This window comes from Geotrypetes seraphini, chromosome 2, assembly GCF_902459505.1.
Source record: "Geotrypetes seraphini chromosome 2, aGeoSer1.1, whole genome shotgun sequence".
In the NCBI taxonomy this organism is placed as follows: domain Eukaryota; kingdom Metazoa; phylum Chordata; class Amphibia; order Gymnophiona; family Dermophiidae; genus Geotrypetes; species Geotrypetes seraphini.
In genome coordinates, this window is record NC_047085.1 from 228115972 (window position 1) to 228240621 (window position 124650).

Consider the following 124650-nt stretch of genomic DNA (forward strand, 5'->3'; position numbering starts at 1 on the left):
TGAATTCATTTCAAAAATCCAATATTGTTCTCTGTATTGGATATATCGCTTTTTGTTGCCCATAAAGCTCAGCGCAAGATAAGTCCTTAATTACTTACAGAGCTGTGCAGTGAGATTGTGTGTTAGGATTGCCTTTTCATTTATATTTAATTTCACCTCTTCCTCTGACATCACTTCCTGGACCCGCACCTAGGAAGTGACTTCAAAGGAAGAACTGACACTGGCGCAACAGCAGGTTGGGGGTTGCTGCTCGCACCAGGAACATTACAGAACTACGGTGGAAGGGACGTGGGGTTTGTGCAGCAGGAGAGGGTAGGGAAGGAGTATGTGGACGTGGGGGTGGAGAAGAGGGTGGGGTAGTGCGCCCCGCCCCTGGCACCTCTCACCCACACTATGCCACTAAATGGAGGAGAAGAGTACAAATATGAGGGGGTGAGAAAAGTTATCAGCCCATCCAGCTTCCTAAATCCTGAGCATTATTTTGCAACTGTAGCAAAAAAAAAAAAAAAAAGTGTTATTTTATTTTGCAATGTACCAATTGGCAGAATCGTAATGCTACATTTTGACATTGTTTCAGATCATTGATTGAACCATATCAACGAAAAGTGTGGAACTCCAAGCCATCACGAAGTTCCTATTCCTGGGGAAAAAAACCCAAAGAAATCCATGAATGTATGATGCAAACATTGAGTGACAAATGTCCATCATACTGCATAGTGAAGAATTTTAGCATGGAGATTTTGAGAATTAAGATTCAGCAAGGTCTGGGAGACCTTAAACAGTGTCAGCTCCTGACTATTTCCATGACATGATTTGGGCAGGTCAGCGGATACCCAATTACTGAGGCACTACAGATATCCAGGGTTCATAGTGGCGTGCAAGACGCTAGCGCGCCGACAATTCGGCGCAAGACAGAAGCGCGTGGGGGAAAAAGTAATTTTTAAAGAGCTCTGATGGAGGGAGGTTGGAGTGGCAACCCCCCACCCCCACTTTATTGGTTAGTGTTCGCGCTGCTGTTGGAGGGGGGTTCGGGGGGGTTGGAAACCTCCATTATAGAGAAAATGGAACTTTTTCTGATTTTTTTCAGGAAAAGTTACGTTTTCTCTATAATGTGGGGGGTTTCACCCCCCCACCCCCCCCACAACGGCAGCGCGAACACTAACCAATAAAGTGGGGGGGTTGCCACCCCAAACCCCCAGTCGGAGCTCTTTAAAAATTATTTTTTCCCCCGCGCGCTTCTGTCTTGCGCCAAATTGTCAGCGCTGGATTGTCGGCACGCTGGCGTCTGGCACGCGATTATCCCGTCACCGATATCCAGGGAACCTGTTGGGTGTATAATCCACAAGCAGCTGTGCCAGTAGTGCTGCCCGATTCATGGAAAACAATTTCAATATGATTCAATTCAGCTTATTGAATCAATTTTTTAATTTAATTTGCTTTTCCTCCTCAATTGGGTGGGGGTTTTTTCCAAACGTCCTAGCGGGTTTATTTTGTAGCCCTTTCACCCACCACACCCCCTTTGCCCTCTCCTACCCACGCTGACGCTGTGGTGTAAACAAAATAACAAACAAAAAAGACTTTTCCTTTCTTGATTAGGTCCTATCTCACGCTCGCTGTCTAACACCAGCTCTGGCAGGATACACATTTCAAATCTGACATATTGTAATCACAACCAGACAACAACAAACAGACTGCAGACAATGTACAAGATGCAGGCATTGTTTATTAGTAAATGCAGTAACATATACAACCTTATAGCCAACCAAGGGACCCGACACGGTCCGTGTTTCAGATAACACGCCTTCCTCAGGGGTCCATGGTGGTTAAGGTATAAAGCAAACTGCGTAAAAGATAACAAACACATGCCAATCACGATCAAATGGGGTCAAGCAAGTCTTGCTTTATACCTTAACCACCATGGACCCCTGAGGAAGGCGTGTTATCCAAAACACGGACCGTGTCGGATCCCTTGGTTGGCTATAAGGTTATATATGTTACTGCATTTACTAATAAACAACGCCTGCATCTTGTACATTGTTTGCAGTCTGTTTGTTGTTTTCTGGTTGCTGTTGTTTACTGCAGACTATGTTGGATTTTCTTTCTCCCTTTTGTGCATTCATATTGTAATCACAAAACAGAAAATAAAATTATTCTTCCTACCTTTCGTTGTCTGGTCATTATTCAAATCATTTGGTCCCAGGATCTGGTTTCTGTTTGTCTCCTGCCCATTTGACATTTTCTTTTTTCTTCCATCTTTGTCCTCCCCTTCCGTTTCCCTTCCCTCCCCTGGAGGTCTGGCATATTTCCTTTTTTCATCTCCATCACTGCAGTCCAGTATTTCTCTAATGACCACTCCCCTCCCTCCTGCGTGATCCTCCAGCAACCTCCCTCCCTGCATTCCTCTCCTCCATGGGATCCGAAAGGGAAGTGTGATTGAAGCTTTCCATCTGCTACTGCTTCGCGCCTAAGCGGGACCAGGAAGCAGTAGCAAAGGGAGCGCTTCCAGCCGCAGAAGGCAGCATGTTTACTTCACTCACGCTGCCGGTGGCCTGAAGAATAAAAGAGCGGCTACAGCGATGGATCCCACCATCCCCAGATCCACCATCTCTCCTTTTCTCAACTACCCTTTCATCTATCATCTCTCCCTCCTTCCCCACCACCCCAGGTTCCACCATCTCTCCCTTTCTCTTCCCAATTACCCTTCTATCCAGTATCTCTATCCCCCCTCCTCCATAGCGGAGCAGTATTTCAGTGACCAGAAAGGGTTATAGAAACTTCAGAGATGATGTGCCAAGTGTGTTAAACTTAGGGGTGAATATGGGGAATAACTTGTAAGTTTCATGGCTCCATGTCATTCCCTTCTTGGTTGGGCTGAGAACTTTCCAGCTCCCCCTCATAGGAGTGATTTACTTGAAAAACATACTTCCCGGGGAGGATGGATACTAATGAGCTACAGAATAAATTCACTTGGAAGACAGTAAGAAAAGTTCAGGCTGTATATAGAAATGAATAGGGAGCTATCAGAGTGATTTGAGAAAAGAGGTTATATGAGTGTAGTGACATTTGTGAAAGCCAAGTTGGGCAGCAGAAGATAGAAGAGAGATGGATTAGTGGGAGGTGACCCTCCCACCGCCTACAAACCTCGGGGCTCCAGCCGCGTAGGCAGCACTTTAAACACGCTGCTTCACGCCCTTCTCTACCGATTTCCTCTGCCGTGTCTCTGATGACATCATCGGAGACAGACGTGGCAGAGGAAATCGTCAGTAGAAGGCCGCGAAGCAGCGTGTTTAAAGTGCTGCCTACGCGGCTGGAGCCCCGAGGTTTGTCGGCGGTGGGAGGGTCAGGAGCAGGCCAGATCGACAACGGCAGTAAAAAAAGGGGGAGGAGCCGAACGGAGCAGGGAAGAGAAGGTAAGAGAAGGGAAAGGGGGGGTGGGAGAAAATGCTGCTACTGCTTCTGCACAGGAAAGGGGGGGGATAGGAGGGAAATGCTGTTGCTGCTGCATAGGGAAGTGGGATGGAAATGCTGCTGCACAGAGAACTGGGGGAAAATGACAGAAAGAAAGAAAGACACAGGGGCAGGGAGAGGGACAGAAAGACAAACAGAGAAAGGGGGCCAGAGAGAGAGTCAGCGGGAGAGGGAAAGGGGGCTGCTTTGGGGGGAGGGGTGTGCTGGGGGGAGACAGAATGGGCCATGGAGAGATAGGGAAAGGGGGCTGCTTTGGGGGGAGGTGTGCTGGGGACAGACAGTTTTGCTCTGGGGGTGGAAGACAGAAGAGGGCCATGGAGAGACATTTGGGGGGGGAGGTGTGTGCTGAAGACAGACAGACATATATTCTAGCACCCGTTAATGTAACGGGCTTAAAGACTAGTAAAATGATAAAATAAGAATAGGAGAAATGCTTATAAATAGTAATACTTATAAGAAAGAGGAGATGTGTACATAGAGGACATTTAACAGTAACAAACATGATGGTGAGGATAGAAAAGAGGGGAGGGGAGTAAGAGTACATTATTAGTGGTGAAAAAAAAAGGGTAGAAGGGAAAAGGAAAGAAAAAAAGGGGGAAAACATTATTCATAGGAACAGAGAATGGAGTAAGAGGAGAAATGGGATAGAGAGTATACAGGACACTCCTGTACAGTGTTTCAAAGATATGTCCTGTTAAGCCAAGATCATGTTGCACAGTTATCCTACCTTTCTGCTATCTGGGTATAAAAGTAAGAGGGAAAACTTGCAGATAGTACATAGTACCGGGTAAAGCTTTGGATTCTTGCCCAGAAATAGCTAAGAAAAAAAAAAAAAAATTTAAATTGAATCAGGTTGGGCAGACTGGATGGACCATTCGGGTCTTTATCTGCCGTCATCTACTATGTTACTATGTTACTAGATCATGACTTAAGGAGTTCTTTCTAACTTGTGTGTGTGTATGTTCAGACAGTTACGGCGGGTTGCTAGAAGGAGTAGTTTATGGGTGATGGGTTAATTATGATGGGAGTTTTACGGGGTGGTAGCAGTCTACAGTGTGGTAAGACAGTTGCAGGGGATAACTGGAGGAGTCTGCAGGGTGGTGAGACCATTGTAAGAGTTTTTGGAGGTGGGGCAGTTAGGTTGTATAGCTGTTGCAGGGGATAATTTTTGTGGTTAGGGCAATTGACAAGTTGATGGGGCAGTTACAAGGAATAGATGTTAGAGTTTGGCCAGTGTGCAGGGTAGTAGAGCAGACAGGGGGTTGCACCTCTGGGTGGAGGCAGGCAGTTCCGAGGGGGTAATTTTTAGCTTTGGGGGCAATTTGTAGGAAGTAGTTGGGGAAGTTTGCAGAACAGTGGGGTAATTATGGGATAGTTTTTGGAGGTGGAGCAAATATCAGATTAATGGGGTATTTGTGAAGGATAGCTTTTGTGGACTGGGGCAGTTTGTGAGGTTATGGAACAGTTGCAGGAGCAATTTGGGGGGGTGGATCGGTTCATTTATTTAAGATACTGATAATCTGCCCATCATAATATTTGAGTGAAGTCAAATCAAAATACTGTATACATAAATGAAAAAAATAATCTAAACATATCAGAAACAGAATAAAAACATACTAAAAAATAAAAATAAAATAGCATAAAATTAAGACACGACTTAAAACACGTGCTGTAGAATGGTCAAGTAAGCCCCACTCATAAAATTATGTTCCTGCCATTACTTTTACTTAAGATAAATCATAGACCCTCTCTTTTAACAAGCCATGCTGCCAAGCAATGCGAGTTAAATGTCAAGCCACCCATAGGAATTGAATCGGGGTCTGTGCATTTAGCTCATGCTGCCCATTAGCACAGCTCGGTAAAGAGGGGGAAATGTAGGGAAAAAGCCTGAGAAAATAGCACCATTTTTAGCTGCTTCCTAAGAAAGCTGTATTTGCCTTTAACCTGATTCCACTTGCTTTGGGCTGTGATAAAGAACAGCTCTTAGTTTTAGAGAAATATACCTTCTGCAAGGATGGAATAGACGTGCCCTCTGAACAAAGAGAACAACATGACTTTTTAAGCATAAGAAAAAGATACAGATGAAAACACAGAAACATAAGCATCTGCCTAAGTTCATCCACAATATATTGCCATTGAAAATATAATATAGAGAGAGATTAGAAGGCCGTTGTAATAGCCCTCCTCTGAACCAACTCTATCCAATTTACATCTTTTTGAAGGTGCGGTCTCCAGAATTGTACACAATATTTTAAATGAGGGCTCACCAGAGACTTATACAGGGGCATAATTACATTCATTTTCCTACTGGCCATGCCTCTCCCTATGCACCCAAGCATCCTTCTTTCAGTGCCACCTTTTCAACCTCTTTGGCCACCTTAAAATCATCACGTACAATCACACCCAAGTCACGTTCCATTTTGTTCTTTACCTCCCAAACTGTACCATTTGTTTCCTTGGGTTTTTGCATGACTTTGCATTTCTTAGCATTAAATCTTAGCTGCCAAATTCTGGACCATTCTTTATGCTTCACTAGGTCCTTCCTCATATTGTCCACATCATCGGGGTGTCCACCCTATTGCATATTCTGGTATCATCCACAAAGAGGCAAACCTTACCAGGCAGCCCTAGAGCAATATCACTTAGAAATATATTAAAAAGAATATGCCCAAGAACTAAACCTTGTGGCACAAAATTAATAACATCCCTCTCCTAGGAGTGAACCCCATTTGCCTCTACCCTCAATCGCCTTCCACTCAACCAGTTCCTAACCCAGTCCGTCACTTTGGGACCCATCCCGAGAGCATTCAGTTTATTTATTAGACATTTGTGTAGAACAGTGTCAAAGGCTTTGCTAAAATCTAAATACATCACATCTAGTACTCTCCCTCTATCCAAATCTCTGGTCACCCAGTCAAAGAAATGGATCAGATTTGTCTGACAAGACCTACCTCTAGTGAATCCATGTTGCCTCTGATCCTATAATCCACAGGATTCCAGAAATTTCACCATTCTCTGTTTTAAAAGCATTTCCATTAATTTATTTACCACAGAGGTCAGACTTACTAGCCTGTAGTTCTCTACCTCTTCTTTCTTCCACTTTTGTGGAGAGGGACCACATCCACCCTTCTCCAGTCCTCCGGTACCATACCTGACTCTAGAGAAGCATTGAAAAGGTCAGCCAACGGAGGCACCAGAACTTCCCTAAGTTCCTTCACTACCCTCAGATGTATGCCATCCAGCCCCATCATTTTACCCACCTATAGTTTAGCTGTTGTTGGGTGTCATCGACTCATATTCGAGCCCTAGCGACTTGATGAGTTACAGCTCTAAAAAGAAATCAGTTTTGTGCTAGTCCGGTATGGTCCTCCAGCATCATTCCCATGGTTGTTTTCATCGTGTCCAGCTGTCTAATTTCATATTGCCCTCTTTGCCTGGTTCCTTCAATCTTCCCAAACATGATGTCCTTCTCCAATGATCTTTCTCCTCTGATGGTGTGACCAAAATAAGACAGTCATAACTAGCTTCTCACAATACTGTCCTCAGAAAATCATTCAGAGCCTACCACACCTCCATTCCTACTTGTGTTTGTCTCCTAGAAACATGATGGCAGATAAAGGCCAAATGGCCCATCTAGTCTGCCCATCCGCAGTAACCATCATTTCTTTCTCTCTCCGAGAGATTACATGTGCCTATCCCAGACCCGTTTGAATTCACACACAGTCTCTTATCTCCACCACCTCATCTGGGATACTGTTACATGCATCTACCACCCTTTCTGTAAAAAAGTATTTCCTTAGATTACTCCGGAGCCTATCACCTCTTAACTTCATCCTATGCCCTCTCATTGCAGAGTTTTCTTTCAAATGAAAGAGACTCAACTCATGCGCATTTACATTAAGTAGGTATTTAAACGTCTCTATCAGATCTCCCCTCTCCCACCTGTCCTCCAAAGTATACAGATTGGGATCTTTAAGTCTGTCCCCATATGCCTTATGATGAAGACCACATACCATTTTAGTAGCCTTCCTCTGGACAGACTCCACCCTTTTTATATCTTTTTGAAGGTGCGGCCTCCAGAATTGTACACAATATTCTAAATGAGGTCTCACCAACGTCTCATCAGGTACGTTAGATAGATTGTGAGCCCACCGGGACAGAGAGGGAAAAATGCTTGAGTACCTGATTGTAAAAACCGCTTAGATAACCTTGATAGGCGGTATATAAAATCATAATAAACTTGAAACTTGAAACTTATACAGGGGCATCAATACCTTATTTTTCCTACTGGCCATACCTCTCCCTATGCACCCTAGCATCCTTCTAGCTTTCGCCGTCACCTTTTCAACCTGTTTGGCACCTTAAGATCATCACATGCAATCATACCAAAGTCCCACTCTTCTGTTGTGCACATAAGTTCTTCACCCCCTAAACTGTACCGTTCCCTCAGGTTTTTTCAGCCCAAATGCATGACCTTGCATTTCTTAGCATTAAATTTTAGCATTAAATTTTAAACCATTCTTCAAGCTTCGCCAGGTCTTCTTCATGCTATTCACACCATCCGGCATGTCTACTCTATTGCAGATTTTCGTATCATCCGCAAAGAGGCAAATCTTACCCAACAGCCCTGTAGCAATATTGTTTATAAAAATGTTAAAAAGAACAGGCCTAAGAACAGAATCTTGAGGCACACCACTGGTAAAATCCCTTTCCGCAGGGCGATCTCCATTGATCTCTACCCTCTGTCACCTTCCACTCAACCAGTTCTTGACCCAGCCTGTCACTTTGGGACCCCATTCTGAGGGCACTCAGTTTATTTATTAGGCGTCTGTGTGGAACACTATCAAAGGCACTTCAGCTGTGAACGCAGAACAGAAATATTTGGTAAGCAATTCAGTCTTATTTTTATCAGCTTCCGCAAATTCTTCCCCTTCACTTTCAGTCTCACTATTACACTTCTTTACTTTGTAGGTCCTGCAATTGTGTGGCTTTAATGTGATCTTTAACATATAACACTACTCCCCCCTCCTTTTCTTCCTACCCTGTCTTTTCTGAATAGATCGTAGCTTCTGTTGTTTAAACCCAATCTGCACATCATTAAAAAGGACGCTAGAGGGAACGTCAGGTGCATATGAGTGGCCAAGCACAACGGTCTCAGATTTATTCAAATTCAGTGCAAGTCTATTGGAAGCTATCCAGGAAGCTAAGGCCGTCCAGCAAAGTTGTTTACTTATTGCCTCAGAAATAGGACAACTAAAGGGTAAAATAATGCCATCAGCAAAGCAAGGCCTTTTGTAACCTGTGGCTTCCCCAAGGTGCAATTCTCAACAATCTAATCATGTTAGCTGAAGTTTAATAATATTTCCTTAGGGAAGGAACAGATTAACATTTTAAATATTTCTCATACCAAGATGAAATAAATAGATAAGAGAAAACAACAACAGATTTTATAAGTGCAATATTTTTTAAATATAATCTTTGCACTTTTGTTATTGTTTCAGATTTTCTAAACAACCATTTTATGAATTCCACTTTCCAAGATCAATTTATCAGATAAGTATTTAAATTTTCATTCTCTAATGAATTTATATTCAAATTTGTTTCACAACTAAACAGTCTCAAATCTTAAATTGATACTTTGTGTTTCTTTTCTTTTCCTCTTACAGATTCTTCGCCAGATGATTTCAGGTAACAGGTAAGTACCGTTTCTTTATTTTTCTCCTCTTCTTCTTGCTTGCGTGGGCTAGCATTTGATTGAAGTTCCAGATGATGGCTCCTATTCTGACTTGTAATAAATCATTACGGGAAAACCCTAACTATTCTCCAAAATTCCAATTGAAGATAATCCTTATAAATTTATCTTTAAACTGGCTATATAAAATAAAATGGATAATTGAAATAACCCTAGACTATACCCGCCCACACTTTGTTAATAAAATTTCTTCTTTTCAAAAAGCACAATGTGGAACTTCAAATCCCATTTAAAACTAGCAATTTTAAAACTAAAGTAAGACCTTCAGAATCAGTTAAATATCAGCTCCTGCAATTACTTTTACTGAATGCAGGAAAGTACAGTTGATATAAGTCAGACAATTAAATAGACAGTGGTAAGGTTTAGGTCTATTAACTTCATTTAATCCTGAAGTAACCTTACCCACTGCTATCTCTTAGAGTTATTTGAAGAAAGAAATTTTAAAGTAATAAACTCAATTATTTCATTAAATGTGAACAATGAAGTAATATTAAATGGCTCAAGGCAGCAATTTCTATCAGAGACAGTTAAAACCACTACTGTCTCTCACCAGAAAACCTTCCCAACTCAACTCAACTGCTCACTTTGGCAATTTAGAACACTTTCCAGTGCTTTTGACTTCCTGGAGAGAGAATTCTAAAGGTGACACAATAATTCTTAAAGCTACAGACACAGGATAATCTCCCCACAAATAGCTTGGAACACTTTTCCTTCTGTGTTTTTTTCTCTGGTTACATTTTGGCCTTTGTGATTTCATTGCCAGCAGAGAACTACTGGCTGCAATAATTTTGGCTTTGCTGGAATTTTGGACATAGCCAAAATTATTGCTCTTCTCACAGAACATGTCCCCATTCTTCCAGCGCCAAAACTGCAAACATCGTCAGCTATATTTGCACCTGTACTCTCGCACCTCTTACCTGCTTCTGCAGCACAACCATCTTCTGAGCGGAGCGTTATTTTGCCACTGTAGCTGAAAAAAGTATTATTTTGCAAAGTGCCAATTTGCAGAATTGTAATGCTATGTTTTGACATGATTTCAGATCATTGATTGAACCATGTCAACGAAAAGTGTGGGATTTTCAAGTGTGGAACTCTGAGCCATCATGAAGTTCCTATTCCTGCAGAAGAAAGCTCCAAAGGAAACCTATAAATGTACGAGTGACAAATGTCCATCATATTCCACAGTGAAGAAATGGTGTGCAAACTTTCAGCATGGAGATTTCGAGACCAAAGATGCAGCAAGGTCTGGGAGGCCTCAAACAGTGTCAGCTCCTGAAATTGTTGTCCGTGTCCATGACCTAATTTTGGCAGATCGGCGTATATCAGCTAAAACAATTGCTGGGGCACAACAGATATCCAGGGAATGTGTTGGGTATATAATCCATGAGCAGCTGGGTATTCAGAAGCTGTTAACCAAGTGGGTGCCCAAATGTTTGAATATTGATGAGAAATGATGTAGAGTGGATACTTCCAAGTTGATTTTACAGCATTATCAGCAAGCTGGTGCCAACTTTTTGGAATGACTAGTTACTATTGAAGAAACATGATTACACACAATGATTCTGAGACAAAACAACAGTCCGTGCAATGGCAGCATTCAAGTTCTCCAAGATGAAGGGAATTCAAGACCCAAATGGCAGCAGGAAAGATCATGGCTACAGTGTTTTGGGATCAGGAAGGGGCTGTAATGACTGACTATCTTCTAAAGGACTAAACAGTTAATGAAGAATACTACTGCAACTTGCTATACCGATTAAAAGAGGCATTGAAAGATAAAAGGAGAGGAAAGATGTGGAAAGGAGTTCTCTTTTTTCAAGACAATGTACCTGCTCACAAGGCTGGCAAAACGCAGTTGTGGTTTCAGTGCATAGCCTAAAGTCCCACAAACTTTCTCAAGTCGCAGCACACTAAGGGCTCCTTTTACAAAGCTGCGATAGCGGTTTTAGCGTGTGCTAGACGCTAACGCCAGCATTGAGCTGGCGTCAGTTCTAGCCACGTAGCGTGGGTGTAGCACGTGCTAAAATACTGCGTGCGCTAAAAACGCTATCGCAGCTTAGTAAAAGGAGCCCTAAGGCTGCAGCTGCGGCTCGAGGCATACGGAAGTTCGTGGGCATTGCCGTGATGACATCACACGCATGCATGACATCATCACATCAATGTCCCCACATGCGCAGAGGCCCTCCAGTCGGACCCTGAGAGGCCAGTGGGGGGGTACTAGTAGGGAAGAGGGTCGGAGAGAAGGAGAGGCACTGGCGCTGGCTGATTGCCTACAGGACATGCCGCTCATTGCAATAAATCCAATATCAAATTCCAAGCTTCCAACCTTTAGAATATTCTTTCTATGTTACTCCTTTAAATCCTTAACTGATGTTGCTACTTCTGTTTTAGCCATAGACCTCAGAAACACCCCTCCTCCGTCCCATAAAGGTTATGATCTCATAACGGGGAGATTCATGTGTAACCTCCTCATCGGTCAAGACTTAAATTTTTAATGGCTGATGCTCAATAATTTTATATTTATTTTGAACACTTTTTATACTTTAAAACGACTAATGACGTTTATGTACTTATCTTCAAAAGTGTTGCTGTACTTAGGTTGTACTTAGGCTGTACTTAGTACTTAAGAATCTATGCAGGATGGTGGTTAACGGCAATAGTGGATCCCTGACGAAGCGGCAGCGAAACATGTCGGGTCCACCAGCCTAAGTACAGCAACACTTTTGAAGATAAGTACATAAACGTCATTAGTCGTTTTAAAGTATAAAAAGTGTTCAAAATAAATATAAAATTATTGAGCATCAGCCATTAAAAATTTAAGCCTTGACCGATGAGGAGGTTACACATGAATCTCCCCGTTATGAGATCATAACCTTTATGGGATGGAGGAGGGGTGTTTCTGAGGTCTATGGCTAAAACAGAAGTAGCAACATCAATTAAGGATTTAAAGGAGTAACATAGAAAGAATATTCTAAAGGTTGGAAGCTTGGAATTTGATATTGGATTTATGCTATAAGGTGACAATTCCAGGAATAAGACTTTAAACAGTGCCTTATAAGGTTGTTGCTCACTGCAATAGGCACATGCTGTAGGCAGTCAGCTGGCCAGCTCCTCTCCTCCTCCCCAGTGTGCCATGGCACACCTGAAATCTCAGGAGGCACACTAGTGTGCCGTGACACACAGTTTGCGATACACTGGCATAGACCATCCACCCTACTCACCAGATCTTGCGCCATCAGACTATTTTCTGTTTCCAAACCTTAAAAAGAGTTTAAAAGGGCGACAATTGTCGAGTGATTCGGAAGTGATTGCAGCAGCAGAGCTGAATTTCAGTGACCAGACATCAGAGTATTTTTTGGGAAGGGTTACAGAAACTTCAGACTTTACTTGCCAAGTGTGTTGAACTTAGGGGTGAATATGTGGAATAACTTGCAAGATTCGTGGCTCCACATGATTCCTTTATTGGTTGGGCCGAGAACTTTTTAGCATCCCCTCGCACAGTACACCTAAAAGTTAGGATTAGGATGCCTAAGGTCTCTTAAGTGGTGCTAAGTGCGATTCTGTACCTTACATTTATACTGTACAATTCCCGCTCTGTATTTGCAGGGGTTAGGGGCAGAGCCAGCCCACGAATATGGAAAAACCGCAAATAATATTTGGGCCGGTTCTGCCCTTATCCTCCCGCTTCACCCAGCTAGTTTTAGCCCTGTAAGCCCCCTCTTAAGCCTTACCTGGTGGTCTAGCGGGTTTTCAGGCAGGAGCGATCTTCCCACGCTCCTGTCCCGTGCAGATCGCTCACAGGAAATGGCTGCCTTGAGCTCCCGTAGTCTCTCGAGCCATTTCCTGTGAGCGATCTGTATGGGGCAGGAGCGTGGGAAGATCGCTCCTGCCTCAAAAACCCGCTAGACCATCAGGTAAGACTTAAGGGGGAGGGGCTTACAGGGCTAAAAATAGCCCAAAAACTGAAAAAAAAATTCTGGTCAAAAATCGCAAATAACCAGATCTGTAGATACGGAATTCGCTAATACGGAGGGGGGAAGTGTAAAATCATGCTTAGTGCCACACTAGCCAGCACTGATTTTTTTTTTTAGATGACATATAGAATCAGGTCCTAAGTGTTCCTGCATTAACCCTATGCTGTTGTGGAGAGATCTTTGCTAACATAATCATAAATCATTAATGGTTGCCAGAGGTTGTGGTAAGAACAGTTAGCATAGCTGAGTTTTAAAAAAGATTTGGATGAGTTCCTGGAGGAAAAGTCCATAGTGTGCTACTTTTCCACTTATTCCCCATGCAAGGCGACGCATTTGTTGTATCATTCAACTAGCTTCTGCATGCCTGTAGAGAAGTTGTTTCTCAGCTGCTCCCGAAACCAGGTGAGCACCACTTCTTTTACTATCATCATGCTTTGCCTTTTGCTCTCCAGGTCGCATTGATGCACCCATGTCTCTCCAGCATACTCGGATCTTCTTTATACCATCTCAGGAACTGGGCTGCAACTTCCACACGCCGTTGCTTGTGCAGATCAGTAAGCTGTTTGGGAAACCATCGTGCGCAGACTTCTGTGGGTTCTTAGGCGATGCAGTATCCTGAAAACTAAACCTCTGCACCTGACATTCTTCGGGGTGCCATGGTGCAGCCGAGGGCCTCTGAGGAATGTGCTGCCTGGAATGGGCAAATGGGTGACCGGCCGAGATCTCTGCGGCATAGGCACAGTTGGGAGGGAAAAGAATGGATGCAATGTCAGGACTCTGAGGCCCGTGGGATCTCCATAAATGGCCCTTTTATTGTTCATCTCCCACTCTATAGTTCTGGCCGCTCTGTAAAGGGATAAAGGATAGAGGCAGAGAGGAAGGAGAGGGATGTCAGCTAAGGATCGGGGGGGGGGGGAAAGCCCCAGTGTTGTGAAGTTAGAGGGGGGGGAAGCCCTAGTGTTGTGAAGTTAAAGCAGAAATATCAGCTCCAGCCAGAATCGCACAGGTGACAGCTAGAGAGAGAGAAGGAACCGGAGCAGACATTGCAGCCTGAATTATCTGTCTGCCCCATCCTTTTCACCTTTTGTTCATTAATGCTTTGTCATGCCAGTCATAGGATGCCTGATGTGATGGTGCCCTGTTTCTTTCATTTCTTGCTCAGTTCCCTAGCATTTTCTGGTTATCTTGTTGTTCATCTTCCCTGAATCTCCGGGGATCTTCCCCCATTCCCCCCAGTACAACCACACCCCCCCCCCATCATATCCTAGCATCCACTGCTTCCAAGATCCCAGCTGTCTTCTGCATTTTTATGGTAAGAAACCAATAACAAAATGCAAAAGGAGCAGACGGAGCATTGCACTTAACTGCACAGACACATTAGTCAGTAAGAGAGCAACAGTGAAGCTGGATTATGCAAATCTTTTCACAATATTCATGAGCATCGCATACATGTAAACTGAATGGCAAAGTTTCACAGTATCAACAGTGAGAATAGAGGCAAGGGGTTCTGGGGGAGGACCGAGCACGTTAACCTACCTGTTGCAGCCTAAACTGTGCTGGCGATCCAATGAATTGGTCTCTTCTCCCCAGACACAGAAAAAGAGAAACGCCTTGCAAATGAAACTCATAGTTTGAAGCTAGAGGAATTCTTGCTTTTCAGTTGGATGCATGCCTGTACTCTAGGCAAATTAAATGAATACCAACCCCCCCCCCATGCATTCCTTATAAGCTCTCCCCCTCCCTTCAAACTCCGTCGCACTCTCTTTTCTCTTTCTCACTCTCATCCAACTTTTTCCAGAGCTCCCAAACTTCCTCCAGTCGAGAGAAGGGCAGAGAGAGCACAAGAGATCCAAAAGGGGCTGGAGAAAAGGGAAATGTGTGGCCAGCCTACATCTCAGCCAACAGAGAAGTGACCTGTAGCCTGGGCATCTCTCCTGGGGACTGCCACCGGGGACAGGGCATGCCTGCCATTTCCATCACTGCCAGGATCGGCTCGGAATCATTTGCAACTGCAAGAACCTCTTTCCTGAAACCTGCAAAGACAGTCTCCTTCCTTATGTCACCCTCCAGCCACTCCTGCTGAGCCTCAGGTAAGTGGTCACCCTGCTACCCAAGGGCCGAAAGCTAGAACTCCCACTCACCATATGATACCTATCATTCTCTCTGCAATAACCCCCCACCCCTAGCTGTCCCATTTGTTCTGTCTGTCTGTTCTAGTTAGATTGCAAGCTCTTCTCAGCAGGGACCATCTAGTACATGTTAAATGTGGAGCGCTGAGTACACCTTTCAACTAAGGTTATCCGGACATATGACCCTGCCCTGTTCCACCCCTGACCATGCCCCGTTCTGCCCCAGCTCTGCCCAGTTCTGCCTCCAGCCCTGCCCCCACAAAGCCTCCTCTCTTCTTCCCCGATGAGCTCTGACTGCATCTGGAGGGCCTGGAGCATGCGCAGATGTGTGTGATGTCATCCACGCATGCTCCGAGGCCCTCCAGATACGGCCGGAGCTCGTCGGGGTTGCGTGGCAGTGGAAGGGAGTGGGCATCTCTCCTGCTGCCAGGGGGATGTCGAGTGGGGGGTTGCCTTATGTCGGTGGCAGGAGGGAGTAAGCATCTCTCCCTCTGCTGGGGGAGTGTTGGGGGATGCATTGTTTGGCAGCAGGAGAGAGTCGGCATCTCTCTCACTACTGGGGAGGTGTCCGGTGGGGGGGGGGGGCTGCTTGACTTCAGCAACTCGATCTGTTGGGGGGGGTTTGTTTGGGGGGGTGCGTTTATTCTGCACATGTGCCCTTCGCTATCACCAGCAAGGGGCACATGCAAACTTAGTGAACCGTCGCTACTCTCCGACAACCTTATTTGCATGAGTATTTTTTGGAGAATGGCTCGCTTTTTTAAAATTGCGACAATAATGACTACGACGGCAGCCCATTGGTTTTTAATGCAAATTTTTGAGAATCTAACCCTTAGAAGGTATAGATTCGGAATCCATTCTATAAAGGAAAGTAAATGGCTACATTCCTTTCTATAACACTAATATATTCAGATATGTGTTTAGGTGCCAGCACGTATACCAGCTGTCGAGCAGGGAAGATATTCATGCAACATATACCTCCCCCTCCCCCTCCAATATGTGATAGGTGCTATCAACTCGTGTTTGAGTCCTAGCGATTCGATGAACATCATCAAGTTTTCATGGCAGAATATAGAAGTAGATTGCCGGGCCTTTCTTCTAGCGCAGTATAAATTTGATGTTGCCGCCCTTATCGCATCAAACACAATCCTCTGCCTCAGCACTTATGGGTGGTACATTGTTAGTCTGACATCTCCTATGAAACCTGTCTGCGTTGGGAGGCCCTGTTGGTAGTGAAATTACCGACAGCATAGCTTTCCGCTTCACAGATGTGCGCAAGCCCTAGTGACACGGCAAGTCCGTGTACCATGACACCCCCCCTCTCCCCTCAATATTCAGCGCTATTTAGCCAGCAGGAATGACTCCTGGCTGGCTGAATAGCTCATAGCCACCTAAACGCTAATATCCAGTGTGAGAAGGCCGCTGAATATTAGCACTTAGCAGCTACTGGCTAACTGGCAATACACAAAATTCAGACCGCTGGCCGACTAAGTTCAGCAGCCAAATCGGGTCGCTTAAATAGCTCCTCTATCTTTGATCGCTATAAACGTATCCGGCCAGCACTAAATAACAACATAGCAGGCTGTTTTTAGTGGCCAAAAATAGATTGGATATTCAATGCAAGTCACCGGAAACAGCCCAGCATTGAATATCCAGACTTAGCGCTGACTGCAGGAGTCAGCCTGGCTATATCCCGCAGTCTGAATACTGGCCCATAGCATTATATAAGTTATGCACATGTATGCACCCCCAGAACCTACTCATAAAAACATAAGAATAACCTTACTGGGTCAAACCAAAAGTTCATCCAGCCCAGTATCTTGTCTTCACGGAAGCTAATCCAGGTCACAAGTACCTAGTAAAAATCCAAATAATGGCAATATTCCATGCTACCGATCCAGGACAAGCAGTGGCTTCCCCCATGTCTGCCTCAATAGCAGACTATGGGCTTTTCCTCCAGAAACTTGTCCAATCCTTTCTTAAAACTAGCTATGTTAACCGCTCTTTCTACAGCATCTGGCAATGCATTCCAGAACTTAGCAATTCTCTAAGTGAAGAAATATTTTCGCCTATTGTTTTTTAAAAGTATTTCCCTGTAACTTCAACAAATGCCCCTGAGCCTTTGTCATTTTTGATGGAGTAAAAAAATCGATCCACTTGTACCTGTTCTACACCACTCAAGATTTTCTAGACTTTAATCATATCTCCTCTCAATTGTCTCTTTTCCAAGCTGAAGACCCCTAACCTCTTTAGTCTTTTCTCATACAAGAGGACTTCCAACCCCTTTATCATCTTGGTTGCTCTTCTTTGAACCTTTTCTAGTTTCGCTATATCTTTTTTCACATAAGACAACCAGAACTGAATGCAATGCTCAAGGTCAGGTCACACCATGGAGTGATACAGAGGCATTATAACATTCTTAGTCTTGTTTACCATCTCTTTTCTAATAATTCCTAGCATCTTGTTTACTTTTTTTGACTGTCATCTTGGGTGGAAGATTTCAGCAGATTATCTACAATAACTCCCAGATCTTTTTCTTGGGTGCTGAGCTGACCCCCAAGGTAGACTCTAGTATTTGGTAACTATGATTTGGGTTATTCTTCCCAATTTGCATTTGTCCACATTAACTTTCATCTGCCATTTGGAAGTCCTGTCTTCCAATTTCCTTAAGGTCTACCTGGAATTTTTCACAATCTTCATGTGTTTTAACAACTTTGAACAGTTTAGTGTCATCTGCAAATTTAATCACCTCACTCGTCATTCCAATTTCCATATTATTTATAAATAAGTTAAACAGCACCGGTCCCAGAACAGATCCCTGCAGCACTCCACTATTTACCCTCCTCCATTGAAAAAAATGGCCATATAACCCTACCCTCTGTTTTCTGTCCAATAACCAATTCCTAATCCACAACTGAACATTGCCTTCTATCCCATTACTTTAATTTTCTCAGGAGCCTCTCATGAGGAACTTTGTCATAAGCTTTCTGAAAATCTAGATACACTACATCAACCAGCTCACCTTTATCCACATGTTTATTCAAGCAAATTAGTGAGACAAGATCTCACTCGGCTGAACCCAAGCTGCCTCTGTCTCATTAAATCATGTTTGTCTACGTGTGCCACAATTTTATTTTTTATAATTGTTTCCAGTATTTTGCCTGGCACTGAAGTCAGGCTTACCGGTCTGTAATTTCCTGGATCTCCCCTAGAACCCTTTTTAAAAATTGGCGTAATATTGGCCGCCCTCCAATCTTTAGGTACTGCAGACTATTTTAGTGACAGGTTACAGATCATTAACAGCAGATCAGCAATTTCATGTTTCAGCTCTTTCAGTACCCTGGGATTTATACATCCGGTCCAGGTGATTTATAACTCTTTAACTTGTCAATTTGGCTTAGTTCGTCTTCCAGGTCCACTGAGATTTCTTTCAGGTCCTCCTCCTCATCACCCTTGAAAACCATTTCCAGTTTAGATAGATCTCTTACATCTTCTTCTGTAAAGACCAAAGCAAAGAATTAATTCAGTCTCTCCGCTATAGCCTTATCCTCCCTGAGCACCCCCTTTTGCTCCTTAATCATGCAATGGTCCCACAGATTCCCTCATATAAACACCTTCCAGCAAACATGCGTGCTATCACAAAAATGCACGTACTTACCAAATAAGGCATAGCTATGCTTTATTATGCATACTATGTTTTTAGGCGTGAGCTGGAGTAAATGTTTGCATCTAGATTGGGGCGATAAGCATGTCCCTTATATGTGCATTTCACCCAAACTCCACACATGTAAAAGCCCGCCGGCAAAGTATGCTTTGCTAAAGATATGGATATATTTACCAAATGTAGACTTCTAGCAGGGTACCATGAATCAGATTAATTCAGAGAATGTCCTTAAATCACCTCTAATATATCACCTCTGAACTATAGGATCTAACTCAACCTGACAGACTGATGACACTATAATCGTCATAGGTCTAACAAAACTTATATTAATATTTCAAATGCGCTCAATATTAATACAGTAAAACCTTGGACTGCAAGTAACTTGCTTTGCAAGACAAGTAAAACATTTTATTAAATGTTAACTTGATATAGAAGTAATGTCTTGCAATACAAGTACATACAGTATGCACACATCTGGTTCTTCTCTCTCCGACACTTCAAGAGTGTAGTGACTGTTCTAAACAAGCAAAGTCTTGCAATATGAGTACATAGAGTATACACGCGTCACATCATCACAACTGAGCCGATGGTTCTCTCTCTGATGCTGTGGGAGTGTAGTGACTGTTCTATACGAGCGAGGTCTCGCAATACAAGTACATATAGTATTTTGTATTAAAGTTTTTGGGTTGTGGAACGAATCATCTGAGTTTCCATTATTTCCTATGGGGAAATTTGCTTTGATATACGAGTGCTTTGGATTACAAGCATGCTTCTGGAACAAATTATGCTCGCAAACCAAGGTTTTACTGTATAAGTTTTACTGGATCTGTGATGATTATGGTGTCGTCAAGCTGCGAGGTCGTATTATATACTGAGCAGCAACACCACTGAGGTCTGTTTAGATCCTATCGTTCAGAAGTGATATATTAGAAGTGTATTTACCAAATAACACATATTTATCTAGCTGGATTGATGTTATTTACAAGTGTATGACAAGTATACCAATATTTACACTTACATGCTGCCTAAATCTACACAGCTCCATACAGAATTACCTCCTCTGTGTTGTAAAGCTATTTGCCAGTGGTGTTTCAGCTCATCCTATGAGGCTGACTGCACTGAAGGGAGATCACACATTCCAAGACAGGTGATGCCATGTTGTCAAAAGTTGGAGTGAAACTTTGGAACGCCTTACTGGGATCTTTGTGTTTATGTACATCTAGAATGTTTTTTTAAAAATTGCTGAACGTTTTTATGTAAATTAATATGTGCACAAGAGATAAGAAGTGTAGTATGGTGGGAACAGAAATGGTTCTGTGATGATATGTACAAAATTTTGCTCTTAGTTGTTTTAAAAATATTAAAGATTTATTTGATTATTGATCTTCTTATGGTAGGGGGATTTAGGTAGGTGTGATTTTTAGATGTTATATATATATAAGTTCTGGTTTTATGTATTGTGTATGCTTGTATGTAAACTGCCTAGGTTTATAGGCAGTATAAATTTTTAAAAAAATAAATATATAACATTAAAATCCTCACTCAGAGGGTTTATTTCCAGAAGCCACGCAAACCCTAACTCCTTACAGAGTCCTCTGGTTCACAATCAAACCCAAATGATAAAACATCATACAAACTATAAATTAATAATAATAATACTGATTAGTAAAAACTCCATCGTAGATTATAAATATCACTGTGGTCTAGGAACGCTGAGAAAAAAGCTTGCTGAAAAGGTTAGCTTTGAATTGTTTCCTGACAGAATGTATGCAGTTGGAATGACATTCCAAAGCAGTGGTTCCCAACCCTGTCCTGGAGGACCGCCAGCTAGTCAGATTTTCAGAGCTGCCTTAATGAAGATGAATGGAGCAGATTTGCATTATATGCAAATCTCTCTCATGCATATTCATTATATGCATGCATTATATGCATATATATATATATATGCATATAATCCATATATATATGCATATATAAATAAATATATATATATATATATATATATATATATATATATATATATATATATATATATATATATATATATATATATATATATAGGCCCGTGGCTTGAAATAATAGTCTATTAGAAGTGTCAAATAATATGATATTAGAGGGGTTTTATGATTAAACCTCCCCTTCACCACCTTCTATGTGCAAAGTAAACCGGTGCTCGCGTGATCTGATGATCTTGTTAGTGGAAAGCACTATATATATATATATATATATATGCATATTATATGCATATATAATGCATGCATTATATGCAAATCTCTCTCATGCATATTCATTAGGGCTGCTCTGAAAACCTGACTGGCTGGTGGTCCTCCAGGACAGGGTTGGGAACCACTGTTCCAAAGAACTGGTCCTGTCTCCATAAAAAGCGAGTCAAAATAGATATCAAACTTAATCTGTCTAAACGACAGCAAGAAGTACATAACTTGTTTTGTGAATTAATGGTGGTTCCCCCTATACAGAAGAGTAGATATTTTTCAATTTTGATATATTGATAGTCAACTACTCTTAGTGCTCTTTATTTTTATTGTTCTGGTACATCAAGTAACCCATTCTCAGCATTATAACAATTTTGCATACATAAAGGAATGTGTGCCCCAGAGTAGGTAGGATGGATACGGTAAGGCTGTTGTAATGGTCGTGTTTCTAGCTGTAATCTGACATTTCCGGCGAGAGATTGCTAGGTTCTTTTTCAAAAGCAATCTGGCTCTGTTTCTAAAGAACAAGCAGATTCAGTCCTGGTTTGAGCCATTGAATACATGGGTGTGTAGTTTTGATTCTTCCGTTGATTGCCTCAGAAAAATAAATACAAGTCCTGCACACAATGGGGCAAAACCGGGACAACACTAACAAAATAGAAGCAGAGGGCGACCCTACTGTAAATGAAAGCAGGTTTTGCCAAGTCCAGCTTCACAAGCAGCTTATGTATTGCTCAAATTTCCTGTCTTACCACTTGACATAGAAAGTGAATAATTTATTTTATTGTAATTTTTCATTCAAAGGTAAAAACTTGAGAAGACGAAACAATGGAGATAGACCCTGCTTCTGCGCTTCCTGTACTGAGAAGAGTAACAATGAATGCCAGGATCCATCTTCATCCCACACGTTTGCCTGGGCGGACTACAGGAGGAATGGAGCTGGACCCCACTGATACTCCCAATGTGAAAGCCAAACTCCATGTAGGCTTCTTAAACAGTTCTGCTAATCAGACACCATCCACCACGAAAGCCATGACGGGTATGAGCCAAATCCCAGTTAGCAGGGTCAGGGCAGTGACAGATGTTACTGCCAGATGCCAGGAAGCAAGAGTGTCTGGTAACAGTGAACCATTTACTCAGCCACTGTCTGCGGTCCCCAGAGAGGAATTATCAGGCCCAGGAGATCCCTTTAAACTCTTCTCTGCACAACCAAGAATAAAGAAAATGAATTATTTTTCTTTAAAACTTAGAAAAACTAGTTGTCCATCTTCACCAGTTCATCCTACCTCTAGCCCTTGCCTGAGTCAGCCTGTAATGAGGAGACACCTGTCATCTACTATGAGTATGCCACTAAAAGAAGAAAATTGGAGACATGAAAATAAAGTATTATCAAGAGGTATGTTTACCACTTCATCTCTAAAGAAAATACCTAAGTCCTCAGCAGTGCCTAAGCTCTTTGCTGGTCAACCTGAGGTCCAAAGCGATGGACGCCTTGATTCAATAATGTCAACACCTGAAAAAGATGTTATGACATCCTATCACCACACATCATTACCACCAAAATGGTTACCTTCCCAGGCCAGGGTTAGCCATGCTCTTGTGCTCTCACCTCAGCACAAAAGTGATGTCCAGAGAATTTCGGATATTCTAGCTGGAAAGAGGGATGGGAAGGCATCTTCCCAGAGAGGTGAAGATTTGAAGAAAACAAAAAGTCCAAATGGATGGACTCCAATGAAAAAAGAACCCGATCTCTCTCCCAAACCTATATCACAAATGATAGAACAGATTGGAGGACATGGATCTAAAAGCATTGATATCATTGGCTCCTCAAAAGGTACCATCACAACTGGCTTGCTCTATCACCACAGAAAAATGGAAACAGGAGCAGATGGTTGGCTTGGTAAGTATATGAAAGATGTCAGGTTTGGTTTGGTTTGATGCGTCATCTTTATTGGCATATAAATGCATACCATAAGTCTACATTGCTTTCTCAGACATTGTTTAGACAGTGGAACTAAGTAGCACATGTCAACAATCACCCTGGCAGTATCCCTCAATTGCATAGCTGCCCACAGAAGGAATAAAGGCTAAACAGCCTTCACCCTGAATATCGCACAATATTCATAGCTTTCAATCCATGTTTAATAACTACTCCTCTTGTGGCAAGATACACAGGAGCAGTGAGGAGTACTTGGCCTCAGTGACCATACCTAGTCTACAAGTCTTTGATGTCATGCATTATAAGGGCAATTCCATAACAGGTTGGTTACAGTTACACACCACTTGTACACATAGGGGCCGCTGAAAAGTTCTCAGCTCAGCCAACAAAGTTGGGGCAGTCTATCGAAGACTATATACTTAATCCAGCGATTTTCCAGTTTTTTCATTCCATTGGAAAAATGCAGAACAAAAAAAAGTAGAAAATCGCTGGACTGAGTGTATAGCCCTTGATGGAGACTGCCCCGACTTTGTCAGCTGGGCTGAGAACTTTTCTGCAGTCCCTTGTAAATATACAGAGAACTGGCATTTATGTGCATAAGCTTTTCTGCAGGGCTGTTAAATATATACATATTTTTGATACTGTTTCAGGGTGGTCCTATTATTAGGTTTCAATTTGCTTTTTCCAAGTTTATCTCATTGACTGTATTTTATGTTTATACATATTTAGTCATTTTACTATTGTTATGCTGTTAACAAAAGTATAAGTTTTATGTTAAACTCTACCTGCTGTACATAAAGGTGGTTAGTAAATCCTAATAAACAAAATCCCAATCCCAATTCTAATCAATAAGTGGCAGCAAAGTGACTGAGTGCTATTTTGTAAGGAGAAGTATCAGTGGCAGAATGCATTAATCCATGGGGGCATTTACAAGAAAGGAGCGTGGGTGGGACCAGATCTAAGCAATTGTGGGGCCATGTGCAGACCAGTTTGGTGCCCCCCCTACTCTGCCTGCCCCGCCCTGTTGATTTCAAATGAGGTTTCAGAGATTTATGTATCTATTTATTTAAACAGAATTTAATAATTGCCAATTACTATTGTAATCTTAGTAAGACTGTAATGAAGGATAAAGAATGTAATTCATGAGGAACTAAGGAGTGCCACAAGGGTCACACAGTAGGGGAGGACATGCTGGGCAATGGCACTAGACAGAAATATTTGAAGTGGCAACAGGGTGGAAAATAGGGGACAATTCAAAGTGACATTTCTGCACATCATATCCCCTTTCCCTCACTTTTAAATTAGCAATAAAACACCACAAACCTCTTTGTATAAAAGAAATCCACCCCCCTCCAGCCAGTTTCAGTTATCCAGCAAACCGCCATTATAATTGATAGCATCATTCAACAAATTCTTCTGTGTAGGTGTGGACATAAGAAGCCTGACTGGATCAGACCAATGGTCCATCAAGCCCAGTAGCCCATTCTCACAGTGACCAATCCAGGTCACTAGTGCCTGGCCTAAACCCAAAGTGTAGCAATATTCCATGCTGCCAATACAGGGCAAGAAGTGGCTTCCCCCATGTATTTCTCAATAACAGACTATGGACTTTTCCTCCAGAAACTTGTCCAAACCTTTCTTAAAACTAGCTACGCTATCTACTCTTACCACATCCTCTGGCAGCGCATTCCAGAGCTTCAATCATATCTCCCCTCAGCCTACTCTTTTCCAAGCTGAAGAACCTAACCTCTCGGGAAAAGAGACAGCTGAGGAGAGATGTCTACAAAATCCTGAATGATGTAGAATGGGTACAAATGGATCAATTTTTTACCGCATCAAGAATTACAAAGACTAGGGGACACTCGAAGTTACAGAGTAATACTTTTAAAACCAATAGGAGGAAATATTTTTTTCACTCAGAGAATAGTTAAGCTTTGGAATGCGTTGCCAGAGGATTAAGTTAAGGTTAATTAAGAGTGGTTAATGTTAGCTGGTTTTAAAAAAGTTTTCGACAAGTTCATGGAGGAAAAGTCCATAAACTGCTGTTGAGACAGATATGGGAGAAGCCACTGCTTGCCCTGGATTGGTGGCATGGAATGTTGCTACTATTTGGGTTTTTGTCAGGTACTTGTGACTTGGATTGGCCTCCATCAAGATTGGATACTGAGCTAGATGGACCATTGGTCTGATCCAGTAAAGCTATTCTTATGTTCTTATGACTACATAGCCCACTTAACTGCCAGGCATTCTTTTTCCATTGTGGAGTAACGTTGCTCGGTTTTGGACAATTTTCAACTGAAGAGCTAACAACTGCTGAGGAACTAACAATGGCTCTATCTCCTCCCCCTCCAGGGTTACCGCTTAATTATGAAGTATGGGATTTCTATTTTACAGGGATCTTGATTGCCCATGGGGTTCCCATCCACCATCACCACCTGAGCCCTGGCTGTCCTAAGGGACTCATCTTCAGCCTGGGCTGTCTTGAACTCCCTTGGGATCCCATCCCCACTCCACTTGAGCCGGCTATCCAACAGGTCTAGGATACCATGTTTCTCTTCTCCCAATTATGGATTCTCATCTACCATAGCCCCCAAGTTCAGGGTGCAGCACAACTTTTCCTGCCATCTCTGTCAATGGGTTTTAGGGATCCTCTACATAGAAGTTGGAGTCTTCTAAAGGAAAGATCATAGAGCCTTCCTCCTTGTCCTGAGAGCCAGAAGTTAACTGGGCCAGGAGAACACTAAACTTTAGGAAATCCTAGCCCAAAACAAGGTGGTAAGGAAGCCACAACAAAATTGCTGCTTCCAATTGAGCCCACCTGACTGGAGTCTTGAGGGACACCTAGGCAGTAGGATAATGTTGGTGATCTCTAGAGTTGGGAGTGGTCCCGGAGGACTGGAGAAGGGCAGATGTGGTCCCTCTCCACAAAAGTGGAAGTAAGGAAGAAGTAGGGAACTACAGGCTGGTAAAACTGACTTCTGTGGTAAGCAAATTAATGGAAACGCTTTTAAAACAGAGAATGGTCAAGTTTCTGGAATCCTGTGGATTACAGGACTGGAAGCAACATGGATTCACTAGAGGTAGGTCTTTTCAGACAAATCTGATCAATTTCTTTGAATGGGTGACTAGAGAATTGGATACAGGATGTGCGCTAGATGTGGTGTATTTAGATTTTAGCAAAGCCTTTGACAGTGTTCCACACAGACGTCTGAAAAATAAACTGAGTGCCCTTTGAATGGGTCCCAAAGTGACAGGCTGGGTCATGAACTGGTTGAGTGGAAGGTGACAAAGGGTTGTGATCAATGGAGATCGCTCTGGGAAAAGGGATGTTTCCAGTGGTGTGCCTCAAGGTTCTGTTCTTGGGCCTGTTCTTTTTAACATTTTTATAAATGATATTGCTGAAGGGTTGTCGGGTAAGATTTGCCTCTTTGCGGATGATATGAAAATCTGCAATAGAGTAGACACGTATGATGGTGTGAATAACATGAAGAAAGACCTGGTGAAGCTTGAAGAATGGTATGAAATTTGGCAGCTAAAATTTAATGCTAAGAAGTGCAAGGTCATGCATTTGGGCTGCAAAATCCCGAGGGAACGGTACAGTTTAGGGGGTTGAAGAACTTATGTGCACAACGGAAGAGTGGGACTTGGATGCGATTGTATATGATGATCTTAAGGTGGCCAAACAGGTTGAAAAGGTGACGGCGAAAGCTAGAGGGATGCTTGAAGAATGCTAGGGTGCATAGACAGAGGTATGGCGAGTAGGAAAAAGAAGGTATTGATGCCCCTGTATAAGACGTTGGTAAGACCTCATTTAGAATATTGTGTACAATTCTGGAGGCCGCACCTTCAAAAAGATATAAAAAAGGGTGGAGTCTGTCCAGAGGAAGGCTACTAAAATGGTATGTGGTCTTCATCATAAGGCATATGGGGACAGACTTAAAGATCTCAATCTGTATATTTTGGAGGAAAGGCAGGAGAGGGGAGATCTGATAGAGACATTTAAATACGTATGTAATATAAATGTGCATGAGTCAAGTCTCTTTCATTTGAAAGGAAACCTGCAATGAGAGGGCACAGGATGAAGTTAAGAGGTGATAGGCTCCGGAGTAATCTGAGGAAATACTTTTTTACGGAAAGGGGGGTAGATGCATGGAATAGTCTCCCAGAAGAGGTGGTGGAAACAGAGACTGTGTCTGAATTCAAGAGGGCCTGGGATAGGCACATGGGATCTCTCGGAGAGAGAACGAGATAATGGTTTCTGTGGATGGGCAGACTAGATGGGCCATTTGACCTTTATCTGCCATCATGTTTCTCTGTTTCTATCTCCATTCATTCAACTCTGCTCTCTCTCTGGCGGGTATGTTTGAATTCATCAGTTTAACTTTGCCATTTAGAGGACAGGCTGTATGGGGAGAGGATTTCCCTCCTTGCTAGTTGCCGTGTATAATTTTTAAGGTCAACAGACCCGTACAACTTAGCTCCACAAAGTCTTGTCTTCTGATGATGCTCTTCGTGAAACACAGTCTGGTGTAGAGCAAGGCTGGTTCTAATTGGATTCAACAGAAGACGGATAATGAGTTCTCTACAGTACTAAGACCTTTTATCTTTGATGACTTTGTGTCACTTGCATTTTGATTAGTGAACCATCTGGACTTTTATGATTATAAGATTCTATTTTAGGATTGTAATTTCCTGGTTGGTCTTCTACGTTTATATTCATAATGTGCGGATTTTAGTGGGTTTGTTTATTGGGTGATTGTGCATTTGTTTGTGGTGTGCTATATTTATATAATAAAATTTATTGAATTTGTATATTTAATGCTTTCTTTAACAGATTTCTTTATTGAGAGTATCTACATGTTCATTTGAAGCTGTTTTTGGATTATTTCCCCATTTTTCTTTTATTAGTGATATCCAAGCACACAGGAAAGAATCATGGTCCAGTCATAATTTACTTACAGTAGGGACATGGTCTCTCTTTGCACAAAAGTCATGACGCTACCAGAGTCTGTTAGTGCTTAGTATGTGTTTCCATTTAGTTCCACTTCCATCAGAAAGTTCTGGCCTCCTGGTTGAGAGGCCTTCATAATATTGCAAATCCTGTAGTTCTATCACATTCATATCCATGACGTCTTCGCTTATCCCCAGGCAATCTCTTGCAAAATGTCTTTTGATTCCACACTTAAAGCAGATGATGGAATTTGAATATTGTCCCCAGCCCCACTTGGCCTGGCCGGTTCTGGGTGTAGCCAGTCTCCATTGCTTGGGTTTTCTAGTCCGGGCTCCTGGGCATGAGGGCTGTCTCCTTTCCTTGGAGTGCTCACACTTTGTTGGTTCCTCCTTCCTTCTGAGACTCCCTCCTGGTCTTTTCTCTTTCCCAAGTTCAGAAGCTGGTTGAGCCTGGTGGAACACTTCTAAGGCCATCTCTAGTGTTAGATTGTGGTGTTTTTTAACCTACTGTCTCACTGACTGGGGTAATCCATCCCAAAACTGCTCCAGTAGAACCATATATGCTACCTCCACCCCAGACCTCTCCCGGTTGCAACTACCTCCATGCAATCTTCAGTTTATAGAAAAATACTGAAAGGGTCTCTTCCATCTGGAGGGTATTTCTCCAGAACTTCTGCCTATATTATTCCTGGGTACGCCCTGCCTGTTCCAAGGTGGCTGCCTTAACATTTTTATAGGGAGCACGTCCATCAGGGTTGGCACTCTAGAAAGCAATTTGATTGTTCCCAATTAACAGGATCCCCAGATATGTAGTCCATGTGGTCTTTGGCCATCCAGCCAAGTGGGCTGTCCTTTAAAAATTCACCAAGAAGTGACCCGGATCATCCTCCAGTGTCACTTAGACAATATTTGGACAGGCACTGTCGCCTGGGGAAGGTCTGGGCTTGAGAGCTCTGTTGGAGCTCCACCAGTTTCTAAAGAACCTTACATTGCTGCTCCAGGTGCATCTGCATAATCTGCTGCTGCTACTGCTGTTTTCTCTCCATCAAGATCTGGATTAGTTTCTCCATATTTTACTGACAGTAGTAGAGCCTACTGAGTACAAGGGAAAAAATCCTGCCTGTCCGGCAATGACTATACTGTTTTAGGTTTCTCTCTCTTGAGGCAGAGGTAATCCCCTTAGCCTCAAAGTATGGTGGGATACTAAACTCAGACCTAGATCCTGAAGTTTGTGGGGTCCATTTCTTTTGGCAGATTGAGCAGTAATCTCACTCCTGATACCACATGTAACAACGTGAGAGGGATTTGGGATCGGGCCTGTGCCCACACAGCCAGAAACAGTCCAACACAGTAAAGAAAAACTCCATTGATTCAAAAGAAACCCTGAACATAAGAACAAAAGAATTGCCGCTGCTGGGTCAGACCAGTGGTCCATCGTGCCCATCAGTCCACTCACACAACGGCCCCCAGGTCAAAGACCAGTCCTCTAAATGAGTCCAGCCTCACCTGCGTACGTTCCAGTTTAGCAGGAACTTGTCTAACTTTGTCTTGAATCCCTGGAGAGTGTTTTCCCCTATAACAGACTCCGGAAGAGCGTTCCAGTTTTCTACCACTTTCTGGATGAAGAAGAACTTCCTTATGTTTGTATGGAATCTATCCCCATTCAACTTTAGAGAGTGCCCTCTTGTTCTCCCTACCTTGGAGAGGGTGAACAATCTTGTCTTTATCTACTAAGTTTATTCCCTTCAGTATTTTGAATATTTCGACATGTCTCCTCTCAGTCTCCTCTTTTCAAGGGAGAAGAGGCCCAGTTTCTCCAATCTCTTACTGTACGGCAACTCCTCCAGCCCCTTAACCATTTTAGTCGCTCGTCCCTGGACCCTTTTGAGTAGTACCGTGTCCTTTTTCATGTATGGTATTCCGGGTGAGGGCGCACCATGGCCCGGTACAGCAGCATGATAACCTTCTCCGATCTGTTCGTGATCCTCTTCTTAATCATTCCTAGCATTCCACGGACGGCTTCATCGACTTGTCAATCAGAACTCCCAAGTCTCTTTCCTGGGAGGTCTCTCCAAGTACCGCCCCGGACATCCTGTATTTGTGCATGAGATTTTTGTTACCGACATGTATCACTTTACACTTATCTACGTTGAACCTCATTTGCCATGTCGATGCCCATTTCTCGAGCTTGATTATGTCACAGTTGCAGATCTTCGCAATCCCCCTGTGTCTTCACTACTCTGAATAACTTCGTATTGTCCGCAAATTTAATCACCTCATTCGTCGTACCAATGTCCAGATCTTTTATAAAAATGTTGAAGAGCACAGGTCCAAGCACCGAGCCCTGTGGCACCCCACTGGTGACGCTCTTCCAGTCCAAGTATTGTCCATTTACCCCCCACTCTCTGTTTCCTATGCTCCAGCCAGTTTTTAATCCTTGTATTTTACCCTCGATTCTATGGCTCACAATTTTCCGAAGTAGTCATTCATGTGGAACCTTGTCGAATGCCTTCTGAAAATCCAGATATATAATGTCGACCGGGTCACCTTTGTCTATCTGCTTGTTTACTTCCTTGAAGAAGTGCAGCAAGTTCGTCAAACAAGATCTGCCTTTGCTGAAACCGTGCTGGCTGGTCCTCATCAGACTGTGTCCATCAAGGTGATCAATGATGTGGTCCTTTATCAGCACCTAGACCATCTTTCCCGGTACCGAGGTCAGACTCACCGGTCTGTAGTTTCCCTATTACTTCACAGGGACAGGTACATAAAGAACAGTCTCTTTGTTCAAGAAGCAAAAAGTTCTGAGGTGGCTTATGGCTTATGACTGCCATGCCCCAAACAGAATGTCTAGTCATTATTGTCAAGGTGCATACAGGAATCACCCTTCTTCTCTCCTGGGCCTCTTTAACCTAGTTTTGGCCCTGCCTCATAAGAAGATAAGAAAAGCCTTACTTGGACAGACCAATGGTCCATCAAGCCTAGTAGCCCATCCTCACAGTGGCCAATCCAGGTCACTACTACCTGGCAAAAACCCAGAGAGTAGCAACATTCCATGCTACCGATCGAGGGCAATCAGTGGCTTCTCTCATGTTTTTCTAAATAACAGAGTATGGACTTTTGCTCCAGGAAATTTTTCAAACCTTTCTTAAAACCAGCTATAATATCTACTCTTACCACAACCTCTGGCAATGCATATTGACTGAGTGAAAAATATTTCCTCCTATTGGTTTTAAAAATATTTCCCTGTAACTTCATCGAATATCCCTTAATCTTTGTAATTTTTGACGGAGTGAAAAATTGATCCACTTGTATCCGTTCTACTCCACTCAGGATTTTGTAGACTTCAATCATATCTCCCCTCAGCCACCTTTTTTCCATGCTGAAGAGCCCTGACTATTTTAGTCTTTCCTCATACGAGAGGAGTTCCCTCCCCTATATCATCCTAGTCACTCTTCTTTGAACTTTTTCTACTGCCGCTATATCTTTAATGAGATAAGGAGACCAGAACTGAACACAGTTCTTCAAGTGAGGTCGCACCATGGAACAATACAGAGGCATTATAACATTCTAGTCTTATTAACCTTCACTTTTTTTAATAATTCCTAGAAACTTGTTTGCTTTTTTAACTGTCATCTTGGGTGGAAAATTTCAGTGTATTGTATACAATGATACCCAGATCTTTTTCTTGGGTGCTAACCCCAAGGTGGACCCTACATCTGGTAACTGTGATTTGGGTTATTCTTCAAATGTGCATCACTTTGCATTTGGCCATATTACATTTCATCTTCCACTTGGACGCCCTGTCTTCCAATTTCCTAAGGTCTGCGTGCAATTGTTCACAGTCTGCATGTGTTTTAACAACTTTGAACAGTTTAGTGTCACCTGCAAATTTAATCACCTCACTCATCGTTCTAATTTCCAGATCATTTATAAATAAGTTAAATAGCACCTGTCCCAGTACAGATCCCTGCAGCATGCCACTGTTTACTCTCCTCCATTGAGAAAATGACCATTTAAATCCTACCCTCTGTTTTCTATCTGATAACCAATTCCTAATCCACAACTGAACTTTGCCACCTATCCCATGACTTTCAGGAGCCTCTCATGAGAAAATTAAAGAGGAGCTTTGTCAATAGCTTTCTGAAAATCTAGATACACTACATCAGTGGTCTCAAACTCAAATCCTTTGCAGGGCCACATTTTAGATTTGTAGGTACTTGGAGGGCCGCAGGAAAAAAAGTTAATGTCTTATTAAAGAAATGACAATTTTGCATGAGGTAAAACTCTTTATAGTTTATAAATCTCCCCCCCCCAAAGGCCCCCCTTCTTTGCAGCATCCTCCAGCTTCTCCCCTGGCCTCCCGATCTTAGTTTCAGCTAATTACCATGCCTGCAGAGAGGATCGCTGGTGCTGTAACATTCCTTGCAGGCTGCCATCGGCATAAGAAAATTGCTATGAGTTTTTGCCTCTTTGACAAGATTCTCTTCATATTCTTTCTTAGCTTTCTTTATCAATGCTTTGCAACTAACTTGCCAGTACTTGTGTCTCTTCTTATTTTCTTCATTTGGATCCTCTTTCCATTCTTTAAAGGATGTTGTTTTTGTTTTTTTTTGCTCTAATAGCCTCTTTCACTTCACCTTTTGACCATGCCGGTTCTCGTTTCCTCTTCTTTCCACCTTTGTTAATATGTGGAATACATCTGATCTGGGCTTCCAAGATGGTATTTTTAAATAACATCCATGCCTGGTTTACAGTCCTAACCTTTTCAACTGATCCTTTTAGCTTCTTTTAAAACATTTTCTTTATTTTATCATAGTCACCCTTTCAAAAATTAAATGCCTATATAGTATACTTCCTGGTCCTGCCTCCTCCTTCCCATGTCATTTCCCCCTAAGGAGAAGCTACCTATATTAAGGTAGCTCTGACATTGTTAGGTAATATCCAGCAGAGGGAGTAGTAGTGTCCTGTAGACTCCCTCACAGGGAGGAATATGTAGCAACTGATAAAGATAATGCTGAATTGCTTAACCAATATTTCTGTTCTGTGTTCACAGCTAAAGGGCCAGGAGCAGGACTGCAGAAGACAAATGCATATAGGAATGGAGGTGCGGTAGGCCCTGAACAATTTTCAGAAGATTATGTTCATGAGGAGCTAGCTAAATTAAAGGAGAACAAAGGGATGAGACCATCCAAGAGTACTGAAGGAACTTGGGGAAGTTCTAGCAGCTCTGCTGGCTGACCTTTTCAATGCTTCGCTAGAGCTGGGAGTGGTACCGGATGACTGAAGAAGGGTAGAAGGAAGAGTTGGGAACTACAGGACAGTAAGTCTGACTTCTGTGGAATGTAAATTAATGGAATGCTTTTAAAATAGAGAATATGGAATCCAATGGATTACAAGGCCTGATGAAACAGGGTTTCACTAGAGGCAGGTTTTGTCAGACAAACCTGATCAACTTCTTTGACTAGGTGACCAGAGAGATGGATTGAGGGAGAGCAGTAGATGTGCTGTATTTAGATTTTAGGAAAGCCTTTGACATGGTTTCATGTTTATTAAATTTGATGCAAATGCTTATAACATAGTTTCAAAGCGAATTACAAATGTGAAAAAAGGGGTAACAAAGAACAATTTATTCAAAGATGACTAATAAATATATTGAGAGCTCTCGGTATGGGCTCTAAAGTGACCGACTGGATTAGGAACTGGTTGAATGGAAGGCAACAGACGGTAGTGGTAAATGGATCTCACTCTAAGGAAAGGGATGTTACCAGTGATGTACATCAAGGTTCAGTTCTTGGCCTGGTTCTTTTTTAAATTGTTGTAAGCAGTATTACTGAAGGGTTGTTTGGTAAGGTTTGCGTCTTTGCGGTTGATACCAAAATCTGCAATAGGGTAGATACCTCTGATGGTGTGGATAACTTAAGGAAGGAATTAGTGAAGCTTGAATATTAAAAAATGGTCCAGAATATGGCAACTATGATTAATGCTAAAAAAAAAAATGCAGGGTCCTGCATTTAGACTGCAAAAACCTGAGGGAACAGTATGTTTAAGGGTAGAAAAACTTTTCTGTACCAAAGTACAACAGGACATGGTTGTGATCATATGTGATGATCTTAAGGTGGCCAAATTGGTACAAAAAGTGATGACAAAAGCTAGAAGGATGCTTGGGTGCATAGGGAGAGGAATGGTCAGTAGGAAACAGGAGGTAATAATACCTCTGTGTAAGACTCTAATGAGACCTGATTTAAAATACTGTATAGAATTCTGGAGACCACCCCTTCAAAAATATATAAACAGGATGGAGTCAATCTAGTGGGAGGCTACTAAAATGGTTGGTGGTCTCATCATAAAGCATATGAGGACAGACTTAAAGATCTCAGTACATATGCTTTGGAAAAAAGGCAGGAGAGGTGAGATAGGTATTTAAATGTCCCATTCTAAGAGTCATAAATTCACAGGAGATGAGTTTCAAAGGAAACTCAGGAATGAGGGGGCATAGGATGAAGGTGAAAAGGGATAAACTCAGAAGTAGCCTGACAAAATGTTTCTTCATGAAAAAGGTGGTGAATGTGTGGAATTGCTTGTTTACTCTTTCCAAAAATACTAGGACTAGGGGGGCCATGAAATGAAGCTACTAAGTAGTAGATTTAAAACAAACCAGGGAAAATATTTCTTCCCAAATGTATAATTAAACTCTGGAATTCATTGCTGGAGAATGTGGTGAAATTAGTTAGCTTAGTGGGGTTTAAAAGGGGCTTGGATAAATTCCTAAAAGGGAAGTCCATAGGCCACTATTGAGATGGGTTAGGGAACTCCACTGTTTTTTTATCAGGATAAGCAGCATAAAATCTGTTTTATTACTTGGGACCTGGGTTGGCCACTGTTGGAAAAGGATATTGGGCTTGATGAACCTCAATCTGTCCCAGAATAGCAATTCTTATGTTCTTACCTGTAATTTTGGATATCCTGGAACAAAGTTGGTATTAAGCTGAAAGGCATGACATGTTTGTTTGAAGTTTGAATATTATCACTAACTATAATGGTGTGTAACCAATGTAAATTTTAACACATATGAATGGTAAATTTATATTTAAATTTAATTTACCTTGTTTATACACATCTGATAATAACAATTGTTGAACTTACCTATTTAGTTTTCTTTCTTCCTCAGTTGTTATTGTTTTTTTAAGTTGCAACAAATAAATACACATTTTTAAATGTTTAACCTCTGTGTTGGTATGAATTGAAGGGAAAAACATATTGAACCATCTGTCCGTGATTATAACATCTAAGCATTTAATGGTAATAATTAAATTGTAATATAATTGCATCACATCACCACTAGGGGGTTATACAGTAGGAATTGTAGTTGGTCAAAGTGCTACCAATTTTGTACTGACTCAATCTCCTTCCTAAAAAGCTCTCCAGTGGTGGAAAGGCAAGACATCATCTTCCTTCTCATATCAAATCAGCCTTTTGGTAGTCCTTGAACACTGGGATGTGTACTTGGGTTCAAGCATTTAATATACAGTGTTCCCCTGCAAATTTGCAGTTCGCAAATTCACTCATTCGTGATCTGCTCCTACCGCCTCTTCTTGTAGTAAAGTCGGGCTACACCAATCAGAAGCTGCATTTCAAAGCAGCTCCTGATTAGTGTAACACGACTTTACTAAAGGAAGAGGCAGTTGGAGCAGACCGTGAGTGATATTTTTCACCCGCCAACGCTCCAGCTGCCCTCTCCTGCCTCTCCAACTGCCCTCTCCTGCCTACCCTATCCTGCCCTGAAACGGAACTCCTGCAAATTTCTGCGATACAACCAAAGTGGTTTACATATGTTATACACCAACAGCAATATAATCCCCAAATGGGAAATTGTCTCACAATATTAGTATATAATGTATTCCCATATATCTGAAAAAGTGTATTCTGTTTTACCTAAAAATATATGTCAAGGAGGAGGCCTCAGTACAATAGGATATTAACTAGAATATTGAATTCTTATTTATAGAAGATAATAAAGTTAAATACGGAGTTGGCCAATGATTAGAGCTAAAGAGCAATATATCCACGTTGAAACTCCCAGTCTGTGAATACGACTGAACGTGGGCTCTGTTACTGAGGCCTCCTCCTTGACATATATTTTTAGGTAAAACAGAATACACTTTTTCAGATATATGGGAATACATTATATACTTACATATGTTATATACAGGCCAAGCTAAGTTTTTGTACCTGAGGCAATGAAGGGTTAGGTGACTTTCAAAAGGAACTACAATAAAAATTGAACCCTCTTCCCCAGATTCTCAGCCCACTGCACTAACTATTAGGCAATTCTATCCCCCACTGAAGGGCTAAATTTGTAAAGCATGTTGTACACATTACACTTGGAAAGACTTTGCATAAAATTCTAAATACACTCCCATATAAATTATGTACTAGGTCTTATTTTCAGGGAAACAATGCCCAATCATAAACCCACAGCATCTTTCTATTCCCCCTCCCGCCGTGCAGCCGAACCCCCGCCAACCCTTCCATCTCTCCCTCCCCACACTGACCGTGAGACCGACATACCATTACCTTCCTCTAAATGGTAGCATCGCGGCAGCAATCTGAACGCGCTGCTTTGGGCCTTTTACCATCGGGGTGTTGCATGTGCCCCGTTGTTGATGACATCATCAGTGATGCGGCAGAGAAATGCCCCAGCGGGAGAAGGCACGAAGCAGCGCATTTAGATTGCTGCTGCGACGCTACCGTTTGGAAGAAGGTATTGATATATCAGTCTCACGGTCGGTGTGGGGAGGGAGAAATGGAAGGGTCGGTGGGGGAGGATGCGCTGGGGGGGAAGAGCTGCTGCCTTTGAATCCAGTCAGCACTTCAACTAGGGCTTATTTTCGGGGAAACACGGTAGTTTGGGCAGAGGAGAGACATAGTTGTGGTGATGGTATATATTTTTGGACTGGGTATGAATAGGGTTACCATAATGTTCTTCCGCAAAACCCCGAACACATGACCCACCTTGTTCCGCCTCCAGCCCCACCCAGTTCCGCCCTAGCCCCACCTCCACACAGCCTCCTCTCTTCCCTGACGAGTTCCAGCTACGTCTAGAGGGCCTGGAGCATGTATGGATGTGTGTGACATCATCCACGCATGCTCAGAGGCTCTCCAGATGTAGCCGGAGCTCATCGGGGCTTTCCAAAACCTGAACAAATGCCAGGTTTTGGAAAGTCCATCCGGGAACTCAGACAATCCTCTAAAAAGAGGACATGTCTGGGTTTTCCCAGATGTCTGGTAACCCTAGGTATGAATCTGTATGAGAGGATTTGTGCGCTACTGGAGCTTGGTCTGGGACCCCATGTTGCCTTTATAAAATAGGTGCCTTTTCAGAACTAGCATGTAAGCCCCTGTTATAAAATAACAGCCCCTTTAAGCCCTTCATAAGCACAGTTCCTCTATGCTTAATGTGACTATACATCTTATTTTGAATGGGACCATCCAGTTTTTAGATCCCCTGTCCCTCGCACAACTTCAGGAAGCCGAAATGTCCCATTTTCAGAGAGAGCATCCCTAAGCTGTGCGTGGGGATAATGGGACAGGCAATCACAGAGCCTGGGCTCTCTCCTTGCTTCCCCGCCACCGACGCAGCAACAGGGCCAGGCAAGGCGAGTGCAGCGACTGCACAACAGCCGGCCCAGAAGCCTTCTCCCAGACATCAATTCTGGCAGCGGCGGTGGCATGGGGGGAGGCATGGAGAGAGAAAGAAAGAAAGAAAAAGTTAGGGGAGTGTGGCGGCGATGGCTTGGGGGCAGGGAGGCAGCGATGGCTTGGGGGGCAGGGAGAGAGAAAGAAAGACTGAAAGAAAGAAGGGGCAGGGAGAAAGAAAGAAAGGGTGCACAGTTAGAAGGAAGTTCAACCAGAGACTCACCAGACAACAAAGGTAGGAAAAATGATTTTATTTTCAATTTAGTGATCAAAATGTGTCAGTTTTGAGAATTTATATCTGCTGTCTATATTTTGCACTATGCAGTATTTGTCTATTTTTCTATAGTTGTTTAAAGTCATCTGTCTTGATCTCTTTGAAAACCCCCCAAATATAAGTGATAATTAACATTTTTTCTGCATATAGTGTGCTTTGTGGGGGGGGGAGTTATGGATACCATTATGAATTAATAAGATATTGTGTGTACATGAAAAATGAATGGAAGAAATTGGGGGCGGGGCTGGGGCCGGGCTGAAAATCAGTAGATGTCCCGTTTTGACAAAAGATACTCAAAGATACCCATTTCGCACATATGGAACAGCAAACCTATGATCTCTGCATCATCCAACCTAACCCTGCAGCTCAAACGAGTAAAAGTACCCAAAAGTGTCTGATGATAGCAGATAGGCTGCTTATGAAAAGAGAAGAAAATGCCCCTGTGTAGTGCGGCCTCCATCTTCAGCTCTCCCAAACATCAGAATCTGCAGAGGAGAACCTTTCTCTCCACAAGAAGTAAGTACGTGCATTTGTTAATGAGCATTTAATCCATTAGTACGCCATTATAAATTTAGTGCACGCCAAATGGATTTAAGGCACATTAACCTAGAAACTAATGTGCATTAAGTCAGTCAGGGCACATTAAAAAAAAATTTTTAATTAAAATAAGTGTATGAAATAAGCCAAAACAACACCTGAAAATCATAAATAAACACAAACCAAGCAAAAATAACCCCAAAAGCTTTGCCTTATGCACAGAAACAGGGCTCTAATACAGAGAGAAAAGGTTTGCTTCTCATACAAGGTAACACAGAGCTGTTTCTTTTTACCCTCAGGATACCCATCCCCAAGGTCCCCGTAGCTCTTCATAAGTAATTTCCTTGGTCTAAGAGACCTGACTTGAAGCAACTTTGAGATGACTGCGTAGGTTAACAGGCATCACTGAGCTCACAAAGCTCTTTGGAAATGTTTTAGACTGGTTAGGGGTGGGTGACAGGATGTAGATGTAGTCATTAGGAGACACACTTTAGTCTTATTATTTAAATGCTCCAGAAAGCAAGTCCCATCTGCTGCAGAATTCCAGATTCATCAAAGATAGAGGTGCAACATTTCAGATTGATTGGAGGTGCCACTGCCAAACACAAAACAAATCACCCCTCCCTGGACACAGTGAAGGAACTGACTCAGGACCGGGGGGGGGGGGGTGCTCAGCACCCACTGGTTCCCACAGAGTTGGCTTCTATGACCAGGGATAGGGCTACCATATGGCTCCAGAAAAAAAGAGAACGGATTGAGACATCCGGGTTTTACTTCCATTGAAAGCAATAGAAGTAAAACTCAGATGACTCAATCTGTCCTCCTTTTTCTGGAATCATATCCCTAACCAGGGAGCCTTGAGTGGCAAAGAAAAGGACAGAAAGAAAATATTCACACAAAGTAAATAACAGGCGTGTATTTTTTCTCTCTCACACACACATACACAGACTCATAGCTATCCTTCTCCTCTCTCCTGATGTTCTCAAAGGACACAGCCTTACAGCATAGCTTATCTGACACATACAGTACATACGCAGAGAGAGAGGCTCTGACATGCAGACACACGCACTCTGTCACCCTCCCTCTCCTGCCCAGCCAGCAGCTCTCAGGTGGAGAGAGCTCGAGCTCAGGGGATTCGGCAGAGATGCTTAATATGCAGATCACGTGAATACAGCTGCAGCCGCCACAGCAGCATCCCTGAGAAACCCAGGGAACAGCAGAACCAAGTCCAAAGGGCTGGACCGCTTGGAGGACAAGGGCGGAATAAAAACCAGACAGCCATTTCTGAAGGAAAAGGGGACTTCATGTTTAAAGGTAGTATATTCTCTTTGTGTGTATGGTGTGGGATTTCCACAGCAGAGGTCAGGGAGGTAGTGAAGATAGTCACGGTACACCTACACCCACACATGTACACTCGCACGACATAAAAACACATACATACGAACCCATAGATCTATTCATATCCACGCACGCACACATTCACCCATTGTCAGCAAGATATCTACATTCAGAACAGAGCCTTGGCAAAGCAAATGTGATTGTGCAGGGGAAAAAAAAACAACGGATGGATGACCAGACACACATAAAAGAGACATGTGAAAAAGGGAAACGAGGAGGCGAGAAGAATAGAGGGAGGCAGGAAGAGGGGAAATCCCTTTTCACCATATGAATTCATTGGCTATTTTACAGTTCTATGTTCAATTACATTCGGTTTTCACAGACATGGAATTGTCAGCTCTCATAAAAAAAAGGATTCCCTCTGGCTTGCCTTAGCAAGGGCAGCAGTATGAAATAAATGCCTGTTCTGCCAAGAGGGAAAACCAAGCATTTAAAGCAGAATTATGCTGGGACAGGAGGTGGGTGGGAAGAGGAGAGGCACCACAGAGGGGCAACTCAAGAGGCAGGGGAATTGGTTTCTGGGCTCACGCTCTTCCCCTGAGCACCTTGGGCGAAGTTGTAAGGAAAGCTGCTCCCAGCCGCCCCTTACCTCAGTCTGTAGGGGGTGATGAGTAGCTTTGTTAGTCTACTTGATTCTTAAATCCCTTCTATTTCAGAGATTCATCAGTTGTTCTCTTACAAACTTACATACAAAATTATAAAATGATGTCAAAAACACATACACAATCAACAAAAAAAATACTCCCACAAGACAGCACCTTGTTATCATCTTCTCCTCTTCATTAATAACATAGGGTTCCTTTTACAAAGGTGCGCTAAGCGTATCGGCGCACGCTAACGCATGCATGTTAGTCTATGGACGCATTAGCGTTTAGTGCGCATGTAGCTTTAGCGCGCACTAAAAATGCTTAGCGTACCTTTGTAAAAAAGAGGAGGATAGTCTCGTGTCCTATATTTTGTCTGGCAAAAAAGATGCCGTTTCAGCAGTTTTTTAAAGTTCTATATATTCTGCTGCCATCAAATATACTCAGGGAGATTGTTCCATTCCCTAGGCCCTATACAATGGAATATACTATCTCTAGACATTGTCAGCTTCAGCTCTTTCACAGGTTAACTGCCACAGGTGAAGAAATGTTTCCTTTTCTCTCTCAGCTGCTTTGTTAGTCTACTTGATTCTTACATTCCTTCTATTTCAGAGATTCATCAGTTGTTCTCTAGTTATTACACTATCAACCATACAGCTGCACTGAAAAATGACTTTAGCCCATTTTGGAGTCATTTATTCAATTCATTCATTCATTCAATTTTTTAGCCCTCCCTCCCAGAAGAGCCCAGAACAGGTTACAAGTTTACATACAGTATATAATATAAGTTCGCGATACAATAGATAGAATAAGGACTTCAAATAAGGATAAGACATGCAATATAAGTTAGCGATAAAATAAACTTCAAATAAAGGTTTCTATACCCAGTGAGAGAAATCTAACGTATGGGTTGGATCTTATTACAGTAGTCATAACAATTCATTATGAATCATCGGGGATGGTTCACGAGATAGCATATAGAAGATCTAATCAAAGTTGGTTTAAGGTTAGGAGTTATCTTTGTGGATGACAATTAAGTAAAAAGATGGGGTTTTACTGCTTTCCTGAAGTTGGGAAACTGGGACAATCGTATATTTTTTAATTAACTGAGATCTGGAATGGGATCCCATTTACTATGAGAGGACTAGGCTCTTTTCAATTATTCCGTAAAAATTTGAAAACATTATTTTCAAAATATTTTGATAACCACTCTAATAAAGATTTTCATTTAGGCCTATAATTTGATTCTTTCTTCGTGTTTAGTTTTAGTTTAATAATCCTGCCAGTGATCTGATGGTTGGCGGGATTTCTTTCCATAATCTGGGTAAGAAGTAAGAGAAAACGCGTTTGCGGGCACATTCTAGTAGAAGTTCTCGTGCGGACGGATTTTTCCTGCATAAAAGGTCTCTGATGGAATTACCCGTGAGTTAGTTGTGATTGTACAAATATGGGCAGTGCCAAGAAGGCATGTACTTTTACAAGACCTATGGGTAAACATGTTTGGGGACAGCATGGTCAGAGTCGCAAAAGGCTGGATTCTAGAAATGGCGCTTAAAAGTGGGCACCGGAAAAGATCAGTGTTAAGTGCAGTTCTATGAAGGTCACATATCCCTTATAAAATTGTACTTAGCATTGATTCCCATGACCTAACTATGGGTGCCAGACTTATGCCTACTGAAACCTGGTGTACAGTTGGGTGTAGAGAGTGACATGGGGACAAATTTTCACCGTCCCCACGGGTTCTCTCTATCCCGTCCCCGCAAGCTCTGTCCTAATCTGCACAAGCCTCGAACATTTTAAAATCATAAGTATTCGAGGCTTGTGCGGTGAAGGCAGAGCTTGCAGGAATGGGACAGGGGCAGGATGGGGATATTGAGATCCCGCAGAGACGGGGACAAATTTGGCCCCGTGTCATTCTCTGCAGAGAAGAACAACAAACTTCACCAAGAGAATTCCACAGGAAAAACAGGAAGAGACCAGCATAAGAGATGAAAACTGTAGAATTAATGATTTTGATGCAAAATTTTATTCAAAATTCTTCACATAAAGGATGCAGTTCAGTCATTCAAAGCAATAATACACAGTAAAAATATAATGGTGTGGACCTGACACATCCACGTTTTGGTCACAGACATTGTATCTATTTTTGCTTTATGCTTACATACATGTGATTCTTTATGCTCACACACTTCCATAGGACTACAGATGATTGAACTGCACCCTTTATGTGAAGAATTTGGAATAAAATTTTGCATCAAAATCGTTTCCACAATTCTCTGCAGAGACCCAGTATTCTTTTTTTTTATATATACAATTCTTAAAGAACAGTAAAGGATAAAGATATACATAGGAAAAAACAACAAAAAGATATAAAGAATATCAAATACAAATCTTTCTAGCCCACATTAATTTAGGGGAGCCACCATAAGTTCAAATACAACTAAAGGAAATGAAATATTAAACTTGAGAGAAGATTCAGCTATAAATGAAAATATAAATTATCCAACTTAATAAAATAAAAATCTTCCCCCAAGTTACATCATTCTTATTCTTGGATTCCTTTCAAAGATCAGCTGCTAGGCGCGGCTTCAGGGCTTGGCCAAAGGGGCATGCCCCTTGGAGCCACAAGGAGTCAGGAGGTGTTGAGAGAGTATGCCATCTTTGGGTAAGATTTAATCTTTGTGTATATTAATGGGTAAAAGGAAAGTTAAACCCAAAAGCTCCACCCCTGCTGCAGCCGGCCCTATGGACCGCCATTTAATACCAGTGACTCCCTCACAAGTTAACCAAGAGTACGCTTCCATTTTGGGTGCATCCTCAAGTCCCCTTGAGAGGACTCCACCCCTCCCACCATTATCCGATGATAGGGAGCCTAAATTGGCCCTTATTGAAACTTCTGAGGAACCCCAAAAATCATTTACTATATTTAAATTACAACATATACTATTACCTAAAGCATTAACCTTATTGGATTTTAGAGATGATAATCGGTGTATCTCAGAGGACCCAAAGATTGTGGACGCTAAATAAGAGTGTGGAAGGGTTATTAAGATCAGTTGTTAAACAATCTTCAGATTTTTCAATTGAAGTTGGAGAGTGTGGATTCCAATCTAGACTTGGTAAATAAAAGATTAATGTTGGTTGAAACACAGACATCCACGCTGCAGCAAGTTTCGTCTTCTGCGATTAAGGATGCCTGTGTAATTCATTCAGAATTGGAAACTATGGAGAATTTGTCACGATCAAAAAATCTCAGATTTGTTCAATTTCCTATGACTCATTTGATATCTCCTGAGATCTTATTATGAAAATATTTGAAAGAGATATTAGGGGCTCCTTTTACTACGGTGTGCTAGCGTTTTTAGCACATGCACAATATTAGAGCACACTAGCCAAAAAATTACCGCCTGCTTTAAAAGGAGGCAGTGGCGGCTAGCGCATGCCTTTGTAAAAGGAGCCCTAGGTTTAACAAGTGCAGAAACCTTTTCTATACAAAATTGTTATTAGATACCACAGAAGAAAAAAGTAACAGCTGACCATGGAACAGATCTTTTAGGGCTCCTTTTACAAAGGTGCGTTAGGGCCTTAACGCGCAGAATGGTGCACGCTAAATTGACGCACATAGTAACATAGTAACATAGTAGATGACGGCAGATAAAGACCCGAATGGTCCATCCAGTCTGCCCAACCTGATTCAATTTAAATTTTTTCTTCTTAGCTATTTCTGGGCAATAATCCAAAGCTCTACCCGGTAATGTGCTTGGGTTCCAACTGCCAAAATCTCTGTTAAAACCTATTCCAGCCCATCTACACCCTCCCAAACATTGAAGCCCTCTCCAACCCAGCCTCCCCAAACGGCCATATACAGACATAGACCGTGCAAGGCTGCCCAGTACTGGCCTTAGTTCAATATTTAATATTATTTTCTGATTCTAGATCCTCTGTGTTCATCCCACACTTCTTTGAACTCAGTCACCGTTTTCCTCTCCACCACCTCTCTGGGGAGCGCTTTCCAGACATCCACCACCCTCTCCGTAAAGTAGAATTTCCTAACATTGTTCTTGAATCTACCACCCCTCAACCTCAAATTATGTCCTCTGGTTTTACCATTTTCCTTTCTCTGGAAAAGATTTTGTTCTACGTTAATACCTTTCAAGTATTTGAACGTCTGAATCATATCTCCCCTGTCCCCCCTTTCCTCTAGGGTATACATATCCAGGGCTTCCAGTCTTTCCTCATATGTCTTCTGGCGCAAGCCTCCTATCATTTTCGTCACCCTCCTCTGGACAGCTTCAAGTCTTCTTACGTCCTTCGCCAGATACGATCTCCAAAACTGAACACAATACTCCAAGTGGGGCCTTACCAATGACCTGTACAGGGGCATCAACACCTTCTTCCTTCTACTGGCTACACCTCTCTTTATACAGCCCAGCATCCTTCTGGCAGCAGCTACTGTCTTGTCACACAGTTTTTTCGCCTTTAGATCTTCGGACACTATCACCCCAAGGTCCCTCTCCCTGTCCGTGCATATCAGCTTCTCTCCTCCCAGCATATACGGTTCCTTCCGATTATTAATCCCCAAATGCATTAATCTGCATTTCTTTGCATTGAATTTTAGTTGTCAGGCATTAGAACATTCCTCTAACTTTTGTAGATCCTTTTTCATATTTTCCACTCCTTCGGTGTCTACTCTGTTACAAATCTTGGTATCATCTGCAAAAAGGCACACTTTTCCTTCTAACCCTTCAGCAATGTCACTTACATACATATTGAACAGGATTGGCCCCAGAACCGAAGCCTGAGAGACTCCATTACTCACCTTTCCTTCCTCCGAGCCACTTCCATTAACCACCACCCTCTGGCGTCTGTCCGACAGCCAGTTTCTGACCCAGTTCACCACTTTGGGTCCTAACTTCAGCCCTTCAAGTTTGTTCAACAGCCTCCTATGAGGAACTGTATCAAAGCTTTGCTGAAATCTAAGTAAATTACATCTAGCATATGTCCTCGATCCAGCTCTCTGGTCACCCAATCAAAAAATTCAATCAGGTTCGTTTGGCACGATTTACCTTTTGTAAAGCCATGTTGCCTCGGATCCTGTAACCCATTAGATTCAAGGAAATACACTATCCTTTCTTTCAGCAACACTTCCATTATTTTTCCAACAACTGAAGTGAGGCTCACCGGCCTGTAGTTTCCTGCTTCATCCCTGTGACCACTTTTATGAATAGGGACCACATCCGCTCTCCTCCAATCCCCAGGAATCACTCCCGTCTCCAGAGATTTGTTGAACAAGTCTTTAATAGGACTCGCCAGAACCTCTCTGAGCTCCCACAGTATCCTGCGATGGATCCCGTCTGGTCCCATCGCTTTGTCCACCTTCAGTTTTTCAAGTTGCAAATAAACATTCTCCTCCGAGAATGGCACAGAATCTACTCTTTGTTGGGTTAGTAAGTGATGTTAAAGTGTATATGATTGTATTTTTGTTGCACTTATTGAAAATTTAAAAATGAATAAAGAATTTGGAAAAAAAAAAAAAGAAGAATCTACACCATTTTCTCGTGTATCTTTGCCAGACAATCTCGGTCGTTCTCCAGGATTTTCTTCTGTGAACACAGAACAGAAGTATTTGTTTAGCACCTTTGCTTTTTCCTCATCACTCTCCACATATCGGTTCCCAGCATCTTTTAGTTTAGCAATTCCATTTTTCATCTTCCTCCTTTCACTAATTTTCCTGAAAAAATTTTTGTCTCCCTTTTTTACATTTTTAGCCATTTGTTCTTCTGCCTGTGCTTTCGCCAGACGTATCTCTCTCTTGGCTTCTTTCAGTTTCACCCTGTAGTCCTTTTTGCACTCCTCATCTTGGGGGTTTTTTATATTTCACGAACGCCAACTCTTTCGCCTTTATTTTCTCAGCCACTAGGTTGGAGAACCATATCGGCTTCCTATTTCTCTTGTTTTTATTGATTTTCTTCACATAAAGGTCCGTAGCCATTTTTATCGCTCCTTTCAGCTTAGACCACTGTCTTTCCATTTCTCTTATGTCCTCCCATCCTAACAGTTCTTTCTTCAGATACTCTCCCATTGCATTAAAGTCCGTATGTTTGAAATCTATAACTTTAAGTATCGTGCAGCCGCTCTCCACTTTAGCCATTATATCAAACCAAACCGTTTGATGATCTCTACTTCCCAGGTGAGCACCCACTCGAACATTAGAGATACTCTCTCCATTTGTGAGGACCAGATCCAATATCGCTTTTTCCCTTGTGGGTTCCGTCACCATTTGTCTGAGCAGAGCGTTAGTTCTAGAAGCATAGTGTGGGTTTAGCGCACGCTAAAATCCTGTGTGCCTAAAAACTCTAGCGCACCTTCCTAAAAGGAGCCCTTAGTTTCTACTGAGTTTGATTTAACTCATTTCCTTGAAGATTCCCAAGATGTTATTAAAACTAGGGCTACTCTTTTGATGACTTGTTTAAGTGAATTAGATAAAAATTTACTCATGAAATCATATTTTAATAACAAAACAACCAAATTCTATCGTGACAATGTTTTGATATTTCCTGATGTTGCTAGAGCTATCAAATGTGAAGGAAGGAATTTCTTCTGTTAAAACCTAGGGGTTTAGCTCTAGCAGCTACCTTTTTTCCAAAATTTCCCTATAAGGGTATGATCAAAATACAAGAGAAGGAATTTATTTTTTGGAATCCCACGCAGCTTCAGCAATTTCTAAGTTTTCGTGAACAAGGGAAAAATAATGTAAAATAGTTTAGACCCAGTATTCTATAACATGTGCAACTTTTCAGAATTCTGCTGACATACCCAGGCACTCTCTAAAGTTGAAAGGGAATAGATTCCGTACAAACGTAAGGAAGTTCTTCTTCACCCAGAGAGTGGTGGAGAGCTGGAACGCTCTTCCGGAGTCTGTTGTAGGGGAAAACACCCTCCAGGGTTTCAAGACTAAGCTGGACAAGTTCCTGCTAAACTGGGACGTAAGCAGGCGAGGCTGGACTCATTTAGAGCACTGGTCTTTGACCTGGGGGCCACCACGTGAGCAGACTGCTGGGCAGGATGGACCACCGGTCTGACCCAGCAGCAGCGATTCTTATGTTCTTATGTTCTCCCATGCCTCCTAATTTTTCCTTTGGCAGCAGCAGCTTTTTCTCTCCCCCACACACTTATCCCAGTCTTTCCTACTTCCAGCCACCGCTGAAAAGTTTTTTTGCTGCCCCCTTTACTGGACATGTGCACAAGAGCTGTGCCTACCACACGGCTCTTGTCAGCATGCGCCAGGAAGTTCCGAGCCATTTACCAACCAATAACAGCGTGCATATAAATTGCATGCTGTTAGGGTTGAGCATTGGTCACTAAAAAAAAAAAATGGCGCTGAACCCATTTTTTTCTGGCGCTGTGGAGAACAGTGCCAGAGTTCTGTGCATCCTCTCAGCTAGTGCAGGGAGAGCTGGTTTTAATCTAAGCTGCTGTGATGTGGCCGAACCTTTGCATAAATCTAGCTGGCTTGACTTAAGTTCTGCACCACCTTCACAAATGGCTTCACTGCATTAAGGAATACGGATAAGAGGCTGGCTATTTAAAAAAACAAAACAAAACAGAAGAATGATGGACGCATTAAATGATTAGTGAAGTAAAAAAGCACACTAGAGAGTACTGGTAGAACTAAATTATACCTGAAAGATTATTTACTCATTCATTTATTGGAGTGTATTTATTTATTTATTTATTAGGTGCAGGAACATGATTTCAGCTAGGAGTTGGATAAGCGCTATTTTCCATAGAGATTGATGGGATTCTTGAGTCTGTATTAGACTTTTTGTATGTTTATTGGTTTAATAGATGTCCTCAGAACATACAGGTGTGCTGCAATGCCTTTGCTTTAATAGCAGTCGCGGGGAGTGAATGTAGAATAAGATCTCATTCTCCCAGGATCCCACACCATCCACAGACTGCAAAAGACCTTGTCATGGGGGTCTAACCAGTCATAAAATAGCCTGACCTACCTACACTGATATCTCCAGGTTTGAACTACAAATAGGAACTCGGTGTTTTATTAAAACACGTTTCTTGGGCTGTTAGGAAACGGTTTAAAATTGGAAACAATTTGGAAAACTGGCTTAACCTCCACATGTATTTCATTGCGATTCAGCACTGTAGCTCAGACAGCTCCACCAGCCTGTTCAAAACAAAAGAGGAACAGGCAAGCTGAAATAAGTTGGGGGTGTTTGTTGTTGGTTGGTTTTTTTTTTTTTAATATTTGAATAAAATTTAGTGGTGCAGTCAGATGGCTGATTTAGGATCATTTTGTCTCCGCTCCCTCCTCTGTGCCCTCAAAGACTAAAAATAGAAAGAACTGAGTTGTCAGGGATCCCAAAGCCCCATCAAACAAAGACCTCCTTCCGGCTGAAACACATGCAACCTGGGCAGCTGGCAACAGTGTCATAAAAATTGCCGTACTAGAACAGATCATTGGTCCATCAAGCCCAGCACCCCAACAGTGGCCATCCCAGGTCCCAAATACTCGTACCTAGATCCCAAGTAATAAAACAGATTTTATGCTGTTTATCCTAGGAATGAGCAATGAGTTTCCCCAATCCATCTCAATAATGGTCTATGGACTTTTCTTTTAGGAAATTAGCCACACCTTTCTTAAACCCTGCTAAGCTAACTGATTTCATCACATTCTCCAGCAACAAATTTTATCACTGTCAGCCTCCATGCATACTCACTTTCATGTATGAGTACATGCACTAAACTAGGACAGGAGGAAGAGGCTTAGGGAAATTGATGCTGGCTGTCCAGGTTGTAAGTGTTTCAGCTAGAATGAGGTTTTCAGCTGGTAGGGCTTTGGAATTTCTGCCAGCCAAACTAAAGAAGCACCAATTTTGGCCTGTCTCAGAGATAATAGGGGAAAGGATAAGAAGTTGGGCTTACTGCCAGTATGGAGAACCCTCCAGCACAATCAGAGATGCAGTATACACTTTGCAGAGAATATTTTTTTAAAAAACAGCGGCCTTTTGGTGTAGAGATCTGTTCGTGGATGGTGTGCTGATTACTTGCAGAAAATGACAACAAATCCTCCAATCACTCCTCACCCCACCAATTTACAAAAAAAGACTTTTCCTTCTTGTTGTAGGATCTGCAGATAACAAGTCGGAACCAGTCATGTCCGACCAAGTGCCAGAGACCAGACCAAAGCCAGTGGTACCCATGAAACCTATTGGCATCAACACCAATCTTCTGGGCTACATTGGCATTGATACCATCATTGAGCAAATGCGCAAGAAGACTATGAAGACAGGCTTCGACTTTAACATCATGGTAGTAGGTAAGAACAAGATATCAACATTGTTTGATTTGTCTGTATTGTATGAGAAATTGTTTTAATTATATATGTACTAGTTGGAACCCGCTTTGTACAAAGCAAGAGATACATAAACATGAATCAGATTTCCAGAATCCCTGGCACTTATTATTCATACAGTGACATCAGGAGATTCTGCAGCATGCAAGATAATAAATGTGATAGCAAGATCCCTGCCCTGAGGAGCTTATAGTATGACTATGAGCACAGGAGCCAATCAGGGCCTTAGGCCCCTCCCATTGCTTTACAAGATGCATTGGGAGGGGGAAGGCCCGTCATTCTCAGAAGTGACCCTTTAGGCAAGAGGGAGTGGGCTTCCCTCCTGCCGATTTTACAATGGAAGGTACGGGGGTGTTGGGTGATGGGGGGGGGGGGATGTTCCATGATGTCGAGTGGTCTCAGGTAATGTGGGAGGGTCCAGAATGTTGAGGGATGCTGGGGGAAGTCAGGGGAAGGGGTGTAAGGCTCCTTGGCTCAGTTGATTCCTCTGTTGAAATCAGACAAAGTAGTTGGGTACATCTACAAAACTTGCTTTTGTGCATTTTCCATGGGGACATTTTTCTTTTTGAAAATGGCCAAAAATAGATAGATGTCCTAAGGACCAAAACTTATACCTAGGTGATTTTCAAAAATAAAAGATAGATGTCTGGCAGCTTTGAAAATGGACATTTTTTTCTCCTGGGTTTGTGGACATCCTGCCCAAAATGTCCAACCTCGGACTTTTACGTCCTATCAAAAATGCCGCTCCACGGTATTAAACCCAGAGGAGAAGCCCAGTCAGAACCTCCTCACGCATGTATGTGTGTTTGTGGACACATTTCCGCATGGTTGAGAGCATGCCAGTACGCAGCAGCGCACAAACCAAGCTGGACACATGACACCACCACTCCAGCCAGGCCCAGGATCAGGAAATCTGAAAATGCCACGCTTGTGGCACTCACTTCCTTATTAAGGTCTCCTGTTATCAAATTATTTCTGGGATCTAGTGTGGACTACCTCCATTGTTTGCAAGCTTATCTCATGGATATTCATTGTGGATATCCTGAAAACCTGACTGGCTAGGTGTGTCCCAAGGAGATAATTTAGGCCCTCTTTATCAAGCTGCGTTATGCTTTTTTATTGCCAGCTTCTGTGATAAAAGCTCCAATGCTCATAGGAAATCTATGAGCATCAGAGCTTTTACTGCGGCTGTCGGTGATTTAAAATACCCCAACGCGGCTTGATAAAAGAGGGCCCAAATTATCTCCTTGGGACACACCTAGCCAATGAATATCCATGAGATAAGCTTGCAAACAATGGAGGTAGTGCAAACAAATTTATCTTATGCATATTCATTTTCTATATCCTGAAAACCTTCAGGCACACTGGATCCCAGAAAATAATAAAATTCTCCTCATATTTCATCTTGCACTTGGCTCAGCACAAAGTCAGCAACCAATGCAACATGTTTTTTGCTTTTCAGACTACTTTCCTTTTGTGTCTCTTCTCTTCCAGTTACATTAGGGTGTTGTTTTGATCTTAGTGCCCAATTTCACTAATGATAGCTTTCGTACTAAATTCTCTATAGGGCTCCTAGACAAAGGAGACAAAGAGTGGATTTCTGAATTTCCAACTATAGAAATCACCTGAAATATTCAGAGCTGAACATTCCCAGTAACCTGAGTCTTCATTGGTAGAAAACGTGCACTTAGAATAATATTGGTGGAAGAGTTGCATTCTTCAATGGAAGGTGGCTTTAAATCTCTATCTCCCCATTACCCAGGTTCTCCTCTCCCCTCCAATACATTGATTTTCCACCCAGTCCTCAGGACACAACTAGCCAGTCAGGTTTTCAGGATATCCACAATGAATATGCATGAGATATATGAAGGATCTTCTAAAAAGGTTTCTGCACTTTTTTTTTTCAGCAATATAATTTTTTTTTTTTATTTATCAAATTTTTTTACATTATCATTTATACAAATAATAAGAAAAAGGAATTTACAGAAACATAAAGACAAATAATATAACCTCCTAAGGGTTCTTCTATATAATTTCCTCTAGTCCACATAATTGAGAGAGAACAAAACAGGCAAAATGAAACAGATATATTTAAATATAATCCTGATCAATAAAGATCAAACATTCTGGTGTATGAATACTATTAAAAAACTCCAAATATTAATTATGTGGTGAGAGAAGAAGATGAACTCGTTTCATGACGTTGTAAAAATTGTTCTAACTGCATTGAGTCCCAATAAACATAATCATTTTCCTGAAATTTAATCAAACATTTACAGGGAAACTTTAAATAGAATGTGGCTCCCAAAGCTAATACCCTAGATTTCAAAACCAAAAAAGATTTTCTTCTTAATTGTGTTGCTTGGGCCACATCTGGAAATATTAATACGTTGTCTCCACAAAATTTAGTTTGTTTATTTTGAAAATAAGCTTTCATTATTAAGGATTTATCTATTTCTCTCGTACATGTTATTAAGAGTGTAGATCTAGTTTGGATTATATCCTGTGAGTCCTCTAAGAAACCAGTTAAATCAAAATCAATCTGTTCCAACTGATCTATACCCGGTTCTATGGAAACTTTTTTCTTCTGAGGAATATAATATAGATTTGTTAGAGGCAAATTTTCTATGTCAGCCATTCCCAAAACTTCCTTAAAATATTTCTTAACCAATATTTCAGGAGATATCAAATGAGTTTTGGGAAAATTGACTAGACGTAGATTTTTTGCTCTCTGCAAGTTCTCCATTTTTTCAAATTTCAAATGAGTAATATGAAAATCCTTAACAGCTGTTAAGGAGACTGCTTGTAAGGTAAGCATTTGGGACTCTGTTGACCTAATTGATTTTTCTATAATCTTTAAGTTTGAATCAACATTCACAAACTTATCAATCACTTTCTGTGAAAATTTTACATTCTGTGTCACCACAGATTTTAATAACCCCTCCATTCGAGTATTAATTAACCATAGATCTTTTAAAGTAACTTCCTGAGGTTCAGCCTTGGGATCTCTAGGAGCCAAAGCCTCGTCTTGAAAAGATAAGGCTTTCGGCATCACCCCATAAGACAATAAGGGTGATGTCTGTTGCTCAGAGACTCCCTCTGGCTGAAAAATGGAGCCCGGATTTGGCTCCAAATCACCAGGAATACCTGGTGGAGGTGGTGGAGTTCTGCCTGGAGGACTAAGAGATGCTCCTGAGAGTGAACTCGCTCCTTGGCTATGGCTGAGAACACTGGATGGAACTAAATGTCTATCTATGGGACCTAACAAAATAGGTGTAGACACTTTTGCTTTCCCTTTTCTTTTTCCCATATTGTAATTAAAAATACATACGTTTCTCCCGTTTCTCCCAGTGTCTCCAAGGGGCTCCCAAGGGGCAAAACGTGCGCCTTAGGGCACGCCCCTTTGGCCACGCCCTGCGGCCGCATGCCGCAGTCGCGGCGTCCCTTTCAACCACGGAGAAAGGACCCGCGCGACGTCGGGCGTCTGTCTCCGCAGGTGCCTGCAGGGATTCAGCAACCCGGTTCCAGCTTAGTTGTTAGTAAAAGCGCTGCAGTCCTGAGCAAATAACAAGTCCAACAGGTAATTATACCAAAGTACCCGTGTCTCCCCGGTCTCCTGCAGTCGCGGCGTCCCTTTCAACCACGGAGAAAGGACCCGCGTGACGTCGGGCGTCTGTCTCCGCAGGCGCCCGCAGGGATTCAGCAACCCGGTTCCAGCTTAGTTGTTTGTAAAAGTGCTGCAGTCCTGAGCAAATAACAAGTCCAACAGGTAATCACACCAAAGTACCCGTGTCTCCCCCAGCACTATTATTAAATATCTGAAAAGCAAATTACATCACTTTTCTACAGGTGAGCCAGTTTGCCTGACTGACTAGTCACATGATATTCTACGACACATTCTCTTACCACTTCTCCCGCCCCAACCATTTCCCTTGAAAATATGAAAGTGCAGAAACGTTGTGAAGAACCTTCGTATTTGCATGCACTATCTCCATTCAATGGAAATCGAATCTCCCTTCAAGGACTGGGTTGAGAGTCACTGTCTTAGAAAAAGAATGAATGAATCGATATAGTGGCATACCTAGGGTATGTGGCACCCGGGGCCCATAATTTTTTGACACCCCCCCCCCCATGTAAAAAAATATTTTTTTGTAATAACCATGAAACTGAATAAATGGTCATAATAGAAACAGGCAGTGAAAATTTTCTTTTATTGAACGTCATATATGTAACCATTATTCCAAACATACCATAACATAACATAAATTATGTCTGAATTGTCATGACATCAGAAGTACATATGGAGTAGTTGCAGGTGATGCTTGGGACAGTTCTGATTGTGTTAGTTCGGTTTTATGTGTTTTTGAATAGAAGGGTTTTTATTTCTTTTTTGAAGGTTTTGTAGTTTGTGGTTGAGGTCAATAGGTTGTAGAGTTGGGGGTCGAGTGTTGCAACTTGAATGGTTAGGAGGTTGTCGAACTGTTTTTTTCTTTTGACGTTTTTGGTTGGAGGGTGTGTGAATGGTGCGTGAGTTCTCCTATGTCTGGTTGAGGTGGATTGAATTATTTAGCTGAAGAAATTAGTTCCCCCCCCATTCCACACACATTAATTATCTTCCATTTTTGTTCCCATTATAAAAAACACTGATAAGTTCTCAGAAAAAAAATACATTAAAATAAGAAGTGAAAACAAAGGCCCCTACAGATGAGAACATAACATAAGAATAGCCTAACTGGGTCAGACCAATGGTCCATCATGCCTAGTAACCCATTCTCATGGAAGCCAATCCAGGTCACTAGTACCTGGTCAAAACCCAAAGAGTAGCAACATTCCATGCTACCGATCCAGGGCAAGCAGATGTTTCCCCCATGTCTTAATAACAGACTATGGACTTTTCCTCCAGGAATTTGTCCAAACCTTTCTTAAAACCAGCTACGCTATCTGCTTTTACCATAACTTCTGGCCACTTCATTTTTAAGCTGAGATCTTTCCTTCCAAACAGAGACTTTGCTAGATGTCAAATACAGCACAAGGTAACTTCACATGGACTTAGCTGTGCAGGAAATGTGAATCTCCTCATTCACCCACCATATAGTGCAAAGGTCTGGTTTTTTCTTTCGATCACTACATAGACTAATGCCACACAAGCAGCGCTGTTACAAACATATTCTGTAGGTCAGTGCTAAGGTTAACAAAGTTTCCTTCCTTGGACCAGAAGGAGATACTGATAAACCACTGGAAGAGATCCCAAAACAACTACCCAGGAACAACACCCAAAGACCCACTCAATGTGTGAACCAGTTGAGTGGAGTGGACTAACTGGGGGGTGGAAATGGGCCCGCAGTTTGCTCAGCAGAATTTCCCAGATCACCTCTTCCTCTCAACACATTGACACGCTGCCACCACCACCACTAGGAACACCTCACCGGGTAGGCCAGCAATGCTATAAACTTTATAAAACACATTATTATATTTTCTTATAAAGCACATATTTTAACTGAACTCTCTGACATTTTCAGCCTTTCCATTCACAAAAATAGAAGGAAGAAAAGTTCCCATTTCCTGCTGTCTCATGTCCCCGGCCTATACAATATTTTTCTTCTCCAGAGTGCAGACCCTTCAAAAATCTGACCAAATCCTCATTTCACTTGCATTATAAAGTACTGAGGATGCCATCTCTCCCCAATCCCAGGTCCTAAAGTCTAAGACAGTAGCGCAAACTAGTGCTGCCAGATTCAGGAAAAAATTTTTGATTCGATTCAGCCTGTTGAATTGGTTTATCGATTCAATTTTCCTGCCCAATTGGGTGTTTTTTTCAAACATCCTGGTGGGTTTATTTTATAGATTTCCCCCCCCCCCCCCCTTTGGCTTCTCCTAACCACACTGGTGCTGTGGTGTAAATAAAATAAAGAAACAAAAAGGACTTTTCCTCTCTCTGTTAAATCCTAGCTCACGTTTGCGGTCTAACACCAGCTTTGGCAGGATACACATTTCAAATCTGACATATTGTAATCACAAAACAGAAAATAAAATTAGTTTTTCTACCTTTTTGTTGTCTGGTTATTTTTCAAATCTTGTTGGTCCAAGGCTCTGGTTGTCTTCTGATAACTTGCTTGCCAGGGTCTCCTTCTTTCTTCTTGCTAACCATCCATCTGCCATCTCTGTCCTCCCCTTCTATTTCCCTTCTCTCCCCCGGATGTCTGGCATCTTTCCTTTTTTTGTCTCCCTCCACAGACCCACCTTTTCTTAACTACCCTTTCATCCAGCAGCTCTCCCTCCTTCCCCACCACCCCAGGGTCCACCATCTCTCCCTTTCTTTTCTCAACTATCCTCCTAACCAGTATCTCTATCCCCCCCCACACCATCCCTTGTGTCCAACTTCTCTCCCTTTCTGTTCCTTCCCTCCCTAAAACCCATGTCCATCATCTCTCTCTCTCTCTCCTCTATTTTCAGACCCATTATTTCTTCCAACCCAAAGTCCGGAATATGCACGTCTCTTTGAACCCCTCCCCCTTCCCTCAGTGTACTTCTACACCAGGGCCCCCCCTCTCCTGAAGGCCTGTCCTCCCCTTAAAGGTCTGCATCCCACCCCTGAAGGCCTGTCCCCCCATTGAAGGCCTGCCTGCTCCCCTTGAAGGCCTGCACCCCCCCGAAGGCCTGCCTGTTCCCCTTGAAGGCCTGCACCCCCCCAAAGGCCTGTCACCCCCCCAAAGGCCTGTCCCCCCCCGAAGGCCTGCACCCCCCCAAAGGCTTGCCTGCCTGTTCTCTATGAAGGCATGTCCCCCTGAAGGCCTGTCTCCCCCCTCAACAAGATCTGCCTGCCCGCCCCACCCTGAAGGCCTACTGCCCCCCCCCCCACTACCTAGAAGGACCGCTCGGCCCCACCACCACCACCACGAAGCACTGCTCATTCCCCCGGCCTCCACGCTTCATTTCCCTGGGGAAACAGCCTGCAACAAGATTGCGCGATGCCAGCTATCTTTGCTTGCTTCGGCTGTTTCCTCCGCCGCGGTCCCGTCCCTCCTCTGACGTCAGAGGAGGGGCGGGACCATGGTGGAGGAAACAGCCGAAGCAGGCAAAGATCGCTAGCATCGCGATCTTGCTGCAGGCTGTTTCCAAACGCGACACCCGGCACGGGGGGGGGGGGAGCCGGACCAGACCGGGAGCACCCTCTCAGGGCTTGGCAACCGGGGCAGACCGCCCCCCCCGCCACTGAATCGATATAATATTTCAACTGGCACAGCTGTCCTGCCCCAGTCTTATCCGCCATCAGCTTTTTTTAAAAAGCCAGTTGGTAGAAGAAATATGAAGATAAGAATCAGTCAATACAGCATACTGATATGACTGAGACCAGGATAATTTCGCTCCTGACTACCTGGTTCACTATTTGTTTATTTAAAGCTTTTATACCGCTAACTAACTATGAAGTCAATTTAGAGTGGTTTACACGAGCAGCTTTGATGGACATATGAACATTAACTTCAGTAATGATGGTACAATATTTGAACTACAGGCAGTCCCCGGGTTAAGAACAAGAGCCATTTTTTTTAAACCATTCTTAAGTTGAATTTGTATGTAACTCGGATCCTGTACAGTATATAGTCTATAAAAACATTAAACATTAAATAAATAGTCCTCAAAATAAAGTACTGTAGTTTAAATAGAAAGAAAAGAGAGGAGGTTTACACTTATTTTTATTCTTCATCAGTCCCATTGTTCCCTCTCCACCACCACGACCATCATTTCTCCCTCTCATCTCTCTCTTCCCCATTCATCTGTACCTTATGCCTCTCCCACCACCATGTCCAATATTTCTTTCTCCCTCCCTATGCCCAACAATTCACCTGCTTTCTTCATTTCCCCATGTGCATCATCTCTCTTTCCCTCTCATTCAGACACCCATGCTCAACAATTCTCCCTTTCTATTCCCTCCCCACCTCAGCATCTCTTTCCCTCACTTCCTCCATTCTTCCATCCTATGTCCGAAGTTCATGCTCCCCTCCCTCTCTCCATTGTGTCCCATGTTCTATCCCTCCTTTCTTCCATCCTTCGTCCAAAGTTTGTGGCTCCTCCCTTCCTTCTGTGTCCCAACAAAACCCTGCTTCTCCCTTCCTATGCCAACACAGTCCCTCTTCCTCTCTTCCATGTCCCAATGTGACACTCGTCATCCTCCTCCATTCTGTGTCCCAAATTCGTGCCTCCTACGTTTACCTCCTCTGGCCACCTATGTTTACCTCCTCTGGCCAGTGAGTGGTGGCTTCTGCATGCTGTTCCTTTAATTATTATTTGCTAGATGGTATATCAAGTGACAAATAAACTTGGAAAGCTGTGATCAGCGGTTCCTGCATGCGGTCCACTGCATGCGGTCCACTGAGGGAAGGCTTCCAGGTCAGCAGGCCGCATGTATGAGCCACCAATCATGGCTTTGCGAAGACCAGAGGACCACGTGCAGAAGCCGCTGCTCACAGCATTGCCAGAGAAGTGCGGCTGGGAGGAGAGAATCAGCCATAGGAGGCAAACACCTGTGGGAGGCACGAATTTGGGATGCGGAACGACGATGAGGGGCACAATGGGACATGGAAGGGAGGTGGAGGGGCACGTTGGCACAGGAAGGGGGGAAGAAGGGGTGCGTTGGCACAAGAAGGGAGAGGTAGTACCCCGGTTCATAAGTACAAGTTCGATGTAAGTCGAGCGTTCTTAAACCGGGGACTGCCTGTATAGACAAGGAGTAACACTGCACTGCTGGAGTTATGACAAAAGAGCTTAGTGACGGTGTTACAGACAGAAATAGATTGTTTCTGAAATGTCCATTATGCATAAACCCATACAAATCATTTACCTTAGTCTATCATTTGATTGACTCAACAATTAAGAATACAATAACCCTATATCCAATCATTATACTTATTTATATCATTAGCCTCTATAAATATACATACAAAACCTTTTAGTTGTCATTTAAATGTATCATCAGTCAGTCCTGGCTTCACTGTTTTTCAGCAGACCAGCAGTGGCACTGTGTCTGTCTGCATGCAGTGTGTACAGCGCTAGTGCTAGTACTAGGGTTATCAGGACCACTTAGACCAGGGATTTCAAAGTCCCTCCTTGAGGGCCGCAATCCAGTTGGGTTTTCAGGATTTCCCCAATGAATATGCATGAGATCTATGTGCATGCACTGCTCTCAATGCATATTCATTGGGGAAATCCTGAAAACCTAACTGGATTGTGGCCCTCAAGGAGGGACTTTGAGATCCCTGCCTTAGACCCACACCCCCAGGCCCACCCAGTTCCATCCATCCCCGTCCCATTATGCCCCAGTACCGTCCCCAATCCCACCCTAGCTCCGCCTCAGCCCCGCCCCCTGATGCCTGCTCTGGTCGGGCAGGAGGGCATCCATGCATGCACGCATGCGACGCGGTAAAGTCACACGTGTACGCGTGCGTATGACATCATCGCATTGCCCTTCCGCCCGATGGTGATTTTGAAGGAGCTCTTCAAAACCCAGAAAAAAGTGCCGGGTTTTGAAAAGCCGTCCGGGGAAATCCAGACGTCTGGTAACCCTAGCTAGTACCCATCCAGACTCAATGCATGCTATAGCAATGCCAACGTTGCCAACAACCCACCGTAGTCTGTGCCAATCTGCCAGACATGACACCCCATCCCACTGTCCACCACATCCTACCTGCTCTATGTGCCTTGAATCAGGATTGGGAGAGAGATCAGGTTCTTTTTTCATCTGAATCCATACATCCTGCCTGCTCCACATGCCTTGCTAGCCAACACTCCACAGCGCAGAGCTATCATGTGACAAACACTGGGATTCTGGCGTGTCCCCTCTAACCAAGGGTATCTTCAGGACTTTTCAGTTGGCCCTAGGCGACTGCCTAGGCCTGGGAGAGACAAGGTAAGTAGGGGTTTTCAAAACACCACCAGTCAAACCACGTTCTTCAAGCAAGAATAAGATGTTTATTCTGACCTCAGTGGTCAAAAAGGTGCAACATAAAACAAAGTCACTTTAGCATTTCATTTAAAACAAAGTCCATTGCAAAAATAAAGAAATACCAAAACAGAAATCTCATACAGGTGGTTTTGCCTGAGACCTTGTACTCTGATTCAGAAATGCACTTTGATTCAGAAATGCACTTTATAATGGTGTTCAAACACAAGTTAAATTCTCTCCCAGCAATATTTGTTAGAGGCATGAAACAGCTGTCTTTCAGCAGTCAGGCAAGTTCAGAACAAACCCTTGTTACAAACAATATTAGATACCTCATTAGGCAGTAAGCCACAGCACAGCCTTGCAAACAGCCCAGCCTTTCTTCAGCTACCTCATGGAAGGCAAAAACAAACAGCTGAGGGAGATAAGCTAATTAGCTTCCCAGGAACGGGAGGGAGCCACAGCAGGATTTTCACAGTTCAAAAATAAACTTAAATATTCAGCCTTTAGGTTCTTTTGCTCAAACTTGGCTTTAAGTAAATCCAGTAGTCAGTATTCAGGTAAGTATTGTACTTAAACCAAAAATCATAATAAAGCCCAAACACATAGCAAATTCTTCAGGCTTTTCTTGCACAGAAAGAAAGCACAAGAAAAAAGAAAAACAAAACAAAACACTAATTGCTTCACAGTTACTCACTTCCTTTCATTCAATGTCCATGCATTCTGTCTGGCTCTCTATCATAGGACCAGCAACTTGTACCTCCATGCTTTCCACACAATTAGAGAGTTGCGCGGGGACAGAAATCCCACCCGTCCCCGCCAAAGTCCCACCCGTCCCCACCCGTCCCCATGAGGACTCCCACCCGTCCCCACCCGTCCCCGCGAGGAATCCCTCCGTCCCCACCCGTCCCCGCGAGGAATCCCCTCCGTCCCCACCCGTCCCCGCGAGGAATCCCCTACGTCCCCGCCTGTCCCTATAAACTACAGAAATAGTTATTTCATTTAATTATGCTACTGAATTAAAGGCTCTGGTAGAAACCCATTTAAAAATAAGCAAAAAGACTTTATTAATTTGGAAATATTAATTGGGAAGAATACATACTTTGTAAACGGGTTTCTACCAGAGCCTCTAATGTTTATAAATTTTTATCAACACAACCTATATACTACTTTATCCTTAAGCAAAAAAAAAAAAAAATAATAATTTTTCCTACCTTTATTGCCTGGTTTCTGCTTTCTTCATGTTCTCATTCAATTCCTTCCATCCACTGCCTCTCTTCTCTCTGTGTCTTCCATTTGCTCTGTTACTGTGCCTCTCCCTTTCTCCCCCCTCCCAAATTGGTCTGGCACCCATCTTTTTCCCTCCGCTCCCCCCATAGTCTGGCACCTCTGTCTTCTTCCCTGCCAGCGTCTTCTTCCCATTCCCTCTTCCCCATTTCCTTTCAGTGTCCTTCTCCCCCACCATCTTCCCCATGTCCTGTCAGGCAGCATCCTTCTCCCCCCTCTGCCTTCCCCATGTCCTTTCAGCGTCCTTCTCCCCCCTCTGTCTTCCCCATGTCCTTTCAGCGGCCTTCTCCCCCCTCTGTCTTCCCCATGTCCTTTCAGCGGCCTTCTCCCCCCTCTGTCTTCCCCATGTCCTTTCAGTGGCATTCTCCACCCCTTTGTCTTCCCCAGTGCTTTCAGGGTCCTTCCCCCCCTTTCTCCCGTTTACCCCATGTCCTTTCAGCGTTCTTTTCCACCCCTTTGTCTTCCCCAGTACTTTCAGCGGCCTTCTCCCCCCTTAAGCGTCTTTTCTTCTCCACTCCACCTTTCCTCCCTCCCTGCCTCCACCTTTGTGGCGCTTTTGCACCCGACCGACAACAGAACAGGCCCGGTCGGACAAATCTCCCTGTCCTGTAGCCGCGAATCTAAATTACATTCTTACAGCAGCTGGAGTAGTGAAGCTGCTGTAAGAGGTAATTTAGATTCGCGGCTACAGGGCAGGGAGATTTGTCGGCCGGGCCTGTTGTCGGTTGATCGGGGGATCTGACCGGCTGTGCACATTCTCCGGGGCGGTCCGCCCCCTCCCCCTTCTTTCGTACGCCATTGCCTTCTTCCTACCTGCCCTGCCGCACACAGCCGACCGGAAGTCTTCCTGATGTCAGAGCTGACGTCGGAGGAAGGGAGGGCTTTGCTTAAGCCCTCCCTCCGACGTCAGCGCTGACATCGGGAAGATTTCCGTTTGGATGTGTGCTGCGACAGGGCAGGTAAGGAGAAGGAGACTACCCTCGCGGCTCGACCAACCCCGCTGCGATCCAACCCCGCAGGAACCCCGCGACCCTCGGAGGCGTCCCCACGGGATCCCCGCGACCCTAGGGGGCGTCCCCACAGGATCCCCGTGACCCAAAGGGGGAACCCGCGGAATCCCCGCGGGTCAGCGGGATTCCCGTCATCCCCGTTCCCGTGCAGCTCTCTACACACAATCAGGAATCTGGAAGTTTGAGGTGGGGAGGATTTCTTTCACCTCCTGCATGGGCCAATCTGGAACTTCTGGCTCTGCTGCCTGGCTCCACGGCTCCTGCCCTGCCTTGGGCTGTGGGAGTGACTCACCCTGGTCACTCGCCCCTCCTCCTGCTGCTTGCATCAGTCTGCTCTTAAGCAGCTCAGAGCCAATCCCCTTCAGCCTGTAGCATTTTTGGTGAGTGGCACAGTTGTGGCCAGTACTGATTGAATGAGAAGAGCAGCCAGCCAGCCATGGTCCTGGTTCAGCACGGTGCAGTCCTGTCTGGAAAGAGGAAGACGTTGCAGTCAGCATCAAACTGACTGGTAATTTCCAGCAGCCTATGTTCAGGGCTTTAGACACTTGGACGGCCTGTCTTTTTGATTGTCCAAGTGCCGACTTGGGTGGGTTTTTTAGACGTATTTCTGTTTTGATTATGAGCTCCATGGTTTAACAAGTGTCCAATATTTTCAATCCCATCGGAAAAACAGGTTTTATTAAATTAAAAAAAATATTAATTTAATTTTTTTTTTTTAGCAAACTTTTCAAACTGCCCTCGTTTTATACATAATAACTGCAATACTGGAGCAGACCAAAGGTCCCTCAGTACCAGTATCCTGTTTCCAATAGTTCCCAATCCAGGCAACAAGTGCATGGCAGGACGCAAAAAGTAACAGATTTCATGCTACCGATCCCAGGGATCTCTAGATCTTAATAATAGTCTTTTCCACTAGGAACTTATTCAAACTCTTTTTATTAAACTCAGTTAGGGTAACATCTTCCAGCAGCAAATTCCAGTACTTAATTATGTGATGTGTGAAAAAAATATTTTCTGCTATGTGTTTTAAAAGTACTATTTGCTAACTTTATGGAGTATTCCCTGGTCTTTGTATTTTCTGAAAGCGTAAATCATCAGTTTGCACTTACCCCTCCAACTCGACTCATGACTTTATAGACCTCTACCCTAGAGGAAAGGAGAGACAGGGGAGATATGATTCAGACGTTCAAATACTTGAAGGGTATTAACGTAGAACAAAATCTTTTCCAGAGAAAGGAAAATGGTAAAACCAGAGGACATAATTTGAGATTGAGGGGTGGTAGATTCAGGGGCAATGTTAGGAAATTCTACTTTACTGAGAGGGTAGTGGATGCCTGGAATGCGCTCCCGAGAGAGGTGGTGGAGAGTAAAACTGTGACTGAGTTCAAAGAAGCGTGGGATGAACACAGAAGATTTAGAATCAGAAAATAATATTAAATATTGAACTAGGCCAGTTACTGGGCAGACTTGCACGGTCTGTGTCTGTGTATGGCCGTTTGGTGGAGGATGGGCAGGGGAGGGCTTCAATGGCTGGGAGGGTGTAGATGGGCTGGAGTAAGTCTTAACAGAGATTTCGGCAATTGGAACCCAAGCACAGTACCGGGTAAAGCTTTGGATTCTTGCCCAGAAATAGCTAAGAAGAAAAAATTTAAAAAAAAAAAATTTAAAATCAAATCAGGTTGGGCAGACTGGATGGACCATTCGGGTCTTTATCTGCCGTCATCTACTATGTTACTATGTTATATCCCTCTACAATGCAAACAGTTTTTACTGTTAACAAATTTCAATCCAGAAGGCAGAGCAGCATGGAGGAGAATGCTGAAAAAAAGCTGATATACCTTATAAGAATATCAGTGTGACATGTAGAGATACTGGCACAGAAGCTAGGGATACCAGTGTCGTAGCTGAGGATACTGGTCCTGGAGCTGTGGGATACCGGAATAGAAGGAGGGAATACAAATTGTAACACAGGTGATACTGGTGTTGCTGATGGAGATAATAGAGTTTGTGCTGCCTGGATATACTGGTTCCAGGCAGGGGCACAGCCATGGGAAAGGCCTGGCCTGCCCAGTTTGGGCTGAGGCCCACCCACCCAGTGGCAGAGGACTTTGGATAATCTCTCTCCAGGTCGCCAGCAACAGTTCCTACATGTTGCTGGCAGCTGACCTGAAAGTCTTCCCTCTGACACCTTTGCGTTTTGCGTCAGAGGGAAGGTTTCCGGGTGAGCCGCCAGCAGCATATAGGAACCGCTGTCAGCGAACTGGATCAAAAACACATAAGAAGAAATGCTGCATGGGTTGGAGGGGGGTGGGAAGGGAGGGAAAGAAACTGCTGCACAGAAAGCTTTGCGCCCACCCACTTTGGGCTCAAGTCAGCCCAAAACTAACTGTCTGGCTACACCAGTGGTTCTAGTTAATCACGTCTAGCACTGGTTACAGTATTGCTTTGTTCTATCTCTTGTGTCAACAGGTCAGAGTGGACTGGGCAAATCCACACTAGTGAACACCCTCTTCAAATCCCAGGTGAGTCGGAAATCAGCAGGCTGGAGCCGGGAAGAGAAAATCCCCAAAACTGTAGAGATCAAAGCCATCAGCCATGGTGAGTGAAAGGGAGGGGGCAGGGTTCCCATGCCTCAGCCATTTGGCATTTTCACCATTTGCATGTGTTCAGCCTATGTACCCTTTCGCCCGTCGTAAACACAATCTTTCTTATGGCAGACCATTTCTCATAAGCCTTCCTTTCTGGTTCCTTTCTCCAGGCTTTCCAAGTCCCTCCTGAACAGGAATCCAGTCCTGCAACTCTTTCCTGTGGCTAAGATAGCAAGAAGCAGCTCTCTCAGACCCCCTCCTAGCATCATTCTTGAAATGGCTCAAAAAGGCAACACCTTGAAAGTAAACTTGCAAGGGCCTCAATTCCCAGGAAATGAATATATGATGATCAATACAATATTTAATGCTGGGCCATGCTCAGGCAACAGCACCAAAGATCTGAGGCAAATTCAAAATGTGCTGGCTGCCAGAGCTTATGCGCATCCCAGTCGATATTCAGCCAAGATCACTTAAGACACTGATGCAGGCCCTATCTGAATAACGGCTGGGACCTGCATAAGAAGAATCAGATGCCTCAGCTCCCTTCTTACTTCCCCAGTCCCATTGCCTCACCCCCATAAGACCCTCCAGGCCTACCTGGAATCTCCAAAGTGGTCTAGGAGGTCCTATAAGCAGAAGCAATGCCACTTACTTCAGCCTGTGTCCTGATCATTCCCGCACCTGGCATCAAAATGGCTGCTGCAACTCCCGCAGCAGGCTTGCAGTTTCATGTTGTTTTCCAAGACCATGGTGGTTAGAGTTGCCAGATTTTCCAATTGGAAAATCCGGACCCCTAGACTTGCCCAGTTCCGCCCATCGCCATCCTAATCCCGCCCCCAATCCTGCCCCAGCCACGCCCTCCGTTGCCTGCTTTTGTCCATCCCCCACTCCCCACTGCCTGCTCTTGTACTGCTACTATTTGTGTTTTTCAATCAGAGAAAAAGGGGGTATAAAGGATAATTTTTACAATACCTCCTTCAAAGATTTTTCTACACATCAGTGTCTAACTTCTTTATTATAATTAATATATTGCTTCTATTAACCCACTATTTTTTATCATTCAGATAGAACCCTATTGTGACAACAAACTCACCCCCAGCATATAAATTAAGAGGTTGAAGTATCATAAAGGATGCATTGTTCTCATTAAAGAGATCTCTTATAACCTGGATGTTATTTCAAGTCTTCATCCTGAATGCATGTAGTATAATCATTTACTTCAAAACCTCCTTCCTAACCATCCCTATTAATATTTATTTATTTAATTGAATTAAACAACATGAACTAACTAAGGGTTCAAATCTATCATTTATTTAATTAAAAATATTGTTTCTTTCATTTAATTATGGTATGCAAACCTAAGATCAATTCATAACTATCATTTATTTAATTAAAAATATTTTCTTTCATTTAATTATGATATCCAAACCTAAGATCAATTCATTAGTATATATATTGAAGAAGAACAGCAACACTTATCTTAACGGCTTCCCAGCCAAAACCAACGTTGGTGGGTCATGAACTACCCGACGCTCAAACAATTGTAGAGCGTTTCAGCTATTAATCAGCCTTCATCGGGGGACAATACTGCTGCTGTACCACTTCTGAGTTTGTCGACCTTGTGCTAGCCGTTTTAGCACGCGCTAAATGCTAACGCGTCCATTATAGCTTATGGACGCGTTAGCGTTTAGCTTGCACTACAATGGCTAGCGCACCTTAGTAAAAGGACCCCATAATGTCTTAATTGCAGCTAAGCACACAAATCTGAATCCAGTAGCACGAAAGCTGACTTGAAGACACAGGGCCTAATAGCCTTTCAAATGCTGTTTTCCTCGGAGCAGCTCTCGCAAAAGTCCAGAGGATAAAAGATAGTGTTTGACGTGCAAATAAGGAAAAATATCTTAGGAGCTAAGCAGGGCCAGATTTAGATGAAAAGAGGCCCTAGGCTATTCCACTTATGAGGCCTTTTCACCTCCCATTTTTAAGTTTGTAAATTACATGATAGATAATAAAATACATCATTACTGTGATATATATCAATATGTTAAATGAAACATGTTGTTATTGGTACTAACCTTTATAAAAAATGTGACACGGATCTTGAGGCCCTAGGCTGAAGCCTAGTTAGCCTAGTTAGCCTATAGGAAAATCCGGCCCTGGAGCTAAGCCATATCTAACTTGGATCTGTGGAAAGGAACGTATTTGTCCAGAGACCATGACACAGAATTGCCCCGTACACACTAGTCCCTTGATTTCCCCAGTGCAAATTCTGGGTTAAATCTTAAGGAAGCAAACCATGAATATTGCTGGCCCTCTAGAATAAATCCTTTAACTCCCTGCCAAATTTGAAGCATAGTTATTACCGATTGTGGATTCCGTGTTCTTGCAGCTGATGCATTAGTGCGGAAGGGCTTTTATACATGCATTATGGAAGTTGCATAGCATAAGTGCTTTTATTTGATGCCTTATCATTCAAATTATTAGTTCAATCGTTAGTACTAAGCTAGTTGGACTATTGTAACATAGTACACTTGGCAGGTATGCAAAAAAATCTTTCTAGATTGCGAATTATTCAGAATACTGCAGTTCGTTTGATCTTTGTATTGAAAAAATATGATCATGTTACTCCATTCTATCGACAGCTTCATTGGCTACCTGTTGAGGCTCGTGTCAAATTTCAGATTGTTCAATCACTACCCACTGTTTACACGTCACATCAGAGGAGGGGCAGGATCGCGGCAGAGGGAACTTGCTGCAGAGGCCAACGGCAGCCTGCCAGGATCGCTACAGCACCGGCGATTCTCTGCAGGCTGCCGTAATTAGCTTTGAAGTTGAGACCGGGAGGCCAGGAGGGAAGTCAGAAGATGCTATAAAGAAGGGGGAAACATGCAGGCCTTCGGGGGGCCCCCTGGTGTAGAAATACATGGAGGGAGGGAAAGGGGGGTCCAAAGAGATGTGCATATGCCGGACTGAGGGGGGGAGGGGAAGAAATAATGGGTCTAAAAACAGAGAGGGAGAGAGATGATGGACAATGGGATGGAGGGAGGAAAGGAATTGAAAGGGAGAGAAGGACTCAAGGGATGGTGTGGAGGGGGATAGAGATACTGGATAAGAGGGTGGTTGGGAAGAGAAAGGGAGAGATGATGGACCCTGGGGTTGTGGGAGAGGCAGGAGAGATGCTGGATGAAAGGGTAGTTGAGAAAAGGAGAGATGGTGGATCTGGGGATGGTGGGGTCCATCGCTGCAGCCTCCGGGGAGGGAAGAGAAACAGAAGGGGAGAACAGAGATGGAAGAAAACCACAAATGGGCAGGAGACCCTGGCAAGCAAGTTATCAGAAGACAAACAGAAACCAGAGCCTGGGACCAACATGATTTGAATAATGACCAGGCAACAAAAGGTAGAAAAAATAATTTTATTTTATGTTTTATGATTACAATATGTCAGATTTGAAATGTGTACCCTGCCAGAGCTGGGTTAGATCACAAACATGAGCTAGGACTTAACAGAGAGAGGAAAAGTCTTTTTGTGTTTGTTTATTTTGTTTACACCACAGCACCAGTGTGGGTAGGAAAGGGCAAAGGGGGTGGGGTGGGTGAAGAGGCTGTAAAATAAACCCACCAGGATATTGGAAAAAAACCCACCCAATTGGGTAGGAAAATCGAATCAAATCGAGGCTGATTCGAATTGAATCAAAACTTTTTTCCTGAATCGGGCAGCACCAGTCCCAATAAATTCACTTAGAACCCAAGCTTTTATTTGATATCTTTCATATCACTTCTCTAGCACTCAGAGGACTCCAAGGATTTCTTCATTGGGCAGTGTTAGTGACCAAGAAGTCAATTTTGTTGTCTTGGTTGAAAGTGACTGGGCCCACTTTGGCTACCTGGAGTGTGCATATAATACAATTGCTATCTATGGAACGCCTTGACATTGCGGATCTGTCCTCTCAGTGTGGCTTAGTGTCAACAGACCTGGAAAAGGTTTTGGGCATCTCTTACTCCACTTGCCCAGAATAGAATCTTAAACTGAACATTATCCAACTCTCATTTTAAGTATCTGTGCCCTCTGTGGTTCCTAGCTGTCTTGAGCTTGGGAAGGAAGGGAGGGATGTTTTAGGGAGGTGGTTGGGGTGCGGCTTTGCCATTGATGGTTCCTTGATGCAGTTATGGGGTTTGTTTGCTCTTTAGTTGTAGCTTAATTGAAAGCTTTTATCTGAATGTATTTTGTGCTTTATTTCTCCCAATGAATATGATTCAAACATAAATTAAAGTTAGAGTTATATAAATACATCAATAATGTAGGGGTTCTGCTTGCAAGACTATCTGAATAGTATGAGCAGGAATTTTCATTTTTGAAGCACTGACTGTGACAAATTTCATCTGCTTCTTGCAGTTATCGAAGAAGCTGGTGTCAAGATGAAACTCACAGTGGTCGACACCCCAGGTTTTGGGGATCAGATCAATAATGAAAACTGGTTAGTTCCCAGTGTCTTCCCCTCTCCTTTTCATTCACTATCTGATGTATCCTCCGTCTCTCACCTCTACATGCTCCAGCTATGTCTCTCTTTCTACCTCTCTTCCCCACAGCCCTCTGTCTGTCAGTCTCCTTAGCAATTCTTCTAGACCTGCATTTCTCTGTCTCCATTCACTTCAAAAAGAGCAGCTTTTCAGAATTCTCAACAATTATAAAGGGGATATTCTGACACTTTGGGGGCACATTTGAAGCTTTTAATCATATTTGGAAGGGCCTACAAACATATTAAGTTCTGCTTTCTCTTCAGCCCTGCCCTGAATCCAGTAATTCACCTTCCTACATATATTAAGGTAACCATAGGGCTCCAGAAAAAGAAGAATGGATTGAGACATCCAGGTTTTACTTCCATTGCTTTCAATAAAAGTAAAACCCGATGTCTCAATCTGTCCTCTTATTTCTGGAGTCATATAACCCAACATATAATGCATGGCTTCTATTTGCAGCACCAAGGCCTCTACCCCAAATAAATGCACTGCCTTTCAGTGCAGGAGTAAGTCCAGTGGTTTCTTTTCTCTCTGGTAGCATGACTTGTGAAACTTTCTTTTACCTTGTACCATTGCACGACAATCTTTGTTTTAAAATCAGCAATTCAGTGTTTTCGGCCTCCTCCTCACTTTTCTATATCTCTACCGCAATTTCTTCTGATTCTTTCTCGGACTTGAGCCTGGTATTACTTCCTATCTTTCTGCCCCTTTCATTGTGCTTTATTCACATTTATTGAAAGCTTCTATACCGCTAATGGCTGCATAGTCAATTCAGAGCAGTTTACATTAGCTTCAAATGTGGTGTTGCGATACATGAGCTTCAGTAATGGTGTTACTGTACCAGGGGTACAGTTTATGTGTTTCTATAATGATGTTACAATACCTGAACTTCAGTGATGGTGTTACAATACATGAAATAGTGTCACTATACATGAGTTACAATTTAAGGGCTTTTACAATGGTGTTACAATACACGAGTTTGTACAGGCTCTACACATTATCATTGCCATATATGTGTGTCTATCAGATTACTATATTTACCCTATATCTACATTTATCCCATATATTTATACCATAATATATTTATTTTATGTATATACATTATACTTTAATTGTCTGTGTTTTATTTATTTTATATATTTTGCATATGTGAATTTTCCTGTTTTCATTTTTTGGAGAATGGTTCACTTTTTAAAATCACTACAATAATGGCTGCAACAGCAGCCCATCGGCTTTTAACATGAATTTTTGAGAATCTAGCCCTGAGTCCTGTACTGCTACTAATACAGTTTCAGTGCTCAGGTGTCTTCTGAACCCTGATTGGGTCTGGTCTAGCTTTGATACATTTCCTAGGAAGTCTGATATTTGTTGGCAGGCCAATTTGTCTATTAGTTTAAATATCCATGGTTGGTTGGCTACTGGTCTGTAGTTGGAGAGATCTTCTAGGTCTTTTTCTTTAGTTTTTAGAATGGGCTTGTTGATTAAGAGTTTCCACCTAAGAGGGACCTCTCTGGACTGTAGTGATTTATTGATCAGGTCTATGAGGTAGGCGAATTCCGGGCTTTGAGCTCTCTCATTTGGCATATGCCAATGGATGGTGGGCCAGGTTTCACTCTTCTCAGTAGTTTCTTCAACTGGTTCTCTGTGCATGGTTCAAACTCTTCCACTGTGTCTCCTGTTTCCTTCGTGTGTCTATAAATATGTTGTTATTTAGGCCATTGTTTTTCTGTATCCCTTTTATTTTCTCTGTGAAGAAGTTGCTGAATTTTGTACTAGTTAGGGCATTTGGTGATGATTTCTTTTTGGTTTTCCCCCAGCACACCATATACTACTTGGTAAAGGGTTTTTGTGAAGTTTTCAGCTTTGAGGATCTTTCTTGAGAGGAATTATTTCTTTTCTTATCTTTCTGATGTACATTCTGTTGACTTTAATCCAGGGTTTGTTTGTTTTTTTGCTTCCTTGTCCTTGTCAGATTTCCTCCATTTCCTTTTGACTCTTCTTTACTCTTTTTAGCTTCATGATTTCTTTTGGTGGGGTGAACCCATCTTTCCTTATGTTTTTTGTACCTTTAATGGGGCTACTTCTTCTACACTATGGTACAGTGTCTCGTCCCAGTGTCTTACCTGTTCTGTGAGGTCAGTGATCTCTGCTTTTACTTCTCTGAGGTGCATCTCCAGTCTGATTTGAATTTGGTGTTGTCCATGAATCCTCTCCCAGCAGCGAAAAGGGCGAACAGAATGCTAGGAATGATTAAGAAGGGGATCATAAACAGATCTCAAAAGGTTATCATGCTGTTGTACCGGGCCATGGTACGCCGCCAACTGGAATACTGCATCCAACACTGGTCGCCGTACATGAAAAAGGACATAGTACTACTCAAAAGGGTCCAGAGAAGAGAGACAAAAATGGTTAAGGGACTGGGGAAGCTGCTTACAACGACAGGCTAGAGAGACTGGGCCTCTTCTCCCTTGAAAAGAGAAGACTGAGAGGGGACATGATCGAAACATTCAAGATATTGAAGGGAATTGACTTAGTAAAGACAGATTGTTCACCCTCTCCAAGGTGAAGAGAACGAGAGGGCACTCGCTAAAATTAGAAGGGAAAAGATTCCGTACAAACGTAAGGAAGTTCTTCTTCACCCAGAGAGTGGTAGAGGTCTGGACCGCTCTCCCGGAGGCTGTTATAGGGTAATCCCTTCAGGGATTCATGACAAGGTTGGATAAGTTCCTACTGGAACAGAACATACGCAAGTAAGGCTAGTCTCAAATAGGACACTAGTCTTTGACCTAAGGGCCGCCACGTGAGTGGACTGCTGGGCACGATGGTCTGACCCAGCAGTGGCAATTCTTATGTTCTTATTCTTGGTTTCATTTCAAATGGTATTTTATTTCTTCCTATTTTCTGGTTGTCTTATCCCAAAATGTATTAAGTGGTAGGCTGTCCATAACACTTTCATAGATATGGGGTTGCAGTCCCCTATAAACTTCTCTGCCAAACAGTATATCTAAAGTGTGTCCTTTTGTGTGTGTGTTTTCCTTAACTGTTTGGTGTAGTCCTAGGCCAGGGGTGTCCAATGTCGTCCTCGAGGGCCGCAGTCCAGTTGGATTTTCAGGATTTCCCCAATGAATATACATGAGGTCTATTTGCATGCACTGCTTTCATTGTATGCTAATAGATCTCATGCATATTCATTGGGAAAATCCTGAAAACCCGACTGGATTGCGGCCCTCGAGGACCGACATTGGACACCCCTGTCCTAGGCCTTCATTTGCTGGACTATCTGTTGGGCTTTTAGGCATGCTGGGTCATCTATATTTAGATTAAAGTTGCCACATACACAGAAAGATAATTTTAGGTTGACTTCTGCGATGAGGTTCATGTTGTTTTGCCAATTTTCTGAGTCTAGTTTGGGGATGATGTATAATATCATTATGCCCATTGAGTTTCCTACTCTAAGTGAACATTCTGCTCCTGTTGGTTGGGCCTTTTTCATTTGTTAGTATCCTAGGGTGGATTTGTGTATTACTGCTACACCTCTCCTCTCTTATCTATTCAATTTTGAAGTAAGATATGATAGTCTGGTGGACATGCCTCGCTTATGACGACCCAAGTTTCCAAGTTTATTCAATATTTGATTAATCGCTTATTTTACATTCTAAGCGATGTACATAGTATAATAATAAACATAGTATAATAGTACATAGTATAATAATAAACATAAACCCCCACTGTTGTCTGTGAGCCAAGATTCTGTTATCACTAGGAAGTGTGTTTCTCTGTTAGGTCTGCGATCTGAATTCCCTTCTTGTTCATGGATCTCGTGTTCAGTAGGCCTCCTCTCCATGGTGAAGTTTGTGTTTGCTAGTTGATGTGTATTAATTGTCTGTTTTTTTTCTTTCTGTATTTCTCCCTGTTGAGCCCTTTTCCAAAGCACATTATTTGTTGGGGGGGGGTGTCGTCCTAGTGAAACCTTCTTATCTGAGCTCTGTGCCTTTGTTGTGGTGTGTAGTGTATCTAAATTAGCCTACAGTCAGGTTAAGTCAATGTACAGTTAGACTTATATAGTACTCTAGCATTTAGCAGTTAGCTTGAGTTATTCTCTGTCTTGGAGGAGTGTGTGGCACAGTGGTTGGATCTACAGCCTCAGCACCCTGGGGTTGTGGATTCAAACCCCGCGCTGCTCCTTGTGACCCTGGGCAAGTCACTCAGTCCTCCATAGCCCCAGGTACATTAGATAGATTGTGAGCCCACCGGGATAGATAGGGAAAATCCTTGAGTACCTGATTGTAAAAACCGCTTAGATAACCTTGATAGGCGGTATACAAAATCCTAATAAACTTGTCTTCTCTCTCCCTGTTCCTCCTTCACAGCTGGGACCCCATAGAGAAATACATCAATGAGCAGTACGAAAAGTTCCTCAAAGAGGAAGTGAACATTGCAAGAAAGAAAAGGATCCCAGACACTAGAGTTCACTGCTGCCTCTACTTCATATCACCCACTGGCCATTCGTATGTGAAATCACTATTCTATATTACCCACTGGATTCTAGTGAATAGATTTTAAAATACTGAATGTGCTTTAGAGTCCCTATAGATCATGGGCTTGATAGTCAGCTGGCGGTGATCAGCGTTTTGCTGACTGCTGCCAGTGCTAAACCTAGAAATTCAGTGCTGAGTCGTATCCAGACTTTGGCATTAAATTTCCAAGTATTCATAGTTGGCTAACAAATGTTTGGGTACCATATGGCCCAGAAAAAGGAGGATGGATCGAGACATTGCTTTCAGTGGAAGTAAAACCCAGATGTCTCGATCCATCCTCCTTTTTCTGAAGCCATTTGGTAACCCTAGATTAAGTGCAATATTCAGCACTTAGGCCCTCTTTTACTAAGCCGCGGTAGAGGTTTCCGTCATGACCCAGAGCACTACATGCTCTGACGCTACTCTGACACTCATAGGAATTCTATGAGGGTTGGAGCATTAGCACTCCAGGCCACGATAGAAACCTCTGCCGCAGCATAGTAAAGCGGGGGGGAGGGGGGGAGTTAATCAGCCATGGGTTACCACATAAAGATAAGACTGACTTTTATACTGTCCTATTTATGCAGTTAACCTGGCCAGTTAAGTGCTGAATATTGGTGACGGGATAATCGCGTGCCAGACGCCAGCGTGCCAACAATCCAGCGCCAACAATTCGGTGCAAGACAGAAGCGTGCGGGGGAAAAAATAATTTTTAAAGAGCTCCGACTGGGGGTTTGGGGTGGCAACCCCCTCCACTTTATTGGTTAGTGTTCGCGCTGCTGTTGCGGGGGGGGGGGGATGAAACCACCCACATTATAGAGAAAATGGAACTTTTCCCCCCAAAATCAGAAAAAGTTCCGTTTTCTCTATAATGGAGGTTTCCAACCCCTCCGAACCTCCCTCCAACAGCAGCGCAAACACTAACCAATAAAGTGGGGAGGTTGCCACCCCAACCCCCCCGTCAGAGCTCTTTAAAAATTACTTTTCCCTCACACGCTTCTGTCTTGCGCCGAATTGTCGGCACTGGATTGTTAGCACACTAGCGTCTTGCGCGCCACTGACTATGAACCCTGAATATTGGCCCTTAACTGGCCAATTGCAATTCCTCCCTCCCCCCCGAATGCCCCCCAAATAGCCAGTTTTGCTATAAGCACTAACCAATTAAGTGTCACTGAAAATGACCGGTTAGCCCAAACAGGCACTTTAACTGTGGCCAGGAGCCATTTCTGGCTGGTTAAATTTGTTGAATATCGACCCCCCCCCCCCATTACGTATAAATGTTTTGAATAATGGCATTTATCTGCATACGTGTGCACACATGCACCTAACTGCCAAGACCCTGTGCTATTCTGTAAATACCCACTTAACTTATATAGTGCCTACTTGCAAGGGGTCTACACAAGGGTGAAGCCTGTGGGCAACTCACATAAAATTTAAATGGGAAAAAATATCATAAGTTATTGGATTTCTTAATTTACCACTATTGACGTTAAACCCCCCCCCCCCCCCCATCTAAGTCTGACTTGGATGTTTCCAGTTGGATGTCCAAAGTGAAAGAAACAGAAACAATCATTTTCAAATGGCAACTGCTGGACGTCCATATTGTTTTGAAAATTATCTACGTAGATGTCTTGGCCACCGGGACATCTAACTTTATACCCCATTTTCAATCAGAAAAACATCCATCTTGAAAATGTCCAAATGCAAACCATTTGGAGGTGGAAGGGGGGGCCAGCATAGTACTGGACTGGCCACACTGACATCCCAAGCATTAGGACACCTTAGAGGTCGCTGCTGTGAATTTCACATAAAGGGTGCCAGATGTATAATTTATGGTGAGTCCCCAAAACCTACCCTACCCACCTGTATAGTAATCCAATAGCCCTTATAGCTGCAGGTAGCACCTATATTGCAGTATAGTAGGGTTTGGGTGAGCTCACACTTTCTACCATAAATGTAGTGGTTAGAGTGGCTTATGGGCCTTGGTCATCCTATGGTTCATTAACCCACTCACCAAGTAATTGCACAGCTGTGTGTTACTCTACTAGACTTCCCCATACCAGATGCTGCTGTTCTAGAGTCAGATATGTATCTTCTTGTTTTCATTTTTGTGTAGTGTAAGGGGGTCAGTGAACACTGAGGGCGTGTGGGGGTGTCTTACCTTGATGCATGCAGTGGTCATCTGGTCAGTCTGAGCCCCTTTGTGATACTTAGATGCTTCTAAAACAGGTCTAGCTCCAGGACATCTTGCAAAACATTTGATTATTGCTGCAAGACGTCCAAATCTAATCTGCCTTTAAGTACTCCCAAGCCTGCCCATCACACGCCTCCAACACACCCATCTTGAGCTCTGGCCATACAGAGGCTGGGATGCCTCGTTAGATGTCCAGAAAGTCGATTCTGATCGGCTCATAGGCATCCCAGCAATTCAGATGTCCAAATGCCAATTTAGGATACTTTTTGGCCATTTATATTTTTTGATTGTGAGATCCATAAATATTAAGTGGTGTACAAAAAGAAATATGCATATACACAGTACAAGGGGTGTTCAATAATTTGTTTTATTTTTCAATACAGTCTCTTGATAGCTCCATACACTTTATTCACTTTTTCACCCCTTTGAAAAGAATTATTCTGTTTGACCTTCAAACCAGGATGTCATAGCTTCTTTGACATCTTCATCACTTGAAAACCGCTGTACCACGGCGAGATTTCTTCAAAACTTGAAACAAGAAATAATCCGAAGGAGCTGGGTAAGGACTGTAGGGTGGATAGTTCAGCTGCTGAAACCTACATTCTCGGATTGCAGCTTGTGATTGTTGTGACATGTGCACAGGAACATTGTTGTGAGTTTTCCTTGTCTGACTCCTGCAAAGTGATTACTGTGTTGGCATAACTCTCCCCAGTTATGGTTGCCTTGTGTGGCTTGAACTCCAGAAGCAAAAGTCCTTCATCATCCCAGAAGACAGTTAACGTGACTTTGCCTAGCGATTTTTCTGTCTTGAACGTTTTGGGGTGGGGGATGAATTGTGCTTTCATTACATTGACTCCATTTTGGACTCGGGATCTCTATGATAGACCCAAGCCTCATCTCCAGTCACCAAATGATGAAAAAAATTCACTTGGTCTTCACAGTTCTCTTGACAGTACTGGAGCATCGTTGGCCTTCTGACATGGCGTCAGCATTCTTGAACCCCATCTTACACTAATCTTGGACATGCCCAACTTTTCATGAATTATTTTCCAAACTGTACTTGCCGAGATGCCCATTTCTTCAGCTGTTTGGGAAACCTTAAATTTGTCTTTCTGACAAAATTAAATCCTCGACTTTCTTGTATATTTCTGTGGAACTTGTTTCCACAGGTCATCCAGCATGAGGGTCATCTTCAGTGGATTCTCTACCCCACTTAAACTGCTTGCTCCAATATTTTACTTGGTAGGAAGATGGGGTAGACTCATTATTAACTGCAATCATGTATTCATGGATCTCCTTTGATTTTTTTTCCCCCTTCTTTTGTGAGAAATTTTATCACTGAACAGTGCTCTCAGTCTAGCAGTTTCTTACTTGATTCGCACAAAGACTCTCCTGACATCCTGTCTCTTGGAAAGTTAAACTCACACTGAGCTGCAATTGTGCATGAGTAACGTTGAGACATGTCACAACATGAACAGACTTGTTTCAACACGCTTGCTACTTTCTTTCATACTAAGGTAGATAAATCATTGAACACCCATTGTACATCCTCATACATCATATTACAGTTACATCAACAAATGCAAGAATGACAAATCATCAGAACAAGATCCCTCTAGCGATCCATAATGTCTTACTCATGATCTATTCTATAGTACCATATTATTGTTACAAAGAAACATGATGGCAGATAAAGGCCAAATGGCCCATCTAGTCTGTCATCTGCAGTAACCACACTGTCTTCAATGACTTCCTAAAAGTTAGATAGGACATGCCATCGAAGAATTTGTGAAACACTGAATTCCACAAGGCTGTATCAACATATGAAAATGCTTGACTTCTCGCTGAAGCGATTTTGGCTTGACCAAGGCCAAAGAATGAAACCACTCCTTCTGAGAGCAGCATAAAGATCTTTGTGGGCAATATCTCAATAACATATGTGCAGATCTGCAGTGTTTAGGCACTAACGCTTACTCCAGCCCTATGGCTGCTGTAAGTGCTCGCACCTTTTATGCATGTATTTTACCTGTTACGCTAGTATTCTATAAAGGAATGTGTTTGTTTATAGACTAAGCTCCAACTAGGTACCCTTCAGGCACCCAGTTATAGAATAGCCCTTACATATAACTCACTCTAGCTCCACTGATGCTCTAGGGCAGGGGTAGGGAACTCTGGTCCTCGAGAGCCGTATTCCAGTCAGGTTTTCAGGATTTCCCCAATGAATATGCATTGAAAGCAGTGCATGCAAATAGATCTCATGTATATTCATTGGGGAAATCCTGAAAACCCAACTGGAATACGGCTCTCGAGGACCGGAGTTCCCTACCCCTGCTCTAGGGTCTGTGTGTATTTTCCTGTATATCTAGTAAATACAGATTCTGTCCTGTATATACCCCATTTGCTTCCATTGCTTTTTCCTATATATTTACACAATTGTTAGGGCACCTCTTTGATCCTGCAGATTGTTACAAATATTGAGGTGTTAATAGAAAGCAGGGGCAGAAAAGGCCTGGAAGCTGTGTGGCATTTTCATATGTAAGGATGAATCAGCATGCAAAGTATTTATGGCCACAAATGAGATAAGAGTGCATGAAATTATGTGGAAGAGAAGATTACAGAAAGGAGATCATGGGTAAAAGTATGTTAGTGATATTCACTCTGTCTTTGAGAGGTGCTAATGGATCAAGTTATCAGGATCCCTAATAAATATGGATGAGAGAGATTTGCATGCCCATTGAATATTTATTAGGTATATCCTACCTAACCTGTCAGAGGCCCTTGAGGTCTGGGAGTTGAAGACCAATTTGCTATGGGATAGTCCTTTGCTTTTACCTGACTGCAGTTCTTGCTTTTTAGATGGGGGTGTCTAATCTTGGTTCTTCAGGGCCCCAACTCAGTGGGGTTTTCAGGATTTCTGAGGGGAGTTGAGGGGGTTGGGTGTTGGTTGGCAGTGGGGGAGATTGGGTATCTCTCCCACTGCAGGGGGAGGGGGGTATTGATTGTGCGGGAGAGATTGGGCATTTCTCCCACTGCTGAGGGGAGTAAGGGGGGTGTTGATTGGTGGCGAGAGAAACTGGGCATCTCTCCCGCTGCTGGGGGAGGGGGTCAGTTGGGCGGGAGAGATTGGGCATCTCTCCCACTGCTGGGGGTGTGTCAGTTGGTGGCAGGAGACATTGGGTATCTCTCCCGCTGCTTGGAAAGTGTGTCAGTTGGCAGTGGGAGACATTTGCCATCTCTCCCGCTGCATTGACTTAGCATGCAGAGGTTTTGCATAGCTTTTCTCTATCAGATTTGAGAACCAGGATAATGGGACTAGATCAGGGACTTCTTGACTCCTACCTAAGGATAAGGACCTACCTTTCCAGCTGCATATGGATTCCCTAGGACTGTCCCCTTCCAAGAGCTGAACCAGGTTTCCCTTCCCCTCAGGGTTCTGTGCCTATCCTGGGGAGAAGTGGATCCCATTATACTTATGAAGGGCTTGGAACATGGGGGCATGGCAATACAATCGTCACAATATTCATTGTGCAAATTCTGAAAACCCGACTGGGCAAGGGCCAAGGTTGGACATCCCACCCCCAACCCCACCCCCTGTAAGATGTGTTCTGGTATTTGGGGAAGGATAAGGTAATAGGAGAACAGGGGAACATCCTGAAATAAGACTTTCAAGGATATAAGCTGCTGTATGAAGAAGAAAGGGGGAAAGATAAGGCTCTGCAGGATCTCCTCTAATGTGAGGCCATTTCTTTGGATGCAGCTTACGCCCTCTGGATCTGGAGTTCATGAAACATCTTAGCAAAGTAGTGAATATCATCCCTGTTATTGCAAAGGCTGACACCATGACCCTGGAGGAGAAGACAGAGTTCAAACAGAGGGTATTAATAAAATATTGAATATGTTTAGACAGTATTGCCTTCTAGCAGTGGAAATTGTTTTAGGCAGATGGCTTATATTGTTTTATTCTATTCATTCAGTTAGGCTGTGTTCATTTCATCATTGTATGTGTTTATGTAATCCATCTCATTTTAGGTGGGCCAGAAACTATATTTTACATAAATAAAAATAAATAAATGGACCACGCTGCATTTGCATCTCCATGGGAACTATTTCCTTCAGCGATGCAAGTGCTAATATTCTAGGGCTGATAGCAGAGCAGTACTAGAGCCATGCGACTCCACTGCTGAAATTCTAGATCAGAGGTGTCCAACATTAGTTCTCAAGGGCCACAACCTGTTGAGCCTGGATAAACCCAATCAGGTTTTCCCCAATGAATATGCATGAGATCTATTTGCATGCACTGCCTCTATTGTATACAAATAGATCTGATGGTTTTTCATTGTGGAGGAGTAGCCAAGTGGTTAGGGCTGTAGCCTCAGCACCCTGAGGTTGCAGGTTCAAGCCCAGGGTACTCCTTGTGACTCTGGTCAAGTCACTTAACACTTCATTGCCCCAGGTACATTAGTCAGATTGTGAGCCTGCCAGAACAGACAGAGAGAAATACTCGAGTACCTGAATGAGAACCATTTAGGCTATAAGTGGTATATAAATACATAAAATAATAAATAGTATTGGTGAGGCACAGTGCTGTCAGATGAAGGCTGAACAGAATGCACTGATGTTTTTGATCACTCTTATAAATAGGTCCGCAAAGAACTGGAGGTGAATGGGATTGAGTTTTACCCACAAAAAGAGTTTGACGAGGACCTGGAGGATAAAACAGAGAATGACAAGATCAGGGTAAATTCATATATTCAACTTTTTTTTTCAATGGTTCTACAATTCCAATTTCAGAGGTGTGGCATTACATCCCAGCGCGATTTACTGAAGAACAATCAACCATGCTGGAAGCGATGTTAAAAAATGACATCACTTACAAGTAAACACACTAGACTTGGTAGGTCAATATGATTCATGATCTCATCAATTGGATCATTCAGTTGCAAAAGTCTTGTCAAAAATGGTCACACCTATCATAGAATTTCTTTCAAAAAAATTCATAACTTATCCAACGTGTATACAAGATGTTAACTTTCAAATTAATGCCCACACAGAACAAGAAGAATTATCTTCTGCTAGGGCCATGTTCTTTAAGGATAACTCATAAACCCAGAGATTCCCCTCTTTAGTTTTGCTAAAGTGAGTCTCATTCTGGAGGTGCACAACACAGAGCTCCAGTATAGGAATTTTTCAAGAATTTTCCAGAAGAATTTCACTATACAGGGAGTCCCTGAGTTAAGAACGAGTTCCATTTTTAAAACTGTTCTTAAGTTGAATTTGTATGTAACTCAGATCTTGTTTCTCTTCAAAAAGCCATGGGCTGTGGCTGACCAAAAGCCTTCCCTCTGAGCATAGAGTAGTGGAAAACTCTTTTTTTTTCCCTAGTATTCTTCCCATATTCTCCACCTCCTTGAGGCCCCTCTTGCATCCCTTTCCAAATGTCCCTTTCCACTATCCTCTCCATCACCCCATCCAACATTTCTCCCTCTCATCTCTCTTCCCTATGCATCTCTACCTTATTCCTCTCCCACTACCATAACATAACATAACTTTATTCTTCTTAAAAGTACAGTATAAACTTTTACTTAACATATAATTCATTAACATGACCAATGATTCTCTCTCCCTCCCTATGCCCAACAATTCTACTCTTTCATTTCCCCATGTGCCCCATCTCTCTTTCCCTCTCACTCAGACACCCATGCCCAACAATTCTGCCTTTCTATTCCCTCCTCCACCTCAGCATGTTTCACTCCCTCCCTCCATTCTTCCATCCTATATCCCAAGTCCATGCTCTTCTCCCTCTATTCTATGCCCGTGTTCATGCCCTGTCCCTCCTTCCTTTGTCCAAAGTGTGCGCTCCCTCCCTTCCTTTTGTGTTCCAACATGTCTCCTCTCTCTCATGTCCCAAAGTGCCCCTCTCCCTCCATTCTGTGTCCCAAGTCCATGCCTCCCTCCCATTGGTGTTTACCTTCTTCTGGCCGGCTTCCTCCTCCTTCTCCTCCTTCCAGCCACACTCGTTTCTCTTCATAAAGCTGCGGGTAATGGCTCCCACATGCAGCCTGTGGCTGACTCAGAAGCCTTCCCTCTGACATCAGAGGAAGCTGCCTCCAACATCAGAGGGAAGGCTTCCAGGTCAGCCATGGGCTGTGCGTAGGAGCCATGGCCCACAGCTTTGTGAAGAGAAATTAGTGCAGCTGGAAGAAGGAGGAGGGAGCCAGCCAGAAGAAGATAAACACCCGCAGGAGGGAAGCATGAACTTGTGACACCGAATGGAGGGAGGGAGGGAGAAAGGGGTTTATTGGGACACAGGAGAGAGGAAGAAGGGCGCGTTGGAAGACTGAAGGGAGAAGCAGGACCCCGTTCATAAGTATGAGTCCGAAATAAGTCAGACATTCATAATCCAGGGACTGCCTTTAGTCCCTCTGTAAAATCTCCTAGTGGTTATGTGATGCAATTATATTACAACTAAATATATCCAGAATCATAGGTTTGAGTAGGTAACTCTTAAAACCAGAGTGTGTTTCTCAGTCCCAAAGTTCAATACAATTTTTAAAAATGTATATATGTGTGTACATAAAAACAACGTAATTTTAAAAACCTGTTTTCACTGGTATCGTCGCTTTCTTGACTGGGTACTGCTAAGTTGTTATCCCATCACCTGGACCAACAGCTCCTCTGAAGATCCAGATGTTAAATCTGTAAACAAATGAAAGGAAATAAAACCTTAACCTCCCTAGATGAATGCAGGCTATAGTGAGTGTCTTCTTAGGCTAAGGCTATGTATTTCTAACTACAAGTGCAAAAGAATAAATAATTTTTTTATCCCTAAGCTGACCCTCCCAGGAAAACCCCCCAAAATACAGCTGATATGAAATCAGCTCACAGAGTTTCAACATACACATTCACACAATATCTGAGCAATCTCAGCTTTATCTGCATATCCAAGTATTTTTGATTCAGAAATAATGAAATTCCTCAGTAATTATCTCACAGTCCCACAGAGCCTACCAGTATATCTGGAATACATAGAAGCATGACGGCAGATAAAGGCCAAATGGCCCATCTAGTCTGCCCATACGCAGTAACCATTATCTGCACAGTAGAACCTGTCAGAATTCCAAGACAAGAGATCAGTTTTAAAGATTTAGACTTTCATTTCTCAGAACATTCAGTTTTCAAAAAAGTTTCAGATTCTCCAAACTTCACATAACAGTGTATACTAGATTAGTAATCACCCACTCACAACTCTTGTCCTTTCACCTTGCTAAAATTGGTGAAGGATCCCTTCATCAACTCAATCCTACCCCTTATCAATGCCTCACTGATGCCCAAATGGTTATCCTGGTGGGGGGGGGGTTTGAAACTGTGCGAATGACCATAACTCCAACAATTCTGTATTACTTGAGCATGATTCCTATTTATTTTTTCTCCCACTATATATAAAGATCTAGACAAGGAGATTAGTATTAGGTAATCTGAGTTGAATCAGAGGTCTTACACTGTGAAGGGATTAAAATTCTCTATTTCCAAGTACTTAGTACTTCTTTTTAGCAACAGGTGTCACAAATTCCAGTTTAAATTTTGAAACATACTTTAAAAGTTCTTATCAATTTTCCTTTGAAATATCCCAACTTAATTTAGAAATCTCAATAGATCAGGGGTGTCAAAGTCCCTCCTCGAGGGCCGCAATCCAGTCGAGTTTTCAGGATTTCCCCAATGAATATGCATGAGATCTATTTGTATGCACTGCTTTCATTGTATGCTAATAGATCTCATGCATATTCATTGCGGAAATCCTGAAAACCCTACTGGATTTCGGCCCTCGAGGAGGGACTTTGACACCCCTGCAATAGATCATAAGAACCAGTGGGTATTAGATAAGTTCTTGACCACAACTCACACAAAAAGAGCTGTATCCTGCTTTACAACTTTCCCAGTACACACCTCAGCTCAACAGCCCATAAGCAAGTTTAATTTGCAGCATTTTTCATAAAATCAAAGTTACAGGAAATATTATTTCAAAAATATCCACTCTTTCCACACACAAAAACTCCAGAGCACACATACAGATTTTCATTCAGCAGTAACATACCATTTCCTCACCAATTCCATATGTTGACATAAACTCTCTGCTCTCTAGCTCACAATAACAGTCCTGAGGCTCTTAATAAGACAGCTGCCATTGTGCAGCTTCCCCTAAGCTTCCTGCTGCAGACTCTCTGTGCATGCTCCTTGGCTCTGCATATGGGCTCATCCCCTGAGTAACTCCCAGCCCCATCATTCCTAGAAAGGTATATTATTCCATGTATTCCTACTAGAAGTTTAAGATCAGAGGACAAAAACGTTCTAGTAATTCCATTGCTTAATACAATAAATACAAGACAAGATACGATCTTTGCTGTTACCGTGCCCAGAATATAGAACTTTTTACCAGCACTTATTAAGGAAGAAAAATCGTTAAGTAAATTTAAAGGACTGTTAAAATGCTGGTTGTATAAGGATGCCTTTGAGACATAATTGTCGGATTCTCTTTTGACCCTGTTCATTGTAGAAACTTGCATTTACTTTGTCTCGGGTCTTGAGAAATTAAAAAAAAAAATCTTTTAAATTTCCTTTTACTTTTTTATTAAACTTTTAAAATTCTTACCCTCCCATTGTACTTACCTTTCGTGTTTTCTTTACTATGCTTATTGTAGTTCTCCCCACTTCCCCTATGTATAAGTCTGTAATGTTCATGTGTGTGTTGTAATTAATAACTAAGACCCTGTTTTTAATTGTAAATTTATCCAGATATCTTAACTCTTCCCCTTGTCCTCTCCCCTCCCTTGTAAATTCCCCCTCCCCAAAGTCTCACCCTCTCTTGTAATTTCTTCTGTCCAAAGTATCAACCATGTATACAGCTCCCTAAATTGCAATTCTCCTGGAAATGTCCAGTTAACTTCTTTGTAATACTAATTCCTAAACTGTACTTTTTCCTGGAAATGTCCAGTTAGCTTCTTTTGTAATCCGCCTAGAACTACAAGGTAAGAGCAGAATAGAAGTCACTAATGTAATATAATGTAACTAGTCTTTAAGCCCGTTACATTAACGGGTGCTAGAATAGATGTGTCTGTCTGTCTGTGTTTCTTTATCTCTCTCTCTTTGGCCGCTGTCTGTATCCTTCTGTCTCCCCCTCCCCCCGAGCAAAGCTGTCTGCCCCCAACACCCACCTCCCCCCCCCCAAATGTCTCTCCATGACCCTCTTCTGTCTTCCCCCCAGAGCAAAGCTGTCTGTCCCAAGCACACCTCCCCCCAAAGCAGCTCCCTTTCCCTATCTCTCCATGGCCCCTTCTGTCTCCCCCCAGCACACCCCTCCCCCCAAAGCAGCCCCCTTTCCCTCTCCCGCTGACTCTCTCTGGTCCCCTTTCTCTGTCTGTCTCTCTCCCTGCCCCTGTGTCTTTCTTTCTTTCTGTCTCCCTTCCTCCCGCTGTCTGTCATTTTTCCCCATTTCCCTGTGCAGCAGCATTTCCATCCCACTTCCCTATGCAGCAGCAACAGCATTTCCCTCCTATCCCCCCCTTTCCTGTGCAGAATCAGTAGCAGCATTTTCCCCCATCCCCCCTTTCCCTTCTCTTCCCTGCTCCGTTCGGCCCCTCCCCTTCTATTACTGCCGTTGTCCTGCTCGATCCGGCCTGCTCCTGACCCTCCCACCGCCGACAAATCTCGGGGCTCCGGCCGCGTAGGCAGCACTTTAAACACGCTGCTTCGCGGCCTTCTACTGCCGATTTTCTCTGCCGCATCTGTCTCCGATGATGTCATCAGAGACGCGGCAGAGGAAATCGGCAGAGAAGGTCGCGAAGCAGCGTGTTTATAGTGCTGCCTACACCGCTTGAGCCGGGAGGCGATGGAGAGGGCAGGGGGTGCTAGCGGCCGGCAGCCGCCGCTCCGCAGGTGGAGAGCAGGGAAGGGCGCGCATGCTGCCTTCCCCGCCTCCCTCGCTGCCTGACTGCAGAGCCGAGATTGAGGAGCCACCACCGGCTTCATGGTTAGGCGGCCAGGCAACTTCTGTCTCACAGCAATTCAGTCAGGCGCTGGTGCGGCTCGTGAGAGGAGCCGACAGGAGAGCAGGATGTCCAACGCTGGGGTCCAGTCCAGGGATTCGCGCATGCGCACTCATGCGCCCACGGAACTACTGATCATGGAAGCACGCAAATAGGAGTGCGCATGTGCGAGTTAGCCTTTTATTATATAGGATGTAAATTGCTTTGAATTTATGATATTGTGATACATCAACATTTTAATAAAACTTGAAATTTGAAACCCCCCTGTAAGTGCTTTAAGTTTATTATTTTTTCTTGCTGCACTTCCACTAGCACTGAAGCAAATGTAAGACTCCATCCTTCCAATATCAACACTGGAGGCAGTATTAGACAAGATGTTGCACTGCCGGAGGCACCATCCTTCCAGAGCTGATCCTATAGAGCAGTGATAAAGCTATGTAGAGCTAGTCTATTTACGTCTCTCTTACTTTTCTCCAGCAGGAAAGTATGCCATTTGCAGTTGTCGGCAGTGACAAGGAATTCCAAGTCAATGGGAAGCGAGTCTTGGGTAGAAAAACCCCTTGGGGCATCATCGAAGGTAAGAAGTTCAAATTAATCATTAGTTGTTTTTAAAAGAACTGCAAGCATTAAAAAAAACCAAAATTTTCCTAAAGGTGAATTTTCTTACTAGCCCAATTCCACAGGCACTTACTATAAGAGACCTGTAAAGCTAAGTTTAAAATTTCAAGTTTATTTAAAATTTCTTATACCGCTCAATCAACCTTCTAGGCGGTGTACAAATTCATAAAAACATAAAAAGTACTTTAGCTAAAATACAAGTTTAAGCTGACATTGCATCACCAAACAGTAACAATAACTTTCGAAGACTTTTAAAAACAACGACAATGTTCCTCTTCCTGCTGCCCACCCATTAGCTGGGTGCACTGCTTTTCTGGTTCTGCAGTGGTGGCGGCAGCAAACAACAAATATAAACCAGGAATTTGGCTATTGCTCTGTGCATACTACTGATGGCTCTGCCAGTCCTGCCCCTCTGAAATAGGAAATTACATCAGAAAGGGAGTAGAGCTGGGAGAGCTAGCAGTAGCATGCATAAGACAATGTCCCAGTTCCTGTTGTTTGTCACTGCATCACAGACTCAGGAAAGCAGTGAATCCCACAGAGTAAGAAGGGAGGAGGAGAAGGAAAGGGAAAGAGAGATGGACAGAATAAAAGAACCTGTGTGGGGGAAAAATTGGAAACTGTAGGTAGATGGAATAAAAAAAAGGGAAACTGAAGACTGAAAAATTTAAAAAATGACAGATCTGAATGGAGAGAGAAGCAGAAAAATGGAAGAAAGATGAAAGAAAATATCAGTGTTAGAGATGGATGTAGTGGAAAAGGTGAAGAAGACAAAGAGAGAGAAAAAAAGGCAAATGGATAGGAGACCCTGGAAAGAGAGTTGACATGAAAGTAGTAACTAGGACTGCATAATGGGCAGACAACAAAGGTAAGAAAATAATTTTATTTTTAATTAAGGATGAGGTACTGTGGTAGACATGTTAATTTATTTTTTCATGTACTGCACCGCAGACTTGGAATGCCCTCCCTATTTCTTTAAGGGAGGAGAAGGAATTTGGAAAATTTAAAAGTAACTTAAAAACATTTCTTTTCAAGGATGCCTTTGCAAACTAATTTTATTATCTTATTACCCTACTTTTTTATTATATTTTTTATTTGTTACCCTCTTGTATTTTCCCTTAATGTCTTTTCTTTACTTTAATGAATTGTATTTCATCCCTCCTCACCTAATGTTAAGAATATGTTAAATTGAGTGTAATTTAGTCCTTTTTAAGTATTTTATGTATTGTATTGTCACCTAACAAATGTAAATTTTAATATGTACATCGCTTAGAAGTCTGATTAAGCGATTAAGCAAGAAACCTAATAAACTTGAAACTTGAAACTTAATCTATTTTAAGGTGATACCTTTTAATTGGACTACATACATTGTTTTGAATAGCTTTCAGAAGCTAAAACCTTTTTCTTCAAGTGACCAAATGAAGGAGGTTTTGCCCTCCAAAAGCTAGTCAAAAATTATTAAACCCCTCCCCCCCTTTTTTCAAGCTGCATGAAAGGTTTTTTGCGTGGGCTGGCTAGGTAAGTATTCCAACACTCAAAGGAATTCTATGAACATCAGAGCATTTACCACACCGGCTCATGCTAAAAACCTGTAGCACAGCTTGATAAAAGGGGCCCAAATTAGTCCTGTATAAAGGTATCATCTCATCCATTTCTGTTTATTTTATTAATTTTTAATTAGTAAGTGGAAAGTGCCAGTTGTTGAAATTTACACATGCTGTCTTTAAATTTTACACAGTACAGGGACATGTATCATGGATTCTAGTTTTCTGATATTGTACTATATGCAGAGTCCAGCTTCTTGAGGTTTCAGTTAAATTTTTGTCTATACATTTCTATTCTTCACTTGGGGTTACTTATTCTATTGGACTGGATTTAATGTCTTGATATACCGCAAATTACAACAATGTCATACCGGTTTACAATAATATTACAAATACATGCATAACGTGATGTATGATCAGGATATATCACTGCAACAAACTAAAGGGGTCTTTTTTATTAAGGTGCGCTAGCCAATATAGCGCGTGCTAAATCGGCTAGAACAGCTTAGTAAAAGACCCCTTAAAATTATTAAAGCGGGGATCTCAACGTCCCTCCTTGAGGGCCACAATCCAGTCGGGTTTTCAGGATTTCCCCAATGAATATGCATTGAAAGCAGTGCATGCACATAGATCTCATGCATATTCATTGAGGAAATCCTGAAAACCCGACTGGATTGCGGCCCTCAAGGAGGGACTTTGAGATTCCTGCACTAAAGGAACTTTCTAGTTACTGCAATCCTTAAACCCTATCAGTGATAAAATTTCTGATACAATAGAGACTTAACAAAACAATTTGTGAAAAGCAAAGTAAGAAAACTTTGCTTGATGTATATTCGAATAAGAATTCTATAGGATGGGTGATGGACTCCACGTGTTCATGTGTGAAAAAAGCCAGATATTCTATTAGCATTGAATGTCTTGTGTAGGATCAATCCATTCTAATTTGGTTTGTTTAGTTTCCCCATAGATGTATTGACATTCTGCTACTCACTGTAATGTTTATGGTGCTGTCTTTTCCTGGGTTGTGCGACTCTTGGAAGCCAGTTCTACTGTATTATGGTATGGTATTATGGTATGGTAGAATTGTTTTACAGATCCTGGGTGACTTTTGTTGCGTGTTTAGATTACGTCACACTATGTCTAGCACTGGATTTTGGATTTGGTTTAGTCTTTCTAGGTAGTAGCTCAATGCATGTTACATTCAAGTACAGTAGGTATTTTCCTGTCCCTGGAGGACTTATACAGTTGGTATCTTAGGCCAGGGTTTCTCAACCTACAGTACGCGGACCCTAGGGGGTATGCAGACCGCCTGTTGGGGGTACACGGGCTGACTGCCGCCTTCCCCTGCTCGCTGCCTGCCACCACCACTTGCTGCCCGCTCACCGCCCACCAGCTGCATTTAATTACCCCACCCTGCTGCTGCCACAACTCCAAAAGGACCAGGCGCGTGCAGCGATTGCACATCGCTGGCCCATAAGCATCAATTCTGATGTCGTAGAGAAGGTCCAGGCCAGCCAAGCAGCGTATATGAAAAAATGGATGGAAGAAATTGCATTACAATTAATATTATTATGGGGGTGGAGTCGGGGGCAGAGTTTGGGCGGGTTTGGGGTGGAGTTTGGCTAGGGGTACTCAGTTGGTATTATGTTATTTTGGTACATTATTTTTGGCACGTAACTCCATGAAGAGTATTCAGTGTGCATATTACCATCACCAAGAGAGGGGCTAGGGGATGAAGTTGATAAACAGCTACACCAGAATCACGCAGTGAAAGAGTCCATTCCTCCTGTGTTCAAAAGTGCCTCCACTCTTCCTTTATCGCTGACACAAGTGTTGCCCCCACCCCAAGGATTTCTGCTTGCACCACTATACCTCATCCCACTCTGCCCTAGCCATGCCCCATCTCATCCTGCCTTGCCCTAGCCCCACCTCATTTTAGTCTTCCCAGACATTTGAGTCACAACCAACCATGGGCAAATCAAGCATTCCAGGGGGATTCTGTACTAGGAAAGACTGCATCAGGGTAAGTTATTGGGTACAAGAAAATTGCTCTTGGAAATCTGAGGACTGCATAGCTGTACAGTAGAACTAACAACCTACCAGACCCCAGTTTCTCTGCTTCAAAGACTGTGAACTATATCAATAGCTCTTCATTCAAAAGTAGTGGGTAGTATGAGTTATGCCGTGCTTAGGAATTGACCATTATAAGATTACAACTAAGCAGAAAATTATGGGGTCTCCTAGTCAAGAAGGTGTGGATACAGGCACTTGTTCAGGAGCAACCCACACTGTCCTTCCTCTGCCTTACAGAATACTTGGAAGAGCTGGCATGGTAGAGAGAGATCTGCAGCTGCTCTTCCCACTCATGTCTTTCTTCCTCTTCCTGTCACACGCATTCCATTTTAGAAAGGAAATATTATGGCTCCAATGGGGAGGGGGTGGCAGGATATCTTAGAGGTTCTCAGTCTTAGCTAAATAACAAAGAAGAAAACATCCTCAGCACATGGCATAGACACAGAAATTGTAGTGGTGGAGAGGAAAACGGTGACTGAGTTCAAAGAAGCGTGTGATGAACACAGAGGATCTAGAATCAGAAAATAATATTAAATATTGAACTAAAGCCAGTACTGGGCAGATTTGCAAGGTCTGTATATGGCCGTTTGGAGGAGGATGGGCTGGAGAGGGCTTCAATGGCTGGGAGGGTGTAGATGGGCTGGAGTAGGTTTTGACAGAGATTTCGGCAGTTGGAACCCAAGCACATTACCGGGTAGAGCTTTGGATTCTTGCCCAGAAATAGCTAAGAAGAAAAAATTTAAATTTAAATTGAATCAGGTTGGGCAGACTGGACGGACCATTTGGGTCTTTATCTGCCGTCATCTACTATATTAATATGTTATGTTACTATGTATCTTGACCAACATTTTAAAATAAGACACCAAAGAGGAGGTATGGAACATGGAGGGGTGAGAGACCTGCCTACCCCAAAAGAAACTTCACACTATGGGTGGTACTTGGTTGAGAAAAAAAAATACACCCAGAGTGAATCTAAATCCAGAACTGGTCAGAAGCATACTGTATCCTCCATGTACAGCATTTCATAATGAATAGCAATTTCCCATCAGGATTCATTGACTAACCTGCAATGACAGCCAGAAATAGAGCCAGGGTTGGCTGTCACTTCAACAGTATTTTACTCCTACTGAAAAAGTTAATGGATCTGGAGAGTTTTGAGAGGAAGGCTGAAAAAAATGCATTAGCAGCACTATAACCTGTTGAGCTTGGATCCCAAACAACAAAATGCATGGACAGAACAGAGAACAGCAAGATGAAAGAAGGAAGAGGTGACATGAGGATAGACCAGGGGTTGGCAAACTTTTTAACTCATGGACCACAATGGGTTCTTAAATTTGCCAGAGGGGTCAGGTGACCGGGAGGGGGAGGGGTTCTGATGCGCCGCAGAATGATGATGGTAAGAAAAAGGGCTAAGGCAGAAATAACCCCCCCCCAAAAAAAATAAAAAAAATGGCAGACTGTTGTCTCTGGTTTCTGCTTTCATCTTCTTTTCACTCTCTTCCTTCCAGCGTCTGCCCTCTCTGTCTCTTCAATCCAGCATCTGCCCCTTCCATCCACTGTCTGCCCTCTCACCCTTCCATATGGTATCTGCCTTCTTTCTATGCCCCTCTCCCCTTTCAATCCAGCCTGCACCCCCCTCCTTTTTACATGATTCATTCCAGCTTCACTGCTCTCATTTTTATCTCTCCTACACCAGATCTAGCATCTTTGTCCTTCTCTCCCGTTCCCAGCATCAATCTCTCTCTACTTTTTCATTCCTTTGTCTCTCCCCTTTCCCTCATCTGATCTCTCCATTACACCCTGACCCCTTCCCCTCCTCTAATCTCCCTGCCAGTTGTTTCCTTCCCTTTTTCCTCCTCCCCTGTCCAGCAGTACCCCTTCTCCCTTCCCTCCTCCCCCCTATACAACAGTAACTCTCTTCCCTTCCCTTTCCCTTCTCCCCTCCCAGCAGCATCTCTCCTTCTCCTTCCCTTCCTCCAGATTCAGTAGCAGCTCTCCCTTCATTTTCCTTAGACCAGCAGCTTCCCAATCCCCAACCCTCCCCCTCCCCTCCCCTCTCAGTACTTGCCTGGACTAGCAGTGCTGGTGCTTTGCACGGTGGCTCCACTGCGCAGAAAAACCAGGGAGCAGCTCCCCTAAAGCACTGCAGCTCGCACCTGCCACAAGCACTTTGTCCACTCAGGTGCGAGGCCTCCTCTCAGTCATTTGCGACACACGACCATGCCACCCACTAAACCGAACAGAGGTCGGTGGTGATGCTCGCGCTCCTTCCACACCCCAGTCACCCCGATTGCAGGAGAAAAGATAGGGAGCAGCTCGCGCCTGCCACAAATGGACGGAGGTCGGCAGCAGCGACGCTTGCGCTCCTTCCACACATCAGTCATGGAGAAGGGCCATGGAGTATGGCGCAGTGGTTAAAGCTACAGCATGAGCACCCTGTAGTTGTGGGTTCAAACCCACGCTGCTCCTTAAAACCCTGGGCATGTCACTTAATCCCCCCATTGCCCCAGGTACATTAGATAGATTGTGAACCCGCCAGGGCAGACAGGAAAAACTGCTTGAGTACCTAAATAAATGCATGTAAACCGTTCTGAGCTCCCCTGGGAGAACGGTATAGAAAATTGAATAAATAAATAAGGTTGGCGGGCCAATTTAAACATCTAAACAGGCCAGATATGGCCCGTGGATGAACGAATAGGAAAAGGAAAAGTGACTAAGGGGAAGGAATCAGGACAAAAGTAGATGAGAAAGGCAAATGGAAGAACATTGTTATTTCACAATAATTATCAATTTCTGAGTTTTCAGTTTTAAATGTTTGCTAATTATTTTTATTTCAAAATAAGTCATTTTGATTCTGCTCAATAATAAAACTCTAATGGGTTTTTTTACTAAGCTGCAGAAAATAAAGTTTGTGTGGGGGTGGAATGGGGCAGGACTAGGGTGGGGCCATGTGTCCTCTTTTTTTTCTGACAAAATCTGGTAAACCTAGCCCTTAAGGATGGAGTCTTTAGTTTCCGAAAGCTAGTTAATAAAATTCATTGTTAGTCTTATATCAAGCTATCTATCATCTGATAGATTTGAGTAGGTTTTTTTTATAATTAAATATTTATTTCTGTGCATTCAAATGGACTAACATGGCAACCTTCCATTGTGTAAGCCCTTTTGACTTTTTATTTATTTCAATATTGTATTTTTCCCTCCCCTCCTTTTTTTATGTCTCTAGTTAATATGTTCTCTTGTTTATTATTTTTACCCCTTTATTTTTAACTTTGTTTTAACCTATTGTGAACCGTCTGACGTAATGATAGGCGTGATATGAAATACTTAATAAACTTGAAACTTTCTCCAAATTATTTTAAGGAATGTAAGTTGCTCTGCATTTTATGATTATCTTTTTTTTTTTAATTCTAAAATGTGTGTGCACACATATGATAATCGTATTTTTTGCTATATTGTATATGAAACCATCTTTCACAGGGTCACTGTGTTATCTGAGACGGGCTGCAGCCCTCCTTCTGTGGAAATGCTTCTCTTATATTCCTGGCAATTAGTATGACGGTCTATAAATGCAAATAATATTACGGTTGAGCCAGAAGCATAGCCAAGTTTTGACAGCAAGGGGAGCAGACATTTTGTTAAAGAGACACCAGCATGAGGGCTGTTCTGCATAGGCGCTATTTCACTCAAAATACATTTGGTGGAACGGCCACTCCCCTTGTGCCCCCACCCCCAGCAACACCTCTACTCACTGCTCTATCCCAGGCCCTCATAACCAGTTTATATTTCATCTTTTTCTGTCTTCTTTCATACCTCCTCTTTCTTTGCATCAGACATTGATCTTTCCCTTTCAATTTGTTTAATTTCTCTCTTTCTCTCTCACACACAGCAAAGAATTACCTTATCTTGCTGTATAGCTCAATCCATACTCCTTAGTGAATTTCCAGGAAAGGATGTGCTGGGCACACACAGGACTAGCAGCCAGCCAGGCAGTGATGTCACTCTGTATTATGACCTCACCATTGCTCTATTCCTGATATACCAAGTCAGTTTCTCTTTCATCTCTCTCCTCATCATCTTTCATACCTCCCCTATGTTTGGGTCAGACATTGATCTTTCCCTGTCTCTGTCTCAAATATAACCCTATCTGCTCACTCCTTTTGCTAGGGTTACCAGATTTTGTGCTAGAAAAATCCAAACCCTCCCTAGACCCCCCTCTCGTTCTACCCATCCCCGCCCCATTATGCCCTAGCTCCACCCCCCACTTCGACAGCGCCCCGGAGTGATTTTTCTTAAAGACCGGTGACACCGTGTGGAAGAGAATGCCAGCACTAGCGCTTTAAGATGAGAACATAATATCATTTTTTTTAACTTTTTCCCTGTGCACAGTGGAGGGGATTATCCCCAGTTAAAGATTGCATTTTTCAAGTGGAGTTTTTTACTGCCTGTGATAATATTAGAGCGGCTAGAAATCAGAATTGATTGCCGTCTCATAAAAATATATTCTTGAGGCTTTCTCTCCACTGTTTGGCTAAAATGCTAATTTTCTGTATATATCCCACCACTGGCTGGTAACATAGTTTGTATAGTTTTTTTATTTTGTTGGTATCATCTATATAATTCTTGTGAGATAAGTTTAAATACCTATGTGGCATAAATGCGCATGAGGCGAGTCTCTTTTATTTGAAAGGAAGCTCTGAAATGAGAAGGCATAGGATGAAATTAAGAGGTGATAGGCTGAGGAGTAATCTAAGGAAATACTTTTTTTACAGAAAGGGTGGTAGATGTCTGGAATAGTCTCCCGGTAGAGGTGGTGGAGACAAAGACTGTCTGAATTGAAGAAAGTGAGGGACAGGCACATGGGATCTCATAGGCAGAGGAGAAGATACTGGATGGGTCATTTGACCTTTATCTGCCATCGTGTTTCTATGATAAGAAAAAGTGGCATAATACAATCATATTTGGAATAGTCTGGAATAGTCTCCCGGTAGAGGTGGTGGAGACAAAGACTGTCTGAATTGAAGAAAGTGAGGGACAGGCACATGGGATCTCATAGGCAGAGGAGAAGATACTGGGTGGGTCATTTGACCTTTATCTGCCATCGTGTTTCTATGATAAGAAAAAGTGGCATAATACAATCATATTTTTGAATACCCCCTAAATCTTAGAGCAGAATTATAAAGAGATCACAGCTTTCAACTTCTAATGTAACCAGGGTTAAAAAAAAGTATGAATCCTGGGGTGGGGAATACAGTTTATTCGCTGGTATGGTGCAGGGCTGCATATTAGAGAATGACACGGTGACCATTTACCACAGTAAACCGTGGTCACCGCAGTAAATCCACAGGAATGGAGACATTTGCAACTGGTTTACCGTGGGAATGGGGACATGACCTTTCACCGCCCTGTAGGAATGGGGGACAAGGCCTTTTACCGCCCCATTTGAGCGGGGAAAAGTCTTTCCTAGGTGCCTGTCACCCTCGCTATGCCACTGACAGAAACTATAATAATAGTATGTGTACATAGATGGTATAAATTGGGCAGGGCACTGCAGGTAGCTCAAAATGCAGCAGCAAGATTAATATTTTGATTGTTGAAATATGGCCATATTTCGCCCTATCTCCAACAACTGCACTGGTTATCAGTTGTTTGCAGAATCCTATATAATAAAACCCTAAGCGCGCATGCGCACTTAGGTTTCGTGTTCCTTGCCGCAGTGGTGTGTGATCCGTGGCCGTGTTCCATTTTAGAACCCGGTGGCAGGGAACACTCTGGCCACTCCCCTCCTCTCGCCCTCACTCACCAACCGCTGCTGCTGAAGGAAGCAGGCAAGCTCTCTCTCCCAGCAGCGCCAGAGCCGCATCATCACCGCCTGATTGCCGGCCGCGGTGGCCACCGCTGCTGTCAAACTGCCCAGTACTGCTGCCGACGCCGCTCTTTAAAGAAGCCTGGTGAGGATAGCGGCCGCCTGTAGAAAACTTCGCAGGCCGCTCAGCACCTCAGTAGCACGTTTCCTCAGAAGGAACTTGCTACTGAGGTGCATAGCGGCCTGCGAGGTTCGCTACAGCTGGCCGCTATCCTCATCAGGCTGCAAATGAACATGCTGGACAGGGGGAGCAGGTAAGGGGTGCTGATGGGCCAGGAAGCAGGGAAGAGGGACAGGGGGAGCACGAAAGAGGTGCTGATGGACCAGGAAGAAGGGAAGAGGGACAAGGGGGAGCACAAAAGAGGTGCTGATGGATGGGGGAGCAGGGAAGAGGTACTGATGGACGGGGGAGCAGGGAAGAGGGACAGGGGGAGCAGGGAAGAGGTGCCGATGGACGGGGGAGAAGGGAAGAGGGACAGGGGGAGCAGGGAAGAGGTGCTGATGGATGGGGGAACAGGGAAGAGGACAGGGGGAGCAGGGAAGGGGTGCTGCTGGGCACGGGGGACATAAAAGGAAGGAAGAAGGGCTACTGCTGGACAGGAGGAGCTGGCAAGGGGTGGTGGTGGACAGCGGAGGAAAAAGAGACAGAAAGCAAGAAAGACAGACAGAAAGCAGCCAAGGAGAGAGAGAAAGACAGACAGACACATCTATTCTAGCACCCGTTAATGTAACGGGCTTAAAGACTAGTATAATATAAAGCGGTAATGATCTGTCACCAATTCTTGTATGGAATCATAACAGAATTGTTTAAAAATAATATGCTTAGTTATTTACCAAGCAGATCATTGCATTCTGAGAATTTAGCTTTACTGAAACCGAATGCTAACCCCCTTACTTACCAAGCTTCACTGGCTCCCTGTACTTTCCAGAATTCACTTCAAATGCTCCTGTCTAGCTTTCAAGATAATTCATGGCATCCTTCCGCCACTAATCCCTCTATCCTTCCTCGCCCAAACGCCTGCTACCACCAGATCCGCCCACAGACATAAACTATCCTTCCCCTCTCTACGTGGCATCCCCCACGCAGGCAAACTGGGAAGATCCCTCCTCTCCAAAATCACGGGCCTTTGGAACGATCTCACTATCCCGCTGCGGAACCTGGGCTCCCTCCAACTGTTCCGGAAACAACTGAAAACCTGGCTTTTCTCTAATATATAACATCTCCTTCTTACTTCCCCTCTTTTCATATGCCCTTGTAATCTCTCTCTCCCCTCTCTTCTTGTATTTTTAAGCTTTGTAAACCGTGTCGAGCTCCGCTTCCGTGGAGATGATGCGGTATATAAACTTAAGGCTTAGTTTAGTTTAGTTTAGTTTAGAGGTGGTGGAGACTGGTAAAATGACTTTCTGTTGTGCAGGAGTTAAAATATGGAACTCCCTTGGGGACCAAATACGAAACTGTCATGAAAGGGGCCTGTTTAGAAAATTGCTAAAGACACAATTATTTGTAGACGCCTTTTTCTAGTCAGTAATTTTCTCTGGTTTAGCTGAAGAATTAGTCATGATCTTTTTATTCAAGCTTTTGCTGCTATTCTGCAGATGTGTTTTTACGATTGCTTGTTTGTTTTATTATGTTCTTTTATAATTTATGTATGTAATTCATGTAAACCACTTAGTTTTAAGCGGTACAGAAATTTTTAAAATAAATAATATAAAATATACATATATTTAACTCATGTAATGTAACATCAATACCGAAGCTCACATATTGTAACACCTTTACTGAAGCTCATGCAAACTGCTCTGAATTGACTCCCCAGTCATTAGCAGCAATATAGAAGCTTCCAATAAACAAACATAAACTGATTCTGATGAGAAACCTGCCTCTGCCACTGACATTCACTATCAGAGACTGGCTTAGGTCGCTCACTCATTTACTGTTTTCCTTTTCTCTTGGCAGTTGAAAACTTGGCACACTGTGAATTTGCTCTGCTGCGAGATTTTGTCATTAGGTGAGTGCCAGACACACACTTTGCCAGGCCCTTTAACTTAGGCACAGGGGCCTTTCAAAAATTTAAAAAAAAAACCTCCTAGACCTAAGGAGGTGCTCATGCAGTGCCCCCTTCCTTCTCCCCTACTTGCTAATCCTGAAATCACAAGAGAACATGTAGGTCATATAAAACTGAGCAAGTTCCTAAATGCTTCTGGTGGGGGGGGGGGAGGGATGCAAGGAGAGGGGTTATAAAAGAAATCTGGCTTCTCCATCTTACAGCCACCTCCCTCCCCAGGCCTGGATTCACATTTAGACTTGCCAGACCAATGACAGTTTGAAGGCAGTAGAGTTCTTGCTCCCACCACTCTGCAGGCCTGAATCTGGTTGCATTCTAACTGCAGGCAAGGGACGGGGACATGAGTAGGGTTACCAAACGTCTGGATTTACCCGGACACGTCCAGGCATCTGGATGGCTTTTCTAAACCCGGCAGTTTTTCCAGGTTTTGAAAAGTTTCCTCTTCAGATCACGTTAGGAGGGGGCATCCGTAAATGCGCAGATGCCCTCCCAACCGAGAACAGGCTGAGGGGGGATGGGTGGACCTGGGGGGAGGGGGGCGGTCTATGGGTCTGGATTTTACACAAGTAAAATCTAGGAACCCTAGACACGAGGCTATAACAAGGATGGGCAACTCCAATCCTCGAGGATCGGAATCCAGTCAGGTTTTCAGGATTTTCTCAATGAATATGCATGAGAGCTATTTGCATGCATTGCTTTCAATGCATATTCATTGGGGAAATCCTGAAAACCCGATTGGATTCTGGCCCTCGAGGACCGGAGTTGCCCACCCCTGGTCTATAAAGGTCTTAGAGATGGAGAACTAGAGCAGTGGTTCCCAAACCTGTCCTGGGGGACCCCCAGCCAGTCAGGTTTTCAAGATATCCCTAGTGAATATGCATGAGAGAGATTTGCATATAATGGAAGTGACAGGTATGCAAATCTCTCTCATGCATATTCATTAGGGATATCTTGAAAACCTGACTGGCTGGTGGTCCCCCAGGACAGGTTTGGGAACCACTGAACTAGAGCTTTGATGAAAGGAAACTCAGGACAACAGTCCCTTTCACAAGAGGTTTACCAGCTGCTTCCTGATACGCCCAGACAACTGATCTTGTCCTGGGGTTACCCCAATGCATGGAGGGACTTGTAGTTCTGATTTCCCTTCCATTCCCTTAGAAAACATGGTTACAATGAAGTAAAGCCAAGCCTGATGTGAACTGCTGAGGAAATCCAGAGCCAGCTAACACTACACATACTCACTTTGTACATCAGTTCAATTACAATTCTGTCAGGATGGGACTGGCTTATTCTTTATAACAGAAATGAGGTAAAATCATTCCTTGTCCCCTGCTATTAAATATTAATATGAGCAGTCAAATACACAAGAAATTGGAAAGGTACTACTTGCACCCGCACAGCCACACAGCAATAATTTTGTTTTTATACACCTTCCTAATCTCATGTATTTGACTACAAGCCTGGAGCATTTCTGTTAGATGTTTCAGTGCCTCAGCACCATCTACTCAATTTGACACCTTCACCTCTGAGGAAGGCTTTTCATTAGAAGCCAAAACACAGACCGTGTTGGGTCCAGCAGCAAAGGAAACACACTTTGTATTCATACATGTGATATTTTAATGTACAATTATATTTAATAAATTTCATTGTTTCTAAGGCTGATATGTACAGTCCCTCCACGACTTGTTTTTTTGATTTGGTTTATCCGACCTGGGGTTGTTTTTTCCTTGCTTTGGTGCATCATACTGGAATTTCTGGTGTCATCTCTTTCAAGGGATAATCAAAAAGAGGAAAAAACTTCTGCAAACAACCCAGTATCAGTCCAAGAGCAAAGGTCCCAAACGAATACATGAGGCAATATTACCGACAGACTTGCTATCACAACATAAAGGGGCTCTTACTAAACTACATTAGGCAGCTAGTTCAGGTTTTACCATGCACCAGGCCTTAGTGTGGACTTCAACCAATGTCTATCATGCGTTAAAACATCAGTGTTAAAACCACCAGCTAGCTGTTTATCATGGGTAGTGGCTGGTAAACAGAAGATTAAGGCCCTCTTTTACAAAGGTGCGCTAAGTTGTTTTTTTTGTTGTTTTTTTTAAGTGCGTGTTAAACACGCGTTAAATTATCCTATGGACGCGTTAGCACATATTGATTTAGCATGCGCTAAATTCACGCTAAAACACTAAGCGCTCCTTTGTAAAAGAGGGGGTAAAATAAAAGCTGCTGCAGTTTATGAATTTGATAGCGATTTCATGAAATTAAAAGGTGGGGGGGGTTTGCCAATGATCTGATCGGGAGTACTGTGATGTATCACACTCAAGACACCAGATGGTGCTAAGCTCCGCTTACGAGGCATTGTCCACCTTTATAAAATAAAAAATTAAAGCTGAAAAGTTAAAGATAAAAAATATCAAAAAAGCACAATTACTTACCCTAACAGGTATTATCCAGGGACAGCAGGCAGATATTCTCACATGTGGGTGACGTCATCCACAGAGCCTGGATGTGGACAGCCTCACAAGCAGACTTGCTTGTAAAACTTTAAGAAAGTTTGCAACTGCTGCACCGCGCATGCGCAAGTGCCTTCCTGCCCGTAGGGCACGCGTCTCCTCAAAGTCTCCTCAGTTCAGATAGCTAGCTAAGAAGTGGGTGGGTTGTGAGAATATCTGCCTGTTGTCCCTGAATAACACCTGTTACGGTAAGTAACTGTGCTTTATCCCAGGTCAAGTAGGCAGCATATTCTCACATGTGGGTGACCTCCAAGTTAACTAGAATGGGATGGTGGGAGTGTTGGCAATTTAGGAGAATAAATTTTGTAAAACTGCCTGGCCGAAAAAGAATCCAGACAATAATGAGAAATGAAAGTATGAACGGAGGACCAAGTGGCAGCTTTGCAGATTTCCTCAATAGGAGTAGATCTAAGGAAAGCTACTGATGCCACTATGGCTCTGACTTTATGAGCTGCGACTCGACCCTGTAGATGCAGTCCAGCCTGAGCATAGCAGAAAGAGATGCAAGCAGCCATCCAGTTGGAGATGGTGCGCTTGGAAACTGGAAGTCCCAACTTGCTTGGATCAAAGGAGACAAAATTTGAGGAGCAGATCTGTGTGGCTTAGTGTGTTGTAAGTAGAAAGCCAAAGCATGCTTCCAGTCCAGAGTATGAAGAGCTATTTCTCCAGGATGAGAATGAGGCTTTAGAAAAAAAAAAACACACTGAAAGTACAATGGATTGATTAAGATGAAATTCTGAAACCACTTTAGGTAAGAATTTAGGATGAGTACAGAGGACCACCTTGTCATGTTGGAAGACTGTGAAACGTGGGTCCGCTACTAAAGCTTGTAGCTCAATGACTCTGCGAGCAGACGTGAGAGCAATGAGAAAAACTACTTTCAAAAGTGAGATATTTCAGAAGAGCCAAAGCCATTGGTTCAAAAAGGAGGCTTCATCAATTGAGCAAAGACAACATTGAGATCCCAAACTACTGGAGGTGGCTTGACATTGAAAAGTCCTTTCATAAATCTGGAAACCACAGGATGAGCAGAAAGGGATTTCCCTTCTATAGGCTGATGGAAAGCAGCAATCGCACTGAGATGGACTCAAACGGATGTGGATTTGAGACCTAATTGAGATAAATACAAGAGGTAATCCAAAACTGAAGACAAGGAGGTAGATTGAGGCTCCTTGTGATGAATGGTGCACCAAGCAGAAAATCTAGTCCATTTCTGATTGTAACATTGTCTAGTGGTAGGCTTCCGAGAAGCCTCTTAAATGTCCTTGACAGATTGAGAGAACTGGAAATTGGTAGTTACGTTGAAAGGTACCAAGCTGTCAGGTGTAGAGACTGCAGGTTGGGATGAAGCAGAGACCCCTGACTCTGTATAACCAGAGGGGGAAAAACTGGTAGAAGTAGTGGCTCCCTGCTGCTGAGTTGAAGTAGAAGGGAGAACCACAGTTGTCTAGGCCACCGAGGAGCTATGAGAATCATGGTGGCATGTTCATGTTTGAGTTTGACGAGTGTCTTGAGAATGAGAGGAAATGGAGGAAATGCATACAGAAACTGATTCATCCATTCCAGAAGAAAAGCATCTGCCTTGAGGCGATGAGGAGAGTATATCCTGGAGCAGAACTGAGGCAGCTTGTTGTTGTGCAATGAGATCTATCTGAGAAAAAATGTGATGGAAAGGCGAGGAATTGAGTGCCCATTCGTGAGGGTGGAGAAGACGACTCAATTTGTCCGCCAGACAGTTTTTCTATCCTTGAATGTAGACCGCTTTCAGAAAGGTGTTGTGAAGAACTGCCCAGTGCCATACCTTTTGAGCTTCCTGGCAGAGAGGGAGAGATTCTGTGCCTCCCTGCTTGATTGTCTGTCCGAATGAAGGCTACTTGATCGCGGAGAAGATGTTGAAAAGCTTTGAGAGCATTGAAGATCACTCTGGGTTTTAACAGATTTATGTGACACTGACTGACGATCTGTGTTGGACCAATGGTCTTGAGTATGGAGACCATCGAGATGAGCCCCACATGTGTAGGTCGAGAAATCTGTCATGAGGACTTTCTGATGAGGGGGCGTTTGAAACAGTAAACCTCTGGAGAAATTGAAGTGAGCATCCACCAGTGGAGAGACTGTCTGAATGAAGGAGTCACAGTAATGTGCTGAGAGAGTGGGTTGAAAGTAGAGAATGACACGGTGGCAGTTACCCATTGCTAGCCATGGGTAACTCGCCAAAACGGTGGGGGAGAAGTGCTCACTGTGGGTACGGGGACAAGGCCATCCACTGCCCCGTGGAGCGGTGAATGACCTTGTCCCTGCAGTTAAAGAAGGGAAGACACGCGGCCCCCTCCCTCCCTACGGCCAAATCTATCTCCCCTCCCCCTTACCTTCGCGGCACTTTAGTAAAGAAACTTACTGAAGCCAACGAAGCCTGCCTGCAGTCGCATGTGTGTGGACGAAAACTTCTCCTCCAACGCAACTTCCGGTTGCATCAGAGGAGAAGCTTCCGCCCACACACACACGACTGCAGGCAGGCAGGCTTCGCTGGCTTCAGTAAGTTTCTTTACTAAAGCTCCGTGAAGGTAAGGAGGAGGGAGGGAGATTCTTGGGCCGCTGAGAGCGGTGATTTGGCGAGAGGGAAGGGTGGATGCCGAGGGGACGGGACGGTGAAGGGGATGGTGGTCTGGGGATAGGGCAGTGAGAGGGACAGATTTTTTCCCTGTGTCATTCTCTAGTCATAAACCTGAGCCCACAGGTGCCAGGGTCCACTGAGAATTCAATGGTGAAGTCTGGCAAAAGGAACTGTAGAGGCCATGTGACCTAGGAGAACCATCATGTGTCTCGCTGAAAGTGAAGTGAGGGATGACACTTTGTGACAAAGTTGAATGAGAGCATCCTGACGTTCTTGAGGAAGGAATGCTCTGAGTTGCACAGTATCCAGTACTGCTCCGATGAACTGTAGAGTCTGAGAAGGCTGTAGTTGGGATTTTGGAAAAGTTGATTTCGAACCCCAAGCTTTGGAGGAACCAAGTAGTCCGTTGGGTCGCTACAATAACCCCCTGAGATGTTGAATCTTTGATGAGCCAATCATCCAGGTACGGGAAAACCTGAAGACCATGGTTTCGCAGAGCTGCTGCTATCACTACTAGGCACTTGGTGAAGAGACTGGGAGATGATGCCAGGCTGAAGGGTAGCACTCTGTACTGAAAATGATGATTTCCCACCTAAAATCTGAGGAACTTGCGAGAGCCTGGATGAATGGGAATGCGAGTGTAAGACACTTTGAGATCCAGAGTGTACAACCAATCATTCTGATCTAGAAGGGGATACAAGGATGCCAGAGACAGCTCCGAAATTTCTCTCTGTCAAGAAATTTGAGTGCTCTGAGATCCAAAATTAGTCGCAGTTCACCCATCTTCTTTGGAACTAGGAAGTAACGGGAGTAAAACCCCCTGCTCTGCTGTTCCAGGGAACCTTCCCCGATGGCACAGAGACAAAGCAGAGCTTGAGCTTCCTGAAGAAGAAGGGTGGTCTGGGATGGATTGGAAGGATACTCTCTTGGAGGAAGATCTGGAGGAATCTGGATGAAATGAAGAGAGTAACCTTCCCTGATAAAAGAGAGGACCCAGAGGTCGGATGTAATGAGCTCCCATTGGTGGTAATATAGATGGAGACAGCCCCCTATGGGATGAGGAGAGGACAGAGGCAGAACGATTGAGGTTATGCTCCGTGTGAGAAGGTCAAAAAGACTGAGAGGCCTTGAGTGCAGCACGAGTCTGAGGTTTTTGCTGCCATTGTTGCTACTGTTGTTGTTGTTTCTTAGGAGGCAGCTTTGAATAAGGAGCTGCCTTCTGAGGAAAATGCCTCTGGTAGGATGGAAGCAAAGGATTTCTCATGCTCAGATAAGCGCTTGGTAGATGCTTCAATAGAGTCAAACAACTCATTGCCCTGGCATGGGTTGTTAGCCAGCCGATCTTTCAGATTCGGGTCCATGTCCACGGTACGAAGCCAGGCAAGGCGACGCATGGCCACCGAAAAGGCAGTGACCCTAGATGACAGTTCAAAACATCATATGCAGATTGAACGAGATGCATGCGAAATTGACCCAGAGTGTTGTGTAATTGTTGAAACTCTGGAAATCGATGTTGGGAAGATATTTGAAAAAAAATCAGGCATGGCATTGACCAAATGCTTGCGATAAGATGTGAAAATAAAGTTGTAGTTCACAACTCGAGTTGTCATAATTGAATTTTGATATAGCCGCCGACAAAACTTGTCCATAATCTTGCCCTCTCTTCCAGGCGGGACAGTGGCATAAACCTTGGCAGGATTGGTTCTTTTTAAAGAAGATTCCATAAGAGACTGATGGGATAATTGAGACTTCTCAAATCCCTTACAGTGAACCATCCTATATTGAGATTCCAACTTTACTGGCACAGCAGGGACGGGATATGGTGTCTCAAGATTTCTTTTGAAAGTTTGAGAAAAAATGCCATTTATGGGTAATTTGAGAGACTCCCTAGGAGGATGAGGCATTCTCAGTTCTTCCAGATACTCCTTAGAGTATTTTGAGTCAGATTCTAAAGATATGTTAAGATCCTTACTCATTTTACATAGAAACTTGGAAAAGGATACCGGGTCTGAAGAGGTATGACCTCATTGAGGAGAAGGTGATCGAGAACCCTCGAGGCACCTCTCATAGTGGAAAACGAAGGTGAAGCTTCTCTGGAGAATTGATAACTGATATCTGAGTCCAGAGGCAAAGATGACCCACTTCTAGAATGTGAAGAGAACCTTGCAGGAGAAGAACAACTAGCAAGAGTGGTAAGGTTCCATAACAGATCTCCTCGATGAAGGATTTTTTGGTCTCGAAGAGCCTCGATGCCTGGAGAGATGACTACGGGAGCTCACGACAGCCATTTCCTATGAATGATCTGCACGGGGCAGGAGCGTAGGAAGATCGCTCCTGCCATGAAAACCCACTAGACCACCAGGTAAGGGTTAAGAGGGGGATCTAAAAGGGCTTAAAAAATAGCCCCAAAAATGAAAAGGGTTATAACCACCCCCACCCCCCACCCCCCCACACACACACAAATAACTGAATCTGTGGATTCAGAGGGAGAAGTGTACTCAACTTCCCTCAGGTACTTTAGCCTTCTCGCTGCATACACTGGGAGGTCCTTACTTAGGGCCGCCCCCTTGAAGACTTCTTCACTCAGGGCCTCACTGATCTGTTCTGCTCTAGAGCATATAAGCTCCTCCCTGCCTGAGCCCTCTCCCTCAGCAAATAAACCACCTATCCTAAGGCTCAGCACCAGTGAGGGAATGTACATAAGGAATCCTATTTCTGTACCACTCAATCCCTCACAGAGCTAATGCTGAGAAGTTTCAAAGACATTCCATTGATCTCCATTAATGACATTGTGGCAGTTTGAGTATAAATTCCTTCTCTGAACTCATGTGGAGAACTTAGTTACATTTGATATGGATGGGCAATGAATGAAGTGTGGCCAAGCAAAGGCCACCTTGGGTCATATTTTGTCAGTGTTCGGCGGTTTTGGAGCCAGGTCTGGATTATTATGCCCTCATTATTTTGATGCCAGCTTCCCACTGAAGCCCTCAATTGTGCTTTCCTGAGGAAGTTTTCTTCCCTTTTTTTTTAGAGGATCAGGAGTATATTTGTGCAGAATGTTAGTATTAGGATAAATGGTCATCTTGCTTGGATGGAGGGAGCAATGTGCTCCCCAGTTTGGGCAATGGCAAAGATTCATCTTTGATATGACTTTATTGGAAAGACAGGGAGCAGACACGGAAAATAACCCATGATGAAAACCTTTTTCAAAGTATCTCCTCCCCCTCCCCCCCCAGGTCCGTAGTCTTCTATTAAATAGATGATTCCTTGGTGCGTGGTGTCTTTTGGCTATTTCCTTCTCTCTTATCGTCTTACCCCTAATGCATGTTAGTAGCTGGCCCCCTAAATCTTATCATTTTAAAGGGCATCTAATAGCTGATGACTGACAAACTCACATCACTTCATTTTCCTCCCCATATATGTCTCCTTTGATATTGTATGCTATGCTACTTATGCATGAGCTTACAGAATAGCAGGTACTTGTGAAAGTGGTGCTTATTCAGCATTTATGCATGAAAAGTATGTGCCTTATCAAGAATTGCTCTAGTATTATGCTTTTTATGAATCATTATGTTAGAACTCTACCCTTTACAAGAATCACAAATAAGTCATAATTATTAGATATTGCCCTTATGACCATTATTCACAAAAAGTATGTTTTCCCTAAGATTATTTTTATTTAGCCCATTTGTATGCTGTGAATATTTAGGGATCCTTTAACTAAATGGCGGTAGATGTTTCTACCGTGGGCCGGTAAAGTAAATGCTCATAGAAATTCTATGAGTGTCCAGGCATTTACCTTGATGGTCCATGATCTAAACCTCTGTCATTTAGTAAAACCCATCGTTAATGTTTTGGTAAATATTTATGCAGTATTTATTTTTCTGTTTAAAGACCTTTTGATTTATATATACATATATACACACATGCATACACATGAGTATAATATACATAGGATTAGTTAAAACTTGATAAACTTTTTTTAAATTTAATTTTTTATAAAAAAAACTTTTGTCATCAGAGTGTAGTCCAATAATGTACTCTATTTTCTTTATGAAATAAAGCCATAGGCATAGCATAAGATGAATTTTATTTATTTTTCATTTTTTATAGACAAATAAAGGTTCTTGATTAAAGAAACTATATTCTTCTATTTAGTACACAGTTTACCCAAAGTAACATAAATGTAAACTCATGTATATAATTATAGGCTTCTTTTACTAAATGGGGCTAGAGGTGTTTAGCGCAAGCCAGCGAGGTAAATGCTCATAGAACTCCTATGAGCATTTACCTCACTGGCCCACACTAAAAACCTCTAGTGCTGTTTAGTAAAATCAAGTATGTTTATGTTTATTAAAATCTTTATATATTGCACATACAGCCAAAAAGAATCAAAGCGGTTTACAATATAACAATCAAATATATGAATAGAACTCCCTTTAAATAGGAAAAAGAATAACATTTCTAATACATATCAATTAACATCCAAATTAACAAATGAAATTAAAAAATTCAAATAAAAAAATTATAAAAAGTACATAAATAGATAAAATTTAAATATTTATAGAGATAATTAATATAATTTAAATACTTATGAAGAGATTCACCCAAGGCACTATATAGCAGATACAGCTTGAAATAAAAAACTTACAATTTTGTTAACAGTATAATAGTGAAATGATCAGAAATGCGCAGAAATACAATCACTGTGATAACTTGCAAAACTCTGTCCTAGAAATAGGAGTAACATGATACATTATAAAAAATATACACCAGTCAGAAAATTGCTATTCCTTTGTTAAATTGGATGCGATTCCATTATTTTCCTTATTTTTTCACTCATTAAGATTCTTGGATCTATGATTTTGGACTAAAGTATTGATTAAGGAAAGTATTTCTTTATTATTTTTACATACGTCTATTACAAATTGTAATATGTTTCTCAATATTCTGTACAAAAGTTATTTCTTGATCTGTTTAGTGTTAAATATAAATAAAGAATTAAAAAAAAAAAATAAAAAAATAAAAAAAAAAAATATATATATATACACACATACACACACACACTAAACAGTGAAGACCCTCCTTTTCACCTAAACAGACTCTGACGGACCGCCTCCTCCTCTTCTGTAACCCCCTCCCCCCATGTACCCCTTCATTTAATGACCAATCTTGACCCTAATCTCTGTAATATTCCAACTTTTTTTTCCCCCTACCTTATGTCTAGTCATGTCCTTAGCCTTTGTGAAATGTCTGCATTGTGAATGTCATTATGTAACCCGTTCTGAGCTTCGGGAAGGACGGTCTAGAAATAGAAAGAAATATATATATTGAAACCTGTAGTCAAAGGTTCAAGAATCCCCCTTTAAGCTATACTCAAGGAACATTATATATTTGGGAAATTCCCTTTCTGGTGCCAGCATATACTTAATTACTCAGAGAAAATCAGGAATGGGGATCATTTTTAAAGATGTAAAATATAAAAGGGCCTATCTTCACCTTGCAGTGATTAGCATTTTTTAAGCCTCTGACAGCTGTGGGCTAAATTAAGCCCTGATACTCAGTGCTGGGCCATGTGCCATGTCTACGCTCTGGCATTAAATATCCATTTCAGTGTATGGTCACCCAGAAGTTAACTGTGCATCAGGAGATATTCAGGTTGGTGCCAGGTTAGCTTGGGGAATGGGGTCATAGAGAAGGAAAGCAGATAAAGTTAGAACAGACCACAAGCTTCACCCAAAGACCACCCCAGCACTAATCGGACAGTGCCATGGCAATCAGCGCTAATATTCAGCAACACTATCTGGTTAAGTGCCATTGACTAATCAGTGGTTGGCCCATTCAGCATGGTTTAAGTGGGCATGAGAAAAGCTCTTTTAGAAGCACTGTAATTACACTTACAATGCAAATGAAACCAAGCCGAGCTTTATTTTCATAAAGATGACGCAGTCCATAAATTTAAGGTTTAGTTTAGATTCTGCAAACTACCAAAAGTTATGTTATGTGCAATCTTATATCCCTTTATTCTTCAAAAAAGAAAGTTCCTCATTTTAAAAATATCTTAAATACATACATAAATAAATAGTGCTCAGTGATATCCAATACGAACTCCATGAGCACAGGACTCTACCAGTTCAGGCTCGTGTAAATCATAGCACTCCTCCCTTCCTACCTAAAAAATAACTAAAGTTCAAAAAAGCTGAAACTTTAAATGAACAACAACAAAAAAAAAAAAGGGTACTTATCTCTGCTGAAGTTGTCAAGTTGTAAAGAGTCCCGGGCTGCAATTGCTACTAATCCTTAAAGTGCTAGGTGCTCCAAATCCAAAAAGTGCTTTGTGCTTCCAATTCCCATAAAGTGCTACATGCTTTCAAAAAAACAGTCCAAAAAAAAATATAGTACATAAAATCCAAACCACAAGTAAATTCAGTATCCAAATCTTCATCTGAAATCTCCTGCTAACTCTCCAGGGCTTCCTCGACACAGTGTGTGTAATCCAGTGGTCACTTAACACAATACGCGTTTCCCTTCCAGTTTTCTCAAGAGAAAGATCTGCTCAGCGCTTCTAGGAAAAGGAGCATTATAAAAGTAATCAATCGCCATTCTCATTTTAAATATAATCTCTAAAAATTTTAAATTTCTCATACCTCACTACTTAATCATATTGAAATGGCTTCACATTGGAAAAGGATCCCTCACAGGATGTGAAGCCATTTCAATATGATTAAGTAGTGAGGTACGAGAAATTTAAAAATTTTAGAGATTATATTTAAGATGAGAATGGTGATCGATTACTTTTATAATGCTGCTTTTCCTAGAAGCGCTGAGCAGATCTTCCTCTTGAGAAAACTGGAAGGGAAACGCGTATTGTGTTAAGTGACCACTGGATTACACACACTGTGTCGAGGAAGCCCTGGAGAGTTAGCAGGAGATTTCAGATGAAGATTTGGATACTGAATTTACTTGTGGTTTGGATTTTATGTACTATAAATTTTTTTGGACTGTTTTTTTTATTTTTTTTTTTAAAGCATGTAGCACTTTATGGGAATTGGAAGCACGAAGCACTTTTTGGATTTGGAGCACCTAGCACTTTAAGGATTAGTAGCAATTGCAGCCTGGGACTCTTTACAACTTGACAACTTCCATTTTTTTTTTTTTTTGTTCATTTAAAGTTTCAGCTTTTTTGAACTTTAGTTATTTTTTAGGTAGGAAGGGAGGAGTGCTACACAAGCCTGAACTGGTAGAGTCCCGTGCTCATGGAGTTCGTATTGACTATCACTGAGCACTATTTATGTATGTATTTAAGATATTTTTAAAATGAGGAATTTTCTTTCTTGAAGAATAAATATTTATTTTTAGAAGATTCATATTTATATTTGTATACTCCAATTATATTTTGCGTGTCAATCTTACATCCTGCCATATCCTTGCAAATAGGAGTTCTGAGTGGGTTACAAGCAGCATATCACTGCATGCTACAGTTACAGATGTTACATAAAATTATACCTGTAAGATAAGGCATCTAAAACAATAAGGGACAAATTCTCCAAACAGTATCCCAAAATTAGGTGGTGGTAGGCGTCCTACTGCTGACTAACAAACCAAATCGGGATGCACATTAAAAAAAAAAAAAAAAAATACAGGCACCATTCTTAGGTGCCTGTTTCATGCCTACGAAGGCACATAGGGACACCTATGGATGCCTAAGGCCGGTATTGCCGTGGTTTAAGCCGGAAGTAGCCTTGGGTGTCTGCGAGACTGGCACCTTAAACATACGCCTTTAAAATGCTGGTCTACATTTAAGGCGCCTATGTTAAACAAAAGATGAGATTCTGGATGCGGCATCTGCCAGCAATTGCCATACGGCACATGCCCATGTCGCAGGGCAGGCACCGCTTCCAGAATCAAGCCCTAAGTAACCACTAACATTTTACTAAATGTTTACTCAACAGAATGGCAAAGTCTGAGTCTCTTTAAGCCCCAAATAGGGACCTTTTTGAAAAGCCATGTTTTCAGACTTTTGCAGAACCGTGCATATGCAGTGGCTGCACAAATTTAAATGAGAGTTGAGTTCCATACTTTTGCAATTTGATAGTTAAATGGATTTGCCATGAGGCATCTTGTATTTTATGTCTTTCAGAGTTAAGAATGACAGGATCAAGCGGTCAGAGCTAGTCAGAGCTATGACGATTAGCACATCCACCTAATAGTTCAGTAAATCTGATGACGCTATTAGGGTGTCACCACATAGTGTTTTGAATGTTAGGCAGCATAATTCTATTCGCTTTTCTGTCAGGCACCAGTGTAGCTCTTTAAGCAGCGGTGCGACATGGTCAAATCTTGATTAGTAATATGAGTTTTGTAGCTGTGTTTTGTATAACTGGCATTTTTTCATTTGGTCTTATGCAGATTGCAAAATAAAAACTAAGTATTCTTGTGTTAAATAAGTAGGATTAGTTTTACATTTACAATTAATATATAGAAATATTACATACACACACATCCCATATATAACCCCAGATGCAAGAGTGTAGCAGTCAGGTCTGGTTTTCAACACTGCCCTTGGTTTTGCGATATAATAATAAGACTGTTGGTAATGCTGCCTCCTGTATTAATCTAGCATCTTCGCTATCCTTTTGAAACCACACTGCCTTTCTTTGCAGTTCCCATAATACATTTGACTGGTTCAGCTTTGCACAAGGAAAACAAAATGAACAAGTAATTCAGTACTATCCTACAGAAAAACAAGCCTCATTTTGTTTTTGATTTTTTTATTCTTTATTCATTTTCATCTTACAACAAGTGGACAATATTACGTCATTTAAAACATTTACAGAACACTTAAGAATCTATCAATTATCATTGTAAATACATAAATTAATCCCCTCCCACCCACCCTCCATCCATTATTCCAATCAAAAGTAACATATAAATAATGTAATCTTATTTACTTATTAACCTTTAAATAAAATTTTATACTATCACCCCTCCCCCCAATGTTTAAATATACCGTCAGTGGAAAAATGATGTCTATTTGTTACAATAATTTGCCAATGGCCCCCAGATCTTTATAAAATTATTATAGCTCCCTTTCTGCACAGCAATTGTTCTTTCCATCTTATAAATAACAAGCCTCATTTTGGAAATAAATGAATTTTTAAAAGAAGCCAAGGGAGTTAGTTGCAAGAGTGACTCATGTGCTTCTTAGTTCATCACCTTTCCTTCCTCTTCTCCCTGACAGGACCCACCTTCAGGATCTGAAAGAAGTGACGCACAATATCCACTATGAGACGTACCGTGCCAAGCGACTGAATGACAATGGGGGGCTCCCACCTGTAAGTGCAACGGAGGGTAGTGAGGCCACCGAGAGCAACGTGTGAGAGCCTCGTCTTATTTCTGCCCCCTGCCACAAAAGCACATCCACGCATGGGAGCAGCCTGTGGCATACCACCCTTGCTGCATGGTCTTCGTGCAGAGTCGTGACCAGCACTTGGCTCCCTGCTCTCCACTTGAGGTTTTGTGCATTTTTCACTGTCTGTATGGGGAGAGGGACTCTGGGACTGAACTTGTGAGGATCACTGTGCTGCAGCCCTGAAGTTTTACAAATTAGAGAGGGAAGAGGCCGAAGGGCTGGAATTAAGAGATCTAGAGGCACCTGCATCTCTTCCCCATTCTGTAAATGGACAGGTGCAAAGGGAATATCTTAAAACTTCCAGATTTTACTGCGAGCTTAATCAGGCAAATCTGAGGTTATTCCAGTCGAGAACTTTTTACTTTTGACAACTAGAACCTCTCAAAATGCTGCCCATAGAGTTTTATGTTATTTCCTGCCCATAGAAAAGACACTTCTAGAGGGAAGAATTACAGCCAGGCCAGAAAGCCTGACAGTTTTAATGTCAAAGATTCTGCAGCATGCAGCCCTCTTCCTCCTCTCCTGTTCATGTCTACTTTATGTTAATTTTTCAGAACTACTGCTTACAGCGACAGGTAAACCATCACAATCCAACATGGAGCCTAAAGCAAACAGCACACACCAGCCTAATAAAGGCTCCTTCAGTATCCAATGAAAGTTAAAACTTGGCTTTGTAGGTCCCAGGGAAACCTTTTCAACTTCCTGTGGCTATGTCCTGTAGTATCAGACCAGGTCACAGCCTATTGCCCTGACAGTGCCTTGTGAAAGTTTACATACCCTTATAAATGTTTCATGTTTAAAACCTACTGATCTAAGTAACATACTTATTCTGAAAAAAAAAAAAAAACCAAACCAATTTTAGAAACATTCAAAGTAATAAACATGCTGAGATATATTTACATACAATGGACTTCATCATAGTTATGCCTCCAGGATAGGGGTGAGACACATTGCATTAACTAAAAAAATCTTGATTACATAAATCTTCAAACCCCTTGATTTGGTGCTTGATGGAAGCCCCTTTTACAGAAGTGATGGCCATGTGTAATTTATGCTAAGTGTCAACCATCTTTGCACAGTAAGTGGGGCAGTTTTTGTCCATTGTTCATGGTGGAATAGCTCAGGCTGACTGATGCAGTATCCAAAGGGCCCTTCTTCTAAAGCTTAGCAAACACTAATGGAATTAGCGTGCTTAATCCCAAAATTTTGGCCCCGATAACCTAACTTAATTTTTTAAAAAATTGGTGCTGATAATTGAAAGCACCATTGGAAACTAATTTAAACACAATTTAAAAAAATTAATTAGCCATTATGCGTCTACATCGAGGCGCCTACCTGGAAAGTAGATAATAATAATAACTTTATTCTTGTATACCGCATTACCATGGAAGTTCTATGTGGTTAACAGGAGAAGAGACTGTACAATTACAGCGAAGACACAATTTCGTTAATGTTACATTAACATTTTAGACTATGCATTTTTCAATCAAGTTAAATTTACATTTTAGACAATACATTTACAGAGAAGTAATTTTTGCAGGTAGGTAGTATATTCGGAGTAGTTATGTTTGCTATGAGTTATATACAGCAGAGTTACAAATAGAAATGTTACACACGGCAGTAAAGAGTCGGGGGAGGGTCGAGGTCAGAGGAGGAGGAGGGAGGAGAGGAGAACGTTCAGAGGAATTTGTCAAAAAGGTAGGTTTTAGTTAATTTCCTGAAAGTTTGATAGGGGGGGGTTGGAGATGAGAGTGGAGAGGCATTTGTTCCATTTGCCCGCTTGGAATGCTAGGGATCGGTCGAGGAATTTTTTGTAGAGGCAGCCCTTTGGGGAGGGAAAAGAAAACAGGTAGGTATTTCGAGTACGAGTAGTAGATGTGCTAAAGGGCAGAGTTTGGGCATGGATCGAGTTAGATGTTGGTATATTAAGTCAAGAAAACCCTGGCTTAATATACCAGTGCGTTACATTATGACAACTACTCATGATTAAGTTGATTTAGGCAGCGGTAGGCACACTTCTACAAACAGCACCTAACTTTGATTGACATACAGTATGTGCCACTTTGCTATGCGTCTACCAAATTAGGCAGCTTTTATAGTATCTGACCCTTTATGCCTAGGGTTGCCAGATTTTACTAAAATAAAATCCAGAGGACATGTCCAGGGAAATCCAGACATCTGGTAACCCTATTTATGCCTACTAGCATTTAGCGCACACTAAGCTTTAGTAAAAGGGCCTTAGATTTTTTTCTTGGATTTGGGTCTGGGCTTTGGCCAGGCTACTGAAGGATATTCATCGTGCTGCAGAGCCACTCCATTTTCACATTTACTTGGTGCTTAGAACGGAGTAGGTGTAATACGTATATTACTGGTAAAATATTACTTTACATTATTTTTCACAGTAACCTACCAAGACTAGCAACTGTAATATATTCCTGTTTCCTAATGAAAGTGGTGATTTTTTATATTATTTTTGGAAACTAACTTACTCATTACAGTAGTATTACCAGTAATATGTTGCTAATATTACTTTTCTTACTACTACTACTAAGATGCAGATATTTGTCGGGTGTTCCGAGATTATTACACTCAGTTGTTTGCTCCGCCACCTGAAATGGGATTACTGGGAGACTTATATTTAGACACTCTGGACTTACCTCAACTGGCAACTCGGCCTCTGGAGCTTTTGAATGCCTCAATATGAGGTGGACCTGGCTATTAGACAGAGGCCCAACCTGAAAGCTCCTGGTGTGTATGAATTCCACATTGAATTTTATAAACTTATGAAAACGACATTGTCCCCTCCATTAATTCAAGTTTTATTAAAATTTGTTATCCCGCTTATCAGATTTCTAAGCGATTTTACAATAAAATTATAAAAATGAGAGATATACAAACATTCGTCATTAACAAGACAATGTAGATGTTTACATGGACATTACTCGAGGTAAGAGGAAAGAAATACAATTTTAAATAGGATAGAAGACATAGAAGGCTAACACAAGTAGGAAGGGGGATTTACATCTGTGGTAGAAGGTAGTATCTGGTTGTCAGAAGCTATAAGTCAAATGCATCTTTGAATAGAAAGGACTTTAGGGTTGATTTGAATCTTTTGAGGTTGGATTCCTCCCGAAGGTGGTTAGGCATTGAATTCCATAGTTGAGGGGCTGTAATGGAGAATATAGCTGAGCGTGAGGTTACATGTATTATCCGCTGTGGTGATGATATAACTAGTAGATGTTGATTTTGAGATCAGAGTACTATGATAGGTGTGTGCAGAATTAGTCAACTATTTATGAATTCTGGTTTATTGGAGATTTTAGATTAAAATGTCAGTAATATAATTTTGTAGGCGGTTCAGAATGAAGTTGGTAACCAATGGGCTTTTATCAGTAATGGTGCTTTATGGTCATATTTTCTTGATTTAGTTAGTAGTTTAAGTGCTGTGTTCTGTATTATCTGTAGTCTTCTTAGTTCTTTTATGAGTAATCCCTTTATAGGGTGCATTACAATAGTTTAGTCTTGATATGATGAGAGAGTGGATAAGGATATTTAGCAAAGGAGTTTCTAATAAATTTGCTATAGAGCATATCATTCGTAAGCAATAGAAGCAACTTTGTACCACAGTACTGATATAATGATAGCTCAATTTTTCATCGTATGTTACACCTAATATTTATACAGTGTGGACTGTTTGCCTAGGTGTTGATTTAAGATAAACTGGTGTCGATATGAAATGTGGAGGCTATGCCGGAATATCTTATTGTAGCTCAACTTATAGTCCTACCCAAGCTGGGGTGGCATCAACCCAAACTAGAATCCTACCGCCCTATCTCATTGCTTAATTGCGAGGTTAAACTACTAGCGAAGGTCCTGGCGAAACGCTTGGCACGAGTGCTTCCCAATTGTCCTCCATGAGGCTTAAGTTGGGTTTGAAAAAAAGCCGATCGGTGGAAAAAATCTCTGGAAGATACTGCTCTCTTTGGAGTCCCACACACAAGCTTGTAGGCCATCTCTGCTTATAAGCTTTGATGCCGAAAAGGTGTTCGATAGCGTATGTTAGGATTTTTTATGTGCGACCCTTCACAGATATGTTTTTGAAGGATGCTTTGTTTTGGCCATACGTGCCCTTTATACATCACTGGTGGTGCTGCTCTTGGTAAATGGCTGCAAGCCCTCTCAGTTTACAATCTCAAGGAGAACTAGGCAAGGGTGCTTGCTTTCACCTTTACTGTTTCTTTTGTACTTAGACCCCTTACTCCATGAAATTCACCTCAACCCTGATATTAAGGGGATGCTCATTGTGAAGCTGCTCTTTTGCTCCCTACTCTTTTCATGCCCTGCTCCATTTATCTGGAGCAGCTATGCTAAAGAATTTTTGAGGCAGTGTGCTCTTGACGTCTATGCGGGCAGTCTGGGATATATTGAATGGAACCCCAAATTTGAGCCTGGGATGGATAACGCTGGCTTCTGCTGCTGGCACAAGCGGGGCATATCACCAGTGGAATATCCTTTGGCTAAAGATGGTGGCTTGTGATCTTTGGATGATTTACAGGAACAACTAGGGACCTGTTGGGGAGACACTTTTGCATATTGTCAAACAAAGCATTCTATTTTGTCTCTACCATGGGAGAAATGTCAATAGCCCATGGGATGCTGCCTCCCAGACTTTTTTGCCCAGGTTGAAATTTTGTAGACCTGTGTCAGTATTAAAGCAGTGCTTTGTATAATTTGAGACTCCTAAGGACTGTCAACTCATATGGGATGGATGGACAATAGAGCTCCATGTGTGTTTAGATCAATGGCACATCTCACAGAACATCGGCGGTCTCCCTCACTTGATCCTGGGAGCAGTGTTATAGGAATGTTATGCTCATGTACTGTGCAAAAAACAAAAGGAATTGACCCCAAAATATCCACAAAGAAGAAAATCCAGAGAAAACCAAAAAAACTCTGTGGAGTGACGATGTTCCTAAATGGACTTTATTTGAAAGTGTCAAAGTTCCAAAGGTACACTGAAATCATCCACATAAAATAATTCCATCTACATAAAAGTAAATCATCCACATATGAGCCTTAAAGGACCTAGTCCGCTAGGGATACAAGACCCAACACGGTCCGCGTTTCGACAAAAAGTCTTCTTCAGGGGTCCTATAAAGGTGAGTACGTGGGAAACAATTGAGCGGTGAGCCAGAAGTGAGACACTGCTTGCAATGTCCCAAGTACATTATATATATTGTAAGCCCACTGGGACACAGGGAAAAATGCTTGAGTACCAATAAATTAATATAAACTGTTCTGAGCTCTCCTGGGAGAGTTGTATAGAAAATTGAATAAATAAATATTGGGGAGATTTTTTAAGTAGGTGCGACCGACCTCATTTAATGGGTATTGTACTTGGATTTGGAAGGAAACCAGGGAGGGGGGAAGAATAGGGGGGTTTGAAGGAGGTGGGGTGATGGGGAGGAAGGCATATTTATATTTGCTGCAATTCTTTTACTGTTTTCATCATAGTTCCACTTTGATATTTGTATCTTATACCTCTGCTCTATGAAAATCTCCAATAAAAATGTTTGAAAATAACATTCAATAGATAGCCCATGCTCAGAAGAGCTTACAGTCTAATTTAGATAGACAGAACTGCTCAGGGTTGGGGAGTTTCTGGCAGAAAGAACGATACAACAGATACAGGTATCTGACAGTGAGTGGGAGTTAAGAGTTGAAAGCAGCTTAAAAAAAAAATAAAATTGGGCTTTTAGTTTAGATTTGGATTTGAATACTGCTAGAACAGAGCATGACGTTATTGACTGTAAGCCTGTTCCAGGCATATGGCGCAGCAAGAAAAAAGGGATGGAGTCTGGAGCTGGCGATGGAGGAGGGTACAGATAAGAGGGATTTACCCGATGAACATAGTTTATAGGGTGAAGCATAGGAGGAGAAGAGATATTGAGGGGCTACAGAGCGAATGCACTTGTAAGTCAGTAAGAGGAGTTTGACTGTATTCAGAAACAGATAGGGAACCAATGAAGTGACTTGAGTGACTATCGTTTACTTCAATTTATTTCCTTTCATTTGACAATTGGCACTCTTTCCTCTCAAATTTAGATTTATTGTCTATTGTTCTTGGCTTGGTTATCGCTCAGGAAAGATGGTATATTAAATTATAGTAAACAATAACCTATAAGAAGAAGTTATTTAATAATATATTAATTGTCCAAATGTGGCTTAGGGTTACTGTCCTGTTGAGTAGTGAATTTTTTCCCCAATGCCCAGTCTGTGGCAGACTCGGAGTTTTCTCCGGGATCTGCCTGTACTTTGAAGCATTTACCTGTCCCTCAATCTTAACAAGCTTCCTTGTCCCTGTAACTGTAAGGTAACACCAGACCATGATGTTGCTATCACCGTATAGTACAGCATGGTGTCATTCATTCACAAAAGGTTGCACCATCTCGTAAGTGTTTCTTTGCATGCATGCAGCATATCATGTAGCTTTACTCTAAAACAGGGGTCTCAAAGTCTCTCCTTGAGGGCCACAATCCAGTCATGTTTTCAAGATTTCCCCAATGAATATCCATGAGATCTATGTGCATGCACTGCTTTCAATGCATATTCATTGGGGAAATCCTGAAAATCCAACTGGATAGCGGCCCTTGAGAAGGGACTTTGAGATCCCTGCTCTAAAAGGAAGCTTGTGCTGAGGAAATTTTCTGCAGATCTTTTAAAGCAAAGCAATCTTTGGCTTCACAATCACCTGCAGCAGTTTTCTTAATTTACAGATATTGACTTAGGAGGGACAGCCTGATCAAGGCAGTCTTGATGATGCCAAACTATCTTCACTTTACAACAATAGACCCAACTGTGGTCCAAGGGCTATTGAAATGCACTTAATTGTCTTATAGCTTTTCTCCCATTTCCTTTGGATACTGGTTATCTTTAGCTCAGAGTTGGTTGGGCAGCTCCATGGTAGAATATGCCTGGTATTACCTCCCAGAGGGGGAGAGGAAAAAAAAAAAAAAAAAAATCAGATTTTTTTAAAAAGCAAGATCTAAACAAAGGATTCCTAAATAGGATAAGGATGGAAATTTAGCAATGAAAGACATGGGGGAAGCCACTACTTGCCCTGGCTCAGTAGTGTGGAATGTTGCTACTCTTTGGGTATCTAAGCGGGTCGTGTATGGTATTGTTTGCCCATGTGACAAATGGTACCTAGGGCAAACTGACAAGATTAAATTTAGGGTGGCCCAACATCTTAGCAATCAATGATTGGGTAAGGAGGACACCCCACTGGCAAACTAATGCTCACAAGGTAGAGGATATGCGGTTTGTGGGATTCAAGTGTCTTTGTCATGTGGTGGTAATGTTTCTGAGGTACTGCTTAGAAGGGAACAGATTAATTTATGAGTGGAATATAGTTGAGCCTTATGGACTCAAAGAAGTGGAATGGAATATGTTATAAATGAAAATTGAGAGGTGCCTGACTGGGGATATAAGGGTGATAGAGAGGAAGTGAGGTCATTCAGTTTGAATTTCCAGGTAGACTGTTGTGTGTGCTTCCTATTTGTCAGCAGATCCAGGCTTATGCTGGACTCTGGGTCCCTGCTCGAGTCGTGCTTAAGTTTACTGGTAGGTGAAAAGTTTTTTTTAACTGTTATGATGGGGTTTGGCATGAATGAAAAAGAATGGATGTGAATTATTTTGTATTTTAGGTGAGGTTTTAAAGTTGGTGAGCCTTGCAAATATAGCTCCTGAAGACTTCATGCGGCGAAACAGTCTTGTGTTGGGCTGAATGCTTTGTGAATTGAAGAACAGATCATTGTGAGGACGGAGGGGTTTGCCAGATATGCTTAAGACACTGATTTTCATTTGTTAGACTACTGTACAACCTCTGGTTTGAAGCCTCTCTGACCTGATGATTATGGACTAATGAACTAAGATCCATTTTTGGAGAAAAGCAATCACAATGACTGTTGCGTGTGTGAATATTGAAAAGTAAGTTGATGGGAATAGGTTCACTAATTAAATCATAATATTTATAAATTAATTATTGGTAACTTGTGAAAGAATTATGTAATTAATATGAAATGAATTGTGGTTGATAATATTAAAATAACTGAATTGATTAAAATAATACTTGTTTGTATTGAATATTTAATAGATTATTCACACTTTAAAAACAGCTAATAGGCAACTATTGTATTTAATTAAATTTTTTTTAAAACCCAAGCTTAGGCTTTAGGTTAATGAATATACATGAGGCAGGTTTGCATATAATAGAGGTGACAGGCATGCAAATCAGCCCCATGCATATTCATATCTTGAAAAGCCAACTAGCTTGAGGTCCCCCAGGTCAGGTTTAAGAACCACTGTACTAGATTACTATATTTTTGGCACTTTTAGACCTTTGCTTCAGATTTAGAACCAGCTGGATTTTTGGCAGGAGTGTTCAAATCAGATTAACTACTGGAATTATGCATAAAAGGGCTCCATTTAACTTGCAGTGGGCCTTCCTAAGACGGTTTATGGAAATGGAACTAGTTTGGGTTTGTTATGACATTGGGTGTGAAGATATATGCAATCAAGATTGTTTGGTTACTTTCCAAATATTTCTATAACTGTACTTTCATACCAAAACGTACACTGAATAGAACAGCAACACAAACTCCTATGTTATTGCATTTTAGATTGTATTATTTATATTTATAGAGCAGAACACAAACAATGTGTTAGGGTGTGAAGATTTACACAAGGCCCTGTAGGTCTCACAGGAATACTCCATGCAGCAGAGTACACAATCAAGATTTTTCAGGTACTTTTGGATCTTGTTTACCTGTAAATAGATTTCACATTATGGGGCCTATTTTTTATGGATTTTTCTTATTTTGATATCTACAAAAAGCAGTGAAATGACACGGCTGAAATTTCTCTGCAGTGTGCTACAAAAAGCAATGTGGTCCAATTTCTAGTAATGCTTTTACCAACCTTCTGCGATTGGATGTTGCCTTCCTCTACTACCTTCTTAAAAGCGACACTAAGGTGGTTATTTTAGAAGCTCTAATCTGGTTTTGAATGTCAGTGGCATTTAGATGTACAAATTGCCATTGACACCCAAAGCTCAATTTTACAAAGGCAGGATATGGACAACACTGCAGTATATCCCCAGCCCAAGGAGTCATTCTGAAAACACATTTAATAGCCAAGACCCACTGGAGAGAAGTCTCTCTCTGCACAGTAGGGGAGAGAGAAATTCTATTTCTTCCCCCCCAGTCAAATACTAGAATTAGTGGTTTTAGAATATGCAGGCTAGCAGTGGCAACAAAGTTGGTAGTCAGATCTATCATATTAATAAAATAGGCAAACACTAACAGAAAGACAAAACATAGTCATAAGGAATTTTTTATATTTTCAAATTTTAAGTTCAGCATCATGATCCTTCTACCATAGGCTAACATGTCACAACAAATGACCACTGGAAGCCTGAGGGTAGAGCTTTTGGGGTTATATCCTTGGTCTTCAGTTTTCAATCCTGATTTTCTCCCATACCACAGGCAGGCAGGCAGGCCGTCCATCCAAAAGCAAAACGATACAGCCAGCAACCTTTCTCGCTCTCCTCCTCCCTCCCCTTCTCCCAAAAATCATACCTGCTACAGACAGAGGAATGAAGAAATAGTACACTGAGGGAGAGGGGAGGCACTTTTCATTCTCCTTAACTTATTTCTTCCTTTTTTACTACTGCTGTCCCCTGTTTTTCAGCTGCCCCCCCCCCCCACACCTTTGGAATATATGTCATTTGTGAAGCCAGTGTCCTTACTAATCTCTTCTTCTTCTCTATGTTTTTCACTCCACTGTGTTCTCAATTTGCCAAATGGATCAAAATATCTTGTTGGACCATTTTTTGAAGTTTGTTTACTGTTCTGTGGAAATAAAGATTAATATAACATTAAATACATCTGTCTCCCACTAGCACCAGTATTCCTCGCCTCTCTATATGAAAGGATTATTACATAACCCAGTGAGCATCAAGAAGGTTACATAAAGTGTATTTGATGGTTAAGTGCACTCCTTCTATCCAATACACCGAGGCAAGCCACTGTAGAAGGTACAAATCTAACCAAAAGGAATTCTTAACTTGGATAGGAAAAATGGGTAAAATACACAGTTCTGAGAATAAATTAAATTACAATCACATTTGCAGCCTTTTGAATAGTAGTAATATCTTTGGTAAATTCTCTGCCTTGGAAAGAGGGTCATTCTAGAAAGTATTTTTCCAGTTGTTCCTGCCCTCTGGGCCCCTTTTCGAGCATTGGAACGAAGTAGAAGTTTTCCAGGGAGCTTTGAATGTGCAGGTACTCCCTTTCCAGATAAGATTCATGTCAGGGATTCTCCGACTTGATACTTCTGGTTCTGTACCAACTTCAGTAAAATTTGGCACTGTTCTGATCGCTCCCTGGGGGACTATCAGGCATTTTAAACCCCAGTACTGCAGTTCCATAATCTTACTAGACTTTTGCTGCTAATAGGCTCAGCATACATCTACTCACACTTTTTAGAGGACCATCTGGGCTCCCAGACATATTTTCCAACATCTGGCATTTGTCCAGGATTCTGGAGGACCTCTGAGCATGTGTGGATAACATCACACACATCTGTGCATGCTCCAGCAGCTGGAGCTCACCCATAAGAAAAGAAGTGGCTTTATGGGGGCAGGATGGGGTCATGTGTCCAGGGTTTCCAGCAGAAAAATATGGCAACCCTACTCTACACTATATAATAAACGGTCTACTGGCATGAATATGAGGGCATAATACTCCTCACCCGGTACTGGTAAATACCAATTTAATTCTCAAATGTGCAAAGTTCATAACTAAACTGGAACCTGAAAGTTTAGCAACTTTGTTAGTCTTAAGGTCTCTGTCATTCAGATGATTTCTCTCTTGTAGTCAGAGGAGCTGAAATAAGACGCACAAACAAAAAAAAAAACAAAAAAAGAGGGCATTGTGCCTTGGGAATAGACAAAAGTCCATGTTTATGCTTTTCCCTAGTATATGCAACTCATTGGCTCAGTAATGGTTCTATTGATTAAGTTTGTTGTCTTCCATGGCAGTCTAATGACAAAGTTCCCAGGTAGTGCCAAGCCATCCTTCATGAACTGAAGTCTGTATCGCTGGCAGCACTGGCAATAGGTGTCTGGTCTTTCATCAGCTGCCTGATGATATGAACACACAAATGGTAGTGGCAAGAACAGTCCGTCATCTCTGAACAGACCTCTGCCTCTTAGTGAGGGTCTACAAACTCAAAGAGTTCACTATAGCTGATGGCGCATAGCAACATTCGCTCTAAGCTACGGCTGTGCACCTTTTAACAGGAGGCCAAGGTGCTGTTTAGCCCTACCACACAGGCAGTGGAGTCAGGCCCAGCACCCCTCCCCTCTTCCATCTTGTGCCGCTGCTGCCACTTTCCTATAGCAGCAGAAAACTGAAAGCCAGCCACAGGACCTTCCCATACATACCTATGGCTGTGAACACTCAGCCTTCCTGGTTTTGTCTACTCAATCTCAGGGTCAGTGTCAACTTTGACTCTCTCTCCTTCACTACCAGATTAACATATCACTAAAACCTGCTGCTTCTTCCTCTATAAATATTACCAAAATCCAACCCTTCCTCTCTAAGCACACTACCAAAACCCTTATCCATACTCTGTCACCTCGTGCTTAGACTACCACAACTCGCTATGCTCAGGCTTCTACTAAGCCATCTTGATCCCCTCCAATCCATCCTGAATTTGGCTGCACAACTCATATTCCGCTAGAGCCACTATACTCACATTACACCTCTCCTAAAGTCACATCATTGGCTTCCCACCTGTTTCTGAATACAATTCAAAAACTTCTCTTACTGACCTACAAAATGCA

The 124650-nt window shown here is 42.5% G+C and overlaps 1 protein-coding gene across 1 annotated transcript; it reads left to right on the plus strand.

The window, feature by feature from the left end:
* The first annotated feature begins 22994 nt into the window (after positions 1–22994).
* Positions 22995–113018, plus strand: SEPTIN3 (septin 3). Its single transcript, XM_033933870.1, has 10 exons — positions 22995–23097; positions 49721–49912; positions 64652–64780; positions 69164–69245; positions 73659–73796; positions 79757–79874; positions 80641–80736; positions 86517–86616; positions 98095–98146; positions 112572–113018. The coding sequence occupies exons 1-10, from the start codon at positions 23070–23072 to the stop codon at positions 112708–112710; spliced, it is 1074 nt and encodes a 357-aa protein (XP_033789761.1). The 5' UTR covers positions 22995–23069; the 3' UTR covers positions 112711–113018.
* The last annotated feature ends 11632 nt before the right edge of the window (positions 113019–124650 follow it).

Excerpts from the sequence above, each read along its gene's own strand:
- SEPTIN3 (XM_033933870.1), top strand. The coding sequence starts at position 23,070 with ATGGAAACAGGAGCAGATGGTTGGCTTG. Across the intron at positions 64,781-69,163 it reads GATCAAAGCCATCAGCCATG|TTATCGAAGAAGCTGGTGTC; the intron begins GTGAGTGAAAGG and ends TGCTTCTTGCAG. Across the intron at positions 73,797-79,756 it reads ATATCACCCACTGGCCATTC|CTTACGCCCTCTGGATCTGG; the intron begins GTATGTGAAATC and ends CTTTGGATGCAG.